The sequence below is a fragment of the Salvelinus alpinus genome, chromosome 6 (assembly GCF_045679555.1).
Source record: "Salvelinus alpinus chromosome 6, SLU_Salpinus.1, whole genome shotgun sequence".
Lineage (NCBI taxonomy): Eukaryota > Metazoa > Chordata > Actinopteri > Salmoniformes > Salmonidae > Salvelinus > Salvelinus alpinus.
The window spans coordinates 49,843,254-49,973,033 of NC_092091.1; the positions used below are offsets into that span (position 1 = coordinate 49,843,254).

The 129,780-nt window shown below is 43.9% G+C and overlaps 5 protein-coding genes, 1 long non-coding RNA gene and 1 pseudogene across 8 annotated transcripts; 2 read left to right on the plus strand and 5 right to left on the minus strand.

The window, feature by feature from the left end:
* Window positions 1-2,317: 2,317 nt before the first annotated feature.
* LOC139578805 (splicing factor, arginine/serine-rich 19-like) lies at window positions 2,318-26,748 on the minus strand. 2 transcript variants are annotated; one of them, XM_071406838.1, is made up of 9 exons: window positions 26,556-26,748; window positions 26,081-26,176; window positions 25,851-25,972; window positions 25,079-25,182; window positions 21,160-24,948; window positions 20,938-21,020; window positions 6,683-6,970; window positions 5,310-5,438; window positions 2,318-2,883 (listed from the first exon to the last, which is right to left on the minus strand). In XM_071406838.1, exons 5-9 carry the CDS (start codon window positions 24,839-24,841, stop codon window positions 2,734-2,736), a joined length of 4,332 nt encoding a protein of 1,443 aa, XP_071262939.1. In that variant the 5' UTR covers window positions 24,842-24,948; window positions 25,079-25,182; window positions 25,851-25,972; window positions 26,081-26,176; window positions 26,556-26,748; the 3' UTR covers window positions 2,318-2,733. The 2 variants fall into 2 exon arrangements, with proteins under 2 accessions (XP_071262939.1, XP_071262938.1); XM_071406837.1 differs by lacking the exons at window positions 25,851-25,972; window positions 26,081-26,176; window positions 26,556-26,748 and adding an exon at window positions 25,298-25,516.
* Window positions 26,749-31,221: 4,473 nt separating this feature from the next.
* LOC139579706 (chaperone Ric-8A-like) lies at window positions 31,222-35,576 on the plus strand (annotated as a pseudogene).
* Window positions 35,577-38,401: 2,825 nt separating this feature from the next.
* LOC139577598 (proline-rich protein 12-like) lies at window positions 38,402-86,757 on the minus strand. Of its 2 annotated transcripts, none has more exons than XM_071404726.1 (16): window positions 86,604-86,757; window positions 74,970-75,124; window positions 74,545-74,706; window positions 70,036-74,405; window positions 68,610-68,810; window positions 62,937-63,011; window positions 56,793-57,579; window positions 56,158-56,696; window positions 53,012-53,128; window positions 52,668-52,801; window positions 51,693-52,510; window positions 51,346-51,465; window positions 50,943-51,040; window positions 50,595-50,729; window positions 46,462-46,557; window positions 38,402-39,715 (listed from the first exon to the last, which is right to left on the minus strand). In XM_071404726.1, the coding sequence occupies exons 3-16, from the start codon at window positions 74,639-74,641 to the stop codon at window positions 39,581-39,583; spliced, it is 7,722 nt and encodes a 2,573-aa protein (XP_071260827.1). In that variant the 5' UTR covers window positions 74,642-74,706; window positions 74,970-75,124; window positions 86,604-86,757; the 3' UTR covers window positions 38,402-39,580. The 2 variants fall into 2 exon arrangements, with proteins under 2 accessions (XP_071260827.1, XP_071260826.1); XM_071404725.1 differs by lacking the exon at window positions 86,604-86,757 and adding an exon at window positions 82,996-83,338.
* LOC139577600 (uncharacterized) lies at window positions 83,334-87,928 on the plus strand. The gene is made up of 2 exons (XR_011675342.1): window positions 83,334-83,971; window positions 84,465-87,928. It is a non-coding gene; the product is annotated as an uncharacterized lncRNA (long non-coding RNA).
* On the minus strand, window positions 87,343-95,693 carry LOC139577599 (transmembrane gamma-carboxyglutamic acid protein 2-like). Its single transcript, XM_071404727.1, has 7 exons — window positions 95,441-95,693; window positions 94,870-94,974; window positions 91,395-91,558; window positions 91,203-91,236; window positions 90,893-91,019; window positions 90,373-90,495; window positions 87,343-88,042 (listed from the first exon to the last, which is right to left on the minus strand). Exons 2-7 carry the CDS (start codon window positions 94,952-94,954, stop codon window positions 87,970-87,972), a joined length of 606 nt encoding a protein of 201 aa, XP_071260828.1. The 5' UTR covers window positions 94,955-94,974; window positions 95,441-95,693; the 3' UTR covers window positions 87,343-87,969.
* Window positions 95,694-100,226: 4,533 nt separating this feature from the next.
* Window positions 100,227-119,750, minus strand: LOC139578807 (ras-related protein R-Ras-like). The gene is made up of 6 exons (XM_071406841.1): window positions 118,830-119,750; window positions 118,565-118,652; window positions 105,756-105,858; window positions 103,173-103,281; window positions 102,778-102,896; window positions 100,227-102,527 (listed from the first exon to the last, which is right to left on the minus strand). Exons 1-6 carry the CDS (start codon window positions 118,914-118,916, stop codon window positions 102,440-102,442), a joined length of 594 nt encoding a protein of 197 aa, XP_071262942.1. The 5' UTR covers window positions 118,917-119,750; the 3' UTR covers window positions 100,227-102,439.
* A 1,188-nt stretch (window positions 119,751-120,938) lies between these two features.
* LOC139578806 (tyrosine-protein phosphatase vhp-1-like) lies at window positions 120,939-124,401 on the minus strand. Its single transcript, XM_071406839.1, has 5 exons — window positions 124,149-124,401; window positions 123,703-123,819; window positions 123,363-123,522; window positions 122,724-122,847; window positions 120,939-122,598 (listed from the first exon to the last, which is right to left on the minus strand). Exons 2-5 carry the CDS (start codon window positions 123,802-123,804, stop codon window positions 121,341-121,343), a joined length of 1,644 nt encoding a protein of 547 aa, XP_071262940.1. The 5' UTR covers window positions 123,805-123,819; window positions 124,149-124,401; the 3' UTR covers window positions 120,939-121,340.
* Window positions 124,402-129,780: the final 5,379 nt, after the last annotated feature.

Sequence of the window (129,780 nt, forward strand, 5' to 3'; positions counted from 1 at the left end):
TCAAAATGTTTTAGGATGCATTCTCTCAATTGTTTTTGATGGTATGCCACTGGTAGGCCTACATTATGATCAAATAGCCACAGTAGCCTACGTGGCCATTGTTAAAACTGTACCTTAAAAAGGGTACAGCCTCAGTGTTCTCAGTAAAAGTCTGCTGGAAGTTGCACATCATTTTCACAACGTTCAGGTTTGTGCTCAGCCGACCTTAAATTTGCTCAGTACCGAAAGAAAGAGGGAACATTGCCCTCCTCCCAATTCAATTAACCCCTGGCTATCAGATTACAACAAGGTTTACGAGTTCAAATGGAGACATCAAATTCAAAGCAATTTGCGCACTGCCTAAACGGCTGACTTGCAAAACAAACTGGCACGGTCTCCAATTTCTAAAAGTGAGAAAAAAGGCTGCAGGCTGACAGCTGCTCTCCGAGTGATGCTTTGCATGGTCCTAAAGGCATTTAATCAGGATTGGAATTATTTTAACCTACTTTGTTGTTGCTTACTTTACATTTTTGGCCTTGAGCTAGGGTATGGCGACTGCCCCTGATAGAAATGTGCCGTTTTCACATATGTAGACACTGGTTTAGTGCTGGAGATGAATAGGATTGGTTGAAAAGTGTCCAAGTTCATACAAAAAAACATTACACGTATAGTGAGGTCTTGATTTTGTCTAAAGTAACGGTTAGCAAATTAGGTAAATTGAGAAAGCTCACTTTATTTAACCTCAATGCCAACTTGTAGATTTTTGCTGTATAGTGTTCATGTATTTTGGATGTTTTCAATGTATTTCCAACACTTTCAGATAATGTGATTAATCGTTAGAAAAATAAAATGGTGCATTAAAATGTCAAAAAGTGTATTAAACTGATTAGGGGAGGACAGGTTAAAGAAGGATTTTTAAGCCTCGAGACAAGGATTGTGTATGTGTGCCATTCAGAGGGTGAATGGGCAAGACAAAATATTTAAGTGCCTTTGAACTGGGTATGGTATTAGGTGCCAGGCGCACCGGTTTGTGTCAAGAACTGCAACACTACTGGGTTTTTCCACGTGCAACAATTTCCCGTGTGTATCAATGCTCCACCCCTCAAGGACATCCAGCCAATTTGACAACTGTGGGAAGGATTGGAGTCAACATGTGCCAACATCCCTGTGGAACGCTTTGGACACCTTGTAAATTCCATGCCGCAACGAATTGAGGCTGTTCTGAAGGCATAAGGGGATGTGCAAGTACAACTCAATATTAGGAATAATGTTTGGTGAACTCAGTGTGGGCCTAGGGTTTCATGCTTTTGGTTGATAAGGGAAGGAACTGGGCCTTAGTCAAAGTTGATGAAAACTGATCAACTCTGACAGCCTTAATAATTACATACTTACATAGTTTTGAGGTGCTCTTGATGTTGGTTGGAGTCGACTCTTTTGGGACTATTCCATTGGTTCCAATTCTGACTGCCTGACTGGTCAAACAGTTGTAGAGATAAACTGACAGGAGTGTTCACCCACTAACAGAGACCTGACAATGAAAGGAACAAGCGCGATGATACATCCAACATAGTACACACATCCCAGGCACCCAACACGCGTTGACTCACCACATAGCTTCAACTTCCAATGTGTAAACTCATCAAGTCGCAGGGGTACTTCATTTTCATGGTTGCTTTTAACAGTCAGCTCTGACGTCACAAGGCATATGCTTTCAATGTTTAATTTGATGCCCGTTTATTGACGGATATCACATTTGTGGCCATGGACTAGAAAAATTACTCACTAACACTAATAGAAACCAATGGAGACTCAAATAGACTAAGCACAGAGTAAGTGTCAAATTGCACCTGAAATCTAACTATGGTCAGTTTTGCAGTTCCCTACTTTAAATGGGTAGCGTAAGGATTGTGTGGATAAAACTGATCCTAGATCTGCCTCTGTGTATGACAGAGAGGGACACACAGAGATACACAGATGCGTATAATTACTTTAGGCTGCAAAGCGGCTCTTCTTTTAACTAAAGTGTTTACATTCTTACATTACCTACAGTATTTAAGCCTGGTTCAGAAACAGCACTTATAAAGAATCTATTACAAACAGTTCACTCAGTCAGTGACAGGTATGCTGCAAGCCTGTAAATCCATAGCTTGTAGGACAGTGACACCTTGCGTTCATTTATTTCGCTCTCTGCCTAAGCACTGATCAGAGTACAAAAACCTTCAGGGTTGGTTTCCCGGACACAGATTAAGCCTGATCTTAGACTTAAAAGCGAACTCGCTTGTGCTCAGGAAACCGCCCCTCAGAGTACAGACTTCAAATAAAAGACAGGAACAGAAAATCAAGTGTCAAATTTCTATATTTAAACCAGCCGACCAACAACCTGACTATTTGACAGGTTTATACCACACAGAGAGAAAGGAGAGTCAGTGTAGTGTACTTACAGTATGTACAGTATGTGTGTGCGCACGTGTAAGTGTGTATGCATGTGTGTTCTGCATCGCTCCCATAACATTGTCACTTTTTATTTATTCATATAGTGCGTGTGTATATTTTGCGGATATCTACTCAATATTTCTGTACAGCAAGACACACAGGACACGAGAGAGGGAGCAGGGGGTTACGAGTTTACATGGGGGCAGCAAATAGGGAGATGAATAAAACAAATGTCACTCTACAGCCTCAGTGGGCCCAGTCACGTGCAAAGAGTGGGCAGCAGAACAAATGGGAGTAGGGTGAGAGCGCCCACTTGTCCAATCAATAGGAGGAATCCATCTCTCTGTCCTCCCTCACTTCCTCATCCATCTTTCGACCGTGCTTCCTGAAGTACTTGTACCTCTGAACATAAAGCTTGACCAGGTTGCTCACCTTGACCGGGTTGATCTCTCCCTTTCGACTGTGGCAGATCTGAGAAGCAGAGACAACCACACACACACACAGATCGGTATTAGTCATAAACACACTATATCAAATTGCTGTTAAACACAGTAATTACTCTAGGCTGTAATTACTTACAATGCAACGTAATTACAACTTCCAATTGTTACTGTGTTGGAACATAGTTACATATTCTGCATTATAAACCGGGTAGTTTGTATCCTGGATGCTTAATGGCTGAAACAGTATTCCAGCCTTGTGTATATTAGACAATATACCACGGGTATGATGCAAAAATACTTGTTTACTATCCTGTTTTCATGTTGGAAACCAGTTTATAATAGCAATAAGGCACCTCTAAGGTTTGTGGTATATGGCCAATATATAGTTTCGCATCGTGCATAAGAACAGCCCTAGGCCAATGCCGTTTTAGAGAATTTGGCAGTATGTCTAACTGGCCTCACACTGAACAAAAACATAAACACAACATACAACAATTTAGTCACAGATCATATAAGGAAATCAATTAAATAAATTATTTAGGCCGTAATCTATGGATTTCACATGACTGGAAATACAGATATGCATCTATTGGTCACAGATACCTTCAAAAAAAGGTATGGGCGTGGATTACAAAACCAGTCAGTATTTCGTGCGACCACCATCTGCCTCATGCAGCGCAAGACATCTCCGTCGCATAGAGTTGATCAGGCTGTTGATTGTGGCCTGTGGAATGTTGTCACTCTTCATTGGCTGTGAGAAGTTGATGGATATTGGCGGGAACTGGAACACGCTATCGTAAACGTCGATCCAGAGCATCCCAAACATGCTCAATGGGTGACATATCTGGTGAGTGTGCAGGCCATGGAAGAACTGGGACATTTTCAGCCTCCAGGAATTGTGTACATATCCTTGCGACATGGGGCCATGCGTTATTATGCAGAAACATGAGGTGACGGCGGCAGATGAATGGCACGACAATGGGCCTCAGGATCTCATCACAGTATCTCTGTTCATTCAAATTGCCTTCGAGAAAATGCAATCGTGTTAGTTGTCCGTAGCTTATGCCTGCCCGTACTATAACCCCACCATTGGGCACTCCGTTCACAACATTGACATCAGCATACCGCTCCCCCACACAATGTCACACACGGTGTCTGCCATCTGCCCAGTACAATTGAAACTGGGATTCATCTGTGAAGAGCACACTTCTCCAGCTTGCCAGTGGCCATCGATGGTGAGCATTTGCCCACTGAAGTCAGTTACGATGCCAAAACTGTAGTCAGGTCAAGACCCTGGTGAGGACTACGACCATGCAGATGAGCTTTCCCTGAGACAGTTTGTGCAGAAATTCTTCGGTTGTGCATACCCACAGTTTCATCAGCTGTCCGGGTGGCTGGTCTCAGACGATCCCGCAGGTGAAGAAGCCGGATGTGGAAGTCCCGGGCTGGCGTGGTTACACATGGTCTATGGTTCTTATGAACATTACATTCTCTGGCAACAGCTCTGGTGGACATACCTGCAGTCAGCATGCCAATTGCATGCTCCATCAACTTGAGACATCTGTGGCAGTGACAAAACTGCACATTTTAGAGTGACCTTTTAGCGTTCCCAGCACAGGGTGCAACTGTGTAATTACCATGCTGTTTAATAAGCTTCTTGATATGCCACACCTGTCAGGTGGATGGATTATCTTGGCAAAGGAGAAATGCTCACTAACAGAGATGTAAACAAATTTGGGCACAAAATTGAGAGAAATAAGCTTTTTGTGCATATGTTATTTCTTTAAATATTATATTACAGCTCATGAAACATGGGACCAACACTTAACCTGTTGTGTTTATATTTTTCTTCAGTGTATTGGCCAATATATCACACCCCCTCGGGCCTTACTGCTTAAATATACTACACTTACTCTGGCCTTATTTATGAAGTCTACTTCCAACAACTGCCCACACCTGTTTGTGGAAATTCTATAAAACATTCACAAACAAGTCAAAAGTAATTGTATCGACACCACACCACTCAGTCTAGTAATTACGCCAATCTTTTAACATTGTGTTAGCCAATCTTAAAATGTCAAACAGGTTGTTATTCCTATGGAACAAAATGCACCTACACTCCGTTACGGAGTGACACTACAGCCTAAACCCAAAAGCCTGACCATTGCTGAGCAGACTTTTTTGTTCCAGCCCAGCACTAACACACCTGATTCAACTGCTTATCCAACCATTTATCAAGTCATTCATAGAATAAGTTGTTTTACACCATCGAATAACAAAGTTAACACTGTGCTAAGCCACATAACACTGTGCTAAGCCACGTAACAACACTGTGCTAAGCCATGTAATAACAGCGTACTTAAACCATGTAATAACACTAATAACATTGTGCTAAGCCATGTAATAACAAAGTAATGCAGCTAAAGCAGGTTTATGGTTAGAGGGCTGGGTTACCTTGTGCACTGCCTTCCTCAGGATGTCCTTGTAGTCGTCCTTGTTGATGTCTTTACGCTGGTAGTAAGGCTTAATGGCCAGCTTCACCTCCTCCACCGCACGCTCCTGAGTGTGGAGCTTCTTCAGGTACTGAGAGTGAGATAAATAAAATAAGAGGTGCAGTACCAGTGTTGCATGGTATACCGAAACGTCAGTACTTTTTAGATACCAGAACATGAAAAACTGTTTTGCAGTAGAATTTGTTACTTTCGGTACTTCTGTCAAATGTGTCTCACGGATCAAGCCGTTCTTATCAGCACAGTCGACCCCTTATTAAAGAGCGCACAGTGCCTGCTCCACTTGCTAGCCTGCACTGGGAGTCTGGGCTGCATCATATAAGCTCCCACTCATACTGCACAGAAGTTAACAGACTTGAATAATGCGACAAGGCATGTAGATGTTGAAACTGTTAATTACTGTTCGCAAAACAAAGTCGATACAGGCTAGAACCCTTTACAATGGAAGAATATACCGATAGTGTCCAGCTTCGTAGGCTAACTTTCCTTGCTAGGTGACAGCTAAAGCTAACATCAATTCACTACCCTAGTTTGCATATCATCACAAACAAAGTCTAAGGCATAATATATTGATTTCATAGCTGATTGCCAATAAAAACTTTATGGATTCACTTATTTGGTCTCTTTCTCATCTCTCCAAAAGATGATCTATTGCTTCACCGAACTGACTGCCTCGTGAATGACATCATTACTCATTAAAGAGACAAACATTTTTATGAAAAAAGCTACTTCTATGCAAATGCTGTTAATGAATACAATAAAATGTGCCAAAATGGAAGGGAAATGGTTTGTCATCTGTAGCCCCATGGAATCACCCAAAAACAAGCTCAATAACTCAATGCATGCACACACTCCTATTGAATATGCATTCACCTGTATTGTGGATATGCTACAGATGTATTTACCATTGAAATAAATTATTACCATTATGTAGTTAGATTGTTTTTACCTAAGTCAAACTGATTGCATAATTGATTAATTAATGCATACATGGCTGTCTCTGAAAAAAATGTTTGTAAACAAATGTGTTGATATTGAACTCAAAAGATGCCCAACGTTTGAACAGAGCAGTAGCTGAGCATATCTGTCTGGATCATGTGCCATTCTGTAACTTTGGCTTTTTTTGCCGCGTTATTGTTTTGGTATCGAGCACCGTGATACTAAACCTAGTATCAGTAATGAAGTCAACATTCTGGTATTGTGCCAACACTATGCAGTACTGTACTGATAGTCACATGACCTTATTCCTTTACACACACACATCAGTAAATGGAAGATATGGGAGCGGTAGAAAGACATGTTTTTTAATGGTGCTACCTTGTCAGGGTCCTTGCTGTCGTTGTCCCAGCCTATATCACTGAAGTCTCCGGACCCTCCCGAGAACCCAGAGGGCATGGGAGGGGGCGGGGTCTGGGCACAGCCACCACCCAAAGACATGCCATGGTGCAGGTGGCTGGGCGGGGTTTTGGTGCAGCCCACCAATGGGAGAGCGCTGTGCAGGATGAACTGGGCAGGGGTGGGGCCAGGGGAAGGAAGAACATGGGAGGAGGAAGAAGAGGAAGGGGCATGCTGCGATGAATGGTTCTGATTGGTTTGGGAGAGAATCTGCAAGAGAGAGAGATGGAAGGTATGATGAGAAACGGTTGGTCAGATATCGAACACCTTCAAAACAATCCAAGACAAATATGTAACACGTATACAGTGCCTTCAGAAAGTATTTACCTCCTTTGACTTTTTCCACATTTTGTTGCGTTACAGCCTGAATTTAAAATGGATTCAATTGAGACCTAGTGTCACTGGCCTACACACAATACCCCACAATGTCAAAGTGGAATTATGTTTTTAGAAATTAAAGGCTGAAGTGTCTTTAGTCAATAAGTATTCAACCTCTTCAGGGGGTTCAGGTACAAAAATGTGCTTAACAAGTCACATACGTTGCATGGATTTCACCTTTATTTAACCAGGTAGGCTAGTTGAGAACAAGTTCACATTTGCAACCTGGCCAAGATAAAGCAAAGCAGTTCGGCACATACAACACAGAGTTACACATGGAATAAACAAACATATAGTCAATAATACAGTAGAAAAAGTCTATATACAGTATGTGCAAATGAGGTAGGATAAGGGAGGTAAGGCAATAAATAGGCCATGGTGGCTAAGTAATTACAATATAGCAATTAAAACACTGGAATGGCAGATGTGCAGAATATATATATATATATATATATATATATATATATATATATATATATATATATATATATATATATATATATATATATATGAATGTGGAAGTAGAGATATTGGGGTGTAAAGGAGCAAGATAAATAAATACAGTATGGGGATGAGGTAGTTGGATGGGCTATTTACAGATGGGCTATGTACAGGTGCAGTGATCTGAGCTGCTGACAGCTGGTTCTTAAAAGCTAGTGAGGGAGATATGAGTCTCCAGCTTCAGTGATTTTTGCAGTTTGTTCCAGTCATTGACAGCAGAGAACTGGAAGGAAAGGCGGCCAAAGGAAGAATTGGCTTTGACCAGTGAGATATACCTGCTGGAGCGCGTGCTACGGGTGGGTGCTGCTATGGTGACCAGTGAGCTGAGATAAGGCGGGGCTTTACCTAGCAGAGACTTGTAGATGACCTGGAGCCCGTGGGTTTGGCAACGAGTATGAAGCGAGGGCCAGTCAACGAGAGCGTACAGGTCGCAGTGGTGGGTAGTATTTTGGTGACAAAATGGGTGGCACTGTGATAGACTGCATCCAATTTATTGAGTAGAGTGTTGGAGGCTATTTTGTAAAAGACATCGCCGAAGTCGAGGATCGGTAGGATGGTCAGTTTCACGAGGGTATGGTTGGCAGCATGAGTGAAGGATGCTTTGTTGCGAAATAGGAAGCCGATTCTAGATTTAATTTTGGATTGGAGATGCTTAATATGAGTCTGGAAGGAGAGTTTACAGTCTAACCAGACACCTAGGTATTTGTAGTTGTCCACATATTCTAAGTCAGAACAGTCCAGAGTAGTGATGCTGGACGGGCGGGCAGGTGTGGGCAGCGATCGGTTGAAGAGCATGCATTTAGCTTTACTTGCATTTAAGAGCAGTTGGAGGCCACGGAAGGAGAGTTGTATGGTATTGAAGCTCGTCTGGATGTTAGTTAACACAGTGTCCAAAGAAGGGCCAGAGGTATACAGAATGGTGTCGTCTGCACAGAGGTGGATCAGAGAATCACCAGCAGCAAGAGCGACATCATTGATGTATACAGAGAAGAGAGTCGGCCCGAGAATTGAACCCTGTGGCACCCCCATAGAGACTGCCAGAGGTCCGGACAACAGGCCCTCCGATTTGACACACTGAACTCTATCAGAGAAGTAGTTGGTGAACCAGGCGAGGCAATCATTTGAGAAACCAAGGCTGTTGAGTCTGCCGATAAGAATGTGGTGATTGACAGAGTCGAAAGCCTTGGCCAGGCCGATGAAGACGGCTGCACAGTAATGTCTTTTATCGATGGCGGTTATGATATCGTTTAGGACCTTGAGCGTGGCTGAGGTGCACCCATGACCATTTCTGAAACCAGATTGCATAGCGGAGAAGGTACGGTGGGATTCGAAATGTTCGGTAATCTGTTTGTTAACTTGGCTTTCGAAGACCTTAGAAAGGCAGGGTAGGATAGATATAGGTCTGTAGCAGTTTGCGTCTAGAGTGTCTCCCCCTTTGAAGAGGGGGATGACAGCGGCAGATTTCCAATCTTTTGGAATCTCAGACGATACGAAAGAGAGGTTGAACAGGCTAGTGATAGGGGTTGCAACAATTTCAGGCAGATCATTTTAGAACGAGAGGGTCCAGATTGTCTAGCCCGGCTGATAATAGCATTTAACATTATTTTTGAATGACATCATCATCTCTGTAACCCACACATACAATTATCTGAAAAGGTCCCTCAGTCAAGTAGTGCATTTCAAACACAGATTCAACCACAAAGACCAGGAGGTTTTCCAATGCCTTGCAGACATTGAATATCCCTTTGTGCATGGTGAAGTTATTAATTACACTTTGAATGGTGCAGCAATACACCCAATCACTAAAAAGATACAGGAGTCCTTCCGAACTCAGTTGCCGGAGAGGAAGAAAACCCCTCAGGGATTTCACCATGAGGCCAATGGTGCTAAAATAATATTTTGAATCCCCTCCAATTTCGATCTTGTCTCATTGCTGCAACTCCCCAACGCTTTCGGGAGGCGAAGGTCGAGTCATGCATCCTCCAAAACATGACCCGCCCGCTTAACTCAGAAGCACCAATGTGTGGAAGGAAACACCTTTCACCTGACGACCGAGATCAGTCTGCAGGCGCCCGGCCCGCCACAAGGAGTCACTAGAGCACAATGAGCCAAGTAAAGTCTCCCTCCCCTAACCCGAACGACGCTGGGCCAATTGTGCGCAGCCCTATGGGACTCCCGATCACAGCCGGTTGTGATACAGCCCGAGATCGAACCATTAGTGACGCCAGTGCCTTAGACAGGTGCGCCACTCGGGAGGCTCGACCAACGGTGAATTTAAAACATTTGCAGGCTGTGATAGGAGAAAACTGAGGATGGACCAAAAACATTGTAGTTACGCCACAATACTAACCTAAATGACAGTGAAAAGGAATCCTGTACAAAAAAATATTCCAAAACATGCATCCTGTTTGCAACAAGGCACTAAAGTAAAACAGCAAAAAATGTGGCAAAGAAATTAACTTTGTCCTGAATACAAAGCATTATGTTGGTACTAACAACACCTCAGAGTACCCCTCTTCATATTTTCAAGCATGGTGATGGCTGCATCATGTTATGGGTATGCTGGTCATCGGAAAGGACTAGGGATTTTCTTTGTATAAAAAGAAACGGAATAGAGCTAAGCAGAGGCAAAATCCTAGAGGATAACGTGGTTCAGTCTGCGTTCCAACAGACACTTGGAGACAAATTCACCTTTCAGCAGGACAATAATCTAGAACACCAGGCAAATGTACACGGGAGTTGCTTAACAAGACAACATTGAATGTTCCTAAGTGGCCTAGTTACAGTTTTGACTTAAATCTGCTTGAAAATCAAATATTATTTGTCACGACCTGAATACTGACCTGAATACAATGGTGTAGAGACATTATTGTGAAATGCTTACTTACAAGACCTTAATCAACAATGCAGTTCAAGAAATAGAGTTGCGAAAATATTTACTAAATACAAAGTAACATAATAAAATAACAACAATGAGGCTATATACAAGGGGTAATTTGTAAATGTAGGCAGGGGTAAGGTGGCTATGGGGGGAGTCAACGCAAATAGTGTAGTTGGCCATTTGATTAATTGTTCAGCAGTCTTATGGCTTGGGGGTAGAAGCTGTTATGGAGCCTTTTGGACCCAGATTAGGCGCTCCGGTGCCGTGCGGTAGCACAGAGAACAGTCCATGACTTGGGTGACTGGAGTCTGACAATTGTTTGGGACTTCCTCTGACACCACCTAGTATATAGGTCCTGGATGAAAGGAAGCTTGGCCCCAGTGATGTACTAAGCCGTACGCACAACCCTCTGTAGCGCCTTACGGTTGGATGCCAAACAGTTGCCATACCAGGCGCTGATTCAACCGGACATATTCAAATCAACCCCATCCCAGACCGCTGTCCCCACATGCTTCAAGATGACCACCATTGTTCCTGTTGCCAAGAAAGCTAACTGAACTAAATGACTACTGCCCAGTAGCACTCACTTCTCTCAAGGATCTTATCACCTCCACCCTGTTACCCTAGACTCACTCCAATTTGCTTACCGCCCCAATAGGTCCACAGACGATGCAATCGCCATCACGCTGCACACTGCCCTATCCCATCTGGACAAGAGGAATGCCTATGTAAGAATGCTGATCATTGACTACCGCACAGCATTCAACACCATAGTACCCTCCAAACTCATCATTAAGCTTGAGACCCTGGATCTCGACCCCACCCTGTGCAACTGGGTCCTGGACTTCCTGACGGGCTGCCCCAGGTGGTGAAGGTAGGAAACAACATCTCCACTCCGCTGATCCTTAACACTGGGGCCCCACAAGGGTGTGTTCTCAGCCCTCTCCTGTACTCTCTGTTCACCCACGACTGCGTGGCCATGCACGGCTCCAACTCGATCATAAATTTCGCAGACGACACTAGTGGTAGGCTTGATTACCAACAACAACAAGACAGCCTCCAGGGAGGAGGTGAGGGCCCTCAGAGTGTAGTGTCAGGAAAATAACATCTCTCTCAATGTCAGCAAAACAAAAGAGATGATTGTGGACTTCAGGAAACAGCAAAGGGAGCACCCCCCCCCCCCATCTACATTGACGGGACAGCAGTGGAGAAGGTGTAAAGTTTTAAAGTTCCCCGGTGTACATATCACGGACAAACTGAAATGGTCCACCCACACAGACAGTGTGGTGAAGAACGCACAACAGCGCCTCTTCAACCACAGGAGGCTGAAAAAAACGTGGCTTGTCACCGAAAACCCTCACTAACTTTTACAGGTGCACAATTGAGAGCATCCTGGCGGGCTGTATCACTGCTTGGTACGGCAAATGCACTGCCTACAACTGCAGGACTCTCCAGAGGGTGGTGCGGTCTGCACAACGTATCACCAGGGGCAATCTACCTGCCCTCCAGGACATCTACAACACCCGATGTCACAGGAAGGCAAAAAAGATAATCAAGGACAATAACCAACAAGCCACTCGCTGTTCACACCGCTTCCATCCAGAAGGCGAGGTCAGTACAAGTGCATCAGAGCTGGGACAGAGAGATAGTAGCTGTTTTTCAATCTCAAGGCCATCAGATTGTTAAACAGCCACCATTAGCACAGAAGCGCCTGCCTACTTACAGACTTGATATCATTGGGCACTTTAATAAAAGGAACTAGTCACTTTAATAATGCCACTTAAAGAATGTTTACATATCTCGCATTACTGATCTCATATGTATATATACTGTATCCTTAACTATCTATTGCATCTTAGCCGCTCGGTCACTGCTCATCTATATATTTTATACTTATATAGTCTCATCCCATTCCTTTACTAGATTGTGTGTATTAGGTTTTGTTGTGGAATTTGTTAGATATTACCCCTTAGATACTGCTGCACTGTCGGATCTAGAAGCAAAAGCATTTCGCTACACTCGCAATAACATCTGCTAACCATGTCTATGTTCGCAATAAAATTTGATTTGAACCAGTCAGGATGATCTCAATAGTGCAGCTGTAGAACTTTGAGTATCTGGGGACCCATGCCAAATCTTTTCAGTCTCCTGAGAGGGGGAAATTTGTTATCATGCTCTCCTCACGACTGTCTTGGTGTGTTTTGGACCAAGATAGTTTCTTGGTGATGTGGACACCAAGGAACTTGAAACTCTCGACCCGCTCCATAACAGCCCTGTTGATGTGAATGGGGGCGCGTCCAGCCCTCCTTTTCGTGTAGTCCACGATCAGCTCCTTTGTCTTGATCATGTTGAGGGGGAGGTTGTTGTCCTGGCACTACACTGCCAGGTCTCCGACCTCTTCCCTATTGACTGTCTCATCGTTGTCGGTGATCAGGCCTACCACTGTTGTGTCATCAGCAAACTTAATGGTGTTGGAGTTGTGCCTGGCCACACAGTCATGGGTGAACAGGGAGTACAGGAGGGGAATTAGCATGCACCTAAGGGGCCCCCTGTTTAGGATCAGCATAGCGGATGTGTTGTTGCCTACCCTTACCACCTGGGGGCGGCCCGTCAGGAAGTCCAGGATCCAGTTGCAGAGGGAGGTGTTTAAGTCCCAAGGTCCTTAGCTTAGGGATAAGCTTTGTGGGCACGATGGTGTTAAACGCTGAGCTGTGGTCAATGAAAAATATTCTCACATAGGTGTTCCTTTTGTCCAGGTGGGAACGGCCAGTGTGGAGTGCGATTGAGATTAAGTCATCTGAGGATCTGTTAGGGCGGTATGCGAATTGGAGTGGATCTAGGGTTTATGGGATAATGGTGTTGATGTGAACCATGATCAGCCTTTCAAACCACTTCATGGCTACCAATATGAGTGCTACGGGGCGGTAGTCATTTAGGCAGGTTAACTTCGCTTTCTTCGGCACAGGGACAATAGTGGTCTGCTTGAAACATGTAGGAATTACAGACTCAGTCAGGGAGAGGTTGAAAATGTCAGTGAAGACGCTTGCCAGTTGGTCCACACATGCTTTGAGTACATGTCCAGGTAATCCGTCTGGCCCCGCAGCCTTGTGAATGTTGACCTGTTTAAAAGGTCTTGCACACATCGGCTACGGAGAGCGTGATCCCACAGATGTCCGGAACAGCTGGTGCTCTCATGCATGCGTCAGTTGCTTGCCTCGAAGCGAGCGTCATAAGGCATTTCGCCCATATGGTATGCTTGCGTCACTGGGCAGCGTGCGGCTGGGTTTCCCTTTGTAGTCCGTAATAGTTTGCAAACTCTGCCACATCCGACAAATGTCAGAGCCGGCGTAGTAAGATTCAATCTCAGTCCTGTATTGACGCTTGCTTGTTTGATGGTTAATCTGAGGGCATAGTGGTTCGTATAAGCGTCTGGATTAGTGTCCCGCTCCTTGAAAGCGGCAGCTCTAGCCTTTAGCTCGGTACAGATGTTGCCTGTAATCCATGGCTTCTGTTTGGGATATGTACGTACAATCACTGTGGGGACGGCGTCGTCGATGCACTTATTGAAGAGGCCGATGACTGATGTGGTTTTCTCCTCAATGCCATTGGATGAATCCCGGAACATATTCCAGACTGTGCTAGCAAAACAGTCCTGTAGCGTAGCATCCGAATTAGAGGTCGACCGATTATGATTTTTTCAACGCCGATACCGATTATAGGAGGACCAAAAAAAGCCAATACCGATTAATCAGCCAATTTTAAATGTATTTATTTATTTGTAATAATGACAATTACAACAATACTGAATGAACACTTATTTTAACTTAATATAATACATCAATAAAATCAATTTAGCCTCAAATAAATAATGAAACATGTTCAATTTGGTTTAAATAATGCAAAAACAAAGTGTTGGAGAAGAAAGTAAAAGTGCAATATGTGCCATGTAAAAATGCTAAAGTTTCAGTTCCTTGCTCAGAACATGAGAACATAATGAAGGCTGGTGGTTCCTTTTAACATGAGTCTTCAATATTCCCAGGTAAGAAGTTATAGGTTGTATTATTATAGGAATTATAGGACTATTTCTCTCTATACCATTTGTATTTCATATACTTTTGACTATTGGATGTACTTATAGGCACTTTAGTATTGCCAGTGTAACAGTATAGCTTCCGTCCCTCTCCTCGCCCCTACCTGGGCTCGAACCAGGAACACATCGACAACAGCCACCCTCGAAGCATCGATATCCATCGCTCCACAAAAGCCGTGGCCCTTGCAGAGCAAGGGGAACAACTACTTCAAGGTCTCAGAGCGAGTGACGTCACCGATTGAAACGCTATTAGCGCGCACCCCGCTAACTAACTAGCCATTTCACATCGGTTACACCAGCCTAATCTCGGGAGTTGATAAGCTCAGCTCAGTGCTTGAAGCACAGGGAAGAGCTGCTGGCAAACGCACGAAAGTGCTGTTTGAATTAACGCTTACGAGCCTGCTGCTGCCTACCACCGCTCAGTCAGACTGCTCTATCAAATCATAGACTTAATTATAACATAATAACACACAGAAATACGAGCCTTAGGTCATTAATATGGTCAAATCCAGAAACTATCATTTCGAAAACAAAACATTTATTCTTTCAGTGAATTGCGGAACCGTTCCGTATTTTATCTCACGGGTGGCATCCATAAGTCTAAATATTCCTGTTACATTGCACAACCTTCAATGTTATGCCATAATTACGTAAAATTCTCGCAACGAGCCAGGCGGCCAAACTGTTGCATATACCCTGACTATGCGTGCAAAGAACGCAAGAGAAGTGACACAATTTCCCTAGTTTAATATTGCCTGCTAACCTGGATTTCTTTTAACTAAATATGCAGGTTTAAAAAAAAATACACTTCTGTGTATTGATTTTAAGAAAGGCATTGGTGTTTATGGTTAGGTACATTCGTACAACGATTGTGCTTTTTTCACAAATGCACTTTTGTTAAATCCTCCCCCGTTTGGCTAAGTTGGCTGTCTTTGTTAGGAATTGCTGCATATACCCTGACTGCGTCGCACAGAACGCAAGAGAAGTGACACAATTTTCCTAGTTAAAAGAAATTCATGTTAGCAGGCAATATTATCTAAATATGCAGATTAAAAATATATACTTGTGTATTGATTTTAAGAAAGGCGTTGATGTTTACGGTTAGGTACACATTGGTGCAACGACTTTTCGCGAATGCGCTTGTTAAACCACCCGTTTGGCGAAGTAGGCTATGATTCAATGATAAATTAACAGGCACCGCATCGATTATATGCAACGCAGGACAAGCTAGATAAACTAGTAATATCATCAACCATGTGTAGTTAACTACACTGCTCAAAAAAATAAAGGGAACACTTAAACAACGCAATGTAACTCCAAGTCAATCACACTTCTGTGAAATCAAACTGTCCACTTAGGAAGCAACACTGATTGACAATAAATTTCACATGCTGTTGTGCAAATGGAATAGACAAAAGGTGGAAATTATAGGCAATTAGCCAGACACCCCCAATAAAGGAGTGATTCTGCAGGTGGTGACCACAGACCACTTCTCATTTCCTATGCTTCCTGGCTGATGTTTTGGTCACTTTTGAATGCTGGCGGTGCTCTCACTCTAGTGGTAGCACGAGACGGAGTCTACAACCCCCACAAGTGGCTCAGGTAGTGCAGCTCATCCAGGATGGCACATCAATGTGAGCTGTGGCAAGAAGGTTTGCTGTGTCTGTCAGCGTAGTGTCCAGAGCATGGAGGCGCTACCAGGAGACAGGCCAGTACATCAGGAGACGTGGAGGAGGCCGTAGGAGGGCAACAACCCAGCAGCAGGACCGCTACCTCCGCCTTTGAGCAGGAGGAGCACTGCCAGAGCCCTGCAAAATGATCTCCAGCAGGCCACAAATGTGCATGTGTCAGCATATGGTCTCACAAGGGTTCTGAGGATCTCATCTCGGTACCTAATGGCAGTCAGGCTACCTCTGGCGAGCACATGGAGGGCTGTGCGGCCCCACAAAGAAATGCCACCCCACACCATGACTGACCCACCGCCAAACCGGTCATGCTGGAGGATGTTGCAGGCAGCAGAACGTTCTCCACGGCGTCTCCAGACTCTGTCACGTCTGTCACATGTGCTCATGTGCTCAGTGTGAACCTGCTTTCATCTGTGAAGAGCACAGGGCGCCAGTGGCGAATTTGCCAATCTTGGTGTTATCTGGCAAATGCCAAACGTCCTGCACGGTGTTGGGCTGTAAGCACAACCCCCACCTGTGGACGTCGGGCCCTCATACCACCCTCATGGAGTCTGTTTCTGACCGTTTGAGCAGACACATGCACATTTGTGGCCTGCTGGAGGTCATTTTGCAGGGCTCTGGCAGTGCTCCTCCTGCTCAAAGGCGGAGGTAGCGGTCCTGCTGCTGGGTTGTTGCCCTCCTACGGCCTCCTCCACGTCTCCTGATGTACTGGCCTGTCTCCTGGTAGCGCCTCCATGCTCTGGACACTACGCTGACAGACACAGCAAACCTTCTTGCCACAGCTCGCATTGATGTGCCATCCTGGATGAGCTGCACTACCTGAGCCACTTGTGTGGGTTGTAGACTCCGTCTCATGCTACCACTAGAGTGAGAGCACCGCCAGCATTCAAAAGTGACCAAAACATCAGCCAGGAAGCATAGGAAATGAGAAGTGGTCTGTGGTCACCACCTGCAGAATCACTCCTTTATTGGGGGTGTCTTGCTAATTGCCTATAATTTCCACCTTTTGTCTATTCCATTTGCACAACAGCATGTGAAATTTATTGTCAATCAGTGTTGCTTCCTAAGTGGACAGTTTGATTTCACAGAAGTGTGATTGACTTGGAGTTACATTGTGTTGTTTAAGTGTTCCTTTTATTTTTTTGAGCAGTGTAGTAATTATGTTAAGATTGATTGTTTTTTATAAGATATGTTTAATGCTAGCTATCACCTTACCTTGGCTCTTTGCTGCACTCTCATAACAGGTAGTCAGCCTGCCACGCAGTCTCCTCGTGGAGTGCAATGTAATCGGTCATGATCGGTGTCAGAAAATGCTGATTACCAATTGTTATGAAAACTTGAAATCGGCCCCAATTAAATCGGCCATTCCGATTAATTGGTCGACCTCTAATACGCATCATCTGACCCCTTCCGTATTGAGCGTGTCACTGGTACTTCCTGCTTTAGTTTTTGCTTGTAAGCAGGAATCAGGAGGATAGAATTATGGTCAGATTTGCCAAATGGAGGGCGAGGGAGGGCTTTGTACGTGTGTGTCTCCATGTGTGGAGTAAAGGTGGTCTAGAGTTTCTCCCCCTTTGGTTGCACATGTGACATGCTTGTAAAAATTACGGTAAATGGATTTAAGTTTGCCTACATTAAAGTCCCCGGACACTAGGATCGCCGCTTCTGGATGAGCATTTTCTTGTGCGATCTTAGTACCAGTATCGGATTGTGATGGTAAATAGACAGCTACGAAAAATATAGATGAAAACTTGGTTGACTTGCTTAGTTAAATAAAGGGAGAAAAAAAATTTACCAAAAAAAATGTGGTCTACAGCTTATCATAAGGTACTCAACCTCAGGTGAGAAATACCTCGACTTCCTTAATATTAGACATCGTGCACCCGCTGTTATTGACAAATAGACACACCACCACCCCTCTTCTTACCGGACGTAGCTGTTCTGTCCTGCCGATGCACGGAAAACCCAGCCAACTGTTTATTATCCGTGTCGTCGTTCAGCCACGACTCGGTGAAACATACGATTTCACAGGTTTTAAATGTCTCGTTGGTAGGATAGTCTTGAACGGAGCTCATCCAGTTTATTCTCCAGGTGATTTCATGTTGGCCAATAGAACAGATGGTAGAGGCGGGTTACCAAATAGGGCTATCTTGTCACAACAATTGATTGGCTCAAACGCATTAACTTCTTAAAACTTCTTCGGGATCGGTGTCCCTTCCATGGGATGGTTGAGCTAACGAAGGCTAATGCGATTAGCATGAGGTTGTAACTAACAAGAACATTTCCCAGGACATAGACATGTCTGATATTGGCAGAAAGCTTAAATTCTTGTTAATCTAACTGCACTGTCCAATTTACAGTAGCTATTACAGTGAAAGAAAACCATGCTATTGTTTGAGGAGAGTGCACAATTTTGAACATGAAGTTATTAACAAATTAGGCACATTTGGACAGTCTTCATACAAATTTTTGAACCGAATTGCAATGGTGCATTGGATCAGTCTAAAACTTTGCAAATACACTGCTGCCATCTAGTGGCCAAAATGTAGATTGCACCTGGGCTGGAATAATAATAATACATTATCTCTTGCATTTCAAAGATGGAACAAAAAAAATACAAAAGAACGGTTGTTTTTTTCTTTGTATTATCTTTTCCCAGATCTATTGTGTTATATTCTCCTACATTCCTTTCACATTTCCACAAACTTCAAAGTGTTTCCTTTCAAATGGTACCAATAATATGCATATCTTTGCTTCCTGAGCTACATGCAGTTAGATTTGGGTATGTCATTTTAGGCGAAAATTGAGAAAAAAACGGGGGTGGATCCTTAAAAAAAACAAATACACTTTTATCAAGGCACACCTGTTAACTTCGCTGGGATATGTGGGACAGTAGCGTCCCACTTGGCCAAAAGCCAGACAAAATGTAGCGCGCCAAATTCAAATATATTACTATAAAAATCTATCTTTCATGAAATCACACATGAAAGACACCAAATTAAAGCTACACATGTTGTGAATCCAGCCAACATGTCTGATTTCAAAAAGGATTTATGTGGAAAGCACACCAAACAATTATGTTAGCTCAGTACATAGTCACAGAAAAACACAGCCATTTTCCCAGCAAAAGATAGTCACAAAAAGCAGAAATAGAGATAAAATGAATCACTAACCTTTGATGATCTTCATCAGATGACACTCATAGTACATCATGTTACACAATACATTTATGTTTTGTTCGATAATGTGCATATTTATACCCACAAATCTCGGTTTACATTGGCGCCATGTTCAGAAATGCCTCCAAAATATCCGGAGAAATTGCAGAGAGCCACGTCAAATAACCGAAATACTCATCATAAACTTTAATGAAAGATACATGTTTGACATATAATTAAATCTACACTTGTGCTTAATGCAACCGCTGTGTCAGATTTCAAAAAGACTTTACGTAATAAGCACACCATGCAATAATCTGAGACGGCGCTCAAACATAACATTTCTCCGCCATGTTGGAGTCAACAGAAATACGAAATTACATCATAAATATTCCCTTACCTTTGATTATCTTCATCAGAATGCACTCCCAGGAATCCTAGTTCCACAATAAATTGTTGTTTTGTTCAATAATGTCCATTACTTATGTCTAAGTAGCTACTTTTGATAGCATGTTTAGTGCACATGTCCAAACACTCGCGCAAATGCAGGCGAACTCGGACGAAAACCTCAAAAAGTTATATAACAGGTCGAAAAAACTGGTCAAACTAAGTAGAGAATCAATCTTCAGGATGTTGTTATCATATATATCCAATAACGTTCCAACCGGAGCATTCCTTCATGTCTGTAGAAGTTATGGAATGCAAGGCGATATCATGAGGAAAGCGCGTGACCAGGAACTGGCATTCTGCCAGACCAATGACTGAAACTCCTCCCATCCGGCCCCACATCACACTAGAGGCTTCATTCCACGTTCTACAGACGGTTGACATCTAGTGGAAGGCGTAGGAAGTGCAAACAGATCCATATCTCACAGGGAATTGAATCGGCGATGACTTGAACATTGACCAGTCTCAGAATTCTCACTTCCTGTTTGGATTATTTCTTAGGTTTTTGCCTGCCATATGAGTTCTGTTATACTCACAGACATCATTCAAACCGTTTTAGAAACCTCAGAGTGTTTTATATCCAATAGTAATAATAATATGCATGTATTAGCATCTGGGACAGAGTAGGAGGCAGTTCACTATGGGCACGCAATTCATCCAAAAGTGAAAATGCTGCCCCCTATCATAAATAAGTTAATTGAAATGCATTCCAGGTGACTAGGTCATGAAGCTGGTTGAGAGAATGCTAAAAGCTAAAAGTGTGCAAAGCTGTCACCAAAGCAAAGGGTGGCTACTTTGAAGAATATCAAACATAAAATATATTTTGATTAACACTTCTTTGGTTACTACATGATTCCATATGTGTTATTCCATAGTTTAGATGTCTTCACTATTATTCTACAATGTAGAAAAGAGTAAAAAGAAAAGAAAAACCCCAGAATGAGTAGGTGTGTCCAAACTTTTGACTAGTACTGTATATATACACACACACACACACACACACAGATAACGGAATATAATTACTCAGACACACACACCTGGCTGGTAGCATGGATGAACTCCTGGGCTTTGGCTCTACTTGCGATATTGGCCTCTTCCATCTTAAACAGCAGAGCTGTCACTGAAATACAGAGAGCATGGGGTTAGTAAAACCTTATACATATTATATACACTTCATAGTAGCAACAGGAATACACAAAAACATACCAAAACTCCACTTGTTGACATTATTATAATGAATGCTACTGACAGAGACTTACATGCTAAAACTCCTCCGGCCGTGCAGTCCACTCCTGTCTGCAGACTCCAGGGGAGGGTAGGGGCAGCAGGAGGGGGAGGAGGCGGCGGTGGCAGCTTGTTGGCCGAGGAGGAAGAAACAGAAGAGGAGGAAGAGGAGGAGGGGTCTGTGGAGGAAGGAGGAAGGGAGAGCGAGGCGAGGGCAGAGCCAGATGAGGAGGAACAAGGGGGTGAGGCCAGGGATTTGGGGCCTTCGTCTAGAGGGAGGGGCTTCATGTTGGAGGGGCCGTACTGTGAGAGGCCTCCCCCCTGGGAGGAGGGTAGGGACGAGGGACTGGGGGGGGACAGGTTGAGGGTGCTCTGGGTCTGAGCGGGGCAGTCCTCGGGTAGGAAAGAGGGCTCAGGGGTCTTACAGCTGCTGTCCACTGTCTGAGAGTCGGGAGACGACTCCCGAACATCACGTGAGGCGGTGAGGGAGGGCGGAGGGGTGTGGGGGGGTGAGGAGGACGGGGGGAGGACACTGGTGGAAGAGGATGATGAAGAGGATGAGGAAGGGGTTGGACCAGCTGGACCAGAGTGCGGACTGGAGGGTTTAGCCCCCACTCCTAATTGGATGTCGGAGGAAGACCCACCCCAGCCGCCGCCCTCAGAGCTACAGTTGGCCATAGCGCCATCCACGTCCGTCAAACCGCTGGCTAAGCCTTTCTCTCCCCGCGTCTTCTTCGCCAGCCGCCTCCTACGCTTGTTTGCTAGGGACAATGAGGGCGAAGACGCCGAGGAGGATGTGGAGGTGGTAGAGCTGGGCTTGGCCTTCTTGGACTTCAGCGCTGCCACCGTGGGATTAGCCAGCAAGGAGGAAGGTGGAACGGCCAGGGAACTGCTTTTGCCCACCTTCCCCAGGTCCTTGTTGCGTCCACTTAGCAATAGAGGCTCAGAGCAGGGCTTGAGGAACGGAGACCTGCTCTCATTGTCCCTCCTAAAGACCACGGCAATGGAGCCTCCCACCACTGGCAACCCAGAGCCCCCTACTGGCCCGCCCACACCGAGGAGCTCCATGCCCACCTTCCCCGAGCCCACCGGGCCCCCCGTGGTGCTGCTCACGCCCTCGCGCACCAGCACTGACACTTTTGACTGCAGCTTGGCTTTCCTCCCACCCCCACTTAATTTCTTGGACCTGCCAGAGCGACCAGACTCTTTCTTTCCTCCTTTTTCCCCACGCTCTTTCTCCTTCCCTATCTTCCGCCCTCGTTTGGCCGAGGGGAGGGTGGCTGGGGCGGAGGCCAGGCCGGGGGTGGCCTGGGTTGGGGATAGTGAGGAGGTGGAGAGCCCCTTGCCTTTGGGTCGAACCGAGGAGGAAGAGGACGACTTGGACTGACCAGCTTTCTTGCCCGTTCGTGATTTCTTCTTGAAGTGGTGGCGTCCAGGTTTGGTAGCGGTCTTGGGTTTGGCGCTGAGGGCAGCGGGTTCCAGAAGCTGGGGAGGGGAGTCTTCTATAGAAGGGTAGTCTGAATCCAGAGCCTCCCCGTCCAGAGAGCGCATGTCTATCTCCAGTTTGTCTGAGAAGTGGTCCGAGTCATAGCCATGGTAATGTGACGGCGGCGAGAGGGAAAGGCTCCCACGCCGGCCAATCCTGTCGTCTAACTCTTCGTCCGAGCGCCGACGGCTCTTCTTCTTCCTCTTGTGGGGCTTTTCGGAGCCCTGGGAGGGGCTGCGGGGGGAGGATGGAGCCAGTGGGGGGGATCCGGGGAGAGTGGTGGTGGTGGTGGTGGTGACCGTGATGGTGCGCTTGATTGCGAACAGGTCAGAGCCATTGAGATCCTGGATGGATGGCGGCACCACGGGTCGACCATCTCGACGTCTCTCCCTGTCCCTTTCTCTGTCCTGGTGCCTTTCACTGTGCCTTTCTCTGTCCTGGTGCCTGTCCCTTTCCCGGTGCCTTGGTTCTATGCTTCCTTTGGACCTCTTGGAGCTGCCTCTTTCTCGGCTGGTCGATTTGCGGACGCCGTCTCGCTCTCTTTCCCTCTTTATCCGGCTAGAGTGTCCATCCCTCTCCCTTCTCCGGGTGTCGTCTTTCTTTCTGTCCTTGTCTCGATCGCCGTCTCGATCGCCGTCTCGTTCCCCATCTCTGTGTCTGTACCGGTCTCTGTTATTCTCTCTGTCTCTGTCCCTGTCTCTCTCTCTGTGTCGGTCCTCTGAAGTGTTTGACCAGGAGCGGCCACCGTGGGCCTGCTGCACTGAGGTGTTTTGTGAGCGGTGGCGTGCTGAAGATTCCGGGGTGCTCCGTCGTCTCTTCTTCCTCTTCCTGCTGTCGCTTCTGCTGCTCCTCCCTCTCTCCTCCTCCACTTTTGTTTTCTTCTCTTTCTCACTCCGCCGCCCCCTCTCCCTGTGTCTTTCCTTCCTCTCACCACCACCACCATCCTTTTCTTTCCTTTTCTTCCTCCTCCTCTCCTCCTCCTCCTCTACCTTGCACTCCTTTCGCTTGCGCCGCTCCCTCTCCTTGGAGCTCTTGGAGGACTTGCGGCTCTTGTCCTTCTCGGCAGTGAGCGGGGAGGGGGCCAGAGGGACGGTGTGAGGAGACGGTGGGAGGTGCTGAGGCGAGAGGGAAGAGGGGAAGGAGGAGCGGTATCTCGCCTTACGCCGGCTGACCAGCTTCCTCCTCAGATCTCCCGCCCCGACCACCACCACCTCTTCTTCTTCTTCTTCTTCCTCCTCCTCCTCCTCCTCCATGGGCTCCCCATCCTCCCTGCCAGGCATCACCGGCCCCGCCCAGTCCCCCTCAGCCCGCACCGACACAAAGCTATCCCCGTCCAACACCCTCAGGATCCTCTCCGGCTTGGCTCCCCTGTGGAGGAAAGGACTGCCAGAGGAGATGGGGAGGACGAGAGGAAGAACTCCTTCCCGGCCTCTCTCCTCCCTCTTTCCTCCATCCCTCTCGGTGGCCCCAACAATCTCACCCTCCTCAATCTCAGAGTGGTCCGAGTGGTTCGCCTTCTCTCTCCTGTCCCGTACTTTCACCCGGGGCTCTTTGGTTCGGTCCAGCCTCCTCCGAAGGGGGAGAGGGAGGGAGCGTGGTGAGAGCGGGGGAACAGAGAAAGCGTCCGTGGAGTCTGGAGGAGCATTGTCTTTCTCCTCTCCTCCTGTCCTCCCCATCTCTGCCTTCCTTCTCTTCCCTCTGGCATCGCTCCCCTTGCTGCTCACGCTGTTCCCTCTCTCCCTCCCTCCCCCCGTCTCTCGCTCCTCTTCCTCTCTCTCTGAGGGGGGAGAGCCGGTCGGATCAAAGGGGTCGTACTTTTCCCCTTCCTCCTCCGCCGCTCCTTCCTCCCTCTCTCCTTCCGTGGGGTGAAATGGGTCGTAGATCTCCGTCTCGAGCTCTTTTTGTCCGTCGGTGCCCACAAGGGGTGAGAGGCATAACAAGGGATCTGAGGAGGAGAAAGAGGGATCAGAGTGAGAGGAGGGGGGAGCCAGGGAGGCGGAAGTGGAGGACACCACGTCACCCATCATCATGCTGTTGGCCCTTCCCTCCTGGATATCGTTGTGGTAGCTGGTTGCCACGGCACCAGGAGAGGAGGATGAAGAGGAAGGTGGGGAGGCGGGAGAGGAGGAAGATGTGGAGGAGGGCAGGGGGCTCTTGGCAGTCTCTGTGATCCCGTGAGGAGGAGGGACAGCAGGCATCCCTTTAAGGCCTGGGATTTTAGTTAAGTCCATGGCCAGGATGGGAGCTGGTCCTGGGGTAAGCTGTAATCCAGAACTCCCTGGAGCCTGGGGTTGTGGGTGGAGGAGGGATACTGAGGGCCGGGGATCAAAGAGTAACCCTGAAAGATGAGACAAGAAATGTTAGGCCTTTATCAACTACCTGGGGCCCACAATCTGTCAAGTGTGTGTGTGTGTTTGGGGGAAGTAGAGTACTGTATGTGTGTATTAGAGTTGGTACAAAGTATTTACCTGTCTTCCTGCTGCCTATACCAGGGGTGACAGTGGACAGGAGACTGAGCAGTGACGAGCCTTCCACTCTCACCTCAGCTGTCAACTCCACTACAAGGTCAGAACTGGAATACAAATACATCACTCATGAAACCACGCACAGTGGAACTGGCACATCTAAATTCCCTGTTATGTAATTCATTATATAGGGTGTCTCACTCTCCATACATTTCAGCTTACTTTTCACTCTGACATCCTCTCTTTAGCCAGGCATGTGATTTTGACCCCAATTTAGCTGTCCCAGACAAGTTTGAAATCGGAGACAAAATACCCATGGTGTTGCCTACTCGAAGCTCGCAGCTGTCACCGATGCTCGTTTAATGTGAGCGAGTCAGAAAATAAATCTGAGGGCTACCGATCCGTCTTTGAGACATCCCGATATGTTCTAAAATTTTGGATTTTATTGTCATAAAATCTGCACTGCTCTTGTAGAGTGAGATGTTTAAAGACAAGTTGAGAACGGTGATCAGCAATAGCCAATGAGATCCTACCAGTGATGACATTTCGCATCAGCTAGAATGTGTACAAGAGCGATGACTACTACTAGCATGCATTTGTACTTGCCTTTAACCAAAGCGTCAAATCATTACAGCTCTGAAGTTGACAAGCAATGTTACTCAATTCAAAATGTATTGGCTTGACATTTCAACTCTGTATGGCAAGCGTGAATGTCTGACTGAAAACGTTTATGAGGCGGCTTTGAGCAACAGTTCGTTCTAGCTAATCTAATTACATCTTTTTCGAGAGACAGTGTGGTATCGCGAATCCTCACGACCAAGGGAAGAATTTTATAGTGTGTGACCCCCGTCTCTGCCACTTCGTTGTTTCGGCGGGGGTTGCAGTAATGCCAGCTCCCTATATGAAGGGGACAGACAGACAAACAAACACACACATTAATAGCTGCTACAGTCAATGGAAGAGCTTTAAAAAAAAACACACACACACACACACTATAACACTCACCAGTTCGCTAGGCTCGTCATCTGGGTTCTCCCTATCACCTTGGTAACACGTCAACCTCGTCCTACTCCTTTCTTCATCCTTCTCTGGAGTCTTTGTCTGATGATACATAACTTAAGTCAAATCAAATTTTGAAGAATCTTGCAGTGTCGTGTATTGCGATGTTAGCTAGCTATCTAATTAGCCATTGCATTAACTGGCAGAGGCAAGCTAACGTTAGCTGTTGCAAAATACCTGGATCATGCCGCACTCTCGTCTGTTGCTTGCAACACCAGTTGACCTGGCTGGTAAACTACATAAACTAACTTAACTAGCAAATACACTTGATCACTGAAAACTAGTTATAATCGTCACGTTTTCACTGGAATCAGATTCGTCGCTAGCTAGCCAGACCTGCCAGAAATAGCAGTAACGTTAGCTAGCTAGCCAGGTTTGATAACGTTAGCTCTCCTCCTAGCTACACCAGTCAAATACATACCTTAGATCCAGTTATATGTTTTGTCCGTTTAAATCCACAATCTTCAAATAACCTTTATTTTCTAAAACGTGAAATGTACGTTTAAAATACACTATTAAAGGTTGAGATATTGTTAAAAGCACAATAAGAGGCCCATCCCATCCATCGCCGACATTTTACTTCCCTTCACTTGAAACAAGGGCCGATGGGAATTGACGTTTTTCGTTGATCGGGTTAATTTTGGGGATGACTTCTTCTTCTTCTTCTATGAGGTTTAACGGCGGTTGGCATCCAATTTGTTTCATTACCGCCACCTACTAGACTGGAGTACAACTCCCTTATACTTTACTTGAAAAAGAAAAATGTACTAAATAAGTACCCTACCATCTAACACTATACTCACAAATTTCAAAATTATATTAAATCAAATTAACACCCCTCCTACTCCACTAATTGAATGTATTTATTCCTACCTCATGTCATCACACTGAAAGGATGGGACATCACCACTTAACACATCCTGTAACTCTTCTGCTGTCAAGTCTCGCACACCGAAATACCTCTCTGCAGCTGCCACCACAACCTCAATTTTCTGACACTTCTGATCCATCCCTGCAGTATAATTAATAACCATTGCTATAAATGCTAAAAATCCAATCTTACTGACAATTAACACATTCCACTACTTTCCCCAATACTACACATTCCTTTGTCTCATGCCCTTCTGCACATTTTTCACACCTTGGACCCTTCCTTCTACACACTGCTGCCACATGCCCATAAGCTTGACACCTGTAACATCTTAATGTATTCGGCACATACGCTCGTACAGGATAACTTATATATTCTAACTTCACTTTGTCAGGCAAAGACTCAACTTCAAAACTCAAAATAACAGACAATGACTCTTCTGTTTCCCCACTCTCGCCACCCTATCTGTGTCGCATCAAACGACAAGCATCACATACACCGGGAATCTTTGCCCCCAAACATTTATATCTACTGCTACCCCAGTTATCACGCCTTTCATTCGTGCCCTTTTCTTGAGAACGAAACAATTCACTTTTCTTGCGCCCATTCGTTTTACTTCGAGCACATTCTTCCTCTGCCCAACAGACACAAACAATTATCACTAGATGACTTCTAGTTACCCTCACCGATTCCACATGACCCAACTCTTTTTTTCACCCACCGTGAAACCACAAATGGATCAGCCAAAAGGCAAGAGTCCACTTTTTCTATAAACTTCACTCCTACTGTCACAGACTCTTCTTCATCCTTATCCTCGGTGCATACCTCAGTCTCTGATAACTTTACCGCACCTACCACCTCCGATACTTCACCCTCATTCACTTCCATTTCTCCTCCTGTCTTCAGCTTCCTCTGCTTACACTTTCTACCATTCTTCTTTGACAAACCATCTCCCTTTTTCCCACTATTTTTATCCGACTCAAGCTCACCCTCTTCTTCCCTCACTCTCTTAGATATTTTCTCCCTCTCTTTTTCCCTCCATTCCTTCTCCGTTTTCCAAGTACACGTCTCCTTATGATAATACGGCCGCTCCATCCCTGACACCCATCTTGTACTTGCTTTCTCTAAGGACTCCATTTTCCCTTGTGGAGTTCTGCTCATGTCCCCAATAACGTGCCTACAACAACGCAGCTGGGCCTTCCAACCTTCCAATACAATTCACACCAGTCCACTTCCTCGGAAATCTCCCACTAGCAAAGCCAGGAAGTAACAACCTTTTGGGGATGACAACCTTCCAAATGCTATTTGAAAGATCCTGCTCAAAATAAATACTTTTCCCGACAATAAATCTACATGTGTATTTATTCCTGAAGATTATAATTTTTCCCGTTTCGATGATTGAATATCATGCATTTATGTTTAACAAATAATTAGGACTACACACTATTTTATTGTTCACATGTGAATTGACTTTCAAACATTTTTGACCCCCATATCATTTTACTGTATATACTTTGCACTGGTGTAAACCCATGCTAAATGTGTCTCAAAGTGTTCTGTGGTTCTCCTTGCTTGTTGGCCTTTGGGCTTCAAACTAGTACAGCAACAGCGTTCCTAAGTATTGCAGTAGTTTTCCAGGTCATAGTAGTTTCAGTAGCCCCTCTTTAACCACTTCCATCTCTGACACTTGGAAGCCGAAGTAGGGGAATGGGTGCACTCCACAGCATTGACGCGCGGGCCACGGGGGTCCGGGCGCACCCGGCCAAAGTTGTAGACCCCATGGTTGCCCACTTGTAGAAATGCCCTGGTTGGTTGGGCTTAAAACCGTCCGTCCGTAGGGTTAACCTGTTGAAGCTAACGTCGAATAGACACACGTATACAGCAGCAACACATGCAAAACGACTACGCTGAACTTGCCACAGCTTTGAAAGTAGAATTCAAAGCTGTTTGGGAAAGTTTTTTAAACTTTCCCAAACAAATGCCGTTTTGACCCCTTTCCCAACATTTTACAGAAAAAAATGTCTGCTATATGAAATCTTCCCCTACTTGTCTGCTTTTCAAGTACGAAGTCGGATTTCAAATCGGGGCTACCAATCTGTAAATAGAGCTATTTTCGTAACCCATCGCATGTCTTTCTGGCTTCGGTAAAACATGTAAGAAGTTAGCAGATTCATTCAATTCAAAACAACTATTATTTTGACCACTAAACCAAAGAGTTTGACAAAAATATATTGGATTAAAACTTCCTCTACTTCTCTGCTTGTCAAATGCGGAGAAGGTTTGTTCAGTATGCAACTTACGTTACAGCAGTTTTACTAAATGAACTACCATGTGTTTTTTAGAACTTAGCAGATTCATTCATGGGGCGGCAGGGTAGCCTAGTGGTTAGAGCGTTGGACTAGTAACCGAAAGGTTGCAAGTTCAAATCCCCGAGCAGACAAGGTACAAATCTGTCGTTCTGCCCCTGAACAGGCAGAACCCACTGTTCCTAGGCCGTCATTGAAAATAAGAATTTGTTCTTAACTGACTTGCCTAGTTAAATAAAGGTAAAATAAAAATGCAATACCATGTGTTTTTTAAACTTTCCCAAACAAATGCCGTTTTGACCCCTTTCCCAACATTTTACAGAAAAAACCCATCGCATATCTTTCTGGCTTCGGTAAAACATGTAAGAAGTTAGCAGATTCATTCAATTCAAAACAACTATTATTTTGACCACTAAACCAAAGAGTTTGACAAAAATATATTGGATTAAAACTTCCTCAGAGAAGGTTAATTCAGCGTATAGGAGGTCTCCTCCTTGGGTTTTTTGTCTGCCGAAACGTACAAGTGTGACAGACTGACATGGCGGGTATGGGCACATGGTAATCAACTGAGACACCGGATCCTCATACGTTACGAGACTCGAGGAGTTTGCCTGATCCTAACCCACTATGTATCTACAAGGACGCTGGACGGAACTCCAAGGGCGGATGCATGACAACCGTAGAGGGCTTGCCTTCTGGGTTGGGAGCTAGGATCCTGGAAGGGAATAACTCTTAATTATACTCATGATTGAAAACATCCAGGACAAAAAGACAGACGGACACGGAAGTAAATACATAGACAACATGGAGCCAAAAAAGAAGGATACGATGGGGAGTAACTCCTAGGTTGAACTATGCTTTCAACTTCCGTTTACAAACAGACCTTGAAAAACCTACCTAAACCTAACTCTAATCCTAACCTTAACCCTAACATTAACCATTCTAACCCTAACCTCAACCATCCCTTAAACCTGTCAGAACCCGTAGTGTTTGGGTAGCTATCCAAAGCATCCTCTATCCTCTAGGAACGTGTCAGTATTGTTTGGCTGACCTGGAACGGGGTCAAAGGTGGGGAAGTTTTTCACGAGTTTGTCAAGGCGTTCCGTGCCAAGCGGGGGGAGAGGGTCGACTTCATCCTGTGGGGAAATAGGGGCCGAAAGGCCAAGAGAAGAAGCCAAGCTTTGGCTTTTTTGTTGAAGAGGCGCAATATTACTCTGTGCCGAATGGCCAAGAGGAGAAGACTGAGGGACACATGTCTCACTACCAGGCTATCTTCTCTGTATTGTTCCAATTTCTAATCTGTGAAACATTCCTTATTTTGCTGTCTGTCTCTGTCCATTTACTAGTCAAAGTTCACAATATAATCCATGGCCTATTGTACTGTGAAAAGAGGGAGAGAGAGAAAGAGGTGAGGGAGATTAGATTAGACTACATACAGGGTTTAGGAGAGAGAAACTGCACAGAGAAACGCAGAGAGACAAAGAGACAAGACCAAGGTTGCTACCTGTATCCTGCCATTGAAGGGACACCTGGTTTGTTGGTTGTAGATGTAGGTAGAATGTGTGCTGCTATTGCATGACTTAAGATGATAGTATTGAGTCTTGTACGCTAGGATAAAAATAAAGTAATGCTTGATCACACTGCTCTGGTTCAGCATTGTAATTGTGTGTGTGTGTGTGTGTGTGTGTGTGTGTGTGTGTATGTGTGTGTGTGTGTGTGTGTGTGTGTGTGTGTGTGTGTGTGTGTGTGTGTGTGTGTGTGTGTGTGTGTGTGTGTGTGTGTGTGTGTGTGTGTGTGTGTGTGTGTGTGTGTGTGTGTGTGTGTGTGTGTGTGTGTGTGTGTGTGTGTGTGTGTGTGTGTGTGTGTGTGTGTGTGTGTGTGTGTGTGTGTGTGTGTGTGTGTGTGTAATCATGCATATGGATTTGGAGAGGATCATTCAGTGCATCAAACAAGGAGACCAGGACAGTGTCCAGAAACACCTGGACCACTACAACACTCAAGTACTTCACTGCCTGTGTTACTATGACTACCACACTACTGTAAACAACTGTCCGTAACCATGACTACCATACCATGGGGTTGTCTGTTTCCATAACTACAATACTCCATGACTGCACCATGTATCCTTGACTGTATTGTTATACCCTCTCCTCCTCTTTCTCTTTCCAATTATCTTTATCCCTCCCTCCCACATATCCCCCCATCTTCTCCACAGTATGCTGAATGCTGCTTCTTCAATATTGAGGAGAGGGAAAGAAGCAAGTTGAGGACGAAGAAAAGACTTGAACTATTCTTTATTTCTGTCATTCCTTTGCATCGTTTCTCCTTTGCCTCTCTTTTTCATTCTTCTGTCATCCCTTAATTTCTATTTCCTCCCCCCTCAAATAACGTGAATTGAATGTGACATCAACAAAAAAGGTTACCATGTCATTGAATTTAGGTTAAAAGTTGGGTAAAAGAAAATACAAAATTCCCTTATATTGATGACTTCTTGCAAATCCAATCAGTTTTCCAAGTTGATTCAACGTTATCGCATATACTTTTTGTTGCTGAAATGACGTAGGAACAATGTCCAGTGGGATGGTTCTTTTCCACCTCCCTCCCCTACAGTGACCTTCTCCCTCTCATCCCCTCTTCTCCCTCTCTTCTGTCACCCCCTTCACTTCCTCTCTTCTCTCTCTGTCGTATCTCTTCATAATGTTAATGACGTCATTATTCACTATTTCTGTCTTCTTTCTTCCACCTATAATGGCTGTGCAAATGACTGCAGCAAAAAGAGCTGGATGAGGTAAAAAGATAAACTCATTACACCGTCAGAAAGAGAAGGAGAAAGAGAGAGAGATAGAGATACAGAGAGAAAGGAATAGAGAGAAAAAGGAAGAGAGACAGAGAGGGAAGGAGAGAGGGGGAGGGTGAGAGTTGAGCTGACAGGTCCTTACACTACATTACACCAATCTCCATTCAGCGCAGTGTTTCATTAGTGGGTGTGTGCATGTGTGTGTAAGTGCGTGCCCATGTGTGTGTGCGTATGTGTGGCCTACGTAAGTGTGTGTGTGTGTACTCCAAAGCTAATTGTGTCCTCTGATGTCAGTTCGGATGCCTGTAAACAGAGCGACACGGAGGTCAGTGGGTGCAGTAGGGGCGCTAATGCTAGCTTGTTAGTGGTTAGCAACGTGGATGCTAACGTTGTCGGTGATAGCCCGACCCAGCACCCCTTGTCCCAGGCTTCCACTCAGACCTGTCCAGCCCTGGTTACGGCCAACAACAGCCAAGGTGGAGCAACGGCATTGCCATCGGTGACCAGGGACCACTGCGGCACCCTCAGCACCGAACCCTGCCATGGCAACCTGCTCTCTGTCTCCACGGAAACCTGCAATGCCAAGCACCACTGCTCTCTGGGTCATGGAGCGCTGGTGCACGGAAAGAGGGATGTCTGGGTAGAGAGGGATGAAGAGGAGGACAAAGAAGAGAAAGAGGAAGATGACCAGTTGGGGAGGAGGGAGGCCCTGAAAGCCCTTTGTAATATAATCTACAACAGTCAGAGGGCGCAAGAGAGGGTCAGCGCTCTGAGGTGAGAGAGAGCAACTGTTGGAGTACAGCAAAAACTATTTATAGTATGGCATCACTTCCCTCATCTCTCTCTCTCTCTCTCTGACTGCTCTCTGGTCTATCAGACAGGCTGAAGCAGGGGATCAGTGCCAAAGCTCTTCCAAGTGGTCAGTTTTATGAACAATGGCTGCTCTTCCTGCTGACGGCTCTGAGGCCAGAGCTCAGGGTGCAACTGCAGCAGGTAACAGCCTAGAGGAGGATGGAGTTGTGGTTTCCCTGATAATGGTTAGGCGTATGATTTGGGATGGGTAGGCCTACTGTATGCCCCTCTCTCCTGCCATCTCTACATTTCTCTTTCTTTTCTCTCTCTCTCCATATCCCCCTGTCTCCCTTTGTCAGGAGCGAGGGGTGTCAATGCTGTGTCTGTCTGTGCAGTGGGGGGAAGAGTACGAGGTGCTGAGCGACCACAGTGCGCCAACTGTCTCTAAGGAGGTGTCACTGAGGGCTGTGGAGATCCTCAAGACCCTGTTCAACATCACATACAGCTTCAACAGACAGAAGCCAGATGAGGTGGGTGGAGGAGAGTTCCATTGAATTATTGAATCTGTACCTTGTCCGCCTTCTATGGGGCATCGCTGGCTTTTAGTTTGTGTGTAGGTAGCTAGGTGCTGTCGCCAGTATTTTTAAAGCTAAGAATGGGGGTTAGTTTAAACTGATCCTAGATCTGTGGTCAGGAGGCCTTTTTAACATCTCTTCTCTTTATGTCCCTCTCAGGAGGATCCAGCTCTCTATCGCCGCCTGGCTGCAGTGCTACGACACTGCCTGCTGCTGACCAGTGATGGATAAGAACTCACTGAGGAGTTAGTTACAGGGGTATGTACGAGGGCTTCTGCTGTCTCCTCTTCTGTTGTCTATCCATGTATTTGTATTTGCTTCTTTCGTTTGAAAGTAATGGTGGCCATTCTAGATGTTGTCTAAATGTTTCCTTTTTTTGTGGCAAAGTGGAAAAGATATGTTCTGAATCATTTCGAAATGGGTGCCATTTCAGGTTTGCCCCATGTCTCCTTACCTCTGATCCCTGACCTTTAACCCTTGACCTTTAACCTATAACCCCCCATGGTGTGCAGTGGAGGGTTGCATCTCAATAGAGAATAGCTATGGAAGCATACTGGGTGTGTATAAAGGGTCATAAGTTGACAAAATCTCCTATGAATTTATTATCAAGGGTCAGAAGTTGAAGGAGAAACTGACTCCAGTCCTGAATCAGCTGCCGTGCGCACCGTGAGACATGCCACTACCTCAGACAACAGGTACTGTTCTCTCCCGTTGGGCTGAAACTCCAACTGATTATTGTGGTTCTAATACAGAATGATAATGTTAGTCTGATGTTCAGTTCACATTGTTGGAGAAGCCTGCTTCAACTTGTGATATTGGGGCCTCTGTCTGTCCCCTCCCTACATGAGTTCTGGATAGCAGCTAACTGGTTGAGCAGGTCTTTGCTCCCACCCAGCAGTAACAGTTGCCTCTGCCTGTCCACCGCTACAGATCCTCCCCCCTCTGAGGGACGTGGCACTGAGGCCGGAGCAGGGGGCCACAGTGAGGGGACGTGGACACGGACATCAAGCACTGTGCTGCCGAGCTCCTCTTTGTGCTCTGCAAAGAGAACGGTGCCCACATCATATCACACTCCTGTCACTCTTACTAGCTCATTTCAAAGTAACTCTTAGTTAGAAGAACCAACTTATTAAGCCCTCATAGCACATGTAGTAACTCATCTCTCTCTCTCTCTCTCTCTCTCTCTCTCTCTCTCTTTCACCCCCCCCCCCCCTTCATATCTGTTTCAGTTAGTGACTATCCAAGTGTGTGAAATAGAGGAATGTTGCCATTTTCTCTTTTCTCTCTCTCTCTGTCTATCTCTCAGTGAGTTGTTTTGTGAAGTACGCAGGCTATGGTAATGCAACAGGTTTGCTGGCAGCGCAGGGTCTTGCTGAGTGGATGTCAGGTGACCCATGCCCTGTACTCTAGCGACTCAGACTCTGACACAGAGGAATACAGGTGTGTAAAACAACCATTGATAATGTCACAAACACAACACTTTGTAATACTGTATAGGGACACAATGAATCGTTTGGCTTGTGTTACATGACTCTGACTGATAGCATAAATCGGAGCATGCAACAGAAACAATTTTTGATGGTTAGGAGTGGACAGTATTTACAAGGGAGGTGTTTGTAACTGTGTTCCACAGGGAAGCTAAGGGGAAGCTAAGGAGAAGCTAAGGGGCGCATCAACCCAGTGACGGGGAGGGTGGAGGAGGAGCAGACAGACCACATGGAGGGAATGACGGAGCAGGAGAAAGAGCAGGAGGCACAAAGACTCATCAGCCTGTTCAACAGGCTCTCGCGTGTATGTGTGTGTATTTGTGAGCGTGTATGTGCATGTTGTGTGTGTGTGTGTGTGTGTGAGAGAGTACATATATGTTTCAGGTAGTGACTATCCAAGTGTGTTAAATAGATGGATGTTGCCATTTTCTCTCTTTCTCTCTCTGTTTCTCTCAGGGACATGATCATCCAACCAGTGGGAGTGACAATAGGGGGGGAGACTGGAGTCCCTGTGTGGTCAGATGAGGGGGAGTACTGTGCAAGAGGTGGAATCAGAGGGAGAGAGAGGAAGAGAGGGAAAAGTAGGGAGGAGAGAAAAGAAAAGTGAGAGATAGGAGGGTGGAGTAAGAAGATTACAAGAGTTACTGCATAGGATGAAGTTACAGCATAGGATGGTGAAGAGAGAGAGAGAGAGAGAGAGAGAGAGAGAGAGAGAGAGAGAGAGAGAGAGAGAGAGAGAGAGAGAGAGAGAGAGGTTTGTATTTAAATAGCACAGTGGTGGAAAAAGTATCCAATTGTCATACTTGAGTAAAAGTGACGATACCTTAATAGTAACCTAGTAATAACTATTTGGTTTTAAATATACTTAATTATCAAAAGTAAAAGACAATGCAAAAAATATACTTAAGTATCAAAATTAAAAGTAAATGCTATAAATCCTTTCAAATTCCTTATTTTAAGCAAACCATTCAGAACAATTTATTTATTTATGGTTAGCCAGGGGCACACTCCAACATCATTCACAAACAAAGCATGTGTGTTTAGTGAGTCCGCCAGATCAGAAGCTGTAGGGATGACCACGTGTTTTCTTGATAAGTTTGTGAATTAGACACATTTCCTGTCCTGCTAAGCATTCGAAATGTAACAAGTACTTTTGGGTGTCAGAGAAAAAATAAATTTTAATTTAATTTTATTTAGGAATGTAGCGGAGTAAAAGTAAAAGTTGTACAAAATATAAATAATAAAGATACCCCCCAAAAATACTTAAGTAGTACTTCAAAGTATTTTTTACTTTCATCCATTTACCTGAAAGCACTTTACTTTTCAGCGTGTGTCTTTACCCCACCTCATCTGTCACTATGTGTAGCACTAGTTTGAATGTACTGCATACATCACCCACCAAAACACCACTCTTAGAATCACTGTAGCCAGGTACATTCATCGAGAGAGAAAAAAACGCAAGAGAGGACAAGGAGCAGAGAATAGTCCTCAGAATCCTTGCCAATCGTAGTGTTGTTATGCTTCCATATCCTTTATTTTCCACTCTGGTTCCTCTCCTGGAGATACCCCCACTTATATTCAAGGGTGCAATGCCATTTGCTTGTAACAGTGGATAGATCTGGTTGAGTGTGTGGTGTGTTTGTGTGTTCCTGTACTTGTACACTCCACCCAACCAAGGAGCCAATCCACTCTGAGGACATTATCCCAATGTGGAACATATATCACAATTGGACTGGAGAGGGAATAACAGGTCCATGATGATTGTAATCAATGATGTGGGAGCAGTTATTGTGCAGGTGTCTGTCCCTGTCATGTGAAGGGAACGGGGTACCATTACTTTTGAGTAACATGCTTTTTCCTCTTCCAAAATGTTGTCATTTATTCCTCTGCGTATATACTTCCTTTCCCCTCCAATATTTGCTGTAGTGTAAAATGCATATGGTTTCTCAGGTGGAAATATAAATAAACAATTCCTGTGTACTGTACTGTCAGTGTCTGCCTTGGATAGGAAAATAATCAATAGGGGTAAAATCCTCTGAAACTCTTCTGGGGCTGTCAGAGAAAACAACATGTTTTGTCAGCATTTTCACACACAAGAAATGATTAACTTGACTGGATCAGAAACTTCACAGACACAGACTTTTAACTGACGTAACAGATGACCTAGCAAACCGGGAACATTCCCAGAACATTAGCTAAGATTCCAATGACGTTCTAGTTAAGATTTTATTTAACATTAGGATGATAACATCACAAAAGCATTCAAAGAATGTTTTTGATAACATATGATTTTTGTCTTCCAGAAAATGCTTTAAATGAAATATCCTTGGAATGTTCTCATTCACTAAAATGTTGTGCACAACAATTCCAGTTAATGTAATAACACAATGTACCAGTTATGTTTTTATAACATACTGCCACAACTAAATGTGAAAGGGAACGTTCTTGAACATCAGGGGAATGTTTTCTACAAACATTGTATAATCATCCACACAACTGGACTGTTTCTGATGAGATTTGCCTCAACCTAACGAATGTTCTGGGAACTTTCAAAGAACCAACTTTGGTTTGCTGGGGGCTCAGGGCTTTGTGCAGGCCAGTCAAGTTCTTCCATACCGATCTCAACAAACCATTTCTGTATGGACCTCACTTTGTGCACGGCTGCATTGTCATGCTGAAACAGGAAAGGGGCTTCCCCAAACTGTTGCCACAAAGTTGGAAGCACAGAATCGTCTAGAATGCCGTTGTATGCTGTAGCGTTAAGATTTCCCTTCACTGGAACCAAGGGGCCTAGCCTGAACTATGAAAAACAGCCCCAGACCATTATTCCTCCTCCACCATGCGCATTGGGCATGGTGATCTTAGGATTTTGTGCGGCTGCTTGGCCATGGAAAGCCATTTCATGAAGCTCCCGACTATTAGTTATTGTGCTGACTTTGCTTCCAGAGGCAGTTTGGAGCTCGGTAGTGAGTGTTGCAAATGAGGACAGATCATTTTTAATGAGCTATGCGCTTCAGCACTCGGCGGTTCCGTTCTGTGAGGTTATGTGGCCTACCACTGCGTGGCTGAGCCGTTGTTGCTCCTAGACGTTTCCACTTCACAATAACAGCCTGTCAGCAACGAGTAGGACTGAAATAGCCGAATCCACTCATTTGAAGGGGTGTTCACATACTTTTGTATACATAGTGTACTTTACTAACAATAGTACATGTGGTTCAGGGTTGGGAAAATCCTATTTCCAGCCAAATCAAAAGGACACCAAATTCCAATTCCAAACTGTTCCTCATTGGAATTGCAATTTTTGTGTACAATTTTAATTGACTGGAATTGAAATGGATTTGACCCCAACCCTGATATGTGGTCAACCACACACTTAATGCATTATCTTATAAAGTTCTAGGAGGAAAAACAAAATTACTGCTAAAGTTCTTTTTCCCTGTCATTTTCATCAATTTCAATGTTTTATTTGCTTTTGTCAAATACAGGAATAGCATGTACAGAAGAGGAACTGGGCTTTAGAGACTGAAGTAACTGTACAATATTTACAGATAAGAGAGCTTGAACAAATAGGTAAACCTCCAAAATAATAATTATCATAAACAACAAACAGATCAAATAAAAACAGTTAACACAGATTTTATACGCTTTTAACAGTTACACCTCCCTAAAACCACAGAGCTTTCTTTTAGAAAGCGAACAGATATTTATTTTAATTTATTAACTTCAGGTGTAAACTCTGCTCTCATTGTCTTTTGAAGAACAAACATAAAGAACACAGTTTGCTTAGTTTTTAAATGCATCTTTCCCCCTCACAATTTATTTAGGCAGACAGAAAAAAGGGAACATCACACACTCCTCTAACCTCTCTCCCCTTCCCTCCCTTCACCTCAGTTTTGCTCCCCTCCACTCTTTTTTCCCCTTCAGCAGTAAACGGGGGACTGAGCAAAGGATTTCAGGTAGACCATTTCATGTTACCCTAATAAAACATGATTATTTAAAATAACAACAGCAAACAATCCCAGCTAGGGAGGGTAATTTCCTTGTATAAATAATACAAATCATAACTATTAATACATATACGTATATATATATACTGTTTGTATGTTGGTGTGTGTGCCCGTGCATGTTTGGGTGTAGATTCACCGTGGTCCCCTGCTTTCCCTGTTCAGGTCAAGTGGCAGAAGTCATACCCTTTCACACATTCACTATTTTCAATCCGCCTCCTCTGCTCTCCTCCGTCCTTCTCTTTTCTTTAGTCAAGAGATATTTTGTGAGAGAAAAACGAAACAAAAGCGCTAAAAACAGTTCATTGTAGCATCCATTTTAAGTTCAAACTCAACCGTACTCACAGACCGAACATTGCCAGTTCTTTCTTTCTCGCTGGGAAAGAACAAGAATGGTAGGGTCTGAAACCCCCCTCTCTCTCCATCTTGGTACGGTCCAGTGTTCTCCACTCCAACTCTCTTGCTTTGTCTCCCAAATACTGTATACCTCCTCCCTCCCCTCCCCTCCCTTCTCCAACCCACTGCTTTCCAAATGGCATCCCATTCTCCATATAGGCCCTATGGCCCTGGCCAATTGTAGTGCACTATTTCGGACTGTGCCCCTTCCTCCCTCATCAGGCTTTGGTGCTGAGGGTTAGCAGGTCGATGAAGGAGTTGAAGAGGGTCTCCAGCCAGCCCTGGTTGGCCATACACTGCTGCACCACCTCCTCCTGCCCAGGGTCCTCCGCTGCCTGCTCTATACTGTCCGTCTGGGAGGGGGGGAAAGAGAATAGAATAGTTTATTTTCCTCCAAGAAAGATATTCGATTATTTTGCTATTGAAATTCACTTGCTTATTTACAGTAATATATACAAAAAGTACGTGGATCTTCAAATTAGTGGATTCGGCTATTTCAGCCACACCCGTTGCTGACAGGTGTATAAAATCGTGCACACAGCCAGGCAATCTCCATAGACAAACATGGCTTTACTGAAGAGCTCAGTGACTTTCAACGTGGCACCGTCATAGGATGCCACCTTTCCAACAAGTCAGTTTGTTAAATGTCTGCCCTGCTAGAGCTGCCCCGGTCAACTCTAAGTGCTGTTATTGTGAAGTGGAAACGTCTAGGAGCAACAACTGCTCAGCTGCGAAGTGGTACAGTTGTTGCTCCACTAAAAGTTTTGCGTTAAGGCTGCGGGACTTAGAGGTAATTTGTGGTTTAGTACGGTACCCTGCGTCACCACTTCATTGCTACAGACCAGCGCAAGGGGGAGTTAACTAATTATGCTTTTGGGTTCTACTGTGTCACTAACAGACAATGAATGGGCGACATAAACCTAAATAGAAACTGATAATTGTCCACGACTTCAGTATTACTTACTTAAAACTGTTGTTACACTAAGGTTTTTATTATTTTATTAAGATTATTTTGGTCTTACTGTAGTACTGTAGGCCACTCCCGACCAGTCATGTTATACAGCGCCTAAGTGGCAAAACGGTCTAAGACACTGCATAGCTGTGCAAGCTGTGTTGCTACAGATGCTGGTTCATTGCATGTGTCGCCCTCGACTGGGAGACCCATGAGATGATTGTAGGTTTTTGGTATCTCTCCCTCTAAAAACAGAAATAAATAATTCTAAATAATAAACTGGCTTTATTTACAAATTAGTAACAATGTCTCACCCCATGTTCAAGAATGACCTTTTTCTTCACTCATTTTACGTTATTTGAAAACAAAATATATATATATTTTTTTAAACAAAGGGTTTATTATTAATTTAAAATTATATAAAGGCCTGTTGGATATTCTCACAGATATATTATTAACCCTGTTATTAGCAGGACAATATATATTGGTCATATTGTTCATGGCTCCCGAGTGGTGCACAATGGGATTGCCTTGCAGTTCTCCAGCTGTATCCACTAAAAGCGCGTGAGGTTCAAGGCACGAGGGCAGGGGGCACAGGATGGGCACTTCCCCTAGACCATGGGGAAGGGAGGAGGAGGAAGGTGGATGGACCCCCACCCCACCACACTGGCAACACTTTAAGGGGCATTGCACGAATAATGACGCTGACTAGCGAAACGTTCCCTCTGTTCTTAGTGCCAGTCTGCACGTTCAAACTAATAGAATGTAACTAATAATGGAAAGTCAGTTAAGAACAAATTCTTATTTAAAAGGACAGCCTACTCATTCCTCCCTGTCGGGGAATTAAACCCCAGTCTCCTGCGTGCCCGCACGACACAGGGATTATTTAGCTAAATAGCCCCGTACTGTACTCCCGACCATCACGTTGTACAGCGCCATATTTTCCGTTCCATCCTAACGGAAACCCAGAGGGTTTTTCGTTTTTCTTAGAATAGAAACACCACAATATTAATCAAATTAATCCCAAACTCTAAAAGTAATTGGAAAGGTAAATACAAATTATTTGTAACATTGTGGTTACAATAAAGAATGTAAACAAGATGTAAACAAGATGCTGTGTTTTTATTTACAGTAGTGATGGACAGCTGTGACATTTTGAAAACAGGTTTTCAAACACTTGGTGCCGATTAGCAAGACAAAAGACTCTTTATAGCCCGGCTACTGTAGGTGTGAACATCCCCCTACCTGCAATTTATTCGAAGTGTTACATTGCTAACTCAAAACAGCAGTACAGTATTTCTTCATCAACATCTTCATGCTTTCGTTAATAAAAGAACTAGAAACAGTTACCATTCAAAAACGAGCTGTTTATCAAAAAAAAAAAAAAATTACTTTGCGACCAAAGAGAACAGATGACATGGACATAATTTTCATCAAGCCAGCTTCTTTCAATGGTGCTACCCGTTCCAGGGTTTGCAGCGCATACAAACATGCCGACAACCATCCGTGGAGATCAGTGGACAAAGGGCGGGACAACGGGCCGCACCGAAAAAACGCATTGTTGCGAAGAAAGCGGTTAGTTTTGCCAGATTCCTAAAATATGTACGCAGCATTTGTGTGTTGGAGTCACTTAGAATTCTTAATTGATCTACCGTTTCTATCATAGGCCACTGTAATCGATGGGGGCTCAGTGCGGTACCATTCTGCTCATCTGATGAAGGTGTACATGGATCAGATTCAAACTTTGAAGACCGAGATCAAGTCATTGAAGGCAGATCTGCAGAAGAGAAACATTATTGGAGGGCAGAGATACGGGCGACAGCTGATGCATTGGCGGAGAATCAGGCGGGATTGGCGGAGAGTCAGGCGGAGAATGACGCATTGAGTAGGGCGAGGAACGAGATGGAGTCACAATCCATGACAGGCACACCTGTGAGCTCTGGAACTCCACCTCCGACAAGCACAGTCAACATGCCTAGCGGGTTCGTCAGGTCGTCTGTTCACCCTGACATTTACATTCCTCTTCTGACAACAGAACTTAACCAACTGCTCAGCAGGCACAGCAAGGGCCATCCGGACCGTTATGCTGTTCTGCTATTCCAAGGATATGTAACCGAAGAGAGATACCAGGAGTGGGCAAAGAATACCAACTGGGATAGATCCCGAGGCAATTGTGGCTAACCAGTGAACCTCCGGGTGTTCATCATTAATACTGTGTCTCAGAAGTTTCTGTCCATGACTGGTGCAACCCAAAAAAGCATTAAAGACAGAGTTAATGAGTACTTGAGGTCACCGAGAAAGTCTGGACATGGCCTGCTCTCCCTTATGTAAGGAATTAGGCACTTTCCCATGTATACTACAGTATGTACTGTAGGCTATGTTTACTTGTCAGACTGCACAGTAGCATAATAAACAAATGCAGGTGGCTTATATCTTCACAAATGCTTAAATGCTTTATTATCAAATGTAAAAGCATATACTGTACAGTACTGTATTTCTTCATCAGCATCTTTATGCTTTCGTTAATAAAATAATGATAAAAAAATACTCTTTCAAACACACACGGTCACGTTGTACAGCACCACTATGGCTAATTAGCAGGGCTATATTTTGGCATTTATGGACGGCGCACAATTGGCACAGCATTTTTCTCCCTCTAAAATGATAAATAAATGTTTTGGCCTTTACAAATTTTTGGCCTTTATTCAGATTATAATCGCTCTCTTTCATTAAAAACCCCCCTAAATAACCTCCAAAATATCATTATACACTGCTCAAAAAAATAAAGGGAACACTAAAATAACACATCCTAGATCTGAATGAATGAAACATTCTTATTAAATACTTTTTTCTTTACATAGTTGAATGTGCTGACTACAAAATCACACAAAAATTATCAATGGAAATCAAATTTATCAACCCAGGAGGTCTGGATTTGGAGTCACACTCAAAATTAAAGTGGAAAACCACACTACAGGCTGATCCAACTTTGATGTAATGTCCTTAAAACAAGTCAAGATGAGGCTCAGTAGTGTGTGTGGCCTCCACGTGCCTGTATGACCTCCCTACAACGCCTGGGCATGCTCCTGATGAGGTGGCGGATGGTCTCCTGAGGGATCTCCTCCCAGACCTGGACTAAAGCATCCGCCAACTCCTGGACAGTCTGTGGTGCAACGTGGCTTTGGTGGATGGAGCGAGACATGTTGTCCCAGATGTGCTCAATTGGATTCAGGTCTGGGGAACGGGCGGGCCAGTCCATAGCATCAATGCCTTCCTCTTGCAGGAACTGCTGACACACTCCAGCCACATGAGGTCTAGCATTGTCTTGCATTAGAAAGAACCCAGGGCCAACCGCACCAGCATATGGTCTCACAAGGGGTCTGAGGATCTCATCTCGGTACCTAATGGCAGTCAGGCTACCTCTGGCGAGCACATGGAGGGCTGTGCGGCCCCCCAAAGAAATGCCACCCCACACCATGACTGACCCACCGCCAAACCAGTCATGCTGGAGGATGTTGCATGCAGCAGAACGTTCTCCACGGCGTCTCCAGACTCTGTCACGTCTGTCACATGTGTGTGTGAACCTGCTTTCATCTGTGAAGAGCACAGGGCGCCAGTGGCAAATTTGCCAATCTTGGTGTTCTCTGGCAAATGCCAAACGTCCTGCACGGTGTTGGGCTGTAAGCACAACGCCCACCTGTGGACGTCGGGCCCTCATACCACCCTCATGGAGTCTGTTTCTGACCGTTTGAGCTGACACATGCACATTTGTGGCCTGCTGGAGGTCATTTTGCAGGGCTCTGGCAGTGCTCCTCCTAATCCTCCTTGCACAAAGGCGGAGGTAGCGGTCCTGCTGCTGGGTTGTTGCCCTCCTACGGCCTCCTCCACATCTCCTGATGTACTGGCCTGTCTCCTGGTAGCGCCTCCATGCTCTGGACACTACGCTGACAGACACAGCAAACCTTCTTGCCACAGCTCGCATTGATGTGCCATCCTGGATGAGCTGCACTACCTGAGCCACGTGTGTGGGTTGTAGACTCCGTCTCATGCTACCACTAGAGTGAAAGCACCGCCAGCATTCAAAAGTGACCAAAACATCAGTCAGGAAGCATAGGAACTGAGAATTGGTCTGTGGTCACCACCTGCAGAACCACTCCTTTATTGGGGGTGTCTTGCTAATTGCCTATAATTTCCACCTGTTGTCTATTCCATTTGCACAACAGCATGTGCAATTTATTGTCAATCAGTGTTGCTTCCTAAGTGGACAGTTTGATTTCACAGAAGTGTGATTGACTTGGAGTTACATTGTGTTGTTTAAGTGTTCCCTTTATTTTTTTTGAGCAGTGTATATTATCAACTTGATGACACAGTCTTATAGCCGGTACCTACATAAAGCTGAGTGACTCACTCATTCATGGCTTTGGATCAAAATAAACAAGTACCAACATTCCTTCTGATAGTCTTTAATAAAGAAATGTTTTGGTTATCCTGACATGGACACCATGTACAGTATTATAATAGCTCATTATGGAATCTCCGTTTGGGTATTGGTTAGACTAAAATTAGAAAATTAGGTTGTAGAAATGTTATGCTCTCAGTGTAACCTTTATTTAACTAGGCAAGTCAGTTAACCTCTAGGGGGCAGTATTTTCACGTCTGGATGAAAAGCGTGCCCAAAGTAAACTGCCTGTTACTTAGGCCCAGAAGCTAGGATATGCATATGGTAGTATTGGATAGAAAACACTAAAGTTTCTAAAACTATTAAAATAATGTCTGTGAGTATAATAGAACTGATTTTGCAGGCGAAACCCCGAGCACAATCCATCCAGGGAAACATTTTTTTGAGGTCATTGTGTTTTCCAATACTTTTCTATGGGAAACCTGATTTATTAGGGCCCAGATTGTAGTTCTTATGGCTTCCACTAGATGTCAACAGTCTTTAGAAATTGTTCGATGTTTTTCTTATGAAAAACTAAGAAGTGGTCCTATTCTTTCTAAGTGTCACTCGGGTGGACTCTAGTCTTTTGGTGCGTGTGAACAGGAGCGCGCTCCTCGTTGTTTTTCTCTGGTATTGGAAACAGTTTATTCCGTCTTAAATTTTATCGATTATTTACATTTTAGGGTACCTGAGGTTGGATTAGAAATGTTGTTTGAAATGTTTGGACCAAGTTTACAGGTAACTTATCAGATACTTTGTAGTCATGTTGGAACCGGTGTATATCTGAATCAAACGCGCCAAATAAATGGACATTTTGGGGATATAAAAAAGGAATTTATCGAACAAAACGACCATTCATTGTGTCACTGAGAAATGCGTTTCACCATTTGGCAATCCGACGGACAAATCTGGGAACGTTGACCCTATGCATACATCTGCCCCAATGCATAGGGTCAACTGTAAAGTTTGGTGGAGGAGGAATAATAGTCAGGGGCTGTTTTTCATGGTTCGGGCTAGGCCCCTTAGTTCCAGTGAAGAGAAATCTTAATGCTACAGCATACAATGACATTCTATACGATTCTGTGCTTCCAACTTTGTGGCAACAGTTTGGGGAAGGTTCTTTCCTGTTTCAGCATGACAATAGCACTGTGCACAAAGCGAGATCCATACAGAAATGGATTTGTCAAGATGGGTGGGGAAGAACTTGACTGGCTTGCACAGAGCCCTGACCTCAACCCCATCGAACAACTTTGGGATGAATTGGAACGCCGACTGCAAGTCAGGCCTAATCGCCCAACATCAGTGCCCGACCTCACTAATGCGCTTGAATGGAAGCAAATTCCCGCAGTCATATTCCAACATCTAGTGAAAAGCCTTCCCAGAAAAGTGGAGGCTTTTATAGAAGCAAAGGAGGGACAACTCCATATTAATGCCCATGAGTATAGACATGTTGCATATAGATCTAACATGAATTGATGTTATGCAATTCAAATATCCACTCTGGGATGGATAATAAATAAAGTGATTATTATATAAGCACAACACAACCACCCACAAATGACAGCCAACCTTTCACAACAAAATGACTAAATACACAGTGCTCCATTTGAATTAATTAGAAAGTAGAGAAGAACAACAATGCCATAGAGGAAAGAGAGGGGTGTTGGAAGGTCAGTGTTGTGAAAAGCGATTGTGATGCTGAGTCTTACCTCCTTCTTGCAGTTCAGAAAGGTGTGATACTTGTAGTGATGGAGAGAATGATAAAGGCTATAGACACGACACGTCTCTGTGGACAGCTTGAGGTCCTGAGAGTCACAGAGAGAGAGGAAAAAGAGATGGAGGGAAAGGAGAGAGGAAATAATTTATATGGGAATCTCTCCGGTTCTCTTGGACTGAGGATGAATAGGGAAAAGGCCTAGTCTACTATGTATTCACAACTTCAAATCAAAATTGTATTAGTCACATGGGCAGAATACAACAGGTGTAGATCGTACAGTGAAATGCTTACTTACGAGCCCCTAACCAACAATGCTGCTAAAAAAAATCATCTAAAATACAAATAAGAAATAAAAAGTAACAAGTAATTAAAGAGCAGCAGTAAAATAACAATAGCGAGACTATATACAGGGGGGTACTGGTACAGAGAAAATGCGCGGGGACACCGGTCAGTTGAGGTAATATGTACATGTAGGTAGAGTTGTACATGTAGGTAAAGTGACTGCATAAATGATAACAACAGAGAGTAGCAGTGTTGTAAAGGGAGGGGGGGGGGGCAATGCAAGTAGTCTGGGTAGCCATTTGATTAGATGTTCAGGAGTCTTATGGCTTGGGGGTAGAAGCTGTTTAGAAACCTCTTGGACCTAGATTGGCGCTCCGGTACTGCTTGCCGTGCGGTAGCCGATAGAACAGTCTATATCTAGAGTGATTGGAGTCTTTGACAACTTTTAGGGCCTTCCTCTGACACCGCCTGGTATAGAGGTACTGGATGGCAGGAAGCTTGGCGCCAGTGATGTACTGGGCTGTACGCACTACCCTCTGTAGCGCCTTGCGGTCAGAGGCCGATCAGTTGCCATACCAGGAAGTGATGCAACCAGTCAGGATGCTCTCGATGGTGCAGCTGTAGAACCTTTTGAGGACCTGAGGACCCATGCCAAATCTATTCAGTCTCCTGAGGGGGAATAGGTTTTGTCATGCCCTCTTAACAACTGTCTTGGTGTGCTTGGACCATGTTAGTTTGTTGGTGATGTGGACACCAAGGAACTTGAAGCTCTCAACCTGCCTCACTACAGCTCCGTCGATGAGAATGGGCGTGTGCTTGGTCCTCTTTTTCCTGTAGTCCACAATCATCTCCTTTGTCTTGATCACGTTGAGGGAGAGGTTGTTGTCCTGGCACCACACGGCCAGGTCTCTGACCCCCTCCCTATAGGCTGTATCGTTGTTGTCGGTGATCAGGCCTACCACTGTTGTGTCATCGGCAAACTTAATGATGGTGTTGGAGTCGTGCCTGGCTGTGCAGTCATGAGTGGACAGGGAGTACAGAGGGGACTGAGCACGCACCCCTGAGGGGCCCCTGTGTTAAGGATCAGCGTGGAAGACGTGTTGTTACGTTCCCTTACCACCTAGGGGCGGCCCGTCAGGAAGTCCAGGATCCAGTTGCAGAGGGAGGTGTTAAGTCCCAGGGTCCTTTGCTTATTGATGAGCTTTGAGGGCACTATGGTGTTGAATGCTGAGCTGTAGTCAATGAATAGCATTTTCACATAGGTGTTCCTTTTGTCCAGGTGGGAAAGGGCAGTGTGGAGTGCAATAGAGATTGCATCATCTGTGGATCTGTTCGGGAGGTATGCAAATTGGAATGGGTCTAGGGTTTCTGGGATAATGGTGTTAATGTGAGCCATGACCAGCCTTTCAAAGCACTTCATGGCTACAGACGTGAGTGCTACGGTTCGGTAGTCATTTAGGCAGGTTACCTTAGTGTTCTTGGGCACAGGGGCTATGGTGGTCTGCTTGGGCTATGGTGGTCTGCTTAAACCATGTTGGTATTACAGACTCGGACAGGGAGAGGTTGAAAATATCAGTGAAGATACTTGCCAGTTGGTCAGCGCATGCTCGCAGTACACATCCTGGTAATCCGTCTCGCCCTGCGGCCTTGTGAATGTTGACCTGTTTAAAGGTCTTACTCACATCGGCTGCGGAGAGCGTGATCACAAAGTCTTCTGGAACAGCTGGTGCTCTCATGCATGTTTCAGTGTTATTTGCCTCGAAGCGAGCTTAGAAGTAGTATAGCTCATCTGGTAGGCTCGTGTCACTGTCACTCGGTTGTGCTTCCCTTTGTAGTCTGTAATGGTTTACAAGCCCTGCCACATCTGACGAGCATCAGAGCCGGTGTAGTACGATTCGATCTTAGTCCTGTATTGACGCTTTGCTTGTTTGATGGTTTGTCGGAGGGCATAGCAGGATTTCTTATAAGCTTCCAGGTTAGAGTCCCGCTCCTTGAAAGTGGCAGCTCTAGCCTTTAGCTCAGCGTGGATGTTGCCTGTAATCCATGTCTTCTGGTTGGGGTATGTGCGTACGGTCACAGTGGGGATGACGTCATCGATGCACTTATTGATGAAGCCAATGACTGATGTGTGTTATTCCTCAATGCCATCGGAGGAATCCCAGAACATATTCCAGTCTGTGCTAGCAAAACAGTCCTGTAGCTTAGCATCTGCTTCATCTGACCACTTTTTTATTGATCGAGACACTGGTGCTTCCTGCTTTTAATTTTTGTTTGTAAGCAGGAATCAGGATGATAAGAATTATGGTCAGATTTGCCAAATGGAGGGCGAGGGAGATATTTGTATGCATCTCTCTGTGTGGATTAAAGGTGGGCCAGAGTTTTTTCCCCTCTGGTTGCACATTTAACATGCTGATAGAAATTTGTTGAGACGGATTTAAGTTTCCCTGCATTAAAGTCCCCGGCCACTAGGAGCGCCACCTCTGGGTGAGCGTTTTCCTGTTTGCTTATGGCGGAATACAGCTCATTGAGTGCGGTCTTAGTGCCAGCTTCAGTCTGTGGTGGTATGTAGACAGCTACGAAAAATACAGATGAAAACTTTCTAGGTAGATAGTGTGGTCTACAGCTTATCATGAGATACTCTACCTCAGACGAGCAAAACCTCAAGACTTATACATAGTCCGCCGCTCCTTGTCTTACCAGACGCCGCTGTTCTATCCTGCCGATACAGCGTATAACCAGCCAGCTGTATGTTGATAATGTCGTTGTTTAGCCACGACTCTGTGAAGCATAAGATATTACAGTTTTGAATGTCCCGTTGGTAGTTTAATCTTCTGTGTAGGTCATCGATTTTATTTTCCAAGGATTGCACGTTTGCTAGCAGAATGGAAGGCAGTGGGGGTTTATTCGATCGCCTACAAATTCTCAGAAGGCAGCCAGCCCTCCGGCCCCTTTTTCTACACCTTCTCTTCATGCAAATGACGGGGATCTGGGCCTGTTCCCGGGAAAGCAGTATGTCATTCACATTGCAAAGAATGCAAAGAAACAAACAAAAAAACACAATTGGTTAGGGAACACATAAAACGTGAGCCTTCTTCTCCGGCGCCATCTTCACATACTTTCAGAGGACCACTAAAAATACAAATACACTTGATCAACGCTAAAAGAAGAAACATAGCCTCGTCGAGAACCAGGTTTCCCTGATTGGAAAGCCTGGTGAAGTCTATGGCCGAAAGTGGCTAAAAAGAGGTGGAGAGCCGGTATAAATCAGTGACACCTTGCAACACGTCAAACCGATCAAATGCATTGCTTGGGCGGAGCTTAACACGCAGTGCCAATCAAACACATCAAATCAATCAAATGCTTTGCTTGGGCATCGCTTAACACGCAGCACTCCTTCAACGGGCATGTGGGGGAGGGTTCTTGAAATGTAAAATACCTAAAAATGTAGCCGCTGGAAGCCAGTGGACCATTCAAACCGTTTCCAAAGGACGTGACAACAACGTTTTTGGAGGTATGGCTACACGAGACTAGAAGAAACAAGACAACGCAAGTGTAAATAAGGACGGCGTCATGGTTTGCTTTGTTAGCACATGGGTAAACACCATCCGGACCGAGTTAAAACCACCGAGATACAAGTGTATGTACAAAGCAAAGTGACAAACAGGTCCGGACTTTATTACTCCAGTTCTTGTGAGACAGAATGGTCTCTTCTACTCGGCTTCTACAACACCTAGACACAATCTTCAAGGCCAGGGTTAGCCACAGTGCAGCGGATTGGATACACTGGTGTCAGCAGTGGGATACTAAAGTCAAGGAGTTTATGACTGGATGTGGTTCACTCACCTGCTGTTTGGGCGTGGTGCTCTTCTTGACGCGGTTGAGGGTTTTACGGTTGTAGCACTCGCCGCCGAGGTGCACTTTGACTGCTCCAGAGTCCAGGGGGTCTGCCGTCATTTTGGGGAACATATGCAGAGTCTCCTAAAGAAAAAATATATAAAGATGGAGGGAGCGGGGGGAGAAGGAGAAGTAGTAATTTCAACTGTTTTAAAGCTTTCACTTTGATATGATAGTGAGAAAGTTGGATGGAGATTGGAAGGAGATATGGTAAAACTCCAGACACAACCGGTACTTTCATAGGTAGGTATCACATCAGGCATCAGCATTTTTACAACTAAACACAGACAGACGTACCTGGTGTTGGCCACTCATGTTGACTCTCCTTAACAGTCTCCTCTTTTGTTCGTTGAGTAGGCTGTCAATCTTCCTCATGGGCGGGAGGTACAACTCGTCTACGGGCCAGAGGGTGAGGGACATAGAGTCTGTATGAATTATCTCATGACATCTTTCTTCCTTAATCCTACTCTCACTTACTTTTGATCAATACACTCTTTACTCACTCCCAAGGCTGGGGTAAATTCCCTTTGAATTCAGTCAATTCAGGAAGTAAACTGAAATTCTAATTCCAAATTATCATAGAGAAGCATTGCGAATAATGTAATTTCAGTTTATTGACTGAATGGACATTGAATTTACCCCAAACCTGATCACATCGTCACACACTCATCTGCTCACACCACGACCCCATCCCTCTCACCGTCTGTGTCCTCCAGGGCTTGAATCATGTCAGGGTCAAGTGCTGTACTGACCAGCATCTCTATGTAACTCCTGAACATCTCCCTCATGGCTCGACTGTTCATCCCCCCTCTCACTGGGGCTACGAGAGAGAGAGAGAGAGAGAGAGAGAGAGAGAGAGAGAGAGAGAGAGAGAGAGAGAGAGAGAGAGAGAGAGAGAGAGAGAGAGAGAGAGAGAGAGAGAGAGAGAGAGAGAGAGAGAGAGAGAGAGAGAGAGATAGAGAGAGAGAGAATAGCCAAGCCATTACACATAAATATACATACCAAAATTGCATGAACACACAGTTACACACACACACACAAACATACATTGTCCCTCATCTTGGTCCTCGCTGGGCCCATCAAGGGAGGAGTCTGAGTCAGAGGGGACTTCCTTCAGCCACTTCTTCCTCTTCTTGGGTGGAGGTTCCACCTTCACTAGCCTCACCCTCGATGGGCGCTCTGTCTTCTTCTCTCCTCCTCCTCTCTTCTCCTCCCTCACTCTCTTTCGGTCCACTTCACTGCTCCTTCTCTCCACCTTCTCCTGAGGTGGTGAATGCCTCTTCTCTTTTTCTTCTCTCTCCTTCTCTCGCTCCCTCTCTCGCTGTTTCTCTTTTTCCCTCTCCCTCTCCTTTTCTTTTTCCCTCCTCTCTCGCTCCTTCTGCTCCCTCTCCTTCTCTTTCTGCTCTCTTGCTTTGTCGTTTTGCTCCCTCTCTTTCTGCACTCTTGCTTTCTCCTTTTGCTCCCTCTCTTTGTCCTTTTGCTCTCTCGCTTTCTCTTTTTGCTCCTTCTCTTTCTCTTTTTGCTCCTTCTCTTTCTCTTTTTGCTCCTTCTCTTTCTGCTCTTTCGCTTTTTCCTTTTGTTTCCTCTCTTTCTCTCTATCTTTCTCCTTTTGATCTCTCGCTTTCTCCTTTTGTTCCCTCTCTTTCTCTTTCTGCTCCTTTTCCTTTTGCGCTCTATCTTTCTGCTCCTTCTCTTTTCCCTTTTGCTTCCTCTCTTTTTGCTCCCTCTCTTTTTGCTCCCTCTCTTTCTGCTCCTTCTCTTTCTGCTCCTTCTCCTTCCGCTCCCTCTCATCTCGCTCCAATCGGGGTGGAGTTTGACTGATGGCAGGGGGAGGTGGCTTGGGGAGCGATGGGAGTGATTGACGCCTGTCAAGGTACAAAAAAATGAGTATTTTTGCAGGATATTGCTTACAGTTACACATGTATGGAGGTAGGGGCTACGGTTCTACATGGGGTTGGGCACGTATGAATCAAGACCCAGAGATGTACGGCAAATACGCAGGGACAAACAGCACAAACCTACCTCAACATGAGTCTAGGTCTGTGCCAGGGTTTACGTGAGCACACACGGACATAATCCTTTTTATTGAAATTCTCCAGGAACTTCACATAGAGACGTTGGTACCGCATCTTGGCATCGCCAAAGTAGCCCAGATACTGAGAGAGAGAGAGAGAAAGGGGGGGAAATATTTTTAGAGAGATAATCATTTTAGTTATAAAAAAAAAAGTGTAGCTTCAAAATATTTGTACAACTATCATGACGATCTCATGCTGGATTGTAAATCCTTGCATCCATCACTGGATTGTACTTTAAGATTAAAGAGAAGGAGAGAGTCTCCTGTCTTAAATGGGATGTGAGTAACTCACGTTACTGGTGGCACAGAACTGCCTCTGTCCGTCTTTGATCTCAGGGCTGAACTTCTGCAGCAGGGCTTTCTGCACTCTCCAGATGGGTGGTGGCTCACGGCCGGTCTGCAGGGCCATCTTGAGAGACAAAGAGAGTATGTACAGTGCCATCAGAAAGTATTCAAACCCCTTGACTGACTCCACATTTTGTTGTGTTACAGACTGAATTATTCTTCTCACCCATCTACACACAACATTCAATAATGACAAAGTGAAAATATGATTTTAGGAATGTTTGCAAATGTACTGAAAATGAAATACAGAAATATTCCATTTACATTTACACCCCTGCTAGAATCAACTCTGACAGCGATTACAGCTGTGAGTTTTTCTGGGTAAATCTCTAAGAGCTTGGCACACCTGGATTGTACAATATTTGCACATTAGTCTTTTTAAAAGTCTTCAAGCTCTGTCAAGTTGGTTGTTGCTCATTGCTAGACAGCCATTTTTAAGTCTTGCCATAGATTTTCAAGCCGATTTAAGTCAAAACTGTAACTAGGCCACTCAGGAACATTCAATGTCGTCTTGGTAAGCAACTCCAGTGTATATTTGGCCTTGTGTTTTTGGATATTGTCCTGCTGAAAGGTGAATTTGTCTCCCAGTGTCTGTTGGAAAGAAGACTGAACCAGGTTTTCCCTGTGCTTAGCACTATTCTGTTTATTTTTATCCCCCTAAAAACTCCCCAGTCCTTGCCAATGACAAGCATACCCATAACATGATGCAGTCACCACCACCATGCTTGAAAATATGAAGAGTGGTACTCAGTGATGTGTTGTGTTTGCCCCAAACATAATGCTTTGTATTCAGGACATTAAGTTAATTTATTTGCCAAATTTTTTGCAGTTTTACTTTAGTGCCTTCTTGCAAACAGGATGCATGTTTTGGAATATTTGAATTCTGTACAAGCTTCCTTCTTTTCACTAATTTAGGTTAGTATTGTTACAGAATCGGTGCCTCCCCCCGCGGGACGGTTGAGCTAACGAAGGTTAATGTGATTAGCATGAGGATGTAAGTAACAAGAAAATTTCCCAGGACATAGACATATCTGATGGGCAGATATGTCTATGGGCAGGAAGCTTAAATTCTTGTTAATCTAACTGCACTGTGCAATTTACAGTAGACACTACAGTGAAAGAATACCATTCTATTGTTTGAGGAGACTGTGCAGTTATGAACTTGAAAATGGATCAATAAACCATTTAGGCACATTTGGGCAGACTTGATACACCATTTTGAACAGAAATACAATTGTTCATGGGATCAGTCTAAAACGTTGCACGTACACTGCTGCCATCTAGTGGCCAAAATCGAAATTGCGCGTAACCTGTAATAATACATGGTGACCTTTCTCTTGAATTTCAAAGAGGATGGAACAAAAAAATAAAAAATAAACGCATGTTTTTTCTTTGTATTATCTTTTACCAGATGTGTTATATTCTCCTACATTAATTTCACATTTCCACAAACTTCAAAGTGTTTTCTTTCAAATGGTATCAAGAATACGCATATCCTTGCTTCAGGTCCTGAGCTACAGGCAGTTATTTTTGGGTATGTCATTTTTGGAGAAAATTGAAAAAAGGGTCCGATCCTTAACTACAATGTTTTTGATCCATCCTCAGTTTTCTCCTATCACAGCCATTAAACTATGCAACTATTTTAAAGTCACCATTGGCCTCATGGTGAAATGCCTGAGTGGTTTCCTTCCTTTCCGGCAACTGAGTTAGGAAGAACACCCTGGGGGGATCATTTAGCTATTTGATTTGGAATTTTAAGACCCCTTTAGGTATCCCAAATGTTGTATTTTTCATTATTTTATCAAATATTTAGTTTGGCCTTTACTACTATAGCCTACAGAAATGCATTGAAAATCACATCCATAAATGGCAAAAAAAATGTCAACAAATAAATCATAAAGAATAAGGTTTTGAAGTCTGTACTATATCTAGGAGATATAAGAAAGCTCAGGAAATATTTTCGTTATACATTTTTTTACACATATTTAACCCCTTATTTTTGTTGCCACATAACCACCTCCATACATTTGTATGGGTTACCTTCATGTAACGGATGTGAAATGGCTAGCTAGTTAGCGGTGGTGCGCGCTAATAGCGTTTCAATCGGTTACGTCACTCGCTTTGAGACCTTGAAGTAGTGGTTCCCCTTGCTCTGCAAGAGCCGTGGCTTTTGTGGAGCGATGGGTAACGACGCTTCGTGGGTGTCAGTTGTTGATGTGTGCAGAGGGTCCCTGGTTCGTGCGAGGGACGGACTAAAGTTATACTGTTACATTCAGACGAGTAGGGGTCATAGAGCAAAATGGATATTCGTTTGTAGCCCAAACGGTTCAGACGCTATAGTCAGCAATTGGCACATCAGCGTTACCGATTTCAGACAACTCCCATGACACTTGTGGGGGTTGTAGAGCTGTTCAGATGCTACAGACGTTTTCGTGAGAAGACCGATTTTTGGGATGTCTCATGGTCTGGCAAACACAGCTGTAGCTCGGCCACCTTCCACCGCAGGTGCGGAAGGCCGACATAGGCGGATGCAGTGGATTGATACCTCTAGCTTAAACTGACGGATTTTGATGGTGATTTTTTTTATTATGTTACTTAGACTGACGCACGGGTGTGTCTCTTAAGGATTAATAACTTCACCATGCTCAAAGGGATATTCAATGTTTTTTTTACCCATCTACCAATAGGTGCACTTATTTGTTAGGCATTAGAAAACCTCCCTGGTCTTTGTGGTTGAATCTGCGTTTGAAATGTACTGCTCGACTGAGGGACCTTACAGATAATATGTGTGTGGTATAGAGATGAGGTAGTCCTTTAAAATCATGTTAAACACTATTATTGCACACAGAGGGAGCCCATGCAACTCATGGTGTGACTTGTTAAGCACATTTGTAGTCCTGAACTTATTTAGGCTTGCCATAACTATGGGGTTGAATACTTATTGACTCAAGACAATTCAGCTTTTCATTTTTTATTAATTTGTAAAAACATGATCCCACTTTGATATTATGGGGTATTGTGTGTAGGCCAGTGTGTGTATGAGTGAGAAGACAAGACATACCACCTCCCATAGTGAATGCCAGAAGCCCTCACCTTGAGCGTGCCAATGTCCTCAGTCCGCACCACAAACTCGTCCCTCTCCCGGAAGATGCCCTCGCCGCCACTCTCGCTGTCCTCCTCCTCGCTCTCTCCAGCGATGGCCGCATTGTCCTGCTTTTTGGCCAGGTGCAGAGAGGTGATCTTGGAGGCTGGAGCATCCTCAGGGGTGGGGGGTGAGGGTGGGGAAGAGGAGGGCGAGGAGGAAGGCTGGGCCAGCTCTGGAGCATCCGAAAGGGGAGGGGAGGAGGAGGGAGGGGGGGTAGTGGAGGGGGGCATTGCAGGGGAAGGGGAGGGTGGTGAGGGCAGGGCCGGGGGCGAGGAGCTGGGGGGAGGAGAGGCGGAGGGGTTGTGGTGGGGGTGGTGGGTTTGTTGGGGGGACGGCTGCTGCTCCTCTTCATCATCCTCATGCTGGAAGGGCAGAGGGGAGGGTGGGGAGAGTGGTGGGGGGGAGGGGGAGGAAGAAGTGAGAGGGGACGGGGAGAGGGATGGGGGAAAGGGGGGTGCGGGGGCGAGGGGAGGCCCGGATGGAGAATCTGGGGGGGGTGGGGGTACAGAGTATATTACATCTTTGGAAATGAACAACTGTTTGTCATACCATTCCAGAATATCTGAGATTGTAGGCTACTCACCTTCCACTTTAGAAGCGTCCAGCATCTCAAACTCAGGCTCTCTCTCCTCCTCTTCTCTCTCCTCTACCTCTTCCTCCACTCCCCTGCGCTCTACATTCAGGCCTTCCTTTACCCTCTTCTTCTCCATCTCCTTCTCTTCCTCCTCTTTCTCCATCTCCTCTTGTCGTTCATCCTCTCTGTCCATCCCATTCAGTCCTTCCTGTTCTGGGGACGGTGTATTTGGCTGTGTGTTGGCCTGTGTGTTGTGAAGTTGCATGTTTGTCTCTACTTCATTGTCCTGCTCCTCCAGATCGACTACGTCCTCCTGCATTTGGGCCACAGGCGGCGGCGTTGGTGGCAGCGATGGGCTCTGAGACGGAGATGGGCTGGGTGGGGGCAGAGCCACGGCTGCAGCCAGTGAATGGGGCGTGTCGTAAAGGGCAGATATGGCCGAGGAGATGCTCTTCTGCAGGTCCTGGTTCTTACTGACAGAGTCCTCCTCCTCGTCGGAGGAGAAGGACGGCAGTGTCTCCAGGTTCCTCTTCAGCTCGTCGTCCAGACGCTTACAGGGACTCAGCCCGTCCTCGCCCTCGCTACTGTCCCCAAACGGAGGGGGTGGAGGAGGGGGAGGCGGGGACAGGATCCTACCCTTCAGGGAAGAAGAGTCTGTGGTTTCAGCTCCTTCCACTGGCCCTCCTAGGTCTTGTGGTCCACCAGGTCCAGATTCAGGCTGCTTCTTCCCCGTTTTGAGGAAGTCCAGGAAGGAGGCCATGAAATTAGACTTCAGCTCCGGGGGCTTGTCCTCTGTCTAAGAGGGAGGAGGCGGGAAGAGAGGAGATGAGGAGAGGAGAAAAGAGAGGGAAGAGGAAAGGTGAGGTGCAGACAAGACAGGGGAGGAAAGAAATAAGAAAATGAATGGCAGGAGAAATAATGAGAAAAAGGTATGAATGGGAAGAAAAAAAAATTGTATATAGGAGGGAGATTTTTATATATTATTATAATAAAGCTTGGACAGAAACAAATGGTAATAAATCCCTAAATGCTATATAACCGTATTTTTCCATTCTATTTTTCCATGCTTCGTGTTGGGGTGTACCTTTACAAACCTTTCTCTTCCTCTGAATAGAGGTAGTTCACCTTACCAACAGCAGGGGGGGGGGGGTCTGAGGGTGGTAAGAAAATATAATTGGGTAACCGTGGCAACAGCTACCCTGGCAACAGCCTTCTCTCTCCTCTCTCCCTTTCTCTCTGGTTTATTGTCAGTCAGAGAGGCTGGCTGTCAATCACCTCAGACGCATGTCTCCGCTTCGCCCTCTATAGGCTGCCGATATGCGCACACACAGCCTTACACACAGCCTCACACACACAGCTCTATGTAGATACACACACACACGCACACACACAGCCTCACATACACACAGCCTTACACACACACCTCTAATGCATCTTCAAAGCACAGCCAAATGGTGAGGTCATTTGTTTCGGCTGTCCTGACACTTTCAGATGTAAGTGGTATCCCTCTGGGCACACTGCGTCATTTCAACGTGGATAATTGGCTAATATTTGGTTGAGACGTTGATCAATGAGATTACAGCCTATATTCACCCACTAAAAAAACAGGCAAAAGTTAGTTGAATTTCCAATGTGTTATCACTATGCTTTCAACCATTTAAAAGCACAACCAAATTCCAAAATAAAAACAATGTCTGATAAAACAATGTCTGATTTTGGGGGAAAATACAGTTATATAGCATTTAGGGATTTATTACCATTTGTTTCAGTCCAAGCTTTATTATAATGATATATAAAAATCTCCCTCCTATATACTCTTTTTTTTCTCTTCCTCATTCACACCTTTTTCTCATTATTTCTCTATCACTGCACTTTCAACCATATAAATTCACAGCAAAGTTGAAATTGGAATACAAAGTCAGATATTTAGTTCATTTATACAATAGATTAATGTGATATCACTGTGCTTCATCTAATAGCAGAACCAAATTACCTAGCAGTTGAGATGACATTAAAAGTACATGGCGCAAGTGATCAATGCCGTTCGAGATTCTGCAGAGATTATTACGGCAATCTCCACAGACCTGCGATGACCTATGCATGCTATCTTACGCGCACGTTTTATATGATTACATAAGAAGAAATGTATAGTTACGGTAACCTCAAAATGTGGCGATTGGGTGTGTCAAACGCCGTTTGAGATTCTGTGCAAATTATTACAGCAATCTCCACAGACTTGCGATGACCTATGCATGCTATCTTGAAGATGCACGCTTCATATGATTACATAAGGAGAATTTGGCCAATAATGTGTTACTCATATTATTGTATTTCAAAAGTGATATTGATTTGTGTTTAGTTGTCAACGCAACCAAATATCAACATTTGTAAAAGATTTTGATCTTCTACTTGGATAGTTCCATCTGTGCAACTGACTTAGTCTGCCTTTAATTCCTGTTTGTCTACAAATGAATCATTGATATGTTGGATTCACGTCTCCATCTCAACCGAAATTCTACGTTATAGAATAGGACTAAATCAAATCAAACTTTAAATGAACTTTCAATACAGTTTGATTTGATTTAGTCCTATTCTTTAACTTAGATTTTGGTTGAGATGGAGACGTGAATCCAACATATTCATTTTTAATTTGTAGACAATCTGGAATTAAAGCCAGACTAAGTCAGTGGCACAGATAGAACATTTCAAGCAGAAGATACATCTCCTTCAAATGTTGATATTTGGTTGCGTTGACAACCAAACACTAAATTCAATATTACTAAATATCATTACATTTTAAATCAACCAGAGTTTGAAACCCTAGGCCTATTGTATTGTCTATTTTTTGTTGAATTCTGGGTTGAATTAAAACAACTGCTATTGATGACTTTGAAAATAGCATCACTGATGATTGATAAAGTATGGTCACATATTTGCTCTGTTAAACCTACCCTTTGGAATGATAGCAACAGTGACTCTCTGCCCTGCAAGAGCTACCACGGTCAACTGTAAGTGTTGTTATTGTGAAGTGGAAACGTCTATGAGCAACAAAGGCTCATCAGCAAAGTGGTAGGCCACACAAGCTCACAGAACGGGACCGCCGAAGCGTGTAAAAAGTGTGGAAGAACTTCACTGGCCTGCACAGAGCTCTGACCTCAACTCCATCAAACACATTTGGGATGAATTGGAACGCGGACTGCGAGTCAGACTAATCGCCCAACATCAGTGCCCGACCTCACGAATGCTCTTGTGGCTGAATGGTAGAAAGTCCCCGCAGCAATGTTCCAACATTTAATGGAAAGCCTCCCCAGAAGAGTGGAGACTGTTACGGCAGCAAAGGGGATACTCCATATTAATGCCCATGATTTTTGAATGAGATGTTTGACGAGCAGTAGACGAGTGTCCACATACTTTTGGTCATGTAGTGTATGTCAGCCTTACAGTTTCATTATCCTTATACAGTACATATGTTTTGGCTCTGTACTAAAGCACTTTGGATTATAAGTGATACAATGACTATGAGGTTAAAGTGCAGACTGTCAGCTTAAATTTGAGGGTATTTTGTGCCCAATAGAAATAAATGGTAAATAATGTATTCTGTCATTTTGGAGTCACTTTTATTGTAAATAAGAATAGAATATGTTTCTCAACATTTCTACATTAATGTTTGTTGCTACCATGGTTACGGATAGTCCTGAATTAATTGTGAATAATGATGAGTGAGAAAGTTAAACGCACAAATATCATACCCCCTAAAAATGCTAACCTCCCCTGTTATTGTAATGGTGAGAGGTTAGCATGTCTTGGGGGTATAATATTTGTGCGTCTGTAACTTTCTCACTTATCATTACTCACAATTCATTCAGCACTATCCGTAATCATGGTAGCATTCATATTAATGTAGAATTGTTTAGAAACATATTATATTCTTACTGTATTTACAATAAAATGACACAATGCTTTATTTACCATTAATTTCTATTAGGCACAAAACAATTTGAAACACAACCAAAACAAACAGCAAATGCATCCAACAAGTTTGTAGAGTCACAAGCTTGATGTAAACATTGTGTAACAGTATAACTTTAGTATGTCCCCTCGCCCCGACCGCGAACCAGGGACCCTCTGCACACGTCAACAGTCACCCACGAAGCATCGTTACCCATCGCTCCACAAAGGCTGCGGCCCTTGCAGAGCAAGGGGAAACACTTCTTCTAGGTTTCAGAGCAAGTGACGTAACTGATTGAAACGCTATTAGCACGTACCCGCTAACTAGCTAGCCGTTTCACATCCGTTACACTCACCCCCCTTTCAACCTCCTCCTTTTCCGCAGCAACCAGTGATCCGGGTCACGGCACCAATGTAACAGTATAACTTTAGCACGTCCCCTCGCCCCGACACGGGTGCGAACCAGGGACCTTCTGCACACATCAACAACGGTCGCCCACGAAGCATCGTTACCCATCGCTCCACAAAGGCCGCGGCCCTTGCAGAGCAAGGGGAACCACTACTTCTAGGTTTCAGAGCAAGTGACGTAACTGATTGAAACGCTATTAGCACGTACCCGCTAACTAGCTAGCCATCTCACATCCGTTACAATTGCATGCTAGGAATATGGGACCAAATACTAATCTTTTGACTACTTTAATACATAAGCGAATTTGTCCCAATACTTTTAGTCCCCTAAAAGTCAAAAGATTCCTCCTTATTCAAATTCCTTATATTAAGCAAACCAGACGGCACCATTTTCTTGTTTTTTTAAAAGTATGGATAGCCAGGGGCACACTCCAACATTCAGAAATCATTTACAAATGAAGCATGTATGTTTAGTGAGTCCGCCAGGTCAGAGGCAGTAGCGATGACCAGGGATGTTATCTTGATAAGGACTTGACCATTTTCCTGTCCTGCTAAGCATTCAATATGTAACTAATACTGTTCAGTGTCTGGGAAAATGTATGGAGTAAAAAGTACATTATTTTCTTTAGGAATGTAGTGAAGTAAAAGTTGTCAAAAATATGAATAGTAAAGTACAGATACCATAAAAAACTACTTAAGTAGTACTTTCAAGTATTTTTACTTAAGTACTTTACACCACTGCCTAAAATGGGGGCGCTGTAAATTCTAAACACCCGATATGGATGAACATCCTCAAATTAAAACTGATTGTCTACACTTCATAGTCTCATATTATTCATTGTATCATTTCAAATCCAAAGTGCTGGAGTAGAGAGTCAAAATAACAAAAAATTGTATCACTGTCCCAATACTTTTGGAGCTCACTGTATATTGTTATATACAACCCAGGTATTTCAGCAGTGCATTTATTGTACACTACACTATAATTCCAAATGGTAGCACATAGAGTGACTCTTTCTACTTTGTCCTATTGAAGCACTCTGGCTGATGGAGTTTGATGATGTAGTATTTACAGCCACATTCATATATATGATTTGGTTTTACCTTCCAACATAAATTTATGTCAATTTGATACATTTATGAGGGAAAAATATAGAAATGTAGTGTTCAGAAGTTATCAAACTATATAAGCTGCAGTAACTAGGCATGAGCATACTTTTGGTTCAGTAGTTATCAGTTTGGAGCACTTTGATTAAGTGATAGTTGTGTTGTTAAAAAATGACAAGAACATAGTATCTGAAGGCAAGTGAATATTGTATTTTGAAAACCAGATACTCAGATTGAATATGTGTCCAAATTGAAAGAGTGTTTTGGTGAAGTTCTTTGTTGTATGTACTCAGTCAATCGAAAATTGAGTTGTGAAAATGACCCACATACTTAAATGTTTTTAAAAAATGTACACACACCAATGTGGGGTTCTCTTTTGTCTTTCCCCGACTTTACTCTGAAGCTTGAAATATCACTTGTGGAGCCCTATGCCCCTCTATCTTTATGCCCCACTAACCACAATAACTAACTACACACATAAACTCTCCTTTGGATGTTTGTGTTCCAGTCAACGTTAGCCCACCACTGTTCTGACTGAGGTAGAGCCTTCCCTCAGCCTTCTTTCCTGGCGAGTTTCCCAGCGCTGAAGGGATCTCAGAGTTATATGACTTGTGAAATATGAGTAATGAATTATAGATGATACTGTGAGTTATTAGGAGGTGTAGCTAGGGACGGATTGAGGTTTCTCACCGTGTTGGAGAGCTTCTGCATGGCAGCCCAAGCCTCTGGGGTCAGCTGCTCATCCATGTCCCTCTCCCACGTCATCTGTGGCGGCCACAAAGAAAAGACATTAATCATATGTTCAACAAACTAAACCCATATTCAATTAAAGGCAGTGTCCGGCCAGCTTGTTTCATGGGGTAACATTTACATTGTTGGCATATCGGCACTGCTGTGTGCTACAAGAGAGGTTAAATTAATGATTCAATTGATGATTGATGAATTGACTGATCGACTTTGCATTGTTGTCTAGTTGAGGTTATATTCCATGTTCTATAGAGTGACGTGAGGAAACCGGTCGCCACTGTTTTGACTGTTCAACCCGCTTCAAATCAATATGGACATCTGAGCACACATGATTAAGACAAAACAGCAGTCTATGTTGCACCACTGTGAAAATGTTGTATCATCTCATCATTTAAACTTACTGCATTATGTTAAAAAGGCATTACAGTCAATTGACACCAGTATATTTTTTATAATTACAACCGCTTTACAATGAGGCAAGTGATGAGAATTAGGGAGAGATTCCGCTCCTCACCCCCCTACCCCTGCAAATCGCACACAAAAAATGTACAATTTTCTTTTCATTGGCCACTTTCCTGAGTCCACTCTCCCTGTTGCTGAGGCAACAGCCGCCATTTTACTTTTACCATGACCAACCAGCAGACATCAACAGATGGAATCCAGAACATCAAACTCACACAAAAATAATCCATCTTATCTATCTCTAGCCCAACATAAGAAATACATTCAAAAGCCCTACCCCCCCTAATATCATACATGGCTGGCTGCTGCTACACTGTAACGCTTAGACTACAATCACATATTGATAGAGGATGAGGTGACTAAGTGCTTTGAGCACCTGGAAAAGGGCAATGTAAAGGTTAGGAAAATGTGGTATTATATGTACCATCTTAATGACTTCCTATGATATTCCGACCATTATTATACAAATACCGAATATAAATATACAGTGCCTTCAGAAAGTATTCACACCCCTTGACTTTTTCCACATTTTGTTGCGTTACAGTCTGAATTTAAAATTGATTCAATTGAGATTTTGTGTCACTGGCTTACACACAATAACCCATAATGTCAAAGTGGCATTGTGTTTTTAGAAATATTTTGAAATGTATTAAAAATGAAAAGCTGAAATGTCTTCAGTCAATAAGTATTTAATCTCTTTGTTATGGCAAGCCTAAATACTGCAAGTTCAGGACTACAAATGTGCTTAAAAAGTCACATAAGAAGTTACATTTACTCACTGAAATAACAGTGTTTAACATGATTTGGAATGACTACCTCATCTCTGTACCCCACACAGAGGGGCAGGTAGCCTAGTGGTTAGAGTGTTGGACTAGTAACCGAAAGGTTGCAAGATTGAATCCCTTAGCTGACAAGGTAAAAAATCTGTCGTTCTGCCCCTGAACAAGGCAGTTAACCCACTGTTCCTAGGCCGTCATTGAAAATAAGAATTTGTTCTTAACTGACTTGCCAATCTACACTGGAGTTACTTACCAAAACGACACTGAGGGGCCTAGTAACAGTTTTGACTTAAATCGGCTTGAAAATATATGGCAAGACTTGAAAATGGCTGTCTAGCAATGAGCAACAAACAACTTGACAGAACTTGAAGAATTAAAAAAATTATAATGTGCAAATATTGTACAATCCAGGTGTTCAAAGCTCTTAGAGACTTTCCCAGAAAGACTCACAGCTGTAATCATTGCCAAAGGTGATTCTAATTATAAGGACAGACGCTGGGAGACGAAAATCAAGTACAGGGAGTGAACATTTCATAAACACAGACATGAAACAGAACATGGACAGCATATGGACAGGGAAAACAAAACAACAATAATGCTGACACGGGGAACAAACTGAGGAACAGACAGATATAGAAGGGGCAATCAACAAAGTGAAGGAGTCCAGGCGAGTCCAATATTGTGCTGAATCGCGTAATGATGGTGACAGGTGTGCGTAATGATGGGCAGCCTGGTGCACTCGAACGCCAGGGAGGGGGAGCGGGAGCAGGCGTGACAGTACACCATCAGTACAAACTGAGGAACAGACAGATATAGAAGGGGCAATCAACAAAGTGAAGGAGTCCAGGTGAGTCCAATATTGCGCCGATGCGCGTAACGATGGGTAGGAAGAGCGGGAGCAGGCGTGACACTAACATGTATTGACTCAGGGGTGTGAATACTTATGTAAATTTGATATTTCTGTATTTCATTTTCAATACATTTGCAAACATTTCTAAAAACATGTTTTCACTTTGTCATTATGGGGCATTGTGTATAGATGGGTGAGATAAAAAAAGAATACTTAATCCATTCTGAATTCAGGCTGTAACACAACAAAATGTGGAATAAGTCAAGGGGCATGAATACTTTCTGAAGGCACTGTAAATATTGTATACTATATATGCTGAATTTAAATATATAAAGTCAGATGTAGATTAAAAACATACTCGTTATCACATCTAGTAGATGTCCAAGTTCTTTTTTGGGACTAGTTGTTCATATCAGAAATATTTAAGTTTTCTATGCAAAAGGTTTGTCAGTTTAAATGTAAGTTTAAATAAAGTGATTCCTCCCTCCCAAGCTGGTGTGTACAATGTGACAAGAAAGAGGAGAAAACTCTCAGGTTTGGTCACACACCACAGAGCGTCAATCCCCAAAAATGTGCATAGTAAAATGATTACTGATTTGACGTGATCCAACCCCCCAACCCTTTTCATAAGTAAAAAATAAAAATTCCTACACTATGTGCATGACAGACAGATTTACACTTCAAATAACTTTGTTGTTCTCACTTCGTAGTGAGAAGCTCTGCCGAACATAAATTATTAAAAACATATATCAGGTACACCCACTAATGAGAAGAAATCTCTTTCAAAACCTCAAGATACTGTAGCTACAGTGCATAACAACAAATCAACAGTGAAGTACTGACCAACGAGTTCAGTAGAAAAATATAAAAATAAACATCATTGCTGATGAAATATTCAAACATTTTATCTTTTATTTATTTATATATATATATATATATATATATTTTTTTTTAATCATAGCAATGCATCACTACTGATTCTCTGAAACTATCCCTTAGTGTCCAATAGAGAGAGGCCTCCCTTTCACCCTTGCCCAAGGATGTACATGTAGTGGTAAATAAGTTGGGATAAAGCTGAACACTGGTCAAAATGACAGATGGTGAGTGAAGTAAACATTAACGCAAACAATAATAACGTAATAGGTACTATTTACAAAATAAAAAGGTGAATAAACGGTATTCACTAAGGATGCACGATATATCGGTGAACATATCGGAATCGACAGAAATTAGCTAAAAATGCCAACATCAAAATCGGCCCGATGTCTAGTTTAACGCCGATGGGAAAAACCAATGTCAAAGCTGACGTCCATATCTATATAATGTACGTACATGACGTAATGACGCCACGGAAAATTTTGCGCTGCACCTGCAACACAGCCTTCCTAACCTAGCCCACAATGTCTGCTGTGTGGATCGAGCAGTCAACAAGTCGAGTAGTCATTTGAAAGAGTAAGAAAATTTCAGCGAGGCAACTCAAAGGTGAAATCCATTAACGCCAAGATAATAAAATTCATTGCCCTTGACAATGAACCCTTCTCTGTCGTGGGTGATGTTGGCTTTTGCGACTGATCGAGCACCAGTACACACTAACGTTACCAAGTGCGCTATTGTTCAGATGTTGCCCTACCGGAGTTACATATTAATAGCGTCACTGCTATTAGCTTCATGACATACTATGGAACGAGTTTGGGTCTTTGTGTGTCAAAAAAGACACACGTCAAATAGCACAATTTGACAATAACACAATTTGACGCTTAAATAAACGCTTAATTTGACATGTCAAATAACACAGTTCTATTAGAGAATGTTGTGTGTTCTGAATTTGCACGTGCAAGCCAAGCGTCACCACTACTATCAGTAGCACTGTCAAAGCTGTACAAAAAAGTCTGCAAACAAGCAAACACTGGCCACGAACGATGTGTTTACAATACCGCGTTGGTAATAAAGCATTATTTGTTCGACCGCAACTTCTGGGGTAGCTAGCTTTAGCTTGGTACCTAGCTAGCACCAATACAACCTGCCTGAAAACAATGACCAGTAGAAACTGCAGTCATTTTCACTATTCTTAGCAATGATTTAGGAATCCTTGTGAGTGAGTATTAGCTAGCCACAATAAGGATTAGCACACAATAGTGGAATTTGCATTTTGCCATCAAAATAAAAGCACCTCTTTGAAAGTGATGCAGAAGGTTACAATTGGTGCAATCATGCCATATTAAGACTAGATAATGGTAAACAAGGTTGGAATGTGAATCAATGTAATGGGGTATCAGTCTACTCGGTGACACCCACAGAACACAACTGTGAAGAGTTTACACAAATATTAGCATTGTAGCTCTTATCGCAGAACTGTGACTGTGTGAAATCACCTCCACAGTCAGCCTATTGTGTGTATTGACATTCATATTTCACTGTACAGCTTTACCTAAGGATTGGGGATCAATGAAATGGGGTAACAGTCTACTCAATAACCAAGATATTTGTTCCCCAACATCCTCCTCAGAGTTATCAGACTCCAAAACATCCACGCAGTATTGCTTTTTCTCTGGAATAGTGTTCAATACACATAGGTTGACAATAAATGTGGCTCAATTCACAGTTGTTTCAGAGTCCCGCAACAAGAGCTACGATGCTAATGTTCTCTGGGTGTCACTGAGTAGACTGATACTACATGTCATTGATCCACAATCCATAGATTGTGGATCAATGATGTATTACAGTGAAATAAGTATGCCCCCAATGCAATTCTAAAGTATAATACATCCAGTGTGATTTCAACAGATTTTTGTCAAATTAACAAATGTTTGTTGATTTTATATAACAACATTCCAACCTCGTTTAGCATGACCTATTCAATTATGGTATAATTCTACTATTTGTAAGCATTTGCATCACTGTCAATCACATACTTTTATTTTGAAGGCTAACCGCAAAGTCCACTATTGTGGCTAATCCTTATTGTGGCTAGCTTCACATAGATGGGTCCAACCACCAGTAATCAAATAAGAACTGTCTTATAAATTAGGGTTAAATGAACAACGAAACAGCACAGCAAGTAAGTGAAAGAAATAGGTTTTGATTATGTTTTATTGGTAATGGGGACATACGTAAATGCCAGCAAAATAACTTTTTGGTCAGTGTGGTGTGTGTGTGTGTGTGTGTGTGTGTGTGTGTGTGTGTGTGTGTGTGTGTGTGTGTGTGTGTGTGTGTGTGTGTGTGTGTGTGTGTAACCTTTATTTAACTAGGCAAGTCAGTTAATAACAAATTCTTATTTTAAATGACGGCCAACCCGGACGACGCTGGGCCAATTGTGCGCCGCCCTATGGGACTCCCAATCACGGCCGGAGGTGATACAGCCTGGATTCGGTATCGGCCAAAAATGTCATATCGGTGCATCACTAGTATTCACGCAACTCCCTGCCCTTTCCCTTTAAAATAGTTCCTGATGTACGAAGAGGTTAATGGAAAAAAGCATCTAAACAGCAGGTATAATCCAAAAAAGACAAAGCCAGATGCACTCACCTCCTGGGCTTGAGCTTTCTGCTTCATCTTCTCCTGGCTCCTGGTCATGTTCATGTCCATCCCAGCAGTGGGTCCAGGACTCAGGCCCAGGGAGGGAGCCGAGCCCACTGACCCGTCAGAGAGAACCGGGTCGGTGCTGGACAGGGAGTCTGTCCTTAGCAAGGAGTCAGAGGGAGACATAGAGGGAATAGGCAGCTTGATCTGAGAGATGTAAAGAGGGGATGGAGAAAAGTGATAGGTGTAGGGAAAAGAGGAAAAGGGACAGAAGGAGGAATGAGGGTATTTGGGGAATGGCGAGGGGAAAAGAAAGGGATAGAGGAACAGAAAATGCAGAGAGAAAGAGAGTTAGTGGGGTAAGAGAGGAAATAACACAACTGATTATTTACAGTGCCTTCAGAAAGGATTCACACCCCTTGACTTTTTCAACATTTTGTTGTGTTACAGGCTGAATTTAAAATGGATTAAATTGAGATGTTGTGTCACTGGCCTACACACAATACCCCATAATGTCCAAGTGGAATTAATTAGTTTACATATTAATAAAAAATTAAAAGCTGAAATGTCTTGAGTCAATAAATATTCAATCCCTTTGTTATGGCAAGTCTAAATAAGTTCAGGAGTAAAAATGTGCTTAACAAGTCTCACAAGTCACATAATAAGTTGCATGGACACAACACATCTGAGTACCACTGTTCATATTTTCAAGCATGGTGGTGGTTGCATCATGTTATGGGTATGTTTGTCATCGGCAAGGACTAGGAGTTTTTTGGGGGATAAAAAAAGCACAGAGGAAAACCTGGTTCAGTCTGCTTTCCAACAGACACTGGGAGACAAATTCACCTTTCAGCAGGACAAAAACCTAAAACACAAGGCCAAATATTCCCTGGAGTTGCTTACCAAGATGACATTGAATGTTCCTGAGTGACCTAGTAACAGTTTTGACTTAAATAGGCTTGAAAATCTATGGCAAGACTTGAAAATGGCTGTCTAGAAATGATCAACAACCAACTTGACAGAGCTTGAAGAATTTAAAAAAGAATAATGTGCAAATATTGTACAATCCAGGTGAGCAAAGCTCTTAGAGACTTTCCCAGAAAGACTCACAGCTGTAATCGTTGCCAAAGATGTTTCTAACATGTATTGACTCAGGGGTGTGTACACCTATGTCTGTATTCATGTCTGTACTTCATTTTCAATACATTTGCTAAGATTTCTAAAAACATTTTTTCAGTTTGTCATAATAGGGTGTTGTCTGTAGATGGGTGAGAGAAAAAAAATATTTAATACATTCTGAATTCAGGCTATAACACAACAAAATGTGGAACAAATCAGGGGTATGAATACTTTCTGAAGGCACTGTAAGCTTTACGGAGTCCATACAACTTGCTATCTAAACATGATATCACTCTGCTCATGTCTCCCTTACCTTGATAGGCTTGAAAGTTTTATGGTGCTGTGGATGCTGTGCTTGTTGTTGTTGATGAAGGTGTTGTAGGTGCTGCTGTTGATGTTGTAGATTTTGCTGCGGTTGGAGGTGATGGTGTTGGTGCTGCTGTTGTTGAAAGTGCTGTTGTTGGTGGAACTGCTGTTGTTGTTGCTGATATTGGAGGTCGGGTACTTTGTTCATGTCTCGGTGCATCTCTATCATCCCTTCCTCCTTCCTGCCACGCCCCCTACCCCGCCCACGACCCCTGCGGGTCTCCCCGCCTACATTTCCCATCAGCCCCCTACAGTAGGGCGGCTCCGGTAGCGGGCGGATGCGAGGGCGCCCTCTGGGCCGAGGTGGCCCTTCACGTTTGGGTTTTGTTGGTTTCCTGCCCCTCTTCTTGGGCCCGTCGTGGGGTAGGAGCTGGGGAGGGGGGCCAAGGGAGGGGTAGCCGGACGGGTGGCAGAAGTCCAGGTCACCCATCAGAGGGCTGAGGGAGCCCATCCCCGAGGCCCCTCCTCCTCCAGCCTTCCTGCAGCTGGACACCAGGTCGGGGAGGAGGTCAGGGAGCCGCCGGCTGTTCAGGCGGATGTCAGCGGGAACATCAGCCTTGTCCTCGTCGCCCTCGAACTCGTACTCCTGGGCGTAGTTCTTCTTGGCCTGCGGCTGCGGGTCTCGACGCTGCTTCAGCAGGTGGAAGGAGCTGGTCTTCAGCAGCTTCTTGGGTCGGGAGGAGCAGAAGATGGGCGACGTCAGCCCGGCCAGACCAGAACCTCCACCCACGCCCGTACCCCCAATCATCTTGTTGCCGGAGCCGTCCCCAGGAACTCCCTCTGGACCCCCCAAGCCAAGGCTTGGGGTCTGGGACTGGATGAGGCCGAGCTGCTCTGTGTTCACAGTGGAGGGGAGCTCATGGGTTTTCAGGGAGTCCAGGTCCAGATGCATGGTGCTGTTTTCTGTATCCGTGAGGCCGTGGCAGTACCCGTAACCATGGTCGCCATGGTGACCCATCACATCATACACACCTCCTCCATCACTGGCCTTGACGTCCTCCATGCTGTCTGGACCCTGTACACGTGCCTCAGACATACCTTCCTGGACCCCTTGGCCTGCCCCAGGACCCCCGGCGCAGCTCGACTTGGAGTAGTCATCAGAGCAGAACATATCCTCCATGCCGGGGAAGAAGGAGCGATCCTCATCCTGTAAGAGGGAGTCTGGGAAACAGATGGAGGTCAGAGGCACAAACCTGTGCTGCTGCTGCTGGCCTTGGTTCTGGCCCGCTTTCCCCACGGGGCTCACAGTGTCAAACTGGTGCTCTTTGAGCTGGTCTAACTGGGATTGGCAGAGCTGGGGCTCCTGGTCCCTCTGATGGGGCGGAGGCTGCTGCTGCGGCCCTGCGTTGGTCGCCAGGTGGTGGGAGTGGTGGTGGGCATGGGTGTGCGGGAGGGGGTGGTGCGGGTGGGTCTGCTGTTGGTGATGGACATGGGGGTGGTGTGGGTTGAGGTGGTGCAGGTGGGAGGGTGTGGTTATGCCCAGGTCTGGCTCGGAGAGGAAGTTGTGAAGCTTGGAGGCAGTTTGTTGGGAGTGGTGATGAGAAGGCAGCCTGTGCTGCTGCTGTTGTTGTCTGTGTCCGTCACTACTGCCCCCATCTCCTCCCCCCACCCCACTTCTATCCGCGGCCCCTCCACTGTCTCTGCTGTTGGCCCGAGACAGGGTGCGCTCCAGCATGTCCAGAGGAGAAACCGAGTTCTGGCTGGCTTGGCTCTGGCCGTAGTGGGCCTCCATAGCCTGGGACTGGAGTTGGAGCTGCAGCTGGGATTGAGACTGGGGCTGGGGATCCACCCCCGCTTGTCCCCCAGGCTCTGCCTCTCCACCTGCCCCCATCATAGCCTGCTGACTCATGGAGTGCTGCTGCTGCTGAGAAGCAGCTTGCTGGGTGTCCATCTTGTTGCGGGTAGTGTGGGACAGAACAGACTGGAGCATGTGGGCAGAGGGAGGCTGCTGGGGCTGGTTTGGGGGGGAGTCCATGAGGGAAAGGGAGGATTGGGGCTGTCGGGGCTGCTGCTGCAGTTCGGGTGTCTTCCGCAGGTATGGCAGCTCGGACGGGTCGGGAGGCTTTTTGAGCTCCATGTGAGGGTGGACGTGGGAGTGGGGGTGGGGGTGGGCATGTTGAGAGTGCTGGGTGTGTTGGGGATGTGAGGGGGCCTGCGAGGGATGGTGGGGGTGCTGGGAGTGAGGGTGTTGGGAGTAAGGGTCGCCCCTGCCGTATTGCACCACTGAGCCGAGGGAGTCGTGTTGCTGCGGATAGGGGACGTGAGGGTTGGGATGTGAGAGGGAGTCTGCTCCCCCTCTTCCTCCGCTGGGCCCTGCTCCAGACAGCCCTTGTTCGTTCTTGGCATGCTGCTGCTGCTGTTTCTTCAGAGACATCTCCAGCTGGCTCTCCAGGCCACCTCCGCTGACGTTGCCTGCAGTACCGGGGACCATGCTGTTGGTGGCGCTGTTGGTGCGGATGACACTCTGGAGGTGGTAGCGCTCTTCAGAGTCCTTGTTCAGGTCATAGGCCAGACCTTTGCCCCCATCCCTGGCCTGAGGGATGGACTGGGGCGGCTGCTGCTGGGGGTGGTGCTGGGACGGGTGGGACGCAGGGCTCTGGGCATGCAGCAAGTGCTGGATCAGGAAGTCATCGTCATCCTCCTCATCTTGAGAGCGCTCTACTCCCAGCATGTCAGTGTCTGGCTTGAGCTTGGGGGGCGTGGGGTGGTAGGACTGAGGCTGGGGGCCTCGGGTGTCGGGGTAGCCCTGTGGAGAGGACAGGAAGGCAGGGGAGAGGACGGAGGAGAGGTATTTGTTTCCCCCGGGGGACTGGGCAGGACGGGCGGGAGCAGGAGAGTGCAGCCCAGGTCGAATGATGCTGGAGGGAGAAGGGCTGGAGTCAGGGAGGTGGTATGAGCTGCCTCCTCCAGCTCCACTGCTACCACCTGATCCTGCACCCCCAACTCCTGATCCACCTCCACCAGCCCCGGACCCTGCCCCGCTGCCGGCTGCCCCTCCACCTCCTCCAGACCCCAGGAGGGCAGGGGAGTGCCTTGGGCCACCGTACCCCAACGAGGGACTGCCTGCTCCCCCAAGGGAGGTAGGCAGCGAGCCGTATCCCGAGTCCGTCCCGTAGACCACCTCGGCAGAGAAGGAGCGGCCTCCTGGGCCTAGTCCTCCATACCCTTTCCCAGAACTCCCAGGGCCAGAGGTCAGGTCCTGGGCCTGGGGGGAGCTGAAGCCCCCATAGGGTTGGTGGGAGGGGAGGTGTGAGGGAGGGGGCTGGTTGGGGGAGTAGGACTGCTGCTGGGGAGGTGTCTGTCCAGGGAGGCCTGCGGTGGGCTTGACGGGGGCCACAGGGGAGCCATATGCTGACAAGCAGGGTTTAGTAGGAGGCTGCTGGGCCGGGGCGGAGGAGACTGGAGGGGGAGGGGGCGCCGACTGAGTCGGGGGCTGCTGTCTGGAGGGGGCAGACGAAGAGCTGGAGGAAGGGTTAGGGTTGGAGTTTGAGGAGGACGAGGAGGTGGAGGAGGCTGAGGGTGGGGTGTGGGGGGTTCGGGACGACGAGGAGCCCGAGGAGGAGTAGCCACTACTGGAGCTGGAGTTCTTAGCCCCTTTCCCTAGACCTCCACCTGACCCTGACGAGGAGGCGGCTGAGGAGGTGTACGGGGTCTGGATGATTGGGCGGTACACTTGGTCTGAACGGGGGGAGGGTTTGGGGTCTGCTGAAGGGCTCTGCTCCCCCAGCGGACTGCAGGACACCCCTCCATGCCGGTGGTGGGAAATCTGCTGGTACCCCGATGCCCCACAGCTGAGGTAGTGCTGCAGGGGATGGGAGGCTGAGGAGGAGAGCTGCGACTGAGCCGGAGAGGAGCGCTGGTAGTGCTTGATCACGCTGTCCTGCCGGGGGATGGCCCTTTCCTGGGGTGGCGGGGGGGCAGGTGCCGATGAGAACACAGAGGCGTTGTACAACTGGGAGGACTGATCCTGGAGCTGGGAGGACAGCAGGTTAAACTGGGGAGGGGGTAGGTGGCGGCCTGACGAGGTGGTTTGCGGCGGGCCTGTGGGGTCCTGCGACCCTCGGTAGGCGGCGCCCTGTGAGGAGAGTAAGCGGTCGAAGCCCAGGCTGGACTGGGAGGGTGTCTTGATGTGCAGCAGGGGGTCGTGGGGGGACAGGAGGCCGTTGGACGTGGGGCTGAAGGTGGGGGAGTCCTGGAGGGAGAGCGAGGCGCCAGGGAAGGACCGCCCGGAAAAGGAGGCTGGGTGCTGGTAGGCCGAGAGGGAGGAGGAGGGGAAGGAGCCAGACCCGATGAAGAGCTCTGGCTGAGTGTGCATCGCTATGGGAAATGGAGATAGAGAAAAAGACAAGTAACAGAGATTATTGGAAATGTGCTGCTGTTCTTCATAACACTTAGAAAATGATGAACACGACTCAGTTGTACTTGAGCATTACTCTTGACTGGCTCCTGCACTCACCAGTCTGCCAGGCGGGTGTTCGGAACTGGGAGAGGAGAGAGGAGGCTGAGGGGGGTGGCTGCCGACCCTGGGACTCTAGTGCTGAAATCAAGTTCATGACAGATGGGTCTGGACCAGAGGGACTGGCATGGTGTAGCCCAGGATCAAACAGCCCAGATAAGCCTAAAGGACATAGACACAAAAGCATTTACTCAACCACACACATTTTTCTGTTTAAAGTGACTCATCTAAACAAAAGTCTAATCTAAACAAAAACACTTTGATAGAGAGAAAAATGTACATGCTCCCTGACTGTGTGTATAGGATTGGACAATATTGTACTGTAATAACAGGTATACTAACATTCTGTATGACAACCTTTTGGCATCATGCAGAGATCTCAATTTTACATTTGAATCAAGGTTCATATTAGCCTGGCCCCTTACCTAGACTCCGCCCAGCCCCCCATGCCCCGCCCTGTCCAGAGCTACCAGGATGGTGATTGGTTGCGTAGCCCTGCAGAGGGTGGGGTGTGCCATAAGCCTGGCGATGGAGCAGCTCTGAGTCCGGATGGGAGGACCTAGAACTCCCATACACCAGGCTGAGGAAAGAAGGGAGAAAGGGGAGAAAAATGAATCATTCAATAATGAAAAGATGCATTATTCTTCTGTATCGGGGTTATCTAAATCCTGGTATCGAGATCTGCAGTACAGCTGTTTTTCTTTTCTCTTTGGTAGATAATTGATTGATTAATGTAGCCTAATTGATTGGCCAGAGAGTCCACTCACTTAGTGTCTCAGGTCTGAATCAATCTCTGATTATAGGGTGAATGTATGTAATGTTGTCTCATAGTCCTTCAATCAATCAATCATGAAAACCAGAAGTGCTACATCCGAAATGGGATACTCGTGTTGTTTACCAGGGATATTCAAATCTTACTCTACGAAGTCCAGAGTACTGCTGGTTTTATTTTCAACCTGATTGCACCGACCTGATGTCCCAGGTCTAAATCAGTTCCTGATTACTAGAAGAACAAAGAACAAAAAAAAGCAGTAAAACTGACTTTGAGGTCAAGATCTGAATTTGAGGGTTGCATACGAATAGTGAGGCAAGAGAAGTATTGTGCGTACAGGATATTACCGATAACCCATCATCATCAATTAGGCCTAGATACGGCTACTTTCTTGAAAGCTTACAGCATTTTCCATAACACCTCCTGTTATCAAATAACAAATAAATTTTTCATTTCCCAACCAAAATAACTGTAAACATCCAACAAAATGGTGATGGCATGGCAAATGGAAAAATGTCTAAAGTGTCCTTCCATTAGTAGTAGTGTGAAGGAATCAGCAAATGCAAGGCTCTCTGCACGGACTTCAGATAAAATCCTGTTCTAACCACAAAGCCTCAACAACAACAATGCATTCTGGTCCCGGCTGACAGTGTCTCCCAGGCTTTGGTGATGGATTACCTTTCTAATCTACCTATACTCTCTTGTAGAGTTGTTCACTTGGGTATACTCCATACTGTATAAGGGAAATATCGCCCTTTCCAGCCCACCCCATATAAAATCTGAGCCTTGCACTTTACACAGGGTTACCTAACACTCAAAATAAGGGATTGTTCATCAATATCAGCCTCTGAATAGAACTGGGAGCAACATTCGAATGAAAGTCTGAATGAAAAGAAAGATTTTTAACAATCACCCCCACTTCCAATCACTTACTTGCACAGAGGAGAAAAACAACACCCAAACATAGAGACAGTGTTCCAAATGGCCTGGTCAAAAGTATGGCGCTATGTAGGAATAGGGTGCCATTTGGGATGCAATAGGGTGCCGTTTGGGATGCAACCAGAGTCTCAGAGAACAGACAATCTCCACAGAGTCAAGAAATCAAAGGTTGGGCATAGTCATGAAGTCACCACACTACAGTGCAGTGAAGTCTCTAGATTTAAATTATATTCTTTCCTTCATTCATTAATGTGGAATACACTCAAAACTATTATGCATAAAGAAAGTATTATTAACTGTTAACTTTTAAAGTCCTGTGGTAGAGGTCGACCGATTAATCGGAATGGCCGATTAATTAGGGCCGATTTCAAGTTTTCATAACAATTGGAAATCGTTTTTTTTTTTTTTACACCTTTATTTAACTAGGCAAGTCAGTTAAGAACAAATTCTTATTTTCAATGACGGCCTAGGAACAGTGGGTTAACTGCCTTGTTCAGGGGCAGAACGACAGATTTTTACCTTGTCAGCTCAGGGATTCAATCTTGGAACCTTACGGTTAACTAGTCCAACGCTCTAACCACCTGCCTCACGAGGAGCCCGCCTGTTACGTGAATGCAGTAAGAAGCCAAGGTAAGTTGCTAGCTAGCATTAAACTTAATCAGTCATAATCACTAGTTATCACTAGTTATGTTGATGATATTACTAGTTTATCTAGCGTGTCCTGCGTTGCATATAATCGATGCAGTGCGCATTCGCGAAAAAGGACTGTCGTTGCTCCAACGTGTACCTAACCATAAACATCAATGCCTTTCTTAAAATCAATACACAGAAGTATATATTTTTAAACCTGCATATTTAGCTAAAAGAAATCCAGGTTAGCAGGCAATATTAACCAGGTGGAATTGTGTCACTTCTCTTGCGTTGCGTTCATTGCACGCAGAGTCAGGGTATATGCAACAGTTTGGGCCGCCTGGCTCGTTGCGAACTAATTTGCCAGAATTTTACGTAATTATGACATAACATTGAAGATTGTGCAATGTAACAGGAATATTTAGACTGATGGATGCCACCCGTTAGATAAAATACGGAACGCTTCCGTATTTCATTGAATGAATAAATGTTTTGTTTTCGAGATGATAGTTTCCGGATTCGACCATATTAATGACCTAAGGCTCGTATTTCTGTGTGTTATTATGTTCTAAGATAGAGCAGTCTGACTGAGCGATGGTGGGCACCAGCAGGCTCATAAGCATTCATTCAAACAGCACTTTCGTGCGTTTTGCCAGCAACTCTGCTGTTTATGAATTCAAGCCTATCAACTCCCAAGATTAGGCTGGTGTAACTGATGTGAAATGGCTAGCTAGTTAGTGGAGTGCGCGTTAATAGCGTTTCAAACGTCACTCGCTCTGAGACTTGGAGTAGTTGTTCCCCTTGCTCTGCATGAGTAACGCTGCTTCGAGGGTGGCTGTTGTCGATGTGTTCCTTGTTCGAGCCCAGGTAGGAGCGAGGAGAGGGACGGAAGCTATACTGTTACACTGGCAATACTAAAGTGCCTATAAGAACATCCAATAGTCAAAAGTATATGAAATACAAATGGTATATAGAGAAATAGTCCTATAATTCCTATAATAACAACAACCTAAAACTTCTTACCTGGGAATATTGAAGACTCATGTTAAAAGGAACCACCAGCTTTCATATGTTCGCATGTTCTGAGCAAGGAACTTAAACGTTAGCTTTCTTACATGGCACATATTGCACTTTCACTTTCTTCTCCAACACTTTTTTTGTTGTTGCATTATTTAAACCAAATTGAACATATGTTTCATTATTTATTTGAGGCTAAATTGATTTTATTGATGTATTATATTAAGTTAAAATAAGTGTTCATTCAGTATATTTGTAATTGTCATTATTACAAATACATTTAAAAAATTGGCCGATTAATCGGCATCGGCTTTTTTTGTCCTCCAATAATCGGTATCGGCGTTGAAAAATCATAATCGGTCGACCTCTATCCTGTGGTTCTATTTTTGAACCGCCCAAAAACCATGGCATTTTATCAATTAGATTTGCTCGCCTCCTGCGTCCTCTCTCCTGTGTCCTCTCTTGCCTCCTTTTGAAAAAGGTCAAAGGTAATTGAGGAGAGGTGGCGAGGAGTGGGAAAGTGGATGAAAATGGCTTGTATGAATTGAGACTCTCCTTCTCCAATCGCGCGTCATCAGGCAAATTAAGTTTACAGGGTGGAATCCCAAATTAAATGTATAAACTGATGAAAACGATTAAGCCAGTGCAAGACCTTTTATAGATAAAAGGATAAGTAGCATATTGTTTTTAAAGTTTTGCATACTTTTCTCCATTGATAAAACAATAGCTGATTCAAAGGGGGTGTGATTTCAAAACTCTTCCGTGAAGGATTCAGGTAGGATACACTTCTAAAGTTACTATACGCTTCCTCGACAAAATGAGGCTTCCTCGACAAAATGAGGCCATCAAATCAAATAAATTTTTATTGGTCACATACACATGCTTAGCAGATGTTATTGCGAGTGTAGCAAAATGCTTATGGGGGAAGGACTGTCTTCTGTTTGCCTGCAAGCAAATTTACACACTCCTCGACCACTCATCGGTTTCCGGGTCATGGAGGAGAGAGGACGGAGGATTGTATTTTGCTCAAACGAGAAAACCGCTATATCACCCTTTGGTTCTCTTCAGTGTAATGTGATGTTGATTGGCCACCACTCTGTCACCAATCAACCAATCGTGTGACTGTGGCTAACCACCTTAGCTGATTGGAAATGCTGTTCCCCAGACATGCATAGACAGCTAGCAGCAGAGGCGAGTGGTTATGGCTGGACAACAAAGTGGTGAGGCAAGACTCATAGTGGTTTTATTGATAAAAGTGTGGTGACTGTCTGAGTGTGTCGGACGCTGACTCCTCCTCCGCAGCAGTGCTAAGTTTAACCTCGGCTCGGTTAGCGTATGCCACTCTCTGACTCAGGAATCAACGTGTGTGTGTGTGTGGGTTTAATCTTTCTCTGAATATGACCCATCAGTGTGTTCAGTATTCTTGAGTTTGACACATCCATATATTCTATTGAAATCTTCATAATATGTTGACAATAGAAATAATTATGGCTAAATTCTAAAATATCAAACTGAACCCTAATCCCTAAATGTGGATTTCTATGTTTAAGAAACTGGTTCCATTGAAATTAATAGTTCTGGAACTAGACACTAAATACTAGAACCAGATGCAGTCAGGTTCAGTAATTCGACTTTCCCAGAATATATGTAAATTGAGAATTCAATGGGCAGAGCAAATTAATCAATAGTATGTATTTAGTTGAGTGCTAATCTCTTGTACTGCTCAGATGCATTTTTCAAATGAGCGCACAACCTCTCCACCTCTTCCCAATCTTTTCTCTCCCCTTCTACAGACTTCTCTTACGACTGCTCACTCACCCTCCTATCCTTATCACTCTTCTTCTCTCTCCTCCTCCTTCAACCGGTCATCTTCTCTCCACTCCTCCCTACATCTCCTCCCCTCTCTTCCAAATTCAACCATTCCTTCTTTCTTTTCTCCTCTCCTCCACCCTCATTACATCTCTTCTCCCACACCCTCCCCTTCTCTCCAATTCTCTGTCAGGCCGTATAACCATGATGGAGTGAGCTGCAGTCCTCAAGATTGTGAAAGAAGGGATAAATAAAGGAGGGGGAGCTATTAATCCTTCATTAAGACTGCTTTCGCAATCAACCACAGTTCATTTCACCCTGCCGTTCCGTCCGGGCAGTTGTATGATGATAATAGGCTCACTAGTTTAATACACTAGACATTTGTCTTCTACAGACATGTCTGGTACTAGTAAGAGCTGGTAAGAGCTTGGTATGGAGATTCTGAGCTAAACAAATGTATTCTACTGGTATTATTGCTATGGTTAGTTGAGTGCAGCAGATGGCATTGTTTTGGAACTCTGCTGTAGTTACAATACAATATCATTCAGACTACCAAGGGGCCAGACTACCAAAATGTTGTCAAGACTACCTGCAAGCATGTACATTTATGATACCACAATAGGTGCAACCAACCAGTCTCATACAATCAATTAACTGATTAAATTACTCATACAAGTAATTAACATATTCAAATATGTATTGCACATTAAAATAAAGGTTTCTATAAATGTATTCACTTCAATCAATATGGCTGAAGAGAAAATATTTTGTAACTGTCATCCAATGTTGGTTCGGTTCATTACCCTAGAACAGTAAAGTAGTAGTAGTTTCTGTTCCTTACCCTTTTGCAAAAAAGGCAGCCAGCCAATCCCACATTAGGGAGCATAAGGTCATCATAAGAACACCAGGACTACATCAATCTGCATGTGGGCTTGGAGATGCCCTTGAATCTGGGATTCAGCCATAAAAAAACAGCTGGCTAGGCTAGAACAGCTGACCAGTGTTTTATATATATATGATTATTGTTTTGGGGCCTAAATACTCCTTGGTTCATCAAAGATACAACATTGTATGTAGCCTACTACTTACTGTATTTTATGTATCTCAACACTGTCAGTTACCAAGGTTACATACAGTCGTATATTCTGCATAAGCAATTACTATAGATTTGAATTGGTTTGTGCAGTGATTTAATCATTTACATCTTTGAGGAACCAATGAGTATTCAGGCCCAAAATAAAAAATATGGTAAAACTTTATAAGGGCAATATAATAAGTGGCACTACCAGTGAATGACACTGTAATAATTTGTAAGTCGCTCTGGATAAGAGCGTCTGCTAAATGACTTAAATGTAAAATGTAAATGTAATAGAGGGCACGATCTAGGGCTTTATGACTTGCAGCAATTGAGCAATTACTCCATGCACACTCTCAGTCAGAATACAACATTTGCTTGTGGGACTAATACTTGTCCCTTACTACCATTGTGCAATGGTATTGTGCTAATATTACATTTTATCGCCAACCTGGAATTTCACAGTATCTGCGTTTGAAAAATAAATTATCCAAATAAACGGGTGTTTACTGCGAGCTACACTGTTTCTACATGAAACGTACGTTCTGTAGCAAGATTGATTTGGTTGTCCCGGCGACGACTGGTAATGTGCGTAGCCGGGTAGCCTTTGAAATGTAAGTAGGCCCCAATTCATTAAAACACAGAGACTGTGCATTTTAAGAAACAAAATGTGAAACATTGTAACATTTCGTTATATTAATCTTCTTACAGTATATCATTCCCGTTTTAATTCATGCGTTAACGGAAATGAAAGATTATTGAGATATTTTACCAGTACGCTCGTAAGCTTAGCTAACGCGTTAATGTTAGCTAGCTAACGTTCGGTGGTTAGAGTTAGCCAACTTGTCTCTCAATACCGCATAACATGATTTAGCTAGATGGGTAGTGAGTTCTAGCAAACATCACACAAGCCATCGTTTTAGCTAATGGCATATGTTAGTGTTTATGATCGATTCTTATGTTTTTACTTTGTTGCCAAAGACCTGCAGCATTGAGTCGATATGCCGAATCATTTAACTTGAATTGAACAACTAACGTTAGCTAGCTAGCAAAGACAACAGTTACCTGTACCTTTAAGCTAGCTAACTTTACCCCAAAATGGCTAGCTAGTAGAGGTTTTTCTCACATTAATAAAAATGCAGTTGGTGCCCAAAAAAAGTAATACACCTATCATTGCACCTGTTAATAATACGCCTATCACGTAAACTTGAGAGTGAAGTTATACAGTTATTATACACGGTGTACCGTTACCAATTTATCGAAGTTTCCATCAATACAATTGCTAGGCTTAAAGCTATCTAGGGGTTATCCCAACAGAAAAAGATTTGCACTAATATCCATGCTGCAACTGCTGCTGCTTTAATAATGGGATGTAATGTACTCGTTCTTACAGAGTGAGTTAATTAAAATACCTTAGAATTCACTGGTATAGTAGCTGTCACTAGATGATCACTGATATTAGCTAAGTTATGGAAAGTGTTTATTCAATTGTTTGATGACAGCTGCATATCGTGATTTGATTTAGCCTTCACTCATCCTAAAGTGTATTACCGAGAATGTGAGACGGAGAAAAGCAACCCTGCAGCACCACCATTTCTAGCATAAAGGCCATTTCATTTGTAGACAGTGTGCTAGCTACAGTAAACTGCCGACAGTAGCCTAGCTACAAACGTTGCATGTTGCATTGTCAAATACATTTGGTTTGTATAGCTAATTAGCACCAACCATTGCTTTGTAAACATATTACGCAATCAATGCATTAGTAAAGACAACCCAGTATGCATTCATATAATTATGGAATATTGTGAAAAATACAAATGCTCTCTGCAAATATCATTAAATTATGTTTGTTCCATTTCTGATTATACACTAGCCAGCTAAAGCTAGCTATATCCTCTCAAGTCCAACCCATCCCCCCTCTTTTCGCCCCTCTCCCCCCTCGTTTTTTATGTCTCGGTCTACCTTCCGTATCACGCATTAACTCTCCTTGCATTTTCAAGACCCCCCACCCATCTTGCTAATGACAATACTGATAGCCTTGCTACAGCCTACCTGGCGCTTGCAAACAATGTAATCTATATATATGAACGGAACGATAGAGGGAGCACGGATTGCATTGCCTCTATCGGCATGGGCATTGTTACAGCAAGCCAAGCATATGTATGCATCCTATGTATGAGGGCGCACATGTACGGGTACAAATGCTTACCTTGCCTTGGCCGATCTCTCGTAACTCCATCCCGTACCAGCGCCCAAATCACCGAACCCTGTACCAGGATAATTTCTTTCCATTAAAGAAAAGACGAGGGATGAAGATGGAGAGATGGTGAAGGGTAGGGGAGGGAGGAGATGTCTTAAATTCTCGCACGCTATCTCTCCCTGTATCCTTTTTTCCCCTCTGCTCAGTGTCTGTTTATTTCTCCCGATTCACTAGCAAGTCCTCAAGACTGCGACCAGCACGGAGGGGGAGAGGAATGGAGGGGAGGAGAAGGAGGAGGGGGGATATGGAGGATAAAGAGAGGGGAGGAGGGGTGGATGGGGGGTCACACCAACCACCACCACCACAAAAATCCGGTTTCTTCCTTCCCTCCCCTCTTCAGCCCGCTATATATATTTCAATGTCTATTGTCCTTCTAGGCACAACCAGTGATTCAGCTGATGCTAGCGCGTAGTCTAAACCAGTCTGTGCAAATCAAAATATTTGGTGCCCATTTATCACTCTAGACTTAAGCACGCTCTCTTACCATCCCCTGTCCCCTACGTTGTTGAAGTATTGCATTTCTAAAATATTTGTTATATATATATATATATATATATATAAAAGGGGGTGATTCTATTATAGCAACAGTGTCTATTGTTTATATTTTGGCTTGCCAGTTCCCTCTCCAAAATGCATTTACACACACCCCCTCCCCAATATTGGTAGCCTAGGCAGCCGATAGTGGGCGCTAGATCTGCACTATTGTCTAGGATTGATGTTCCCAGACGGTAATACACTCGTATCACCCATAACCGTAAGGCTCTCCAGAGGGTAGTGAGGTCTGCACAACGCATCACCAGGGGCAAACTACCTGCCCTCCAGGACACCTACACCACCCGATGTCACAGGAAGGCCAAAAAGATCATCAAGGACAACAACCACCCGAGCCACTGCCTGTTCACCCCGCTATCACCCAGAAGGCGAGGTCAGTACAGGTGCATCAAAGCGGGGACCGAGAGACTGAAAAACAGCTTCTATCTCAAGGCCATCAGACTGTTAAACAGCCATCACTAACATTGAGTGGCAGCTGCCAACATACTGACTCAACTCTAGCCACTTTAATAATGGAAACATTTATGTAATAAATGTATCACTAGCCACTTTAAACAATGCCACTTTATATAATGTTTATATACCCTACATTACTCATCTCATATGTATATACTGTACTCTATACCATCTACTGCATCTTGCCTATGCCGTTCGGCCATCACTCATTCATATATTTTTAAGTACATATTCTTATTCATTCCTTTACACTTGTGTGTATAAGGTAGTTGTTGTGAAATTGTTAGGTTAGATTACATGTTAGATATTACTGCATGGTCGGAACTAGAAGCACAAGCATTTCGATACACTCGCATTAACATCTGCTAACCATGTAACAAATCAAATTTGATTTGAAATGTTTTCTGTAGTTGCGGATCAGACCTGCACAACGGTCAGGAGGAATTTTGGACCATCCCTCTTTACAAAACTGTTTCAGTTCCACAATATTCTTGGGATGTCTGGTGTGAACCGCTCTCGAGGCATCTCAATCGGGTTGAGGTCAGGACTGACTGGGCCACTCCAGAAGGCATATTTTCTTATGTTCAAGCCATTTTGTTGTTGATTTACTTCTGTCTTTTGGGTTGTTGTCCTGTTGCATCACCTAACTTCTGTTTAGCTTCAATTGGCAGACAGATATCCTTACATTCTCCTGCAAAATGTCTTGATAAACGTGGGAATTCATTTTTCACTCGATGATAAGCTGCTGTCCAGGCCCTGAGGCAGCAAAGTAGCCCCAAACCATGATGCTCCCACTACAATAGTTTACAGTTGGGATGAGGTTTTGATGTTAATGTTGGTGCGCTGTGCTGTGCCTTTTTTTCTCCACACATAATGTTGTGTGTTCCTTCCAAACAACACAACTTTAATTTAATCTGTCCACAGAATATTTTGCCAGTAGCGCTGTGGAACATCCAGGTGCTCTTTTGCGAACTTCAGACGTGCAGCGATGTTTTTTTTTGGACAGCAGTGGCTTCTTCCATGGTGTCCTCCCATGAACACCATTCTTGTTTAGTGTTTTATGTATTGTAGACTCATCAACAGAGATGTTAGCATCTTCCAGAGATTTCTGTAAACTTTTGCTGACACTCTAGGATTCTTCTTAACCTCATTGAGCATTCTGCGATGTGCTCTTGCAGTCCTCTTTGCAGGACGGCCACTCCTAGGGAGAGTAGCAACAGTGCTGAAATTTTTTATGTGTTTTTTATGGGGCAGGGCAGCTATTATCAAAATCTCCAACCTCATCTCATTGATTCGACTCCAGGTTAGTTGACTCCTGACTTAAATTAGCTTTTGGAGAAGTCTTTAGCCTAGGGGTTCACATACTTTTTCCAACCTACACTGAATGTTTAAATTATGTATTCAATATAGACAAAAAAAGACAATAATTTGTGTATTTTTAGTTTAAGCACACTGTGTTTGTTTACTGTTGTGACAGATGAAGATCAGATTAAATTTTGTCAAATTTATGCAGAAATCCAGGTAATTCCAAAGGGTTCACATACTTTTTTTTGCCACTGTAAGTCCAATTAATCATAATTATTATTAAATGTTTTGCCATCTTCCATAACTTGAAGAGCCTTTGTACAGAAACGGAAACGGGTACAAAATACCAAAAAGGTGTACTGTTAAGTTAAATAAACGACTATAGTAAGTTCATAGATGCCAAATAAAGTAACAGGGCTGAAGTTGATCTTAAATCACCCAAAAATAAACACATTTAAAACTAAAACAATTCTGTGAACATTTCTATGAAACAACGTTTTACTTGTGGATTTTGTAAAATAAAAGGTAAAATCAAGGTGTCAATTTGTCAACATGCCATTTTAAAGACAATGCAGATATTGGAGTAAACCTATTTTGGGTTAAGACAAGTAACCGAGTTTGAAAAAGACATCCAATTACCACTTTGCATTTAGAACGGTTGGTTTTATTATAGCTAATAAATAAAGAAACCATTGATGGATAACTTGATCAAATGGTGCTGCGTTCAATTGCTAATCGGAACTAGGAAACTCTGAAATTTCCGACTTGATAATTCGTTAAACGCGGGACGTGTATAACTACAACCAGTTAGCAAGTCGGAAATGTTAGTTTCCTAGTTCCGACTACTACATGAACGCGGCATAAATACATGTCTCTCGTCTGCCCCTGCAAGCCGGTCAGCATACGCGTCATCACACTCCCTAATCTGATTGGTCTTTTCCCACGAATCGTAAACCGGCATACGCGTCCATCACACTCCCTCATCTGATTGGTCAAGTAGGCGGGCCTTCTGACTTCGACGATTACAATATTCGTACCGCACATCAAAATATATTGTAGTAGTGCTCGCGTTCTTTTGTAAAACCAATTCTAAATAGACCAGAGAGAATTGAAGAGAGGTTTCGCGGCCGTACTAGAATCTTGATGTCAGGGTTTCACGTCTTTTTCTTCTGAAGACGCCATTTTTGAGAGCGGCTGGTTGGATCGCATGTTAGCGCACTCCCTCGCTCTCCCCACTTACTCACTTTTTCTCCCTCTCCAGTGCGCACACACACGCAGTCTGTCTGCTACTCCGACTCTTGTTAAAAAACCATTTATGCTTGATCACGAGTGTGGTCGGAGGTTTCGTATGGCGGGTGTGACGCAATTGCGGCGCAATGAGAGGAATGCAGGGGCCAAATCATGCTCTGTATCGCATCGCCGTGCGCCTCGAATTGTGTAACAAAGCAGAGGACTCTGTATAGCTCCGCATTGACATGATTGGTTGACGGTATGTGGGGGCGGGAGGTCCAGTATAAACACTAACTCAACTTCCTTGACAAATTCCTTCACGATAGTTCAGCTAAACACAAGATGTCTGCGCAGTAAATGCTTTACAGCCACCTCAGATGCAGATTGACCATGTAAAGCCTTTAGTCATATACACAGAGACCATTCTCGGACAGAATACCGTGTAGCACAGGCCAATTCTCAACCAGGGAGAAAAGGGGTACATTTGGGAGCAATGCAAGAGAAATTTCATTTTGAAGAGTGCAGATATATGCAGGGTTGGGCGGATTACTTAAAAAATGTAATCCGTTACTGATTGCAGTTATATAAAAAATTAAGTAATCAGTAACGGAAACTTTTGGATTACTCAAAGGGAGTAACATAATCCGATTACTTTTGGATGACTTTCACTTCTAACACCCTGGCATATTTTAAAACCTTCTTGAAAACGTGCAACTCTATGTAGTCTAGATGACTGTCTGATTGACCAGTGAGCCAGGTGCAAAACATTTTATTAAAATGTTTTTAATAAGAAATGTGTATAAATATAAACAAGTTCGGAGTGGTCTGTCATGTAACAATACAGATAGAAGCAACTGAGATAAGACAAACATTAGACAACATGCAGCTGCTAGTTTATACATATTAAAGGAAATTCCACCCAAAAACAATAATTTGTTTCATTAGTCCATTGTTGACATAAGCAAAACATTTGGGGACTGTCAGCAATCAAGATATGTAACTTTCAAGGGATTGCTTCTCTTTCTCACAGGTAACCTTTTAACAAGTCTTCATCCCATTCCCTTAATTTCTCTATCTATAACATCCTTCAGCCTTGCCCCCATGAACTCCCCTCTTCCCCTGAATAAAAAAAAAAGTCCTAAAAACTAGAACTGTGTCAATTACATCCCAATTTCAATCAGTACAGGGATTGAAATGCTCTCCTATTCTATGGACATATACCATGTCTATTTCAACAACTCACAGGAAATGAAATGGAAATGTTCACAGCTGTGCTCACTTATAACTGTCCAGAACTCCAACTGAAGAAGCTTGTAACACACACACACACACACACACACTTCATGAATGCCCCTTTTTAAAAATGCCCATCCCTCCTTTTCACTCAGTGTCCTCAGTATTAGCAGTAATCTCAGTATTGTCAACTGGGTCAGGAGGTTCTGATGGTGCCCCCCTGTGTAAAAAAGAGAGAGAAAGAAAAATAATGGCATGACTGAAAGATGCACAGACAGACCAGTGGTGTAAAGTACTTAAGTAAAAATACTTTAAAGTACTAAAGTAGTGTTTTGGGGTATCTGTAATTTACTTTACTATTTATATTTTTGGCAACTTTTACGTCACTACATTCCTAAAGAAAATAATGTACTTTTTAATCCATACATTTTCCCTGAAACCCAAAAGTACTCATTACATTTTGATAGGAAAATGGTCCAATTCACACACTTATCAAGAGAACATCCCAGGTCATCCCTACTGCCTCTGACCTGGCAGACTCACTAAACACAAATGCTTAGTTTGTAAATTATGTCTGAGTGTTGTAGTGTGCCCCTGGCTATCTGTCAATAAAACATATATTTTTTTAATTGTGCAGTCTGGTTTGCTTAATATAAGGAATTTTAAATGATTTATACTTTTACTTTTGATACTTAAGTACATTTTAGCAATTCCATTTACTTTTGATACTTAACACCAAATACTTTTAGACTTTTACAAAAGTAGTATTTTAGACATACACAGTGGACAGACATACACAGTGGACAGACATGCATATTACAACTAGTACAGAAAGTTGGAATACATTCACGCACAGTACACATTCGTCAACTGTATGTTCCACCATAGTTTAAGTCGGAAGTTTACATACACCTTAGCCAAATACATTTAAACTCAGTTTTTCACAATTGCTGACATCTAATCCTAGTAAACATTCCCTGTCTTAGGTCAGTTAGGATCACCACTTTATTTTAAGAATGTTAAGTGTCAGAATAATAGTAGAGAGAATGATTTATTTCAGATCTTATTTTTTTCATTACATTCCCAGTGGGTCAGAAGTTTACATACACTCAATTAGTATTTGGTAGCATTGCCTTTAAACTGTTTAACTTGGGTCAAACGTTTCGGTTAGCCTTCCACAAGCTTCCCACAATAAATTGGGTGAATTTTGGCCCATTCCTCCTGACAGAGCTGGTGTAACTGAGCCAGGTTTGTAGGCCTCCTTGCTCGCACACGCTTTTTCAGTTCTGCCCCCAAATTTTCTATGGGATTGAGGTCAGGGCTTTGTGATGGCCACCAATACCTTGACTTTGTTGTCCTTAAGCCATTTTGCCACAACTTTGGAAGTATGCTTGGGGTCATTGTCCATTTGGAAGACCCATTTGCAACCAAGCTTTAACTTCCTGACTGATGTCTTGAGATGTTGCTTCAATATATCCACATAATTTTCCTTCCTCATGATGCCATCTACATTGGGAAGTGCACCAGTCCCTCCTGCAGCAAAGCACTCCCACAACATGATGCTGCCACCCCCGTGCGTCACGGTTGGGATGGTGTTCTTCGGCTTGCAAGCCTCCCCCTTTTCCTCCTAACGTAACGATGGTCATTATGGCCAAACATTTCTATTTTTGTTTCATCAGACCAGAGGACATTTCTCCAAAAAGTACGATATTTTTCCCCATGTGCAGTTGCAAACCCTATTCTGGCTTTTTTATGGTGGTTTTGGAGCAGTGGCCTCTTCCTTGCTGAGCGGCCTTTCAGGTTATGTCGATATAGGACTCGTTTTACTGTGGATATAGATACTTTTGTACCTGTTTCCTCCAGCATCTTCACAAGGTCCTTTGCTGTTGTTCTGGGATTGAGTTGCACTTTTCGCACCAAAGTACGTTCATCTCTAGGAGACAGAACATGTCTCTTTCCTGAGTGGTATGACAGCTGCGTGGTCCCATGGTGTTTATACTTGCGTACTATTGTTTGTACAGATGAACGTGGTACCTTCAGGCGTTTGGAAATTGCTCCCAAGGATGAACCAGACTTGTGGAGGTCTACCATTTTTTGTCTGAGGTCTTGGCTGATTCCTTTTGATTTTCCCATGATGTCAAGCAAAGAGGCACTGAGTTTGAAGATAGGCCTTGAAATACATCCACAGGTACACCTCCAATTGACTCAAATGATGTCAATTACTTGTGTCATGCACAAAGTAGATGTCCTAACCGACGTGCCAAAACTATAGTTTGTTAACAAGAAAAGTGTGGAGTGGTTGAAAAACAAGTTTTAATGACTCCAACCTAAGTGTATGTAAACTTCCGACTTCAACTGTACATACACACCAGTGGAGGCTGCTGAGGGGAGGATGGCTGGAATGGAATAAATGGAATGGCATCAAACACATAGAAACCATGTGTTTGATACCATTCAACTCATTCTGTTCCATCCATTACCACGAGCCCATCCTCCCCAATTAAGGTGCCACCAACCTCCTGTGATACATACATACACACACAGGCCTACCCAGAGTAAGGTGGCGGTGGTGCGTCATGCTGCCCACTGCTGTTCAGGGCTTCGCCATAGGAGGGCAGTCCTGGGGCGATGATCCCAGCGAGAGGCACTGTCTCTGGGGCAGGCTGGCCAGCACTGAAACAGATGACATAAAAGTAATACTAGGTTAGGCTACACACAAGTAATGTTGGCCACACACAAGACAAAATATGGAAAGACTCAGGGTCCATTGCTTATTTCTGAAATAATGTTGCTGCTATGTAGGGCTATCCGGGATTACATAAACCTATGTTATCATGTTGCTAATACCTCATGTAGGCTACTGTAATTAAAAAATAATAAGACAATGTACTTTACCATATGTTGCTACTATGTAGGGATACCAGGGATTACATAGGTCTACTTTATCATTTTAAATTTGCTGACAGGGAGGGCAACCAGGCAGTAGATGCCTTAGGCTATACTGTACATACTTACACTCTAAGATCGACACACTAACATACATAGACACAACACACACACTCAATCTTACCTGCCTGCCGTCCTACCAGCCTTGTTCTTGTAACAGTAGCAGCCCAGCACCGTGGATATGACAGCAGACACTAGAATAGCCAAGATCCCTGCCACTAGACCCGACACATCCACTCTGGGCGCCGTGTCTAAAGAACCAACACAATAAATACATTTGCAATGTACATTATATTAAGATTACAGCCTGTGCGATTATAATCCACAACACTAGCATCATCCATAGAGAAACACGAGGACAGTCGTGAGAAAGTAAATGTCAATATTGACTAAGTATAGATTTACTAAAAGCCCCCCCCCCAAAAAGGTCTTACCGTGATTGCTGGTATATGTCTCCCAAAATACATTCTGGAGAAAATAGAAAATTAATTCCAAGTAAATTCCTAGTATCCAACTAGTCAATTAATTGAACAAGCTTACAGTATTCTTAATGTGTGTAAATAATACATAATTTCCAACAGACTTTCATGAAAGGTACCACCACATTCACTGCCCCCTTCCCTCACCGTTTGGGGTGTGTCCTCAAACACCTCCCTGGCCTCCTCGTAGGTGCACACCTCCTCAATGCACTCCCTCTCAAGGTTGCCTGGCGTCACCAGCTCCAGGTCCCATTTGTTCCAGAGCAGCGAGCGAGACAGGTACGAGGACGCAGACTGTTGTCCCAGGAACACTGGACCCAGAAAAATAGAAACAGAGAGACAGACAGCGTGCGAGAGACAGAGAGGGAATAAGACAGACCGAGAGAGAGAGGATATTGATGGGCATGAGATTGAGGTTGATATAATCAGAGATAGAGAAGGAGCCTCTTTCTCATACACACACACACACACACACACACACACACACACACACACACACACACACACACACACACACACACACACACACACACACACACAAACACACTAGCAATCATTTATCATAAGTCTGACTTCGACAGACAAAAGTCAGTATTGAATGGATAACCTCACAATCAGATATAAATAGAAAAAGTGAAGCAAAAGAACAATTGCCCGACACAGTGGTTCGCAAACTTTTTCATTCAGTCCCTCTTCTATCTTTGGGGACACCGCTCCCCTACACTGTCCATGATACAAACTGATCACACCCCTCTTGTTGGAGGAGAGAATTTTGCAAGTTTCAAACTTACTTCCTGCAATTCTATAAACTTTCCCATGGGGTGGGGATTTTTTAAAACAACAATTCAGCACATTTTGCCATGTGGTGGAGAACACATTTTGCAGTTTTAAAGCAAATTTCCTGCAATTCTGCATATTTTGCCATGTCTTGTGTGTTCATGTGATAATTGAGTGACTGAAACATTACAACAAAATCAACGGGCCAAAAAAAAATTCTGACAAGTTATAAATAGCTCTCTAAAGGTCTGCAATGACAAGAGGAAAACTGATTCACTATCCAATCATGAAATTGCACATTGTGCATTCTACTATTACAACTTTCAAAAGTAAGTTAAAAGCTCAACTGAGTTCCTTAATGCCTCACAGTTTGGGCACCACTGGCCCAATATGACCCTTCATGAAATAGGGTGAAAGAGGAGGGGGTAAACTTGCCTCCAAAACAAGTTGAACTGAATTCTCTCCCTCTCAGAGATAGTGCGCACACTTGTGGGTGTTAAGGACAAACAGAAGCAGTGGCATGTATTCATGGATGCCAAGGGAAGCCAGGCTTCCCCACCCAAAATTGACCAAAAAAATTATAACATTAAATAATTTATCTTTAGTCTCTCTGTGTTTCATAATTTTTCTTCAATTTGCAAGAAGAGGCTGAATGTATGTCATCGGAGAAAGCATCCAAGACAGCACCTCTTTGTCTCTGTATCTTTCTGATGCTGTATCTATCTGATGCTGTCTGGTCAAAAAGAGTATGACATTGTTGCCGCTCATAGCACTGAATGCAAGGGAAGCCACTCTTGAAAAAAAAATGTATAAAACAATAGCAGATCAGCATTGAGCTAAACTGAGTGAGCCCAACTGTGAATGGTCCTGGCACACAAAAACAAAGTGTCAAGGGAAGCCAGTTTGGATTTGGCTTCACACCAATCACTGACAGAAAATGTTGAATTGTTGTCATTGTCCTCCGGTGACTAGCTAACCAGCTAGCTAAAATTTCCCCTGTCCTAAATTACCCATGGATGGAGATTGGGATTTAGACTGTGGTTTTACTTAATTCTCCGTACTGGCCAATGATTATAACAAAGATTCTGATCCAACCAGAAATTCATACATTGTGCCCCTGGCCTGAGAGGATGGAAGTTCAATATGTAGCTAGATGTAGTAGGCTAATGTTAATTAGCTGGCTCATCATTGCCCATGAAAGGAAGTTAGCGAGCAAGCATTTTAGCCATTGTGCACCTGGCCTGAGAGGATGGAAGTTCAATATGTAGCTAGATGTAATAGGCTAATGTTAATTAGCTGGCTCATCATTGCCCATGAAAGGAAGTTGGCGAGCAAGCATTTTAGCCAGGTAGCCTAGGACAACAAAAACTAAAAGTGTGTAGACAGTCATAGACAGTTTCGTCAACATCAAAGAGAGGAGTGTAACAGTATAACTTTAAACCGTCCCCTCGCCCCGACACGGGCGCGAACCAGGGACCCTCTGCACACATCAACAACAGTCACCCACGAAGCGTCGTTACCCATCGCTCCACAAAAGCCGCGGCCCTTGCAGAGCAAGGGGCAACACTACTTCTAGGTTTCAGAGCAAGTGACGTAACTGATTGAAACACTACTAGCGCGTACCCGCTAACTAGCTAGCCATTTCACATCCGTTACACTCACCCCCCTTTCAACCTCCTCCTTTTCCGCAGCAACCAGTGATCCGGGTCAACAGCATCAATGTAACAGTATAACTTTAAACCGTCCCCTTGCCCCGACCGCGAACCAGGGACCCTCTGCACACATCAACAACAGTCACCCACGAAGCATCGTTACCCATCGCTCCACAAAAGCCGCGGCCCTTGCAGAGCAAGGTGCAACACTACTTCTAGGTTTCAGAGCAAGTGACGTAACTGATTGAAACGCTAGTAGCGCGTACCCGCTAACTAGCTAGCCATTTCACATCCGTTACACTCACCCCCCTTTCACCCTCCTCCTTTTCCGCAGCAACCAGTGATCCGGGTCAACAGCATCAATGTAACAGTATAACTTTAAACCGTCCCCTCGCCCCGACACGGGCGTGAACCAGGGACCCTCTGCACACATCAACAACTGACACCCACGAAGCGTCGTTACCCATCGCTCCACAAAAGCCGCGGCCCTTGCAGAGCAAGGGGCAACACTACTTCTAGGTTTCAGAGCAAGTGACGTAACTGATTGAAACACTACTAGCGCGTACCCGCTAACTAGCTAGCCATTTCACATCCGTTACAGGAGCATAGCATTTCTCAACAAGTAGGGTGAGTCAACATGTTTTTTCTACAGCCAGCCAGACACATCATATTTAGCGTACGTTGATTGAACTAAATCGTTTTTGTTATATTTTAGTTGTCACTGTATTAGACTAAGCATAGGTGATTTGATGATGTTGAAATGTTGAAGTTGAAATAGTGCTGGAATACTGAAGGCAGCTCCTGTTTTCTTTGCGACTTGCGGTAACTTTCTGTGGTTCTAAATCAATAGCTGTTTAGTAGTAAAAAAAAATCTGAAACATTAACTTGCTTGACGATGCTGTAGGTCATGTAACTGTTTGTTACATGCAATATGCTTTGTGGACTTCATCAGACAGAGGTTGCTCTCCGGGTTTATGATGAAACAAAGGTGTGGTTGAATTTATTCTGCCACTGTGTCTCCTTGTCTCGGCCTTAGGCCTATATATTACAGTGGCAAGCATATGAACTAACAGGTTAAAGAGCAAACAACACAATTATCACAACACATAGGTTGTAATATGGCTTTTTCTTCCCTGGCTTGGCTTCCCCAGTGATTTTACCCACACTCCACTACTGAACAGATGTGTGTTTACCTTCATTGTGGTTGTAGACAACTCTGGCCCAAGCCAGGGGGAGCAGCGACAGCATGCCAATACATATCTCTGCCAAGTCTGGCATTTCTCAAGCAGGAGACACAACTGCAACAAAATGTATTTATTCATTATTTCTCTAATTAAATATGCCATACTCAAAACATTATTCCGTGATTTTCTCATGTAAAAAAGGCACCCACACGTCTTTAAAAAACGACTGACTATGTCGCCCTCTTGAGGCAGAGGTTAAAACGAAACAAAAGCTACTTTTAGAATGTTTCGACATGTAACAAAATTGAATCACATAGGAACAAATACCTACATTGTATCGTAGGCCTACTGTCTTATAAATAATAAGGAAAATAAAGAAATACATTTGTATTTTTCTATCTGAACAAAATATTTGTTCGGTTGCATTGAGAAAAGAGAAAGCACAATTAACGATAATTAATTATCATAGCTAGTTATATCGATAATAAACAATTGACCAGTGATGCCTGCCCAATGATTTTGGTCGAAAATAATTGATCGTTTAGTCTAATTCGTTAAAACGAGAAAAGATGATCCTTACCTTGTGTCCTCGGGGTTGTCGCTTCGAAAGTAGTGAAAAACTGAATATTTAATCCTCTATTTACAACTCGCTCATCCAGGCTTTCCTTAATTTAGGCCATTACTATGAGCTATTATATGCTAATTCAGTTATTGATAATTTATTTTTTTTTTAAATCGTGCTAATTTACGACAGATAAAATATCTACACAAATGTACCTGTTAGACAAACACCCTGCCTATAACGTCACACGACAGACCTGTTTTACAACATACCCTATGCTCATGGGTGTGTGAGGGCAGAAAGGGGGAGTTTCCTGAAATTGTGTGTGAAAGAGAGATCAACAAGGATCTTAATTTCCATATGCAAACAGTTGCTATCAAGTTTACTTAGTCTAGTAAGTACCATGATAAAACTAGAATTTTCTGTAAATTAAAACGTTAGAGATTTGTTATGTTTACTACTGTAAAGACATTCAATACTATGCTATAGCCACAGAGTGGGGGGCTAAAGTGAGGAATCTGTGAACCCTGGGCAGTGGCGGTTCTAGCTTGTATGGCTCCCTGGGCAAACCCCCCTTAAGCACCCCCCCCAACAACAACAAAAAAGCACCATTCTGCACTACCTGTAATTTTTATTCAGACATTTGGAACAACACAAATAAATAGTCCTAACATTTAAAACTATATAAATATAAAAATATATACAAAAATAAGACAAAAAAATAAGTAACAAAGACAAATAGAAACAAATTTGTGTTGATTTGGCACTCGAGCATCAATACATTACCCATCCCCCAACACTGTCAACTAACTAAGTCAAGACTAAACCAATTCACTTTGGTGGTGTGCAGACTGGTTTTATATTATTCTTAACGATTTCGCACAAACCAGAAAAAAATGCAACAATATGTCTGTGAAACTATATATTCACAGTATTATGAATTAATTGTGGTTTATTTGGTAGCATTTCATAGTGTGACTTCGTAGTGTGACTTTTACTAATTGCATTAGTCCTCTACCAAGTTAGAGGTGCGCTATTTGATAGCCCCTTACCTCGGGCTTCCAGTGGGGAGACCTGCCCCCTCCCCATCTCATACTTCTGAGTGGGAGACCTGCCCAGGCAGTAGCCTGCCAAGCTCACAAACTAGAATCAGGGCGCCCACTCCGACAAGGTTAGTTGACCCACAGTCCCACACGGTGACATGATATCATTGACGTGACGTGCAAATGAGTGATAGAAAACCGATCACGCAAATGTCACCATTCCAATTTTTTGGGTGCAGGCACCCCGTACCGCCCCAGGCGGATACCTAAATCCGCCACTGCCCCTGGGCTGTCTTTGAAACAGGAGCCTTATTATCCATTCATAGGTATGATGGTAAAAGAGATAACCCTTAGGGCAGTGGAATTTGATATTGTTCTGCCCTCATGTGGCGGTCCCCCAACCCCAGGTAGACCTCTATACAGAATATTTTTTAAGCCTTGTGTGGTGTTCATGTTTTTGTTATTCACCCAATGTTCGCGGGTCTGATGGACCCACAACATTATTGGGTTTTTAAAACAATACAGCCATAACAATTTACATAACAATACTTAATACTTAGATGTTGACACATCAATTACAAACAATATAGATAGCATACATGGTTAATATTTGCCATTTACCTCTGCTAGATCACATTGCTTGTAATTGTAAACAAAACTCACTTATAATCAAGACATGGGTGGACAAACATCGCAGCGCTTCTTCTTGTTGCTACATGCTGCAATCTAGAATGATGAAAACATTTAGTTCAGGAATTTTACTAACATCTCACTCATTCACTCAGATAGATACAGCAGGCCAAGGTAGGAGAGTCAGACACACACACATGCAACAACATCACTCACACTTACTTCCGGTATTGGAGTTGTTGGTTCTGTGGGTCGGGCGGATGTGGCACCAGCATCTTCCTCCTGAATCCTCCTCACAATGACTGCAGAAGCTGGGGTCCTTGAGATATGTTGCCTCCTATGGATTCCAATCTGGGTTCAACGCCATCCAGATGACAAACGCGTCGTATGCCGAGATGTCCAAGATGATGAAGAATATGACAAGTGCCCAGCGTAGGGTTCTTCTTTTGCAGCTGTAGCCAGTCACCAGCTTGTCTAAATTGCCCCTCCGGCCTTTTGTGGCATTGTAATCAGTTAACATTTCTGATGTTTCTGGCTACAGATTCTCCCTATGCAGGTGTAACAGTATAGCTTCCATCCCTCTCCTCGCCCCAACCTGGGCTCGAACCAGGGACCCTCTGCACACATCAACCACAGTCACTCACGAAGCATCGTTACCCATCGCGCCACAAAAGCTGCAGCCCTTGCAGAGCAAGGGGAACAACTACTTCTAGGTCTCAGAGCGAGTGACGTGACCAATTGAAACACTATTAGCGCGCACCACCGCTAACTAGCTAGCCATTTCACATTGGCCACACTCACTCCCCTTTTGACCTCCTCCTATTCCGCAGCAACCAGTGATCCGGGTCACGGCACCAATGTAACAGTATAGCTTCCGGGACCCTCTGCACACATCAACAACAGTCACCCACGAAGCATCGTTAACCATCGCTCCACAAAAGCCGCAGCCCTTGCAGAGCAAGGGGAACAACTACTTCTAGGTCTCAGAGCGAGTGACGTGACCAATTGAAACACTATTAGCGCGCACCACTGATAACTAGCTAGCCATTTCACATCGGCCACACAGGGAACTCATGAGTACCACATTTTTGCCTTTCTTTGGCAAGTAGGACACTAAGGAAGTGTCGGCCGTGAACACAAACTTAGAGCAATTGATAGGCCTGTTCCATGTATTCAACAGCTGAGGTGGGAGCTCTGGGTTGTTTTTGCGTACTGTTCCTACCATCGTCAGCTTCCTCTTGAGGAGCTCCTGTCCCAGATTGTGCGAAGTAAAAAAGTTATTGCATGTGATGTTGTGGTCACAGAGCCTGTGTCATGTCCAGGACAACCCGCAACCCTTGGTTCTTCTCAGGTGCTCCTCCACCTGGCCTCCCCGTATAGGGTTTAGACGGTATGTACTGCCTAACGTTTGGCACAAGGTTGTAAAACAGGGGAAGGCGGTCCACCCACTTCTCCCACACTGACCTGATTGCAGCAAGCTTGTCTCTCTGCCGCCAAGCTGGTCTGGTGTCTCAGTTATCAAAGCGGATAATCCTGGAAATAATGTGGAAGTTTTCCAGAGACATTGTTGCACGGAAAAGTTATCTGCAAGTTTCTGCATCCCACAGGGATTCCCCATTGGATCTGAAAACACCAGCAAGGATAAGAACCCCAAAGTATGCATGTAAATGGTCCCTCTCCTTCCATCTCTCTCCAAAAATCCACCTTCCCTCCAAATTAGTGCAGTCCAGAATGATTTTCTGGATGGAGTCTGGAATGAACAGTTCAAAATAAGACTATGTCCTGCACATGAGCAACCACCATCCGCGTCGGCCCTGGTTGCATCCTTATCACATTGGCAGCCATGCGGGTGGCTCATTCCTTGGCCAAGAAGACCATTCAATTTCACAATTTTTTGACATCCATATTTCTCCTCATGCAGGCTGCTGATGAGCTGGTTGCTGATGGGCTGGTCCTGTGGCATGCTGAGGGTCAATCTCAATCTCATCCTCCCCTTCCAACTCACTGTCAGACTCCGAATTGACAGAGACACGATCCTCATATTTCGGAAAACTCCTTCCACACTAGCTTCTCGCTCTGCAAAAATAATTTCAAGGGCCCTCTGAGCAGAGATAATTTTTGCCATACTGATTGATTGTGGTAAGGAGCTACACATGCAAAGCTATTTGTTGTGTCCCTCCCCCAATTTGCACCAGGCTGGGGTAGAGTGTGGTAAATACTTCATTTTTTACAATGTAATGTAATAACATTGTTCAGGTTCCCGCAAGACATTGTGTAGTTTCTCACACTACAAAGGGTAAAGAGTGCAAGAAAGCAGGAGACAGACAGGTTCTTGGTGCTATGTTGGAACAGCAGGCCCAGGGAGGAGGAAGACAGAGTAAAGGCACGCAGCAAACCTTGTTTAAGTATTACTTGTTTTCACCTACACAAACACTTTTATTACCCTCGGGTCCAGTGGACCCAAACACCACATATGTAATATAAATGTGCAGGGGGGGGGCAGTGTGCACTCAATGAAAATGTGTTCTTTTACATGAACTTCACAAAAAACATGAAATGAGTCAGGTTGAAAAAAATTGTATAATTTTTCTTTTAGTAAACATTGAAAATGGGTTCCACAGACCCGAACACCACACTAGGGTTAAAGGTATTATTTAATATTTTGTTTTGATTTTATTGAAGCGATAAACACAGTGTTGGAAAGATGGGGAGGGCGAATCAAAGGGCAGTGGGACGGATTCGAACGCATGCCGGCTATAACCACTGGACCACATAGGCAACCATACATAATATTTTTGAGAATGAACATCAGATTAGTGCATGCTTGAGTACATTGAATTGTCACAATCCCAATTCAAAACAGTCCTTTTTATTGATCTGTACATTTACATGCTCCTTTCTTTTCTCATTGCATTCATCAGAAGTTGTTAAAAAAAAAAAAATCACATCTGACCTCAGCCAAACTGAGGTTTGCTACTTCTTTTCTATCACCAATTGTTCACCAATGCTGTTGAAGAGAAATAGTAAAGTAGAAAAAAAGTTGGGGTTGTCCAGATAAACCAGCTGCCCTATTTCATTCTGACACATTCTGAGCAAAAACTCTAGATTTGAATAATAACGTATAAAAAGTGTAATGTGTAAAAAAAGTATTTGGTTTATTTCAGTACAAAATACACATGGCAGATACCGGCAGATTACAAGTTAGATATAGTTTGAGATTCATTGGTATACGAATACAAACGGCTTTTTGCTGTTCAAAATAATTACATATAACAGACTTAAGTACAATTGTATGTTGTGGATTATTACACTACAGTATTAAACACAGAGTCAATGCATTATTTTAGAATTAGGTAAAGAACAAAATGGGGGACACATGTTGATCCTACATCATCAACAGGGTTCTATTTCACAAAGAAAATAAGATTGCCATCTTTGAGAACTCAAATTATTCATCAAAACATATCATATTTTTAGGGTCACAGAATTGAGTCTAATTCAACTCACAAATATGGAGCACATTCAGAATCTTTCAGAAATATAGATGGCTATCCTGCTTTGTGTGAAATATCACCCAGGGGAAAAGTAGGCTAACTGTTAGTCATATGTTAATTACATCTATATGAAGGTTTGCAAGACTAGTGCTACACATCCTCTCTAAACAAACAAGTTACTTCATGACAGACAAATGTAGTTTACGGAAGTTCAATCAGGAAGGCTGGTCTGAATGCTTGGTTAACTTCAAGTAAGCGTAGCATAATTCACTTAGCTTCCTATTATATGGGCATAGTGGGAATGAATATGAACGTATTATCAGCAGCATAGCGGTCTTCTCTTCTTTCCTATTAGCCACGTCCGGAATGTCATTCATTATTTACCTTATAGCCTATAAGCATGGCACAATAATGCACATTCCTCATGCTTGCTGTTCAGCCCATGGGCTCACTCTTGTAATTATCACCGTCCTCTTTCTCAACCAATGGGCATAAATCTTACAATGTATTTATATGTCAACTTACCCATGTTCTCTCACTTTCTCATCAACAGTTGTCGACAACCATCCACCTCCCCCAGTTATAATAACGGGCAGCGGGTTTAGTTTCCGATGCCAGCTGCCCAGTGTAGGGCTACCCGTCATCAGCATCTGGCTCTGAGGAGCAATCCCCGGAGACGAGGCCATACCACAAACTTAAGAAAATTCCATATTGCATTCTGTCTCTGTTGTTAATTCAGTTAACCCTGTATACTATTGAACTTTACATAACACCAACATTATAAATACACTGCATTTGTTCTCATTGTTGGACCCACAATTATTTTGGTTGATAGGAATGATGCCTTGTCTGCAGCTTTTCAACAGATCTTCATTAGCTTTGCCTCATTCATTTAATACAGTTCAAAAACGAACTCCTTGATGTACATGGCTGGTAGCAGTGTGACAAAAATTTGCAAACAGCATTACAATAAAAATGACTTAAAAAAGCAGGCCTACACCTGTATGCATAGACAAAAAGTACCTGGACACGCCTAAACTTCCACCCAGTCATTTTAAAATAAAAAATAGCACTTTAGTGTCAAACTACTTTTGCCTACCAGTCCATAAGTTGAAGTTGTGCAAAAAATATATATTATGTGGTCATGGATACTACACCGTGAAAAAACACCAGTGTTTCAAACATTATTTTCCACTCTCATGCTGCCTCATCTTTATCTCACTTTTTTTCATGCGTTCTTTCAAAAATCTAATTTGTCTTTTCAGTTTAACTGGGCTCCCTTCCTTTTCTGCTATAGATATGAATAACAGCACCCTCTAGTTTCTAAATGATCCATTCCTTCCAGCAACATCAAACCAGTGACTTACATCAGGTCAACCAAATGTAGGAGGCCACCTAAAACACAGTATCTGTGAGATCTCTCTCCTTACCATCCCTCCTCTCTCACTCTTTCTTCAGGCTGTGGACTCATCTCTTGCTCTCTTCTCATCTAGCTCAAGGCCTCCCTTTACATCCTTACTCAATAATGAAATAACAAAACCGTAAATACAAAACAAGTATAGAAAAAAGTTTGAAGATGCTAATTTCTAAGTGTGAATGAAACCATAAGAAATGTGTAACACCACCACTTTGCCCACCATTGACGTAAGCAAGCTCTCCCACACACATACATTCCTGCCCCATTCCCCAAACCTCCCCATACAGGTTTGTTTTGCATTTCCAAGTGAATATCTCTCCCCTCCCTTGCCCAATCTTCCCATTTCCCTCCAGGTAAGTCAGACAAGACTTGCATCAGTGGTGAGGAGGTTTTGGTCTCTGTGACAACAGTGCTACGCCAGGGGAGGGGACAGTTAAAGGAGGATGCAGGGGCAGCCACCGCTCTTCCGTTTTCCTGTGTGGTTTGCAGGTAGAGGGGGACTCTCAGTCTCCTGAAACTTTCTGTTTAAAAAAAAAAGAGAATGAAAGAGAGACAGAGTGAGGGAAAGAGCATTGGATGCTTCGACTCAGGAGCAGGCTATAATGGACACCACAATGTCTGTCCCTCAATTTTGCCTCTGGTCCCCAACTCTTCTAAACATCTAGCTATAAACAAGATGACCTATTATAAAGTACCTTACAGCTTTCTGCAACATAATAAAATATTTAAAACAGCCTACCTTGCAGCTAGCTGTTAACGTTATGACGTTACCTTATAGCTCGCACCACCTCCAGGAAGGCTTCGTCTACGTTGTAGCGGTTCTTAGCCGAGGCCTCCATGTAATGGATCCTGTTCTCTCTGGCAAAGCCCTGGGCCTCCTCTCTGGAGATCTACAGACAGGACAGAGAGAGGTACATACACTCAGGTTAAAAGCGAGCTGCTCGCCAGGCGAGTTTCATTTCCTTATTCCGTTAAACTGTGTAAGATTAGGAAGTTGCTATTAGATCTAGCCAAAGAAACACTTGTAGCCACTCGCCACCTGTTGGCAACTCAAACATATTTTCAAGGCCTGAGATTTTGAACCAGTAGGATCTAAATAGGCATTATTAAAGCTAGCAGAAGATCTCTTTTAACATGATAATGAGAGTGACAATGAAGACCAGTACCACTCTCGACTGGTCCAGGTCAGCCTTGTTCCCCACCAGCACCATGGGGAAGTCATCCCGGTCCTTCACTCTCAGTATCTGGGTGTGGAACTTGTGGATCTCATTGTAACTGAAAAAAGGGAAGGAAAGTGGTCGAAACGAGAACACATTAGGAACTGATCACAAGTGCGTTATGTCCTTAAAAGGTGCAATCCATTAGTTCAATTTACTGTAAAAAATAAATAAAATAACGAGTGGATATGCCCCCTAAAACAAAGAGGCATATTAATTTGCATAAATCCAACTTCTTTTTTTGTTTAATTGTATACTCTTATTTTAAAATTGACAAAGATGACAGCACAGTGACAACAAACATTCAAACATGACAACAAACACTAGAAGTGGGAGGGGTAGCCTGGGTCCTACCAGGACACCTATCGAGCCCTGCCAAATCAAGCCAGGCATCCTGTGTGACCTGGCAGGAGTCAAGTCTGGAGAGGAGGTACAGTTCATAAATAAATACAGACAATTGTTATATTAGACTAAGCTCTACATATGTCCTTAGAATGTTGTGTTTGTACTTAGACTCGTCGCCGCATGGGGACGGAACTTCTGCAGTGCACCTTTAAGACGCATTCTACAGCTCATAAGAGGGCAAGGGTTTGTTGCAATTCACAGGAGCTTCACAACCAATCTAAAAAAGGCACACATGAACTCTGTTAAATAAGGTGCAATTGCACCCATCCACCTTTCAATTCAGAGAGAACTACTACAGCAGCTCATTATGCCGCCTGTATTTGACACCATGTCATGAATGCGACACTTATGAGAGGTGAACGCCTATAACAAGTCTCACTTCCCCTAGTTACTGTAGCATCCCTCTTTGATTAGGGCTGCACGACCGAAACCAGAAAACACAGTATAGACCAAGTGTTATACTGACCATGGCTTGAATGCCTCAACACTTCAAGGAATGAATACATGATCATGAGTGTACTGCGTTTGCATCGCAAATAGGGATGTTAACTGTTAAATCGGGTAGCAGCCAAAAATGTATTTGACCAGTCATGCTTATTGGTCTATACAGGGATCATCAACTAGATTCAGCTGCTGGCCAATTTTTTCTTGAACAGATGGTCGGGGGGACAGAACATATTTTTAAAAGTTAGACTGCAAATTGTACGACAAGAACAGATGTACATTTCGACTAAAATAATCATTTCAAACCTTGATTACATTTGGGAACATTGCCCTGCGTAGGGTGCTGTCTTTTGGATGGGACGTTAAACGCGTGTCCTGACTCTATGGTTATTCAAAATCCCTTGGCGCTTATTGTAAGAGTAGAGGTGTTCACCCCGTTGTCATGGCAAAATGTTCTACCTGGCCACATTCCATCATGGCCACTTAATCATCCCCCTCATTCCTAATTGCATACATCACTCCTCACCTCTCCACCTGATGTGTAGTGGTCGCTGTGCATCACTGAGGTGGGTGAGGTGAGTCTTCCCCTGACTATATAAAAGCACCGAGTACCTCAGCTGGTAGAAAAGTGCTATATAAATCCAATCAATTATTTGTAATTATTATTATTTGAATATGATCACATCTCTATAATGCATGGGAATAGATTCCCAAATTAAAACAAACTTGGTGCTGATTTCCTGGTGTTTTTAGTCTTATGTCCAACAATGAAAATTCCAAAGTATTTATTGCTCAGAAAACTGGGGGGTGGGGGAGGGGGGAAATAAAACCACCAGCAGGCCAAATTCGGGCCGCAAGTTTTGCGGAACCCGGGTCTATAGGTCACTTTGCCAATTTTTTTTACATAAATTGCCGCATATGTATTTTCATTAGTCGTCATAAATAAAATGTATCACATGTGCACAGCATACAGAGAGCCTAGTTTGCGGACAGGAATAGCCTACCAGACAGCGCGAGAGTCGCTCCTCAAAAAGCCTGCAGGCTACTGGAGTGAAACCCGCTTTTTTAAGCCCAGTCATTGCACAACAACAATTCTAAATGCAACCGCGTGTTAACTTGTGGCCATGACTAAAAAGGAGCTATCTTTATTTCTCAATCTCAACTCGTAAAGCGAGCCTCCCATTCGCCATAAGCTCTTGATGAAAAATGTCCGGTCCTTGTATGCATGCATGCATAGTATCAGAGAGGAAGAGGCAAAGTGCCAAAATCTCTCCAAAATACAGTCCAACGTGTTTCTATGGGCTTATTTTGGGCCTAAGCTTGTCGCCTGCTTTCCTGCCTTGGGACCCCCCCCCCCCCATTGTTAGAGCGGAAACATAAGCATCTCGTCATTATATACATATCTCATAGTATTTTTTGTTGGTCACGTCATTTTAATGTTGGGATTTTATTTTATTTCCGTTCATTGGACTGGTTAATGAGGGTCAGTTAGTAAATTTACCAAAATTTGCATCCCTAATTGCAAACAGTGACGTTGCCTTCCTGAAACCTTGAATACTGTAGCCCTGACAAATGCTTTTGCTCTGAGGACTTCATAGTATGTTGTGTAGTTGGGAATACTGTTTTGAATCTACAGCTTGCATAGGACTCAAGATTGTCTGGGTGGATGCATCCGATTCTTACCTGCCAGTGTCATTCAGAGCGAACACCAGCAAGAAGCCTTCTCCTGAGCGCATGTACTGCTCCCTCATTGCACCAAACTCCTCTTGACCTGCTGTGTCCAAGACTGACACACACACACACAGATTCAGATGTACGTACACAGGGATAAATATGTATAGTGACATACAGTGCATTCGGACAGTATTCAAACCCCTTGACTTTTTCCACATTTTGTTATGTTACAGCTTTATTCTAAAATTAAACTTTCCCCCCCCACATCAATCTACACACAATACCCCATAATGACAAAGCATTATACCCCAATCAGAGGTCCTGAGGCGGTTTCAATCAAGTATCTCTGTACTTTGCTCCATTCATCTTTCCCTCGATCCTGACAAGTCTCCCAGTCTCTGCCGCTGAAAAACATCCCCACAGCATAATGCTGCCACCCCCATGATTCACCGTAGGGATGGTGCCAGGTATCCTCCAGATGTGATGCTTGGCTTTCAGGCCAAAGAGTTCAATCTTGGTTTCATCAAACCAGAGAATCTTATTTCTCATGGTCTGAGTCCTTTAGCTGCCTTTTGGCAAACTCCAAACGGCGAGAATAGACAGTCAGGAGTGGCTTCCGTCTGGCCACTCTACAATAAAAGGCCTGATTGGTGGAGTGCTGCACCGATGGTTGTCCTTCTGGAAGGTTATCCCATCTCCACAGACGAACTCTGTCAGAGTGACCATTGTGTTCTCGGTCACCTCCTTGACCAAGGCCCTTCACCCCCGATTGCTCAGTTTGGCCGGAAGAGTCTCGGTGGTTCTAAATTTCTTTGATTTAAGAATGATGGAGGCCACTATATTCATGGGGACCTTCAATGCTGCAGAGATTTTTTGGTACTCTTACCCAGACCTGTGCCTCAACACAATCCTGTCTTGGAGCTCTACGGACAATTCCTTCAACCTCATTCATGGCTTGGTTTCTGCTCTGACATGCACTGTCAACTGTGAGACCTTATATAGACAGGTGTGTGCCTTACCAAATCATGTCCAGTCAATTGAATTTACCACAGGTAGACTCCAAACAAGTTGAAGAAACATCTCAAGGATAATCAATATTAACAGGATGCACCGGAGCTAAATTCCCATAGCAAAGGGTCTGAATACTTATGTAAATAAGTTTGAATTTTTTATTATGCATTTAAAAAAATTGCTAAAACCTCTTTTTGCTTTGTCATTATGGGGTATTGTGTGTAGATGACAAAACAAAATAATTGAATACATTTTAGAATAAGGCTGTAATATAACAAAATGTGGAAAAAGTCAGGTGATCTGAATACTTTCCGAATGCACTGTAGATACAACATAGTAACAAATGCAGGAGAGGTGCAAGGAAGGCTCACTGACAAGCACAACACCCTCCTTTTGTGCCAGTAGGAATTACGCTTTGACTCAGATTTTCACTTTAAAATGCATGCAAAACAAAAACCATTGATTGAAAAGTTCAAACCATACAACTCTATGCACAATTTACACAGAACATTTCACAAAAACACATTTACTGAAAGAACTGTGCAGATGCAAAGTTTCTAAAATGATTATGATAAAATGAGTTTATGCGACCACGTTTTCCAAAAACAGTTAAATATCTGCTCCGAATTAAGATTCAAAGATGTCAGCTGAAAGAATGGGGTGTCAGTTATGACACCCTTGGTCATCCCTACTGCCTCTGATCTGGCGGATTCACTAAACATGAATGCCTCGTTTGTAAATTATGTCCGAGTGTTGGACATAATTTACAAACGAGGCATTCATGTTTAGTGAATCCGCCAGATTTGGATAGAAAACACTCTATAGTTTCTAAAACCGTTAAAATTATGTCTGTGAGTATAACAGAACTGATATTACAGGCAAAACCCCGAGGACAAACCACCCCCCCCCAAAAAAGATTCAGCCTACCACTATTTTCAATGGCTATCACTTTTATTATAAGGACAAGTCCTCCCAGATTGCAGTTCCTAGGGCTTCCACTAGATGTCAACAGTCTTTAGAAAGAGTTTCAGGATGGTTTTTGGAAAAATGAGCCAGAAATTGTAGTTTTTCTAGGTGACTCCCACTTTGGCTGTAGTGTTTCCAAGCGCTTGGAAGAGAGCGCGTTCTTTGATATTATTCTCCGGTAAAGACAATAACGATTCTCAGTCTTAAATTTTATAGTTTATTTACGTATTAGGTACCTAAGGTTTGATTATAAACGTTGTTTGATTTGTTTGGAAAAGTTTATTAGTAACGTTTGGGATTAATTTTGTATGCATTTTGATGGAGGGAAACTAGGTGGATTATTGACTGAAGTGCGCCAGCTAAACTGAGTTTTTATGGATATAAAGAAGAACATTATCGAACAAAAGGACCATTTGTGATGTAACTGGGACCTTTGAGTGCCAACAGAAGATCAAGAGGTAAGGCATTTTTTATATCGCTATTTCTGACTTTCGTGTCGCACCTGCCTGGTTGAAATATGTTATTCATGTGTTTGTATGCGGGGCACTGTCCTCAGATAAATCGCATGGTTTGCTTTCGCCGTAAAGCGTTTTTGAAATCTGACGCGGCGGGATTAACAAGAAGTCAAGCTTTATTTTGATGTATTACACTTGTGATTTTATGAAATTTAAATATTTATAATATTGTAGTTTGAATTTCACGCTCTGCAATTTCACCGGATGCTGCCCATAAGAAGTTAAATACTTTACACCACTGCTTGCGTAAGTGATTCCCGTAGTTGCGAGCCAAAGCGAATTTGGTGATTATCGAAAGGATCTTGTAAGTGAAGTGCTCTGAACCGGGCTTGGATTTTGTTTCCCCTTTCTTGAACTCCCCGAGTGCCATTCGATAAACATTAAATATCATTTAGATTTTGCAACTTAAAAAGCCAATTCTTCCTCTGTTTACACCCCCCCTTGCTACCGCATTACATCGGAACCCCTCTGGACCAATCACAGTGGTGGAGAATGAGGGCCGCAGAAGTGGTGACAGAGTTACTATAAAGTTATATTAAGGATGGAGGCCACATTGTTAAAAATGCGCAAAAGGAAAGCACAGACCTCTTGAGAATTTAAGTGGCAATGCTGGCTCAAGCAGTGAAGGACAGTAAGCCCGGAGTGGGGACTCATACCTAGGCTTCAAGAACAGGATGACATTGAGGCCTAACTGCTGACCTCTTGAATGATAGCAGAAAGAGAACTATGGGCCCCGGAGCGGTGGGCAGGGATGCTGGCCCCCTTTCTTTCTGGGCGTGCGCAGGCTGCGTATTTCAACCTGGATCCTGCAGATGCAGAGGACTAAGAAACTAAAAGCCAAAATCTTATCCCGGTGCTGTCTGAATCCACAGGCCAAGCGTTTCCACGAGTTGACCTTCGATAGCAACGAGTCAGCAAGAGCCCAAATGTATCAACTAATATGGCTGACCAGGGGTTGGCGAGAGACAGTGTTTCCGGTGCCCACCGAGCCTTCCTCCGGTTCAAGGGGTGCACATCCATGTAATCTAACCCCGCAGTGTTGGACCGCAGAGGGAGCCCCGGCCATAAAAGTCCAAGGAGAGGATGCAGAAGCGATGTAAGATTACCCTAGTTCGGTCACACTTAGTACAGGAGGGAGATTTGTGTCAGGAACAGATGTCAGTCTCCTGTATCCATGGGGAGGTGGATACACAGTGGCGCAGGTTACGTTAGTTTCTCCCCGAGGTAAGTGCACTATGATGGTGGGGGTGGTGAACCACTTACCAGTACTGCTAGGGAGAGAGTCATTTGTTCGAGAGTTCGTGGCGGATTAAACACAGCAGCCCCAAGACCGCACCAGTGCGTGTAAGCAATGCAAAGCAGTCACTGGCACACTCAGAGAAAACACATCCCCAAAAGGCACCCGATATGCCCCACTAGCACTACAGGGAGAAGTCACCCAGATCAAGTGCAGGGGAGGAAGAAAATGAAATTCAAGATCAGAGGCTCAGGCAGCTGTTTCAAGAAAAGACCGGAGGATACATGCTCAGGTCTCGCAACGGAGAGTGGAGGAGACCAAGGGCCCGCACGGGCCCCGGTGAGAATAGACAGCCAAGACTTTAATTTATCTGATGAGTTGACAGTACAGTTTAGCACCACACAGCTGCAGGACCCAGACCTGGTCTCGGCACAACGCAGAGTGAAGGTGATGGACGGGAAGCACATGGAGAACGTCAATCCCCCCTTATTACTGCATAAAGGGCTTACAGTACTGATGGTTAAGAGAAGGGGCCTAGAGCATATAGAGACATGGTACGGTACCTGACGCATGTGTTGAGAGGCCACTTGGCAGTAGACAAAACTAAAGAGCACATCATGAGTAGATTCTACTGGCCCCACATTACAAGTGATGTAGAGAAGTACTGCAAGTGAAGCGACAAGTGCCAAAAAGAATGCCCCCAAAGCCAACTACAGAAGTATTCATCCCCCTTGGTGGTTTTCCTATTTTGTTGCATTACAACCTGTAATTTAAATTTATTTTTATTTAGATTTCATGTAATGGACATACAAAATATTCAAAATTGGTGAAGTGAAATGGGAAAAAATTACTTGTTTCAAAAAAATTAAAATATGAAAAGTGGTGCGTGCATATGTATTCACCCCCTTTGCTATGAAGCCCCTAAATAAGATCTGGTGCAACCAATTACCTTCAGAAGTCACATAATTAGCTAAATAAAATTAACCTGTGTGCAATCTAAGTGTCACATGATCGCAGTTATACACTGCTCAAAAAAATAAAGGGAACACTTAAACAACACAATGTAACTCCAAGTCAATCACACTTCTGTGAAATCAAACTGTCCAATTAGGAAGCAACACTGATTGACAATAAATTTCACATGCTGTTGTGCAAATGGAATAGACAAAATGTGGAAATTATAGGCAATTAGCAAGACACCCCCAAAAAAGGAGTGATTCTGCAGGTGGTGACCACAGACCACTTCTCAGTTCCTATGCTTCCTGGCTGATGTTTTGGTCACTTTTGAATGCTGGCGGTGCTCTCACTCTAGTGGTAGCATGAGACGGAGTCTACAACCCACACAAGTGGCTCAGGTAGTGCAGTTCATCCAGGATGGCACATCAATGCGAGCTGTGGCAAAAAGGTTTGCTGTGTCTGTCAGCGTAGTGTCCAGAGCATGGAGGCGCTACCAGGAGACAGGCCAGTACATCAGGAGACGTGGAGGAGGCCGTAGGAGGGCAACAACCCAGCAGCAGGACCGCTACCTCCGCCTTTGTGCCAGGAGGTGCACTGCCAGAGCCCTGCAAAATGACCTCCAGCAGGCCACAAATGTGCATGTGTCTGCTCAAACGGTCAGAAACAGACTCCATGAGGGTGGTATGAGGGCCCGACGTCCACAGGTGGGGGTTGTGCTTACAGCCCAGCACCGTGCAGGACGTTTGGCATTTGCCAGAGAACACCAAGATTGGCAAATTCGCCACTGGCGCCCTGTGCTCTTCACAGATGAAAGCAGGTTCACACTGAGCACATGAGCACATGTGACAGACGTGATAGAGTCTGGAGACGCCGTGGAGAACGTTCTGCTGCCTGCAACATCCTCCAGCATGACCGGTTTGGCGGTGGGTCAGTCATGGTGTGGGGTGGCATTTCTTTGTGGGGCCGCACAGCCCTCCATGTGCTCGCCAGAGGTAGCCTGACTGCCATTAGGTACCGAGATGAGATCCTCAGACCCCTTGTGAGACCATATGCTGACACATGCACATTTGTGGCCTGCTGGAGGTCATTTTGCAGGGCTCTGGCAGTGCACCTCCTGGCACAAAGGCGGAGGTAGCGGTCCTGCTGCTGGGTTGTTGCCCTCCTACGGCCTCCTCCATGTCTCCTGATGTACTGGCCTGTCTCCTGGTAGCGCCTCCATGCTCTGGACACTACGCTGACAGACACAGCAAACCTTTTTGCCACAGCTCGCATTGATGTGCCATCCTGGATGAACTGCACTACCTGAGCCACTTGTGTGGGTTGTAGACTCCGTCTCATGCTACCACTAGAGTGAGAGCACCGCCAGCATTCAAAAGTGACCAAAACATCAGCCAGGAAGCATAGGAACTGAGAAGTGGTCTGTGGTCACCACCTGCAGAATCACTCCTTTTTTGGGGGTGTCTTGCTAATTGCCTATAATTTCCACCTTTTGTCTATTCCATTTGCACAACAGCATGTGAAAATTATTGTCAATCAGTGTTGCTTCCTAAGTGGACAGTTTGATTTCATAGAAGTGTGATTGACTTGGAGTTACATTGTGTTGTTTAAGTGTTCCCTTTATTTTTTTGAGCAGTGTATATACACACACCTGTTCTGAAAGGCCCCAGAGTCTGCAACACCACTAAGCAAGGGGCACCATGAAGACCAATGAGCTCTCCAAACAGGTCAGGGACAAAGTTGGAGAAGTACAGATCAGGGTTGAGTTGTAAAAAAATATCAGAAACTTTGAACATCCCACGGAGCACCATTAAATCCATCTTTTTTTTTTAAATGGAAAGAATATGGCACCACAGCAAACCTGCCAAGAGAGGGCCGCCCACTAAAACTCACGGACCAGGCAAGGAGGCCATTAATCAGAGGCAACAAAGAGACCAAAGATAACCCTGAAGGAGCTGCAAAGCTCCACAGCGGAGATTGGAGTATCTGTCCACAGGACCACTTTAAGCCGTACACTCCACAGAGCTGGGCTTTGCGGAAAAGTGGCCAGAAAAAAGCCATTGCTTAAAGGAAAAAATAAGCAAAGACGTTTGGTGTTCGCCAAAGGGCATGTGGGAGACTCCCCAAACATATGGAAGATGGTACTCTGGTCAGATGAGACTAAAATGTAGCTTTCTGGCCATCAAGGAAAACCCTATGTCTTGCGCAAACCTAACACCTCATCACCCCGAGAACACCATGCCCACAGTGAAGCATGGTGGTGGCAGCATCATGCTGTGGGGATGTTTTTCCATCGGCAGGGACTGGGAAACTGGTCAGAATTGAAGGAATGATGGATGGCGCTAAATACAGGGTAATTCTTGAGAGAACCTGTTTGTCATCCATAGATTTGAGACTGGGATGGAGGTTCACCTTCCAGCAGGACAATGACCCTAAGCATACTGCTAAAGCAACACTCGAGTGGTTGAAGGGGAAACATTTAAATGTCTTGGAATGGCCTAGTCAAAGCCCAGACCTCAATCCAATTGAGAATCTGTGGTATGACAAAGAGTGCTGTACACCAGTGGAACCCATCCAACTTGAAGGAGCTGGAGCAGTTTTGCTTTGAAGAATGGGCAAAAATCCCAGTGGCTAGATGCGCTAAGCTTATAGAGACATACCCCAAGATACTTGCAGCTGTAATTGCTGCAAAAGGTGGCTCTACAAAATACTGACTTTGGGGGGGTGAATAGTTATGCACGTTCAAGTTCTGTTTTTGTGTGTCTTATTTCTTGTTTGTTTCACAAAAAAAATTATTTTGCATCTTCAAAGTGGTAGACATTTTGTGTAAATAAAATGATGCAACCCCTCAAAAAAAATCTATTTTAATTCCAGGTTGTAAGGCAACAAAATAGTAAAAATACCAAGGGGGGGGTGAATACTTTCCCAAGCTACTGTATACTGGTGGTAATTGATTTTGCCACATACTACCCCAAAGCCATACCGCTGCGTAATATGTCCACTAAAAGGTATTGCTAAAGAGTTGTTTCAGATGTTTTCCCGAGTCGGCATACCCTCCTATATTTTGACCGACCAGGGACCCCGTTTATGTCCCGCATAATTAAAGACTTGTGTGCCTTGTAACAGGTTAAACAGATACACTCGAGCATATTTCATCCTCAGATGGTTTATGAGAACGCTTGAATAAAACTGTAAAGTCGATGATAAAAGGTGGTTGTGGCACAGGACAGGAGGAACTGGGACATAGTATTACCTCACTTATTGTTTGCTCTTAGGGAGATGCCCCAGCCAACGGACTTCTCCCTGTTTTAACTGTTAAATGGGAGGCCGTGCCGAGGGATCCTGGACTTATGTAGGAGATAAGGTACTCCTTTTAATTCCAACAGCGGAACATTGGATCTTAGCACAATGGAAGTAAATGGCAAGAGTATCCCCTGTAAACTACAGAGTTAGGCAGCCAGGTAGGAGAAAACCCGAACAGCTATACCACATCAACCTTATGAAGGAGTACCATGAGACAAATGAAGATATTATGTTCTCCTCCCAACCAGCAGCCCAACAAGATCAACCCCAACTAGAGGTGCAGGTCGTGAAGTCGCTGACGCACCAGCAAGAGCAGGACCTACATGCCCTAGTGGTCCGACACCAGGAGGTATTCTCTTCCCTCACAGGGAATATAAATCTCATCCAGCATCATATATATACACAGAGCCAGGCAAAAGAGTGAACTTAAGACCTTACAGAATCCATGCTGCGGGACAAAGAAATAGTCCGAGAGATGCTGGGTTGGGGAGTTAGAGGCGTCTCACAGTGCCTGGTCAAGTCTGTTAGTTCTCGTTCCGAAGCCAGACATAACCGTGAGATTCTGTAATGACTTCCGAAGCCTGAACGACATCTCCAAATTTGAACCCAATGCCCAGTGTAGATGAGCTGATAGAGCGATTGGGAAATGCGAGCTACATAACGCAAATGGCTATATGCAGGTGCCTCTGGCCTCAGAAGACAGGGGGAAAAAGGCGCTCTACGCCAGACGGCCTTTTCCATTACTTGAAATTACCCGTTGGGTTTCACAGTGAGACAGCCACGTCACAGTTGTTAATGGACAGCTACTCAGACCCCACTGAGCCTACGCGGCCGCTTACATCGACAACGTGATGATACACAGCGAAGACTGGGAGACGCACCTACAACAGGTAGAGGCCGTGCTGGGGAGCCTAAGGAGAGCGGGCTTGACAGCTAACCCTAAGAAATGCAGGCTCGGGTTAAGTGAGGCAGAATATCTGGGCTGCACTATTGGGTATGGTGTCATACGCCCCCAGACAAAGAAAGTGGAGGCTATCCAGGAGTGGCCAAGGCGTAAAAATCAGGTGCGATCCTTCTTAGGGCTCACAAGTTACAACTGGCGCTTTATACCAAATTATGTCTCTATAGCCGCTCCATTGTCCGACCTGACCAAGAAAGACCTTCCCACAGAGGTGAGATGGACTCAAGCAGCAAAGATAGCTTTCCAAAAGCTAAAGGAAGCCCTGTGCGCAAAACCAGTGCTAAGAGCACCAGACTTTGACAGGGACTTTATTATTTTAACCTTTATTTAACCATGTAGGCCAGTTGAGAACAAGTTCTCATTTACAACTGCGACCTGGCCAAGATAAAGCAAAGCAGTGTGACAAAAACAACAGAGTTACACATGGGATAAACAAACGTACAGTCAATAACAATAAAAAGATCTGTATACAGTGTGTGCAAATTAATTAAGGAGGTAAGGCAATAAATAGGCCAATAGTGGCGAAGTAATTACAATTGAGCAATTTACACTGGAGTGATATATGTGCAAGTAAAAATACTGGTGTGCAAAAGAGTAGAAAGACAAAAACGGGGATGAGGAAGGTAGTTGGTTGGATGGGCTATTTACAGATGGGCTGTGTACAGCTGCAGCGATCGGTAAGCTGCTCTAACAGTTGACACTTAAAGTTAGCGAGGGAGATATAAGTCTCCAACTTCAGTGATTTTTGCAATTCGTTCCAGTCATTGGCAGCAGAGAACTGGAAGGTAAGGCAGCCAAACGAGGTGTTGGCTTTGGGGATCAGTAAAATATACCTGCTGGAGCGAGTGCCACGGGTGGGCGTTGCTATGGTGACCAGTGAGCTGAGACAAGGCGGAGCTATACCTAGCAAAGACTTATAGATGACCTGGAGCCAGTTGGTTTGATGATGAATATGTAGCGAGGACCAGCCAACGAGAGGATATGGTGGGTAGTATATAGGGCTTTGGTGACAAAACGGATGGCACTGTGATAGCAAATTAGATGTAGTCTGAGTAGAGTGTTGGAAGCTATTTGGTAAATGACATCGCCGAAGTCAAGGACCGGTAGGATAGTCCGTTTTACGAGGGTAAGTTTGGCAGCATGAGTGAAGGAGGCTTTGTTGCAAAAATAGGAAACCGATTCTAGATTTAATGCTTAATGTGAGTCTGGAAGGAGAGTTTACAGTCTAGCCAGACACCTAGGTATTTATAGTTGTCCACACATTCTAAGTCAGAACCGTCCAGAGTAGTGATGCTAGTCGGGCGGGCAGCGATCGATTGAAGAGCATGCATTTAGTTTTACTAGCATTTAAGAGCAGTTGGAGGCCAAGGAAGGAGTGTTGTATGGTGTTGAAGCTCGTTTGGAGGTTTGTTAACACAGTGTCCAAAGAAGAGCCAGATGTATACAGAATGGTGTTGTCTGCATAGAGGTGGATCAAATTTATTTGTATTTTTTTTAAATCACCCGCAGCAAGAGCGACATCATTGATATATGCAGAGAAAAGAGTCGGACCAAGAATTGAACCCTGTGGCACCCCCATAGAGACTGCCAGAGGTCCGGACAACAGGCCCTCTGATTTGAAACACTGAACTCTATCTGAGAAGTTCATTGTCCAGATGGATGCCTCTGATGTTGGTATCGGAGCGGTCCTCTCCCAGGGACTGGGAAAGGTCGAACACCCCATAGCCTACATCAGCAGTAAGCTCCCAGGGAGGGAAATAAAATATGCCACGGTTGACCGAGAGGGGCTGGCTATAAAATTGTCACTCAACTACCTCAGATATTATCTGCTGGGAATAAAATTTCCTCGTGACGGATAATGCGCACTCACCTGGATGGTGAGAAAAAAAGAGAATAACAGTAGGGTATGTAGATGGTTCTTGTGCTTGCAACCCTCTAACTTCTCCATCATCCACAGATCCGGGGTCCATCACGGAAATACAGACGCACTATCCCGCCGCGACGCACTGGATTATGTTTCCCCTTCTTGAAACGGCCGAGTGCCATTCGGTGAACATTAAATATATTGTTTAGATTTTTGCAACTTACAAAGCCAACTCTTCATCGGTTTACACCACTCCTCGCTACCGCATAGATCGGAACCCCTCTGGACCGATCCCAGGACACAAAAGCTAGAAATATGCAATATCATTATTTTGCATATTTGGGTATTATTCTAATGAGCTCTGCCTCCAAACAAGACCAGTTTTGGTTGGTCCGGACCAGACCAAATCTGAACCAATCATAGATGTCTGTGTTTCTCAAGTTTGGACATTACAATACAGCACAGTAGAGTACAGTTCAGTAGATATGTTCAGTACAATATACTGTACTCTGGTGTGCTCTGCTGTACAAAATTTTCTTTACTGTCCAAACTTGTAAAACATAGACGTCTATGATTGGTTCAGATTTGGGCGGATTGACCAAATATCAATTACTTTACAACATCCATGTCGGTTGGTGCTCAGTGGTTGAGGATGCTTGTTACAGTAAATGGAAAGAGGGTAGGTGGTTAGGTGTCATGGTAGGTGTCAGTAAGAGTTGGGAGAGGTGACATTAACTGGAGAGAGAAAGAGAGCGGCAGAAAGGAGAAAGAGAGAAGAGAGAAAGAGAGAGAGAAAGAGAAAAAGAGAGAGAGAGAAAGAGAGCGAAAAAGAGAGGGAGAGAAAGAAAGAGAGCAGTTGTTGAGACCGTTTTCACAGTCTTGCTTTGACAACAGAAAGGAAACAGTTATGAGCTGAAGATAGCAGTATGCCAGTTGAAGGGAGGACAGTAGCAGGTGACCCACATTGGACCCAAATGTTCCGTGTAGCTCAGTTGGTAGAGCATGGCGTTTGCAATGCCAGGGTTGTGGGTTTGATACCCACAGGGGATCAGTATGGCAAAAAGTACAAAAATGTATCCACTCACTACTGTAAGTCAATCTGGGTAAGAGCGTCTGCTAAATGACTCAAATGTAAATGGTTTGTGACTACTATGACTTCCCATTTTAGCCAATTCAATCGCAGTAATTCCGTTACTGATTGTTCGCCAATTCCATTACTGATTTGGTAACAGAATTACAAGTTTTAATCACTTAATAATTCATAAACAACCTTGATATCAGTAAAACCCCTAAAACGAATTATTAGGTCTACCTTTGCTTGTTACTTATGTGAACTTTCATTGTCCTCCTTAGAAAATATCTTAGATGTGTGTGTTTCTGGTAACAGAATTACAAGACAAGGCAATGTTTCTTAAAAACTTACAGAAGGCAAATCATTTCTCTGTAACTAAATATAAGTGTTTATAAAATTTGGCAGGGGTCTTTACTTCAACATTGTGTTTTGATGCATTTATAATACCGTAACAAAATTATCTGGTAGATGTTGTCTAAGAACCCTTTTCCATCTGTTCAACCAGAAATCAAAGCCTGATTATTCCTCATTTTTAGGATGGAAATGGTTGAAAACATATGTCTTAATTTAAAAAATAATAATAATATAGACTTAGCTTTTATTTGACATGCTCCTATGAACTTCACATTGGTCCTTTTAGATGTAAATGCCCAGGGTTAACCGACTCGACAGAGGCCAACAGGCCATAGTGCACTTACATATTGTTATATCCCTTGAATACGAACACAGACGGACAGAAACACTTGTTACGGCATAGTGAAATGACTACACCTTGGCTTAGAGCATCAACATCTGCCAACTGCAAGTCATAACAGAGCAGATGTTGGTGAATCATACAGACAGATTTGGCCTTGCTCACTCACTGACTCAAGTAGTTCACGCTTTCCCTCTATTCTTGGAGCAAAGAACATCAGTAAACCTACAGTATGACTTACTGTCTAATCGTGTCTCTTTCCCATCCACTGTGCATATTTTGGTGTAGGAGTCCTCGATGGTTGGGTCATAATCCGATACAAAGTATGACTGCGAAAAAGATAGGAGAGCATGGGTCAAGACTGTGTGGGTTGGCCTATATGGGTTAATATGCACATATTCAATTACCACTACAACACACTCATCACATCAGAAGATGTGACAAATTCAAAACAAACAAAACAACACACAGTTGACAATGTCCAAACAGTTGGTGGATTCTCTCACCTGAATGAATTGTATGGTCAAGGCGCTTTTCCCCACACCGCCCCCGCCCACGACGACCAGTTTGAATCTCTCCTCCTCAGCAGACATGATTCGTTTCGTAAAATTCTTTCAACAATTGTCTAAAAACGAAACGATAAAACTGACTAGCTGATAGGATCTATTGATTAAGTGTAATTTAGTAATCCGCAGGGTAGATGAGGGGGGGAAATGAAAGTCCACTTCTCCAACGATTGAGCAAACTACTTTTATCAAGGTAACGTTAGCTCATAGAAAAATCCGAGAAGGTAGCAGAGTTGGGGTTTTACCTCGGTATTACGCCAATATATTTAACTTGAATTACCTACGATAGGTTATCAATATCAAATATAAAATGTATAGTTCGTTTTCTGATACTATTTCATAACATTGAAAAGTTTACCGTTTTAGTCTGGCCCAGTGTTGTAAACTATCCACAAAAGTCGCCTCTAACCCCAATAGTTTCGTATTACTGCTCCTATAATTCATAGGTCGCTACATAAAATATAATAAAGTATTATTGTTAAATTCTAACGGTTTATCGGCCTATCTCACATCATTTTTGTCAGGTGAAAAGCCTTCCGCACCCGCCTTAAGTAAATTAGGCTACCGATGCCAACTTTGTGACTCTAGAAGAAAAAAATAGCTTGATTATCAACTACCCCGTCAAACTTCAACGCACTTGTCTAACTTTCATTATCTCTAGATTGATCCATCTACATATCTCTGCAGACGCATTATATACAAACTTTTGTGATGTCTAAGTTACAGGGTTTTTCTTGGCGATGTGTTCATTTTTCCCTCGTCTTCACGGACTTATTTTTTCATCGCTCCAAGGCAACTTTTGTTTCTCAACCAAGAAGGGTTTCTCGAAATCTCATGCGTATGTAAAAATAGGCGTGTTTTAACGACACTGTTTCCTCATTGTATAAATTCTCACGCTTCTCCCTCTTTTCATGAATCAACAAAGGCGCTATTAGAATGAGATACATTCTAAAATGTTTATTCAATCAACACTGCCCGTTTATTCGTGAAACTGAAACAATATGGTTAAAACTGATTTTAAATTAGTGAACTATAGTATTCACACATTATGTGTACTACATTACGTGTACTACCTTATTTGGCCGTTGAGCCCAGTTGTATGTAGGTCTAGTCATTCATTTGTTTAATGGGGAATTTTACCGCAGTGTACATATATCTAGAGCAGGGGAGTATACCTATAAAGCTGATTTTGCAACATATTGGGGGGTGTATTGATCCTTGGCACATGGAATGTTTTATAACCCCTTTATTTTTTTGTTTCGCGTTTAGTACTTTAGCCAATGCATTTGAGAGTGTTGTATGATTACCATCAAACAACTTTAACCAACCTGTTGAGAATATGAGGAGATATGGGAGGGAAAACTCCTAGCATACAGTATTTTATACTAATAGTTCTTGCCAAGTAAAGCATTCTTGTCTTCCTTTCCCTCCCTGATTTGCCCATCCCCTCAACCGGATGTGACTCATTTACATGGGCATGTTGCTCATTTTTACCACACCCACATTCAGCCTAGTGGTTAGAGCATTGGGCCAGTAACCAAAAGGTTGCTGGATCGAATCCCTGAGCTGACAAGGTAAAAATCTGTTGTTCTGCCCCTGAGCAAGGCAGTTAACTCACTGTTCCCTGGGTGCGGTGGATGTCGATTAAGGCAGCCCCTGCACCTCTTTGATTCAGAGGGGTTGGGTTAAATGCGGGAGACACATTTCAGTTGAAGGCATTCAGATGTACAACTGACTAGGTAACCCCCTTTCACCCTCAACTCCTCCTTATTAACCCAAGTAATTTGTTGATGTTTAAGGGTAGACTTTTCTAAAAGTGAAAATTATCCTAACTTTATTTTCAAGACTGCATTCTTGTAATATTTTATAAAATAAGTGAATAACCATATCAGTCTGAATTGTGAATCAGATTTTTTCCTCATAGGCCTAAATGATTGTACATTGATGGTTAAATACATGGGAGATGAGTCAAATGAGATGAGAACAGGAGTAAAATATGTCATCTCTAATGAACACTGTGATCCCATTACAAACAACAGTGCCAAAATACCATCCTCAAAATATTCATTTTATAAATAACAACAATAAACTGATCACTTGATTCACATCAATCAATAAATAAAAATCAACATAATCAAGCCTTAATCCATGAGCATTGTGTTGGAGGCATAAACTGCCCTATATATAATATACATAGTGCTTTTGAAGGAAGTCAACAACAAATTGTCATTTATAGGACAAAGCATTCACTCAGAGGACTGTGAACATGGTATGGGCAGACAAATATTATACATGCAGTTCAGTTCTCTGTTCTTCAGTTCCTCTCACTCACACACACACACACACAAATCAATCTCCACACACACACAAATCAATCTCCACACACACACAAATCAATCTCCTAGCATTTATCAGCCCTCTCTCTGTCCGCGCCAACGATCTCTTACCGCATCAGCACCTATAGGGCAGAACAGCCTGTTCCACTTTGATCCGGGGGCCAAACAGCACCCCCAGCAGCATCTTCTCCCCCCAGCCCAGCAGCTTGTTGACAGTCAGGTTGAGAGGAAACAGGAGGCCCTGTTCAGCATCCACTCTTTCCTCAGTCCCCACTGCAGATGCAGATAGTTTAGCTGCTGGCGACACCTGCTGGTCAACTACGATACTGTGCTGGCTCAAAACAGAACTGCTGCTAAGGCTCCCTGTTAGTGTCTCCCTCTCTGCTCTTCCCTTGCTGTGGTCCTTCCCTGTCTTTGGAGTCGAGTTAGGCCTCCCCTTCTTCACGCTCTGACCGCGGCTGGGCTCTCTTTTAGGTTGGCCTCTTCCCTCTCTCTCTACCTTTGCCTGGGTTTGGGAGGAGCAGCGATTGGGCCAACCTGCTGCTTTGACGCAGGATGTGCTCCTCTCTCTCTGTTGTACATCTGTCTGTGAGGAGGAAAGGGCCACCGTCGAAGGCTTTCTACCGTGCCTTTTTGAACCACTGGTGCCTTCTGACTCCCTCTTGTGGATGGTGTTGGAAACGCTGGAGTGCGTTGGCTTGTGGCTAATGCTGTGCCTGCTGCTGCTTTCTGGCTCATTCTGGTGGGGAGTTGGGGGAATTGCACCAACGAGAGACAGGGAGAGGGTGAGGCTCTTGCGCCTCTCAGAGTGAGACGCAATGCCCGTTGGGATTTGTAGTGTGTTGGGCTTTGGTGTCGGTATCGCTGGTTCGTTGGGGCTTGGAGTCATTGCTCCACATGGGCTCTGGGCCTCCCTCTGGTTCCGGTTATGGTTCAGGTTGAGAGTGAGAGTGAGCGTTCTGAGTTTGCTGGAGAGAGACAGCGTCAGTTGTGACGGCACGCTCCTCTGGTCTTGCTGTGGCTTCTCTGATAGACTCTGAGTTTCACCTGAATATGAGGACCTTTGCTCTATATTCTCTGTGTTACAAGTGGAATTCTCATTGTACATATTATGCACTTTAGCAACCTCAAAAAAGTCCTTAGCAACATAGCCATTGTCCTGAATATTCATACTCTGATTGGCTGACAGGGGGACAGAGGAATCGCGGCTAATGTTTTCATTGCTTGGCTGCAGACATGTGTCCAGTGATCTGATTGGCTGGATAGTGGGGTTGCCATTAGAGGCTTTCTGAGTGAGGGTTCCTTGGAAGTGTTGTAGCTGACCCAGAAAATTGAAGTTTGGGGAGATTGAAGGCCTGCGCTCTTTCACAAACCTGAAAGTGAGGAACAGACAAGATTAGATGTGGATAGTTTATACACACACACACGCACGTGCAAGCACACGCACACAATCATTATAATGCATGAATACATACACATACAGCACAGACAAACACACCTGTAGGCATGGTCAAGGTCCATCCCCAGGTTGTACATAATGTAGGCCACAGCCAGGGCAGGGGAGCGAGAGATTCCTGCAGCACAATGAACTAACACAGATCCACCTGATGACATAGCCCCATCTGAGAGAGAAGAGATAAGACATTTTATTTTATTTGAAATCATCCATACTGTATTGCATGACATCACTTCAGCCAGACTGCAAACTGTGCAAAGCACACAGGTTATGTCAACTGTCATGAATGGGCTTCCTGCAACAGTAGCCTTGTATCAATTGTCCGTGGTACTGAATGGGATGTAACAGCATTCAATATTTCTGAAACCATAGGAGCATAACTGGCCTACATGAAACCCTGATCAATATCTGCTCATCACTTGAACTGAGTCATCTGTGTTTCTTCCAGACAGACAGTTGCCAGTGTGTAATGCATACATGATGATGCAGACTATAGCATAATGATGACATGCAGAAATGTCCTATTACCTAACCTGCAGGATTTTTCTGGTCAAATCTCCAATGACGCTCTATCGTGCACTAGCTCTCTGTCTTGTCGAAAATAGTGCAGTTGCACTATATGGGGAATAGGGTTGCCATCCATTTGACACCAAACTAATCCAATCTCATCATTATTCTCACCGATAAAATGCAGTGCCTCCGGGATATGGGGCAGCAGGTCGTCTCGGAGAGAGTCCTCGATGGGGATGCGAAGGTACTGGGAACGGGGAAGGAAAGTTGGCTGCGGGCTGTAGCGGCTCACGCTTAGCACGTATGAGATCCCGCGGGCGCCGAGGCAATCCTGCAGCCGAGTAGGGAGTGCACGGGGAAAAGAGAGACAGAGAACACTAAATATTAATACATTCTAGTCTTCTGGAAGAGGTGCATTTTCGGTGCATTGTGAAAATATAACGCTTTGGCCAATGACGAGAGCTAGGCTATCAATTCTATAGACTGACCTACTAAATGAAAACATTATTACCTGCGTAACGTCCGTCTCTGCACCCAGGTAAAGATGCGGTAGGATGAGAGACAGCGGTGGACGCTCGCGTGTCCCGTTCTCTCTCTCCCTGTAGAACACCATCTCTGTCCTTTGTGTCTGGAACCGAAACATGAGAGAAAACTGTGTTCATTTCAATATCAAGGGATTACAAATATGTATTAGGCTACAATAGATCGGCATCGAAAAAATACTGGATGGAACTTTGACAATCATTTTAACAGTTGCATGAAATATATTAGCATTATTATTGCCATGAATGTTAATTAAGAAAACATTACTTTGGTCTATTGCTGCTGCAGAATGATGTTCTCTGTGCATTACGTCATGGATTTTGCAAGTTTACATTCATTAGATGATCATAGGAGAATATAAGACTAGACATAAATGATGCAAGCAAAATGCAAGAAATATTACATTGTACTTACAGTGACGATTTTCACTCCAAACGAAGATACTGGAAATATCGCACAAATCAACTTGCACACCAAATAACTCGATATAATCAACCCGAATGGTCTCAAAGAAAATGGATGAAGAATCCCAAAATATATGTTATGCTTTATTAATAATAAGTAGAGTAAAGAGCTCGTTTTCTCTTTCTTGACTTCTACTCTCGTCCTATTCCTTGTCCTGTCTGCGACTGTAACATTATTTGTTGTTGTATGTCTATACCTGCGCGAGGGGAAAAGGATGAGGTAATGCTGTTTCTACAAGCTAAGAATAGTACAATTGTATGTGATGTCATTTTCAACCAATCTGCGCCCATGCCGGACTCATTTGTTCATCATCATCATCAATTCGCCTGAAGATCCTTTGCTTTTTATTGTGACGAATCGTATATTTTCTGACGCTATTGTTGCAGAGGCGTTTTAAAAAAACATGCAGCTGCAATACCCCGTGGCGAAAAGCATTTATGTGTGAAAAACCCTATAATCTCTTCCAGTGGCGATTTTAGCATGTAAATCTTGGTGGGGCAAAAAAGGAAAGAAAGTGGAATGCATGCCAGTAAAGCCACTACACAACACAACACTTAACAATACACGAATTGCACCATAACGGTGACAAACGGTGCCCATAAACTGTAAGGGCCTACATAAAGCTGTCCCAACAGCAGAGTCCCAACACTTTACCACTGCTACACCTGGCTGTCAGTGGAGCCTTGTCTGGCAGCGAAACAGTTCATTCAGCCTCATTTACTGCCATTAAAAAAAACATAACTGATATGTCTGACTTGGTTAAACAAATGTCAATATAACTATTTGTTTAGTGCTTTTGAAATGTACAGCAACAGAATCCAGAACAAGGTCCGTTCTTACAGTGTTCTCCCTGTACACCAAGTCAGAACCGTAGGATAAATAAAGGGGGCATATAAGCAGACATGGAAAGCTCTTACAATATTTGATGATTACATTTATCACGACTCAGGATGTGACCCAGATGCAGACAGAGTAGGCGGAGAGTACAGTTCTCAATAATTTATTGTAACACTGGGCAAAGGGCAGGTCGAGGAAAGGCATAGGTTTGTAATCAGGTCAGAGTCAGGCAGGTACAGGACGGCAGGCAGGCTCGGCGTCAGGGCAGGCAGAGGTTTGTAATCAGGTCAGAGTCAGGCAAGTACAGGACGGCAGGCAGGCTCAGGGTCAGGGCAGGCAGAATGGTCAGAACCGGGAAAACTAGGAAACAACCACTTGAGAAAATTGAAAAATTCCAAGTTTAAAATGATAAACATTCAACATTGGCCATGCTGTCAATGATGCATGATTTGTGCCGCGCTCAAAACAACTGTTAACTCGGAACTGCGAAAACTTGACTTCAGTGAGTTCAAGGCAACTGGGAAGTCGAGAATAAATGAGCTCCGACTGGGTAAAAACACTTTTGAACCGTCATCCAACTCGGAATTGTAAATCCGGCCTCTTTCTAGAGCTACAACCTGAAGATCAACAAGGTCATCATGATTTGACCTTGCTTTTTTCAGAGTTCCCAGTTGTTTTGAAAGCACCATAAATGCAGAGAATGAGGCCTCCCGGGTGGCGCAGTGGTCTAAGGCACTGCATCGCAGTGCTAGCTGTGCCACCAGAGACTCTGGGTTCGAGCCCAGGCTCTTTCGCAGCCGGCCCGCGACCGGGAGGTCCATGGTGCGACGCACAATTGGCCTAGCGTCGTCCGGGTTAGGGAGGGTTTGGTCGGTAGGGATATCCTTGTCTCATCGCGACTCCTGTGGCGGGCCGGGCGCAGTGCACGCTGACCAGGTCGCTAGGTGTACGGTGTTTCCTCCGACACATTGGTGCGGCTGGCTTCCGGGTTGGACGCGCGCTGTGTTAAGAAGCATTGCGGAGGACACATGGCTCTCGACCTTCGTCTCTCCCGAGCAAATTCCGAGGAGTTGTAGCGATGAGACAAGACAGTAACTACTAACAATTGGATACCACGAAATTGGGGAGAAAAAGGGGGTCAAAAAAATATAAAAAATAAATAAATACATAAAATAATCCAGAGAATGCCAGACTGGAATGCCAGAAAGGGATGTTAAGATGGCGCCGAATAGAATAGCACCTAGTGCTATTTTGTAAATATTTTGCATTGATACAGGAAAAGGCGTGCCGAACAGGCCCCCATTAACATCAACCGGGCTGTAGTTGAGCGGGTCGAGAGTTTCAAGTTCCTTGGTATCCACATCACCAACAAACTATTATGGTCCAAACACACCAAGACAGTCATGAAGAGGGCACGACAAAACCTTTCCCCTTCAGGAGACTGAAAAGATTTGGCATGGGTCGTACGGCCCAGTACATCACTGGGGCTAAGCTTCCTGCCATCCAGGACATATATAATAGGCGGTGTGAGAAGAAAGCCCATAACAGCTTCTACCCCCAAGCCATAAGACTGCTGAACAATTAATCAAATGACCACCGGACTATTTACATTGACCCCCCCCCCCCCATTTGTTTTGTACACTGCTGCTACTCGCTGTTTATTATCTGTGTATAGTCACTTCACCCCTACCTACATGTACAAATTACCTCAAATAACCTGTACCCCCACACACTGGCTCGGTACTTCCCGGTATCCCCTGTATATAGCCTCGTTATTGTTATTTTATTGTGTTACTTTGAATTTTTTACTTTTGTTTATTTGGTAAATATTTTCTTAACTCTTCTTGAACTGCACTGTTGGTTAAGGGCTTGTAAGTAAGAATTTCACGGTAAGGTCTACACTTTTGTTGTATTCGGTGTGTGTGACAAATAAAGTTTGATTTGATTTTGATTTGACTTGGATGACAAAATTTTCCCACAAAGGACCGCAGCGCCACCTTCCTGTTCAAGTGAGCTCAGCACAACAAGGTGAGTCCAAAATGTATTGTATGCTGCTGCATAAATGATGTAATATGCCAGGGAGATATGTATACTGTAGCTAAGAAAGTAATACTAAGTGTATGTTGTGTAGTAAGATGTTAGTAGCCCATGTGCTTCACCCTAATAATTTGGTATATTTACCCCTCTTAATTTCACCTACTGTTCTGACTTGCTGGTGCACATGTAGCCTATAACCTGTTTTAGAGAAATGTAATCATTGAATATTGTAAGAGCTTTCATTGTCTGCTTATATGCCCCCTTTATTTATCCTACAGTTCTGACTTGGTGTACAAGGAGAACACTGTAAGAATGTTCTGAATTTTGTCGCTATACTTTTCAAAAGTGCTAAACAAATAGTTATATTGACTACATCCATCCTAGCTCACTCATTGTCTTAATCGAAATTACGGATTGCCTCTTATCAGCTTGTCTTCTCCTTATGCCATAGTTTGTACATCTCTATTGTCATTAGAAACCACATTTTTTAAAGCCAGTCCGCCATATCAGCTATGTTTTTTTTAAAAAAGGAAGTAAATTAGGCTGAATGAAATGTTTTGCTGCCAGACAAGGCTCCGCTGATAGCCAGGTGAGGCAGTGGTAAGATGTTGGGACTGCTGTTGAGACAGCTTTATGTAGGCCCTAACAGTTTGTGGGCACCATTTGTCACCGTTATGGTGCAATTCATGTATTGTTTGCTTGATAATGTTTGTGATATCAACAGAGACAGAATTGTGTCAAGGCACAGATCTGGGGAAGGGTACCAAAACATTTCTGCAGCATTGAAGGTCCCCAAGAACACAGTGGCCTCGCTCATTCTTAAATGGAAGACGTTTGTAACCACCAAGACCTAGAGCTGGCCGCCCGGCCAAACTGAGCAATCGGGGGAGAAGGGCCTTGGTCAGGGAGGTGACCAAGAACGTGATGGTCAGTCTGACAGAGCTCCAGTTTAAAAAAAAGATACAAATACACCTTATGGAACAGCGGGGATTGTGAAGAGACACACACACACACACAGGCACAGACAAAAACGTACACGATAAGACATGCACTCTACAAACACAAAGATTTTGTATTGTAGATATGTGGTAGAGTAGTTGCCTGAAGGTACACACTTAATGTAATGTCATGTAATATTTTAAATTGTATATAACTGCCTTAATGTTGCTGTACCCCAGAAGAATAGCACCTGCCTTGGATCCTAATAAATACAAATAATGTAATCATTCAGTCATAGCCTATATTTAGTGACCCACAGCTGCAAGAGGGGGAGAAAACTCACATAACATTGCACAACTCAAGATAAATGGGTTAACATGAGAAGTACATAGATAATTTATATTTAGTTCATATTTTATTTCTGCATCAAGGCTGATCTTTGCTTGCACAGGGCACACGTTTGCATGTTCACTGTAGCCTAGGAGACGGCCTAGTTCGTTCCATTGGTGCATCATGACGAGTTACTCCTCTTGCTGAAGCCCTATATTCCCATTGGGTCAAATTAAGAATAAGAATGAATTAATCTAATCTGATCTCAATCCAGTTCTGCATTTACCCCTGTTAACAGTGCAGGTTTATGACTGGGGGAAGATTTGCTGATCCTATACCTGTGCTTGAGGGCCATTTTAACCTGGTGTTGAATTAGTAAAATAGAAATATGACTCCAGAACTTGTCTGTTGTCGTTTTGATTATTGAGGGATAAAAACGCATGCAGGTGCCGCTTTCTTCGGTGGAAGCTCGTAATAGACGTGATCAGCACAACAAAGGACACCGGGAACAGGTGAATAATGGGTTTGGGTCACTTTCCCTCCCCCTCTGACTTGTTCATAGAGGATGTAATAACAAATCAGGAGTTTCTTTCTGATTAATCAGGAAAAATCTAATCTCACACCAGAAGACATACATTTAATTTATATGTGGATTGAGAGTCGGTTTCCCAAACACATCTCCATTGATCATGCTTTTCAGTCCAGGAAAAAGGCTCTATTATGTCAAGATGACAGTGAGGATGGAATCTGTTCTCTTTGCACACTTGAGCTGCATTTACACAGGCAGCCCAATTCTGAATTGGACAAAAGATCTGATCCGATTGGTCAAAATACCAAGAATTGGACAAAACATCAGAATTGGGCTGCCTGTGTAAACACTGCCTAAATGATCTGTAAAGGCCCACTGTGACACTCCATATCCTATCACCCTTTTCATCCTCAGCCATTAGGTTAGAGGTACAGGTTGGTAACATGCAGTGTTTGGGAAGCTACTCTGAAAATATAGTTAACCAAGCTACCACTTACTTCACACTGGAAGTTAAGCTACACTAATTCTACCCTCAAGAAAATATAGTTTACTTGACTAAAGTTACTTTGAAGTAGTAGTTCACTACATCCAAACTACTTCATGAAAAAGCATCATATGTAAATCCGATATGTCAGACTACAAATCTCAAGAAAATATCACTTTGGGGTCATATGTTCACATAATGTGGAATTTAGCCTATTAAACACAATTTCAAGTGAGAGGTAGGCAAGTATGATGCAGAAAAAGGAACTTATTGCCTACTTCACCCACATTTTATTTGAGTAAAATCAGTAGTGTCTAGTTCCAGTAGTTTACTACTCTGCTACATGGCAAAGAAAGTTGAAACACTACCTAGATTTGAATTTAGTTCAACTACCACCAAGTTACTGGAAAATATAATTAAATTAC

Bases quoted from the DNA above. Each gene is read 5' to 3' on its own strand.
- LOC139578806 (XM_071406839.1), bottom strand. From the start codon at position 123,804: ATGGTGTTCTACAGGGAGAGAGAGAACGGGACACGCGAGCGTCCACCG. The intron at 123,523-123,702 runs GTAATAATGTTT...ACTCGGCTGCAG, and splicing joins CAGAGACGGACGTTACGCAG to GATTGCCTCGGCGCCCGCGG. The intron at 122,848-123,362 runs GTGAGAATAATG...CTTCTCTCTCAG, and splicing joins GGAGGCACTGCATTTTATCG to ATGGGGCTATGTCATCAGGT.
- LOC139578807 (XM_071406841.1), bottom strand. From the start codon at position 118,916: ATGTCTGCTGAGGAGGAGAGATTCAAACTGGTCGTCGTGGGCGGGGGC. The intron at 105,859-118,564 runs GTAAGTCATACT...TGTGTGTGTCAG, and splicing joins GAAAGAGACACGATTAGACA to TCTTGGACACAGCAGGTCAA. The intron at 102,897-103,172 runs GTACTGGTCTTC...TCCTGTCTGTAG, and splicing joins ACCTGGACCAGTCGAGAGTG to ATCTCCAGAGAGGAGGCCCA.
- LOC139578805 (XM_071406837.1), bottom strand. From the start codon at position 25,392: ATGGGTATTTTGTCTCCGATTTCAAACTTGTCTGGGACAGCTAAATTG. The intron at 21,021-21,159 runs GTAAGTCTCTGT...TCTGTATTTCAG, and splicing joins GGCCGGAGGAGTTTTAGCAT to TGACAGCTCTGCTGTTTAAG. The intron at 5,439-6,682 runs GTAGCACCATTA...TCTCACTCTCAG, and splicing joins ACAGCAAGGACCCTGACAAG to TACCTGAAGAAGCTCCACAC.
- LOC139577599 (XM_071404727.1), bottom strand. From the start codon at position 94,954: ATGCCAGACTTGGCAGAGATATGTATTGGCATGCTGTCGCTGCTCCCC. The intron at 91,559-94,869 runs GTAAACACACAT...TTCTGGGTCCAG, and splicing joins TGTCTACAACCACAATGAAG to TGTTCCTGGGACAACAGTCT. The intron at 91,237-91,394 runs GTGAGGGAAGGG...TATTTTCTCCAG, and splicing joins TTGAGGACACACCCCAAACG to AATGTATTTTGGGAGACATA.
- LOC139577598 (XM_071404725.1), bottom strand. From the start codon at position 83,078: ATGGAAAGAAATTATCCTGGTACAGGGTTCGGTGATTTGGGCGCTGGT. The intron at 46,558-50,594 runs GTGAGTGAACCA...TGTGACTCTCAG, and splicing joins GCACCACGCCCAAACAGCAG to GACCTCAAGCTGTCCACAGA. The intron at 39,716-46,461 runs GTAAGACTCAGC...CCCCCCTCCCAG, and splicing joins TTCTGAACTGCAAGAAGGAG to ACGGACAGTATAGAGCAGGC.